This window comes from Camelus bactrianus, chromosome 15, assembly GCF_048773025.1.
Source record: "Camelus bactrianus isolate YW-2024 breed Bactrian camel chromosome 15, ASM4877302v1, whole genome shotgun sequence".
Taxonomy (NCBI): Eukaryota; Metazoa; Chordata; class Mammalia; order Artiodactyla; family Camelidae; genus Camelus; species Camelus bactrianus.
The window spans coordinates 38,231,291-38,374,046 of record NC_133553.1 but is presented as its reverse complement, the minus strand read 5'-3'; the positions used below and the strand labels follow the sequence as shown (position 1 = coordinate 38,374,046).

General features: G+C 37.3%; 1 long non-coding RNA gene and 1 other non-coding gene across 2 annotated transcripts; one reads left to right on the top strand and one right to left on the bottom strand.

Moving 5' to 3' along the window:
• Positions 1–21,798: 21,798 nt before the first annotated feature.
• On the bottom strand, positions 21,799–128,246 carry LOC123612051 (uncharacterized). Its single transcript, XR_006719213.2, has 4 exons — positions 128,115–128,246; positions 113,063–113,169; positions 67,781–67,844; positions 21,799–22,301 (listed from the first exon to the last, which is right to left on the bottom strand). It is a non-coding gene; the product is annotated as an uncharacterized LOC123612051 (long non-coding RNA).
• On the top strand, positions 117,182–117,287 carry LOC123612065 (U6 spliceosomal RNA). The gene has a single exon (XR_006719238.1). It is a non-coding gene; the product is annotated as a U6 spliceosomal RNA (small nuclear RNA).
• Positions 128,247–142,756: the final 14,510 nt, after the last annotated feature.

The following is a 142,756-nucleotide window of genomic DNA, read 5'->3' as shown; positions in this document are numbered from 1 at the left end:
GGGAGCTCGTTCTACCAGGAGGGAGGTGGTGCTGACATCACCAGGGTGTGGGATCCGCCCTCCAGCTTCTTAGCGCCCAGACCGCAGCCCGACAGCCTGTAGGTGCCAGTGCGAGCCCGCCTCAGGACAAACGACAGAGAAGGGACACGGCCCCGCCCATCAGCAGATAGGCTGCAGACAGGCTTCCTGAGCCCACAGTGCACCTAGACGTAGACATGCCCCTAGACAGGGCCCTGCCCACCAGAGGGCCGGGACCCAGCTCCGCCCACCAATGGGCGGGCCCCGGCTCTGCACACCTGGAAGCCTCCACAAGCCTCCAGACCAGCCTCACTCACCAGGGCACAGACACCAGACCCAAGAAAACCACAATCCCATAGCAGGCCAGACCCCACCCAGGGACCAGCTGGGCCCAGCCCTGCCCAGTAGCAGGTTAACACAAGCTTCTGGATCTGAAATGAGCTCTGGGATCCCTGGGCCCTATGGCCAGACTCCAGGACCAGGCTCTGCCTGCCAGTAGTCCGGCATTAAGCTCAGGACCTGGCTTTACCCACCAGTAAGGGGACAGCAGCCCCAGAGTCTTCTAGACCCTGGCTCCACCCACCAGTGAGCCAGCACGAGTGCCAGGGATCTCCCAGGGTTCTGCAGCCAGCCGCCTCATGACCAAGCCCTGCTAACCAGCAGCCAGCAGCACCCACACAAGGCAGTGCCTGGCAACCAAATGGGTAGGGGCCAGCCAGCCCTACCAGACCACCCACAGTCAGCCTGCTACAGCAGAAGGACCCACGCAGCCCACCTAGGGGGAGACCCCTAGAATATAGCATGAGTGACAAGAGGGGAGTGCAATGCCAGGATGCATAGGAGTTCTACAGAGGGCCACTTTCCAAGGCTGAGAAACATGGCCAACCTACCACATACTTATAAAATACAAATAGCAACTTAGACAAAATGAGGCAGCAGAGGAACATGCTCCAGATGAAGGAACAAGATAAAACCCCAGAAGAAGAACTAAGTATAGTGGAGATAGGAAATCGACCTGAGAAAGAGTTCCGGGTAATGATTGCAAAGATCATCAAAGAACTTGGGAGAAGAAAGCATGCACAGAGCGAGAAGTTAGATGTTTTTAATAAAGAGTTAGAAAAGAACAACCAGAGATGAAGAATACAATAACTGAAATAAGAAGTAAGCCACAAGGAATCAATAGTAGACTGAATGATACAGAGGAACAGATCAGTGAGCAGGAAGACAGAGGAGTGGAAATCATTGCCACTGAACACAATAAAGATAAAAGAAACGAGGACAGTGTAAGAGACCTCTGGGACAACAACAAGGGCACTGATGTTTGCATTACAGGGGTCCCAGAAGGAGAGGAGAGAGAGATAGGGGCTGAGAACATATTTGTAAACGTAATAGCTGAAAACTTCCCTAACCATATTAAAAGCAGCAAGGGAAAAGCAACAAATAACATACAAAGGAACTTCTGTAAGGCCATCAGCTGATTTTTCAGCAGAATCTCTGCAGGCCAGAGGGAGTGGCATGATATATTTTAAATGATGAAAGGGAAAAACCCACAACCAAGAAAACTCTATCCAGTAAGGCTCTTCTTCAGATTTGATGGAGAGATCAAAAGTTTTACAGACAGGCAGAAGCTAAGAGTTCAGCACCACAAAACCAACTTTACAACGAATGTTAAGGGAACTTCTCTAGAAGAGAAACAAAAAGCTACAACTAGAAACAAGAAAATTACAAAATGAAAAAAAAAAGTCACTGGTAAAGGTAAACATACAGGAAAGGTAGGAAACCATCCACACACGAAGCGAGTAGGGAGATTAAAAGACGAAAGTAGTAAAATCTGCGATAAGCAGTTAAGGGAGACACAAAACAATCAGATGTAAAATATATCAAAGACAGTAATCATGAGGGGAGGAGAGTATAAATGCAGGATTTTTAAAATGCATTTGAAATTAAGAGGTCAGCAACTTAAAACAATCACCTTATATACAGACTGCTATATAATAACCTCATGGTAACTGCAAACCAAAAATCTACAATAGACATACACACAAAAAAAGAAAAAGGAATCCAAACATAACACTAAAGGTAGTCATTAAATCCCTAAAGAAGAGAACAAAAGAAGGGAAAAAAGACCCACAAAAACAAACTCGAAACAATTAACAAAATGGCAGTAAGAACCTACATACCGATAATTACCTTAAATGAAAGTCAAATAAATGCTCCAAAAGACACAAAGTGGCTGAATGGATACAAAAACAAGATATATAGATATAGATATACATATATGTATATGTGTGTGTGTATATATAAATGTATATGTGTGTGTGTGTATATAAATGTATGTGTGTGTGTATGTGTATATATATATGTATATGTATATGCCACCTGCATGAGACCCACTTTAGATCTAGAGACACATCAAGCTGAAAGTAAGGGGATGGAAAAAGTTATTCTAGGCAAATCGAAATTAAAAAAAAAAAAGCCAGAGTAGCAATACTTATATCAGACAAAACAGACTTTAAAATAAAGACTGTTACAAGAGATAAAAATGGAATCAAAACAGGACTTGGGGCTCCCAACCAGCAGAATCAATTTGGACTCTGGATTTAGCAACCCTTAAAAGATCTGGGTGTTTCTCTTTGTCCAGTACATGGTTACCAGAGTTAATGACCATAAATCCCTTTGGGGAATGATTAAGGGGAATCACTAGACTATTCAACTTCTGTGTTTACACAGGGTTCTTCATCATAGGAAATTAGTCTCGATTTTTGTCGGTGAATTCTGGATCTGAGATTTGGTTTAGGTCTGGAAAGGGAACTAGGAATTGTGACTTCTTCATTGAGGTGGCTGACCCCAGTCTTCTGCTCATTCTTCCTTGATCTCTTCTGACTAAATACTAAGCAGCATTTTCTTTGCCTGACTGTGTACCTCGTTCTATAAATACCAAGTTCTATCAGCCATCTCAATAGACCTCTGTGATTCAGGACACCTGGCTGCCATTTCAACTTTTCTATTATGATAATTAAGCCCACCTTACTTCTTGCAGTTAAGTGCTGCCACCTGGCCACTGCCAGTCTGCAATTTTTGTCTTTCCCAGTGCTGTTCAACTGAGCAGGTTTCATGGGCATTCAACCAGTGCAACCATATAGGGCTTTGCGCTCAGGAGGGTCCTCACACTTCGGGTTTAATGCTCTGTTGTCACCATCTTGAATTTGTCTTTGATAAGTGAAGTTTGATAGGACAATGGAGCATACACTAGGGACCTGGAACCTTGGATCATATGTGGTTCCAGCTTGCATTGTCTCCCTCACCCTAGGACAGGTTCTCCACCAACCACTCCTCTCACTCCCTCCCCCTGCCATCTTCCCTGCCCAGCAGGGGCCTGAGTGCATGAGTGAGAGACTAGGGTGAGGCACATGCACCACACATATGTGAGGGTCTGCTGTCACCCTGCAGGTACATATCTTGCGCCCAAGGAATCATACTTTAAATAGCAAATAAAAACAAACAAAAAATGACAGATCAAGAAGGAGATCAAAGAGGAAAGGAAGAGCCTTTTTCCAGATTTTTTCCAGATTCAATGAGACATAATTGACAAATAACATTGCGTGACTTTTAAGGTGTACAATGTGATGATTTGATACACTTACTTTTTGAAAAATGATTATCACAATAAGTTTTGTTAATGCATTCACCACCTCATACAATTACAATTTTTTTCTGTGGTGGTGGTCATGAGAACATTTAAGATTTTCTCTCTTAGCAACTTTCAAGTATACACAATAGTATTAAGTATATCACCATACTGTACGTTAGATCTCCAAAACTTATTCTTAAAACTGATGTTTATATCCTTTGACCAACATCTCTTCACTTCCCCCACCCCTGCCCTAGCCCCCGGCAATCAGTTTACTCTCTGATTCTCTGAGTTCAGCTTTCTTAAGATGCCACATGTGTGATATTATATTTGTCTTTCTCTGTCTGACTTATTTCACTTAGCATAATGCCCTCAAGTTTCATCCATGCTGTTGCAAATGGCAAAGTTTCCTTTTATTTTTATAGCTGAATTATTTACAGATAACATCTTTATGCTTTCAACTGTTGATGGACACTTAAAGTGATTCCATGTCTTGGCTATCGTGAATAATGCTGCAATGAACATGGGGTGCAGGTATCTCTTCAAGATAGTGATTTCATTCCCTCTGAATATATACTCAAAAGTAGGGTTGCTGAATCATACAGTGGTTCTATTTTCCCTTCTTTCAGGAACCTCTATACTCTTTTTTCATTGTGCCTGCACAAATGTACATTCCCACCTACATTGCACAGGGTTCCCTTTTCTCCATGACCTCCCCCAACGCTAATCTTTTTGACAACAGGTATTCTAACAGGTGTGAGGTGATACCTCATTGTGGTTCTGACTTGCATTTCTCTGATGATTAGAGATGCTGAGCACCTTTTCTTGTACCCGGGGGAACTCTCAAGCATCTACATACATAACAAATATCAGGGTACATTCTTTCCTTGTCAGGCCCTGACTTTGGTTTGGGGTTAAAAAGTTAAGAATATCATTGACTGCAGTCAAATACCCACTTATTATCAAACTTCCTGGCACAGGATTATCCAACAGAAAATTCTATCTGCGTAGCTATGTATGCAAAGCTAATTTCATTTTCTACTCAAATTTCACAGCTTCTGTGTGGATAACATCCCTACCCTTGTCATAACCCAAACTCAAAACTTAAGCATCTCTTTTGACTGCTCAAGAAGTAAACTCTATCTCACAATTTTACACTTCCATGACTGCCATTCTTAATTCCTCACTTTTGATTTTGCAGTTCCTCATTGTCACTCTCACTTTAATCACCCCATCACTCTAAGCTATGTTCCCTGTTATGGATTTTAACCTCCTAACTCCTCTTCCTACCTCTAGACAACCTTTCTATCCATCTTGTATCTGGCTATCAGATTAACTTCCCTGCAGCCCACCGTGTCATATGATGAGGCTTCGCAAACACTGTCAATCATAAAAAGTAAAGTACAGCCCCTTTGGATAGCCCTCCATGGATTGACTTTGTTCTAACATTACATAAACTTCCCTTTTATTATTTAGAATTACCTCTCTTCAGGTGCCAGCATCCCCGTGCCCTCCCTGTCCCTTCCTGCTGCTGTCTCTCCACTTGTTCCTCCAGCTCTGTGTGGGAATCAGTTCCCATCCATCCTTCCTGGCACAGGCTGGTGAACGGAGCTGTGTGGTTAAATGACCTGCCTTTAAAGCCAAACTGCATGTCACTTGCCAGCAAGTTATTTAATCTCTATGCGTCAGTTTCTTTTCCTGGAAAATATGGGGAGGGGGGTGGATTGCATCTACCTCGTAGGGTATTTTGTGAGCATTAAATATGTTAATATATGCTTAAGGCCCAGTGCCTGGTTTGTAATTAAAAGAGGTTAGCTATAAGTAATTATTATCATATTATAGTAGACTCCTCTGATTCCTCCAGTGAAAATAACCTATTCCCCCTCTCAAATACTATGATGATTTATTTGTCCTGCTTTAGTGATTTTTATCACTTCTTACCATGGGATATTTATTTGTATAGACATCTTAGAATGTAAACTTCAGTTTATCATTGTATATGCCAACTCAATACATTTCACATATTTAACATTAAATTTAACTAATGAATTGTTGGTTGTCAGATGAATATAATTGTGGTGAATACAATGAGGTTTATTTTTTCACTCTTAAGAGGTTATCATCACTGTCAAAACCTGGAGAAAGTATCAATAAAATTACGGAGAATCTGCCTACTCCACCCCTGCCTACATCCTCATTTGCGTTGATTATTATTTGATCATTATTTCTCACCAAAAATGAGTTGTTTGTAAAAATGGCAGTGACAATGACCCATTGAAATGTGGCCGACAAACTGTCTCTCTAGTTCCCACTCCCTATAAACACCACAGCAAAAAAAAAGCCAAACCTTAACCAAGATCCAAAAAGGAAAGGCTTCTGTGGTTGCCTTCTCCTTCTTATAAATTCCTGTCATGGATTATAGCTCAATAATGGTACATCTATTCTGCCTCACATTATAGACATTTGCATGCCGGTCTTATCATGCTCACTCCTTTGCCATTAAGATGGAAGCTCCTAAGGTTAGAGGCCACGGCTCTATTTTTGTATCACCTACAGTGCTGCAAATAGTATGGCCAGTGTGGCTATATACTTGAAATACAGGAAAAGAAATCTTGATTTGTGCAGAGGTTGAACAGTGTTGAAATTGACTGAGAGTGTAGAAAGGATAGCACTGTCTGGCAAGAGAGCCAAATAATATAAGAACAATGTTGGGCTGTATATGAAATACTCCAGCACTCAATAGGCAGAGTTCTTATTCACCATAGCCTAGTGAAGGAGCTTTAGGGTTGAACCGAGTTAGTTTTGACTGTGTGCCTACCACTCACTAGATGTTTAATTTTGAGCACAGTATTTAAATTTTTCAAGTTTCAGAAAATCTGCATATGGGGTAACACATGCAAGGTTTACTGAACAGGACTCAATATATAGAGCATACACAGTAAGTGCTTGGTAATGGTAGTGCTGTTGAATATGACTTGATACCTGCTAGAATGTGAAAAAGGGAACAAGGCAAGGCTAGCTATCCTTTCAGGAATAACCAGAAAAGATGACATCAGCTATTAACTGAACAAAAGAAGACAAGATAAATCAGTACAAGACATAACAGTCATGTGCCTTTGTGAATACGGTGGGAAGTCCAGACTTGTGTGTTGGATGTGATCAGTGTTTTTCAGCCTCCTCTACTAGGTTGTACAAAACATTTAAGATATAAAATAGAAATCAATTTTATCAAATCAATTCACAGAATAGCGAGCCAGCAAATACCCACTTTACTCTTGCAGAGATGATATTTTAGAATGTTCATAGCTTATATAGAATCCCTGTGGAAGCAAGAGCCACCAAGGTAAGGTCTTCATCTATAACCACAGAGGGGGCATTGGAGGAAGAGTGAGTGCTCATTCCAATTAGTAATATCAAAGCAGTTATTTAAAAAAAAATTCCCAAGTTCCTCTAACACACTGGAAGAGCAAATAGGGCACAGGGAAGACTCACTGTTCTAAACATTCCCTTAGCCTGCCCCCTTTCTGCCCTGTGTCCCTATCTATTGATTCTTGGACCTCTCTGGTGCTGGAAACGCGGGACTACATAAAAAAAAAAAATATGGTAGCCAGGAAATCATCAACACTAAATTTTCACAGTTCGAGTGGTCTAACCACCCAGATTACCACTAACACACCTCTCTTACCTTGCCAACTTCCTTCCATGCCTACTCTCCCTCCCTACCATGCCATGACTGCCGCAGCAGAGAGAGCCAGACCACAGAAACCACATCCCTGAAGACAGCACTGTTTCCATTCACTGGTTTTTCAGTGGCTTCTTGGTACTACTGCTCAAGTCCAAAAATCAAAGACATGGAGACTTTTTTTAAAAAAATGAAAGCCTATTAATAAATGTAGAAAAGTAAGATTAGAAATACCACTTTAATGAGGCCAAATAAAACTGTATTTTGTACTGTTTTCTTTATTGCTTTAGTCAGTAAGCAAAGGTTTATTCTAGAATGATGGCTTAAAATAAAAGGAGGTCTTTGATCTTATTAAATATGTCATTAATACATTTAATTTTAATTTCTTCTTTGAATTCATGATTGATCCATTGGTTTTTCAGTCGCATGTTGTTTTGTCTCCATGCTGTCATTTTTTTCTCATTTGTTTTTCTGTGGTTGATTTCTAGTCTCATGCCATTGTGGTCAGAGGAGATGCCTGAAATAATTTCTATCTTCTTAAATTTGTTGAGGCTTCTTTTGTGCCCAAGTATGTGGTCTATCCTAGAGAATGTTCCATGAGCACTTGTAAAGAATGTATATTCTGCTTTGGGGGGATGTAATGTCCTAAAAATACCAACCAAGTCCAACTGTTCTATTGTGTCATTTAGTATCTGTTGCCTTATTGATTTTCTTCCTGGAAGACATGTTCAACGACGTCAGTGGGGTGTTAAAGTCTCCTACTATTATTGTATTCCCATCAATTTCTTCCTTTATGTCTGTTAATGGATTTACTTTAATATCCAATGAATCCCTAACCAGTGTATAAGATATGTTTGTTTCAAAATTCAAATATTCATTGGTTAAGTCTCATTAGGTAGGCAACATAGTCTCTGCTTCATGCAATAATTACAAAATATAAGAGACCTATCCAGGTATAGCTGAGAACAGAGGTTAAATTTTGTTTGATTTTATCCTATTTTTAGCTAATATTTATTGGGTGCTCACTCTTTGCAGGCACTTCACATGCCTTATCCCACTTAATGCTGGAAACCTCTCTCAGAGGTTGGTAATAAAATTGCCTCCATTTGACTAATGAGGAAACTGAGGCACAGAGAGCTTAGGTAGCTTGCCCAAGGTCATGCACTAGTCAGAGTCAGGACCTGAATAAAGACAGTCTGACTCAGAGGCCCCACCATCTACTCCCCTTAATGCTCTGCTCTATTGAGTCAGAAAGACAGGGCCATCCTCAAGTAACATGATCTCAGTTAAGTCAAAAATTTCTCCTAAATCAAACATTATTTCTGTATATTAAAATGTTAAATGAGTTGTATAATATTCAAAAATATTTATAAAATCCAAACTGTTTCATTTATTAATGACTGGCTAATGGCTTGTAATTAAAGCACAATCTGTTAAGCCAAACAAACAAAAAATTAGCTTACTGGTTTGGAATGTAAACAGAGAATTCATTAACTGACTGCTGGCTTTCCCTGCTGCTATATTTGATCTTTCATTAGCACATGGAGTGTACAGCAGGAATAGAGTAGACTGGCTTTCCTGGCAAGAAGATGTATAATACCTTTCAACTTTCAACTTTATTAAACCCTCCAAATCTCTGATATCTGTCAGTTTGAGAAAATGGGCTCACTCCTTCTTAGGAGCAGAAATCTGGCCCTTTTCCCTGACCACAAAAAAATACCAGAAGACCTTGGCTGTCTGTTTTGTAGATGCCTGCTACTGATTACTAGCGTGATGAGGCAAGAGCCCGTGAGTGACACTGCTCAAGTACACCAGAACCAATGGAGAAACACTGAGAATGCACGTCATGCCTAACTGTGGGTTAGCGATAACATTTGTGCACACACACAACAGACATTTATTATTTGACTTTTCGTTCACTGGTGACTTATGGGAAGCCACTAGATACACGTGAAAATAAATATTTGTTCTCAGCTACGGTCCTTTCTTCTTGCTTTTGACTGCGCTCTCGTCTCACATCTGTTCCTCAAACAAGGGTAGGTTTTAGAATTATAATACAAATACTTAACAGGAATCCATTCCTCAGAGAAAAACAAAAATAAAGCCCGAGGGTTCCGATTAGCATTATTAGAATATCTGGGAATAGGACTGCATTACTGGAAAAACACTTCGAGTTTCTGCTCTTTGAATTATTAATACTGGAAAGAAGAAAACTATGTTGTCCTTCTAAATATTCATTCCAGAAGTTTGCAGAAAATTGTAAGACTCAAACTCTGGAGTCTTCACAGTGATGTTGGGTTCAAATATAGTGCTCCTTTTAGGAATGACCAGTAGTGGTGGACAAACTCTTCGGCATTAAACTCCGAGTAAGGGTCATAAGATTGTACTTCATTCAGAAATAGTCTCCTGTTTCTTTTTTATACTTTGGACATTACTCTTATTTCTATAACCCTATTAAGCATAATTATTTTAGGCTACACATTTGATAATTCTAACATTTACAGTCTTCCTGGGTCTGTTTCTATTTTTTTTTAAATAATGAGTATATATTTTATGGTGTGTAATTTATGGGAATTTTTTTGGGGGGGGACCAATTTTAAGATACTTTAAAGAGAATTTTCATTTGCTTATGAGAAGTGAATACTCATTCTTAACTAATTTCTTTTTTTTTTATGGTAAAGTGAAAGCAAAGTTTATTTAGAGAGATACACACTCCATAGACAGAGTGGGGTCTGTCTCACACAGAAGGGAAAAGGGCTTAGGAGATATACACTCCACAGGCAGAATGTGGGTCATCTCAAAAGGCGAGAGGGAGAGAAGCCAAGAGGTGTTGGAAGGTGTTTAGTTTAAAGTAATTTCTAAGCTCCATATCCCTTCCTCCCATATGAGTCGTGTTAATTCTGGCTGTAACCAGGTGAGTTTAGGCTCATAAATATAAATTCCCAGGGAAACATTTCTACCTTTCCCTCCCCTCCATCCAGAGCCAAGATGAGATGCCAAGTGTCTTCACTGTCTCCTTCACCAGAGATTTCTTTCCTAGTTTATATCCTTCCGTGGAAGGTGTCGCATTCTGCAGGTCCTGGATTTCTGTGAGATTGTCCTCCAAAGGTATAGCTTCCCCCACCAAGTCTTTGCTGATTCTACTTATCATCATGCCTTAGCTCAGATGTAACCTCTGCAGAGAATCCTTTTCTGACTGTCGGAAGTAGACAGACTTCCTGGTCATGCCATCCTATTTTATTGTCTTCATGCCCTGATCAATACCTGAAACTGTCTAGTTTTCTATTTCATTATTATTTTTAAAATCATCTTTCCCAATAGACTATAAACAGCACAACTGTTAGAACTTCCCCTTTTATTCATTGCTGCATCCCTAGGGCTTGAAGTGGTGCTTAGCCCAAAGTAGGCCCTCAAAAATTTATATTGAATAAGAAATTGATGGAATGAGCTAATAGGATGGGTTAACATCATGGACCACCACACCCCTTGATACACAAAAGTTAACTTCCTTCTAGTCTTGAGACTCAGGTTGACGGGAAAAAAAAAAAAAAAAGGCGAGGGGACATACAGGCTAGATACAATCACAATAACTGTTGTGCTTTGTCATTGTTACCTTGGTTCAACTGCCCTTTCCTCTCCCTCCACTTTGACCTGGGCACCCTGACATGTGGGTGGGGCTGAGAGCAGTCAGGCTTCTGCTGTGTGATAAAGTAGGAGATGAGATTCAGGTGTGACTGACCCAGGACTTGTATCCCTTAGTATTGTAGCGAGGACTTGCTGCCAGATGTCCGTCCTCTAGGAGGTGATGGCAGGATATGGTGCTAACTCCCTCTTTGGCATATGTCTTGGCTGGTACTTAGTTCACTTGAAAGAGTCAGAGATGATGGGGACTCCAGCTACATGTGAGATGTCCCCTGATAGGTCAGAGTATTGCCGCTTTGCCTCTTCTCCTTTTTCTGGCCTTAGATCTGGGTTTCTGTTCATCTTTTGTTTTCTGATCTCAGTTTGTAACTTTGATCTATAACAATAAATCTGCAACTGTGCCTGGTTGATTTCTTATCTCTGTACAGAAGCTTCCATACCACATTCCAGGTCCCCAACTTAAATCTCTGCTTCCTGTTTTTTTTTAACCATTGCTATGCTTTGACTTTGTCCCCTCCCATTTAAAAAAAAAAGATGAATTTAGGAGGAAAAATATAACAAAGCATGTTTCCTCAGGTATTTATTTCTCATTCCTCAGGCATTCACCTCCTATGAACATTTGCATTGTTCACAAGTCATATGTTCAGATAAATGATTTTAGACCCATGACACAATCCATATCGTGTGTTATGTTGGATCCCACTCAGGGGAAATGAATTAACGCAGCAAAACGTGTTATTAGTTGAGGCGAGAGTTGGCTGTGAGATTCTCTAGGGACCTGTGCACATTTGGGGAGTCAGCTGAGGGCTCAGAGGGTCGCATACACTGGGCTGGGTATGTACGAACATAAACACATGCGCAGAGCCCGAAAGGCCTTCCTCTGTGGAAATCTATTTGGGGGATGTAATCGCTCCGAGTAGGGTGGGGTTCTGTTCTTTGGTGTAAGGAAAATACATATTGATACTTTTCTAAGTAAAATTTTGTGGTTCAAGAAAATTCCAAAATGCTAAACTTTTCCAGTTTTATTGAGAAATAATTGACACACGTTGCTGTATAAATTTAAGGCTAGAATATTGAAATGGAAATAAAAATAAAAAAGTAACTGGAAATTCCTTTTATATCTCTAATGAGATCCAAAAGTGTTAACCGTTCAGATTTGCAAATTTATGAAGGAAAGCAGTATTTTAAAGTGACATTGCTTCTATGTCAGGGATGTCATCGTTGCTTGGATGTTCATCAAAAAAGTAAAGATTTATGATTCTTGAAAGTGTGAGATCAGAAGTGGCACTGATTCTCCATTATATGGCATATATTTCAGAGGCTGAACTTACGTTTGGAAGTAAATTAGCTTCATGGGACACATCGTGAAAGTAAGATTGGATTAGTTTATTTTTATCCTAGGACTGTTCTTAAGGGTATTCTAAGTAAGCTATGATTCTTTTTAAATGGAATCATTTCGCATTTCTCTCTGAAACTCATGCTAAAAAGAAAAAAAGAAAAATTGAATCTGTAGGGGGCCATAATCTGGTCCTGATGGTCAAAAGGAATACAACTATGTTTTATGAAATATCCTTCCGCTACTGACATGGAAGTGACATTATGTTCCCTTTAAAATATCCTTCCGGAGTTGTATAAATGAAAACATATTTTCCTCTGACTTCCTTCCTTCTAACTGCTCTTCACCCTGTCTTTGGTCTTTCTGCTCTTATCTGCCATTTCTTTTGTCCCTTCTTTGCCCCTCAACCCTATCACTTTGATCTGTATTTCCTTATAATTTCCACTCCATTCTTCTTTAATTTGAAACTTCCTTCTTTATTTCTCTAGCATCTTTTCTCTACTGCAGTGGAATCCTTCTTTGGAATCAAATAGTCATGTTGATTATGGAAAAAGGAAAACAGTGTCAGATGTTGCCCTCTGTCCATAAATAACAGAAACCCCCACAGACATAAGTATTAAAATGTTTTTCCCATTTTAGGAGTTTTGCTGGATGTCTTTGATCCGTGTGGCTTTATCGTAGACTATCTGCCTTTGAAGAATACGCAAGATGATGATGTATAATGCTGATTGCACTTAACGATGGATATTTTTATTCAAATAACTTCTCATTGAGTGAGTAAACTTACAGAGCTGACTTCTCCTTCAAATTAAGGGAGCAGATTGGTTAGGTTTAATCAGTCAAGGCTTCATGGAGGAAGGTGATGACACCCAAGATGGTCTCTTGAAAGTTAAGTGATAAATAATACCTTATATCAGGGATGTCATTTATGTGTCACTCATACTTCCTCTGCTGTACTTGGCTTTCATGACAGACATCACTAATCAACCAGAGCACCCTTTCCTGTTTCAACCTGGATTTGGCCCCACACTCCTTCTAAGCATTACAGGTAGTCACTATAACTTTACTGGATGTGTTACCTAAGTTGAAACCGATTTGCCCCCTTTGTTTTAGACAAGGTCACTGTACCTTTTTGTTTGTTTTACTTTTTCTGGGGGAGGTAATTAGGTTTATTTATTTTTAATGGATGTACCGAGGATTGAACCCAGGACCTCATGCATACTAAGCAGCTCACTCTACCACTGAGCTATACCCTCCCCCTATAGACAAGGTCACTGTATACACCTGATAGCCTCCCATCTCACAGATGCTACAATACACATAACCTATGAGGTAGATACAATTTAAAGGACACACACACAGGAGGATATTTTGCAACTCAGGAGAATTTAAGTGACTCACCAAGGTCACACAGCTGGTAATAGAAATAATTCAGCTCTTCTTATGACAAGATTGGTACTTTGTTCTCTACAGCTGCTTAAACAGCTAACTGTGGATGTGTGTCTCAGATATCCTTAAGAAGTAGCTAGGAAGTGGTAAAAGAAAATTCCAGTTGTGTTGGGGGAATTCTTGTTCCAGGGTCACAGCAAGGTGGCATTGAGGGTTGGTGTTGAGATAGCCTGCCACCTACTTGGGGTAGATAGGAAGTACTAAAAATGGAACCTAATGTTTCCCTGAAATTCCATTCCCCATCAACACTTCTATGAAGATACATCTCACCTCAATAGTGCTTGGAATCTCAGTGATATTTCTTTGGATTTGGGGAGTCTTTTTTTTTTTAAGCTTGTCACTACTGGTAAACCAAGAAACCAATTCAACTTGTAGTTTTTAATGGAAAAAGATATATCACATCATTTATTGTTACATTGGAAATCCACAGCAGTGCTTAGAGATAGTAAGAATCAGGGAAAGGACATTATTTTAAAGCTTGGAAAGTCACCAAAGAGGGAAGGCTTAAATGTGGGTGATTATAAAAAAAAGGCCACTGCATGCATGCATTGAAGAGAAACACTAGCTTTTCAGTTTTATAGGAGACCGGTCCTGCAGTATCCCAGGGAAGACTCCCCTCTCTTGGTCCTTTCCCTTCCAGGTCCCAATCTCCCCCTGCCTTTTTCACATAGTGTGAGTGGCAGAAGGACATTACTTTTCCCAAACAATCCAGGCAAAAGTTTCCTCCCAACCAAACATTTAGAAGATTAGATGTACATTTAAAAAATATTATAAGAGATATTCCATAGTTTTGCATGTTTGCATAATGATAAAATCTACTCCTTAGTTATTTTCATTAATAAGCTGAAAAATGCCATACAAACATAGAGTGGAATCAGCAAGGGGCGAACCTATATTGTCACTCTGATCTTCCCTCTACTTCATCAAGTTACTTGCCTCAGTCCTCATCCAAAGCACTTTTCTTTTCCATTGTCACAAATCAAAAAAATGTCTCAGAATAATAGGATATTTCAAGAGGCATCCTATTATTCTTCATACTAGAACATATTTCCTTTCTCATGTTATTTTCTTACTATGAATTCTGGCTAGGAAGAAAGAACCATGATCAACAACCCAACCTCCTAAACACTGTGTAGAGTTCTGAGCATATGCTCATTGGATCAACTAATATTTGACTCCGCAATTATGTAGGGAACTTGTAGTTCTAAAAATTTTTATCTTGAGGGGAATAACACATAACAGTGCAAAATATAGTATACACCATATTTTTATGCTGATGAGTCAGTATTATTTCCATGTGATTTTAATGAATCTTTTCTCAGTTATTTGTAGAAATGAGTTGTTTAAAAATCAATTATGTGAAAATGAAGGCCCTCTCTGCATCTCATTCTGCTAGAAACCAACAAATTTGAAAACTAATATCTATATTATTCATAATGTTCTTCTCTTAAGGAGATGGAAACTGAAATTTAATTTTGGAAGATGGGATTTGCTAATTGATCTCGCTGAAGTAAACTACTGAGGAAATGAGAATATAAATGGGTTTAAGAAAAAGGACATGCTGTAATACAAATTTATGAAAATGCATATTATCCATGATTCTATTATATATTCCAAGAACTTACATTAATTCATTCCTATGGCTTTTAAGACCTCTTTCAAAGGAAAAAATCATATTTGCTTATGCTAATGCTATTATTTGTTATGTGAACATTGGAATAAAGTATTCTTTTGAAATAAATGTTAGTTTTTCCCAGATCCAGAAATCCTAATATAGGGAAATAAAATCCGGGACTTTGTATGTTCATGAGTGAATGTAAGTCTTTACTTTCTGGGAGATTGAACAGTAGTAGCAAGGGACATGCTGTCAATGAGCTAATGGTGAGGGTCCTTTCAGGGTCCCTAGCTTGGGAGTTGGCATAAATTCTTCAGAATCAGAAACATCTAGCTCCCTTAGAGGAGCTCTAGTTTTTAAAGAGCAGAGGGGAGAGAAATCAATATGCAATATTCACAAGTAACTAGAGAGCTAGTGTGAATAGCTAGTGTGGGGCAGCAGATACATCAGTAACCATCTCTTTTGTTGAAGAATAGATTAGTATTCATATTTACTCTCTGATCCATTGAGAAACACACACACAGACACACACACCCATACCCAAGCTACATCTGCTGGAGTCTCATCGTCATCTTGATCAAATTGAGAGTTTGTATGCTTACTTTCAAGACTCTAGCTTTCTATTCTTATGTATCACTTTGAGGATCTGTAAAGCAGATGTTCTTCTGGTATAAATCCATGTGCCTTAAATTATTTTAGATCCTTTCAGTAAATCACCCCTCTCTAGTCTCTTTCCAGGAAACACTGTTTCTGGGAAATGTGAACACAGGTGACTACTATACACAGGGGGAGTGTGACAGAGGGAACCAGCAGTAGGGCATTTGCCCCCAGTCTCCAGTGTCCCCACTAGCACCACACACATCTTTGATCTTTGAGACAAACTTAGGAAAAATATTCTTTCACAGTAAGAGAAAAGGAAAGGAAATAAAAGAAAGAAAAAAAAAAAAAAGGAAAGGAAAGGAAAAGAAAGAGAACTGTAGATGCTAAACAATTTATCCAAGGTCCCTTAGGAGAGTTCACAGCTGGTCTGTTTTGAGGTGGAGGCTGCTGTGACCATGTGCCCTCTGTACCTCTGAGGCACTTCCAGCAGAAGGGACATGTGCTAGCAGCTACCATCACTGCCCCTCACCCAGGAGAAACTGATGAAGAAGGAGTGTCTTGCCCATTCTGGTCTTGCACTACCAGTAGCCTCTCCATCCCTTTGCTCACACTACCACTCCAGTCCCATATAACAGTTTTTTTAAAGGGAATTTTCCTTTATGGTATAAAATAGATATTGCCTGCTGAAGATTTTAGAACTTGTGGGAACAAAATCACTCTCTAGGTTGGCCAGATACATTCCTCACTTGCTAGGAAACGATCTGACTCTTAATTCCACTTTCACAGCGTGACTATTGCCACTGTCTGCCGGGTGCCCTGGAAAACCTAATTAGACACAGGGGGTGAACATTTTACTTTCACTCAAGATAATATTCCTCCTGGATAAATCACTCTGGGACCCTGAAAAATAATAGTGTTTGACCGGCTTGATTTTAAAAGGACTAAATGAGCCTTCAGATTGTTTGGCTTTATTTGATACTTTAACACAAGGTACAATCTACATGATATATGGTTGGAAAATCTTTTCTTCTCTTGAGGGCAATTTTTACTTTAAACAAGTGCTCTAAACAACAAGGCTAGGCTTGACCCAAATTAGAGTGCAGCTATGTAACCTTTCCCAATTTTCTGTAGTTCCTTTGATATGATGAGAATCAATTTTCCCTCCTCCCTCCTTGTAAGATGAATGTTTTAAAGATGATACTGTCCTTTAGCAAGAACAGGACACGTGATCTGAAAAGCTAGCTTATGTCTCTATTTGCCCAAATCTTCCTGTGTATTCATTTCATGTGGGTCTCTTCTGTATGAGTGGTGCTTAGTGGTAGGTGGCCACACAGACACTCTAAATCAAGTCACTGTGTCTGATTTGGACCCATCCTTCCCTTGTGTGGTTACAGACCCTGGTTAGCAGATCCTGACCTCTCTGGCCCTGCCCAGCTGTGGACAGAGACAGCCCCTTTACTTAGGCGTGGCCCTCCCCAGCATCTGATCTGGTGCTGAACAGATCAAAGAACACATGGGAAGTCTCTTCTCCAACAATGAACAGGGTCCAAGTTAGATATGTTTATGCAGTCTGATGTTCTGTGTGATCTGTGTAAGTGCACTGCTACAGCTCCCTGAGGGTCTCAGGCTTTCCCTAAGCCCTGCCTTGCTGGTCTGGTTTCAGGTTTTGGTTTAGTATCTCAGTTCCCCTACAGGGACTGGAAGCCCAGTTCAACTCTAGCTTCTTAGTTGGGACTCTTACTTTCTCTAGTCTCTGCTGATTGTCTCCATGAGGAGCCTGGACTCTGTCCTCAGCGTCACCCAGCTCAGAGCTCAATGAATTGATGTCCACCTCCTGTGTGCCCTGCACTGAATGATGATGTTTTCATCCCAACTCTCTTCAAAAATTGCTTGGCACCCATGTTTGAGCCTTTAAACTGCATCAAAGTGAACTGACTTAGATCACGTCCAAGCTCACCCACACTCAGACAACTCTGTTGGGCTGGTGGATGGCCCTCATCTCTTCACCTCTTCAGGCTGACCACACATGGTCTGCCTTTCTTTCTCTTTTCAAACTCTGACAACCCAGTGTACCTGGAGGGCAACCCTTCCTAGAATTACTAATTCTTCAGTATTTTGTGTGTGTGTGCGTGTGTGTGTGTGTGCTTCTGAATGTGCCTCAGCATCTAGCATGAGATCAGCCATGGACTGGCTGGTGTTGATGATGGAGAAAGGGTAAGAAATGCAAGAAATGATTTTATCTAGAAAGCATCACAGAGCTAAGAAAAGTAGGTTCTTATCTCATGCCTTCTACTTAATAATTAGGACCCCTAGTGTCTGGTGACTCGGTCCCCCACTTGCAGAGCTGGCCTCATGAGCAGCAAATGTGATACTTATGTAATTGCCTCACCATGTCTGGAGAGAGTGACAGTCATGACGATTTTGTTCTGTAGTGCTGTTCAGGCAATACTATATCATGAGTATATTATGAGTTGAGAGGTCTTCACTGGAGACATAAGGAACACTGTGTCTCAAGTTCCACCAATTGACTTACCAAGCAAGTCACTTATGTGCAGGGACTCTGTGCTGGGCATTGCAGGTAGGCAGCTGACTGACCTAAATTACTCATCAGCTGAGTCATGCCCCAGCTGCTGAGCGGTTCCATAGGGATACTTGATACTGTTTTCCCACTTACGTGATCTGTGCAGATTTTGTTCTGGTTGATTATTCTATTTTTATTTCTTCTCTGCTTCCAGAGAAATTTCACTGCCTTGTAGGCATGAGTAAAACTCATGAGCCGTATATTGTGAAGCAGATGTAGCCTGCTTTCAACTCTTTCCTCTCCAATATTCTCCTGCAGCAGCCAGAGGAACTTCACATTCCTCTGAGTTACCACTGCACTCAGTCAGTAGTTTACATTGTGCAGGAATTTTCCTGTGCATTATTCATCTTTGGGTTCTTAGTGCCTGGCACGGTGGCTGGAACAATATGAATACTCAGTAGATGCCTGTTGAATGAATAAATGAATGAATGTCCTACTTTTAAAATAAGATTTTTATTTTTAGATCTGCTATAGATTTATAGAAAAACTGAGAAGATGGTTCAGAAAGACCATATACCAGCACTCAGTTTCTGCTATTATCTTACAATAATGTTATATTTGTTACACTTAATGAACCAATATCAATATATAATTATTAGTAAAAGTCCATACTTTATTCAGATGTCTTTAGCTTCTATCTAATGTCCTTTTTCTATTCTAGGATCCCACTCAGAACACCACCACATTACAGTCACTTGCCATGTCTCCTATTAGGCCCCTCTCGACTCTGACAGTTTCTCAGATCTTCCCTGTTTTTTTATGACCTGGAGGGTTTTGGGGAGTATCTGGTTTTGTGGTTCCTCTTCTGTTTCACTTGAGATTACTCTAGGGTCATGTGATTTTGAGTGGAAGACCACAGAACTAGGTACCATTTTTACCACCACATCACATTAACACATCATGACAACACACTGTCAACATGACTTATCACTTGATGCTCATCCTGATAATCTGTCTGAGACAGTGTTTGTCAGTTTCTTCCATGGTAAAGCTACTCTTTCAATCCTTATCTTTTCATACTGTGCTCTTTAAAAGGAAGTCACTATGTGTAGCTCACACTTAAGAGGTGAGGAGCTATGGTTTACCTTCTTGAGGGTAAGAGTACATCTGAAGGAATTTGGAATTTTCCTGCATGGGAGCATTATTTATTATCTCCATTTCTTTCTTTATTCAGTAATTTGCTTGAATCATGTGGTTTTACGGGCATTTTCCACCTTGAGTAATAATCCAATCTATTTTATTTTTCACAATCAGATTGGACATTCTTAGGAAAGTAGAACTGACTCTTGCTTCTGTCTCTCTAATTGCCTGACACACACAAGGTGACCCCAGAATAGACACTTGTTAGTTAATAGAACTAAAATAAGAATTGAGCTCCCAATGTCTGTAACAATATCCCAAAGCAGCCTAACTGGTCTTTTGATTTTATCTTACTGTATTTAACTGCCCTTTTGAAAAAAATATGTCAGAAATTGAAAGATCCTTAGAAATAATCTAATCCAATACTCTCATTTACAGATGGTGAAATGTAGGACTGGAGAGAAAATTTATGGACCCACATGTGGGATGAGAACCTGCTTTTCCTAACTTTCAGTGTGGTGCTCTTTAGACATACTGCGTACGGTAGCACCTACTAGAGTGTCTGATGTTCTAATGTATTCAACGCAGGTTGGTTGAATTCATATCTGTAGGCAAAAATGAGCGATCAAAGAGATTTTTCTCTGTTCTGTTTTTGTTTTGCAAAGTGAATTTTTACTTTTAACTGATCTGTGAGGCAGCAGTGCAAGAAAGTGTGGGAGTGGGGATAAGAATGATGATGAGGTGATAAGTTATTAAAGTAGACCAAGTGAGTGATGCTAAAGGCCTGTGCCAAACCATCGGCAGAGGAAAGAGGAGATATATTGAGAGGCATTTTAGAAGCAGGAATGGTGTAATCTGTTACCAGTTAATATGGAGGGTGAGAAAGAAAGAGATGTTGATAGTGACTCTAGGGTCCCTGGCTTGGGCAATCAGATGGAAAGTGCTGTCACTAATCAAGACACAGCAGGTTTGGAGGGGAAGATGAACTTGTTAGGTGTGAGATAGCTGTTTGACTTTTCGTACTTCTAGTGGGTAACAGGAAACACGTGTGGAGCTTAGAAGAGAAATTAAAGTCCAAGGTATTGATATAAGAGTTACTGTCGATGGACCGATGAAGCCATTTGAGGCAATGATGTCACCTAAGAAAAGCAGAGAAAAGATGGGACTGACACCTGAGTTCAGTAGGGACAGAAGATAGAAGAGGCAGTAGGGAGTAAGAAGAAACCATCAGAGAACCAAGTGTGGAGGTGTGTGGGTTAGCTAGGTAAAAAGGGACGGTGAGTTGGTTAAATTCTGGGGTGAGATCAAATCAGACGAGGGTTTAAAGGAAGCTGTTGTGAATGACAGTAATCAGGTCATGGATGACCTTAGCAAGAGTCGTTCCAGTGGAGAGGTGGAGGGCTTTATGTAAAAGGACAGACACTGCAGAAATAGGGGGCTAGATCAAACCCAGCATTTTCATTATGATTCTTCCTGGATTAAACTACCTTCATTTTCAAAGATTACAGAAAACTACATGAGAAAGGATTTAAGTTAAGTAAGAAGACTGTCTTGTTTTTGTTGTTGTTGTTTTGTTTTGTTTTGTAGGGGGCAGATAATTAGGTTTTATTTTTGGAAGAGGTACTGGGGATTGAACCCGACTCACGCAGGCTAAGCATATATTTTACCACTTGAGCTATACCTTCCCCCCTTAATTGTTTTTATCAGACATAGGAATAGGTTAATGGGGTTTTTGAACCTCTCATTTAGGAGAGTTTCAAGAGTAAAGATGTGGCTATTTTAAACTGGTATTAGTTAGTCTTGCACAAATGAAGAATGCCTCTAAATTCCCCTTTAGGCCTTTGGCTCTTATTCCATAAGTCTGAACATGTAAAACTTCAAGGAAAGAGTTTTTAGTTTTGCAGTGTACTTAGAGAATAAATTTGCCCTGTCTGAAAATATTGAATTTGCTAACTAGTTGATTTATTCAGAGGTCTCTGAATATTTTAGTATGCAATCAATTGTACTTTTAATAAACCATAAACCATGTTTACTGCCTTATTTATTGAATTTAATCAAAATGACTTGGTGGCTAACTCGTATAGTGCTCTTGACAGGCCTCAGACATGGGGTCTAATTACTGGAGACAATAACACAGCAAGATAATAAGATGATTTTATTCTTGAAAAGTGGAACAAAACAGGGCCAAGCAGACGATTTTTCATTTGTTCGGGGGCAGAGCTGGCCTGGAAGACGGGAGGCCAACATTGTGAGAGTTTCCCGTGGCTCTTCTGGTCTTTTAGCAGGTGCAAGTGACACAAGATCCCTATTAAAGAACAGCCTTCCCGGCTCCTCACAGCCTCACTGCTGTGTTTGCCCAGAGGTGTAAATAGATTCAAAGGTCATCTGCCTCTTAACATCCCACTTCTCTTCTTTTGGGGCCATTTCAGTTGAAGTTACAGGCATTAAGACGAGGCAGCTCCCCAGCCGATCTGAGAAAATCAAAAGAGCCCTTCTACTCCCCACAGAGCCTTTCACAGTCCTCTGGGTCTGAACACTCCAAATGATTTGATTACGTTTGGTTATAGTTGCAATATTGATGGGAGTCAGAGATGGCCTGGAAGGGTCGAACTGTGCTTTATGTCTCCTTGTAGTCACATAGATCAGAGTGTGTTATGTCCACATCACCTGCAGGGAAGAATCGCCGTCATCTTTCTAAAAACAAAATGTGCTGTGAAAACTTTTATAGACCTAAAGAGAGCTTTGAAAAAACGAGCTGGCACCGTAATAATTTGGTTTTCATGAAGCAGTTTCCTTTGGTGAATAAATAGCCCTGTGTTTACACACAGAATGGAGATCATTGAAAATCCCTCTTTGGCTTTGACAAGTTCACTGAAAAATTGACAAGAGAAGCATTTATTTTAGACAGTGCTGGCCAATCCAATAAAGATCCTGCTGAACTAAATTTTAAGGTTTTATTTCAAATACAATATGGACCTACAGACTGGGGCAGGGAAGTTGTTTTCAGTACTTTTTGATATTTACACATCAAACGCCCACAGATGAATTGCTTTCTGAAATATATGAGCTTTGGGTTAGAGAGGACGCTAGCATGAAGGATCAGGTTGGTATTGGGTGGAGATCCCATTTTGTACTCGTTGTGAGCCCATCAGTAGCAGGGGAAATACACACCCTAGTGAACACCTGGCTCTGTTCTACTCCCACACTGCAAACACGCAATTCCACGTTCTAGAAAGAAGTTCAGTGAAGAGAAGCCATGTACTCCAGAGTGCGATAATTAAGTGACTCACAGCTTCTCCTTTTCTAGGAACTTAACCATATGTCTCATACCCACATCACTCACTCTCTCTGGAGAAGGAGTAGAAGACATAACGCACCTCTGAACCTTGAGGTTTTCTGTGAAAGTGTGAAACCACCTCTCAGTCCAGACAGGCCTCTGTCTGCCTTTGGTGTGAATAGGAAAGGGAGACACAGGCAATATGACCCTGGGAAAAATTAAGGCTACCCCATCTCCAAAAAAATGTAGTGCTTTGCTAGGAGATCTATACTTTCTAAGGGAAAGTAGAAGGATAAAATGGAAATGAGTTTTATGTCATTTGATTCTGAAAACACATTTTATTTATGTTTACTAACTTCTGTAATAATACAATAACTTTGACATGACAGTTATATCGAATAGAAACAAATGTTATTTAACTGAAATGGCACTGTACTAGCTCTGAACAAAGCAAACATTTGACAAAAGATAGAGGAAAGAGAAAATCTGTTTTTGTTGTCCCACATAAATCATAGCACATGGGAAACAGAAAATGCCTTTAGCAAGAAGAGTAATGAACTAATAAATGAAAATCAAATCCTCATCGAATTGCAAGATCTTTTATGAATACAGGTATTCCAAAACAGGAATTATATCTAAACTCTTCTTACTTCCTACAGTGCCTAACCTTTGGTGTGTATTCAATAAATACTTATTCAATAAATAAAATGCATTCCAAAGTCTTAATGATGGTTTACTTGCTTAGGTGAACTTTTTCAGAACAAATTCCTTTCACTTGCCAGAAGGGCGATTGGGAATGAGATTACAGGGTGCAATGGAACCGAGGTCAAACAAGGAGAGAGGGTCAGGGCAGTGATTGTACAGGATGCAAGGTGTTCTAGGAGGTTTGTTTTCTTGGTGACGGGGCTCAGGTCCAAGAACCTCATGGTGTGAAACCAGAGAACCCTCAAAACCTGAGGCCCAGCAGCTCCAGCCCACAGATGGTCCTTTGCACCCATTTCATCCTGAAGAGCCCTCTTCAATCCCTGAGCTTTCTGATGGGAAAACCAGATTTGGCATCCTGCCCAATTACCAACCCTGAAAACAACTGAACTTCAGCACTGGCTTGGGAAAAATAAGATTTCAAGGTCAAGGGGGAGTTTTCCAGCATGGTCCCCAAAACCATTAGCAATTAAAAAAAAAAAACCTTTTCTCTGGCATTTAACTTTTATTGACTTTTATTCAACAGGACTTCATGAAAGTTAAAGATCTGGTAAAAACAAATTTGCCTGGGTGGAGTGAAAGCTGTGTTGTTCCGTTGCAGCCATGTGCATAAATGTTGCTTACGAGATGGTCTGCAGGTGTTATAAGGGAGGGTGTAAAAACACCTGAGGAGCTTTGAATTCAAGGAGTGGAGGAAGAACTCTGCGGGCTCTGAAAATCTGAAGCCTTCAAAGTTTTGCCCAAATCTCACTCAGAAGATAAGACAAATGAGGAGGAGGCATTTATGGATAGTAGAGGCAGCAAAACAGAGCTTGCATGCTACACTACACTCACGTGTCCGGATTTCTTAAAATCTCTGCTGCCTTCACCAAGAGACAAGAGTGTGCTTTATTCTCCAGGTAGGTGCTTGTAAAAGAGAGAAAAGGCTCTTCATGTCTGTCTTCTGGCTACAGCCTCCCATTCCACGTTCCTTCTTTCCCCCTTTCTCTCCCTGTATCCTTTCCTGACTTTCATACATTCCTAAACATTTTCCAAGAATCTACTGTGAAGATGTTAGATAGTCTGAGATATATAGGACACAATCCCTGCCTTCACGGAAATAATGATGCAAATGAACGTTCAAATGAGGCCTGAGTGTGTTATGCTCTTCATCTGCAGTGGGCTTGTAAAGGGAGCAGCTGAGGGAGTGGGAACACCTGCTGAAAGAGCTCTACCCTGAAGGATGGGCACAGGGACAGAGCGGGCAAGGGGACAGCTGGACACTGTGTGTGCACAGGGTAGGGTATTCTTAACAAAGAAATGAAAAGGACCACTAAGTTCGTGACTCTGGCATCCCATATGGACTAGGAAGGCTTACGCTGAATATATTTCAAAGGAAAGAAATTCAATGTACAAGAGGAGACGCTAACTTTGTGTTGGGGCTGTGCAAATTTCATCTTCATTTTTTCAGCTGGTCCTCACAGTAACCCTAAAAGGCACACATTTTCCATATTTCTTTTCAGTTGTAGAAACTGAGGCTTAGGGAGAGATTCACACATTGTCTAAATTAAACTGTGACTGTAAACATACAGATCTCTCCCTCACATTTCTTTGGGATTAGAGAGGTTACAAAAGATGACAGGGGAACTTCAAAAACAGAAACAACCCCAAACCCAAATGAGATTAGACAAGGATCCCTTTTGTGTATCATCTCACAATGCTAGGACTATGATAGAAGTTCCTTTCTTATTTCTAGTGCTCTCTTGCTCACAACAAATCCCATTATAATAAAAGTTAGGCACTTTAGCACTATATGTAAAAATGGATTTTAAAAAGTTTCTTTTGTATAGCACAGGGAACTACGTTCAATATCTTGTAATAACCTTTAATGAAAAAATATGAAAATGAATCTATGTATATATATGCATGACTGGGACATTGTGCTGTACACCAGAGTGTGACACATTGTAATTGACTATACTTCAATTAAAAAAAAATTTTTTTTAAAGTTAGATACTTTAGGCACTTTACTCTAGTATCTTTTAGAGTAGCCAAATAGTTAATTTTCCATGGCAAACTTCAAATTTATCTAAGTCCCAAGCATACCAGAGCAGATTCAGACGTAACTAGATATCCCCCAAATTAAAAATAGGTCATAATCAGTCTAAGAAACAGTTATGAACCCAATCTAAATCAAATTTCATACATGCATTTTACCAACAAATAAGTTGAATCATTTACTACTTTTCCAAATAGTTAATTGAATATTTTAGAAGAATTTCTAATTGCAGTGTCATTGTCTTCCATTTCTTAGTGCTTAGCCTTCTAATTTGAGGTCTACTGGAGGGCAACATTGGCAAATTAGAAACAAAATTGAAATCTACTGCTGAATAAATTGATATTTACCGCTACAAAAAATTAGTGGAATCGTTTTAAATGGTATGGAATCTATTAATTTTTTTCACTTCACTGGCTCCTTGTTTCTCTTTGATGGGATTGTAGTTGGAGATGATCCTCAGAAAAAGCAAGTCTTCTGCTTTAATGTACTCCCACATTGGCAGTAGGAGGAAAGTAATAGGGATGTTGCTGGGGAATCACAGGATACCGTAATCTTCCACAGTGGTGGGCCCTCCCCACGTCCCTGAATTTTGAACCAATGTGAGCTACAAACATTGTTGAGAGACTAACTCCATTTGAGCAGACTTTTAAAAATTGGATGATTGAAAGAAATGAACAAAGAGTGATTTTACACTTAGGCCAGTAAAAAAAAAAAATACAAGGATGAATTCATTGGTGTTGAATTATTACTTAAATTTAAAGTTTCGAAAAAAATGAAGTCTTCAAAACACACTGTTAAGAGAATGAAAAGACAAGCCACAGACTGGGAGGAAATATTTACAAATCACATATCTGATAAATACCCAGAAAGTCAAGAATATATATATTCAGAAGAAAAAAACTAAATAAAAAGAACAAAAAACAACCCAAGGCAAAGATCTGAATAGATACCTCTGCAAAGATGATATACAGATGGAAAATAAGTGCAAGAGAAGATGCCCTACATCATTTGTTGTTATGGAACTGCAAGTTAAAACAACCACTTTGCATACTAGTACTGAATAAATATGTAAATGAATGAATGGTGGGAGCTACCGATGGAGTAGGAGGTTACAGATATGCAAAGAAGGAAGGCTAGAATAAATCATTTAGTACTGGATTACAGGGAGATGCGTCCATATGCACTCATCTTTAGTTTCAGGTAGATACAGATGGCTAATTATAGAAACAATTACAGATGTGTGTATGTATGGGTTAGTATACATACATACATTTCTAAGCTCTGTTTGCTGAGAAGGTCTGGCATAAATCACAGCCTAGCAGCAATGAGTACACCCAGAGTCCATATATTGACTTCTAATAACATTCTCCAATAAAAGGAGCCAGGGTTTCTTGGGGAAATGGCTAAATCTAGAGCGTGTGCAGTGAATACACACAAGATGAGCTTGGACCAGACTGTCGTACCAAAAAGAAAAAAAAATTGCTCATTAAAAAAATATCTGATGGGAGTATTTCAAAGGGATGCAAGAACCAACTGAAACAGCTTCCAATGGCTAAAACTGGAACAATTCGAGCAACAAAATAGATAACATGGTATTGGGTTATCACCCAAAATATAAAATAAATATCCATGAATCTGTTGATATAAATATTTGATTGAATAAATAAATGATGAGGAATAGATACAAATCTCCTGTGCAGAGTTCCAAATACTTTGTGTAGCTACTTTACTCTCAAGAAGGTAAAGCATAACTCTGCTTCCTCTCCCAACCATCCCTTAAGGGTGGTCTAAACATAGTGAATTCCTTCCAAAGTGTACAGTATGAAAGGGGGAGAAGAGGAATAACTTGATGGCACAGAAACTTGAGAAACACTACCTCTGCCATGCCGTCAGGCTTGGTGTCAAGAGTGGATAGTACGTACTCTGAATATGATGTGATAAAAACGGCACTTTACTTCTGTGCCCTTTCTTTCCGAAACTCGTAACCCCAGTCTAACCATGACAAAAATAACAAACATAAATTGAGGGACATTCTACAAAATACCTGACTACTACCCCTCAAAGTCATCAAAAACAAGGAAAGTCTGAGAACTGCCACAGCATACAAAAGTCTAAGTAGACATGACAGCCAAATACACTGTGGTTATTCTGGATAAGATGCTAGAACAGAAAAACTGTAATAGGTAAAAACTATATAAATCTGAAAAAAGTATGGATTTTAGTTAGTAACAATGCATCTGTATAAGTTTTGACATTTATTGTGACAAGTATACCACACTAATATAAGATCTTGGCAACAGAGGAAACTCGGTGCTGTGTACACGGGAACTTTCTGTACTATCTTTGCAACTTCACTGTAAATCTAAAACTGGCCTTAAGAAAGGCTTATTTTTAAAAACAAACAAACAAAAAAGAAGTCTGCATGTAAGTATAACCTGAAACTAGGACATAAAATGTTTAGGAAGTAATTGTGATAGTACCAACTCAAAGGCAAAGGAAATATCAAGATGGAAAAGTATGGCAGGTCATAATTGTGGAATGACTATGGTCACTTTGGTTCTACATCTGCTTGGGAACATTCTATAAGTTTGAGGATTGTCTTTCATTTATGTGAAAACAGTTTTCTTTTGATTTTTACCACCATTTCTCTATTTCTAGTCTTTTTTTTACCTTACATATTCCAAAATTATCTTTTCATTCTCATTTCCCCTTCATTTAAACAAATCTGTCCTGCAGGAAAACTGGTTTACTCACCATCTGCTAAATATGCACCAAAAGGACCTTATGCTTATAGTTGTTCTCCTCACTTGAGCACACTTTCCTCTTGCCGCTCTAGCCATCCACTCTGAAGTTCTAACCATTCAGTAGGAATCCTTTGCTTTCCTCGATTTCCTCAGCTGAAAGAGATCCTATCTTCTTCTAATCCACAAAGTTGCTCTGTACGTCTCAAGCCAATCATACACTACTTTGTATCATGGTGTTTTATATGTAGCTCCCTACTGGCTATTAAATACTTTGAGAGTAGAGCCCTGAGGTGTGCATCATTGCATTTCCCATAGCTCCCTGCAGAGATGCATACAGAAGGCTGATCTAGTGAATTTTATCAATGTTGGACAGGCATTTTCAATTAAGGGAAAAACCTGAGACCAAAATCAATTGGACTGAATTAAAAATAAAATTTTAATTATTCATTGCAGAAGTCATTTGCTAGAAAGGGACTTCTACATTTTCCCAACATCTGCTATTACTGTGGTCTCTCCACTTGCAGCTGATGATGCACTGAGTCAATGCAAGTCAGGTAATGCCTCTTGTGTGTGAGCCATTATTACAATAATTAATAACAATGGCAGCTCAGTTGATAGGAACTTGGCAATGTGCGTACCCTTATCTTCAAAGCTCCAAATGGTTTGGAATTTGGCTTTTTGTGAAACCATTTAATAGGAAAGCGTGTGTTTAGAATTTGTTCCCAGCTCAAAGACTGACCCTTATCTCTAAAGTCCTTAATGAGAAAACACCTGACAAATTGACTGGCACACTCCACTCCTCCAAGTAATTTCCCTTCCTGCCAAATGAGTCTCTTGCAACCTCTACTTCTAACTCAGAAACTGCTGAATGATGAACAGTCTGAAGTCAATGTCTGAAGCTTCAGAAAGCTCTCTTCAAAAGATGATTTCACAAAGAAAAATTAACTTATTGAAAAGGTGGAAAATCAATCCATCTTTTTTTTTTTTATTATTGTGCAATTACTTGATGAGTTTGACCTGGCTAAATTGACTGATGAGTTTAGTACTTCATAGCTGCCCAAAAAAGAATCTTCATGAGGACTGTCATGGAATTCTTTTGTTTAGTGAAATACAGTCCCACAGAACAGTACTGAGCATAAAGAATAAGCAAATGTATTATCACTATTCACACATTTTATTTGAGTCTGTTCATAAAGCATCCTAGTTAGAATTTATTATTAATTTATGTATAAACTAAACAAATTAGTTTTGTTAAACTAAGCAAACATTCAATAAACACCTAAGGGAGTAGAATTAATACTGTGGCAAAAATGCAAAAGAAAATAGTTGGCCTTATTTCATTGAAAATAAACTAGAAAATAAAAGGAAGCATCTTCAAGTGAAAAGAATTCATCAAAATGGGGCTAGAAAAACTATAATCACTGACTCCGCTGTCCTTATCAAGAGAAATAATTAGTAGCTTGTTACACCACAAAAATATTTCTATTGTGTGAGACAGTAATTTCAAAACAATATGGAAATTTGGAACATTTTATGTAACCTTTGAATCATATGTTCAAGAATATTATTTATGGAAATTACTCAAAATATATGTTTAAAGGCTTGAGAATTTAGGGATATCAAGAATTGATTATGTGAGATGTTACTCTTTCAAGAAACATGGCTGAAAAGAATGAGATCATGAAGAGAGTATGTAAATGAGATCACAGAGTAAAGGGAACGTAAAAAGAAATAGCCCACAGGAAACCTTGATTACTTTAATAAGCTGAAGAACATGCCAGTAGTGAGGAAGAGACTGAGGATTAGGAGAGAAAAAGAGTAATTAATTGATCAGAGTGGGTCAAGAGCAAAGACACACAAGTTGCCCTGGAATAAAAGGATGATTCTTTAAAAAATTTTTTATTTATTTATTTTTTAACTAATAGACTTAATTTTTTTAGAGCAGTTTCAGGTTCACAGCAGAATTGAGCAGATAATACAGAGAATTCGCACATAGCCCTCTCCACCCACACATATATACTCCCCTACCCTCAACATCCCTCACCAGTGTGGCACATTTGGTACAATCATTGAGCCAATATGGACAAATTATTATCAACCAAAGTCCATAGTTTACATTAGGGTTCACTCTTGAAGTTGTACATTCTATGGGTTTTGACAAATGGATAATGACATGCAGCCACCACTATAGTATCGTACAGAATAATTTCATTGTCCTGAAAATCCCTTGTGCTCCATCTGTTCATTCCTCCCTCACTCCCTCTCCCCAACCCCCTGGAAACCACGATCTTTTTATTGTTTCTGTAGCTGTGCCTTTTCCAGAATGTCATTTGGTTGGAATAGTACAGTTTGTAGCCTTTTCAGACTGGCTTCTCTCATTTAGTTACATGTCTTTTAAGTTTCTTTCATGTCTTTCATGGCTTGATAGCTCATTTCTCTTTTTTTTTCGCTGTACATATATTTTAAAATTTACATATATGTACTGTTCATTGTTTCTAAGAACGTTTAGAGCTTTAGCTTTTTAAACTTACATAGTTATCAAAGGAATAAAGCCAACCACAAAATAAGAATCTGGGCTAGAGATATAAATGTGGGAATTAAATAGATAATACAAAAAATGAATGTGATCATTAAAAGAGAGAGGGTAGGTAAGGATATGAAATACTCAGAGGACTGTATGTACAGACACTACTAAAAGTACTAAAAGGTTGCGACATGAGAGAAACCCAGCAAAGAGACTGAGGAAAACGTTACCCGAGAAAAAGGAGGAAAACCAAAAGAGTGATGTCACGTGAAGAATGTGTTTCGGGATCGAGGAGTGGTCAACTGAATCAAATATTGCTGAGGGGTAAAAGAAAATGAAGATTGAGAACTGCCCACAGATTCCACAATGTGGAGGTGATTAGCGGCTGTGACAGAGCAGCGTGGCTGGCGATGGTTCAACAGAGAAGGGAGGAAATGAAATGGAGATGTTTCAACATATCTTCTTAGTTTTTCTATCAAACAGAGCAGACATATAAAGACAGCTGGGGAAAAATGTGGGATCAAATATATTTTTTAGTTTTTAATGTTTAAGGTGGAAACAGTTGCAGCCTCTTTGTAGGTTGGTGGAAAGTAACCAGCAGAGGAGACATTGATGGTGCAGGAAAGAGAGGGACAGTTGCTGGAGCACTGCTGAGACATAGGTGAGAGGAGATGAGATACAGGCACAGGTGGAGAAGTTGCTCCTGGGAGCACAGTCCATCCACTGTTGCAACTCTAAAGTTGTTCAGAGGCTAGCAAGATAGCTGACTGGTGGCAAAGACACTATTTATTCTGGATCTGCACATACCAAATACTGCTCAACACGGTGCAAATTCCAGTAAGTCATGGTTAATGACATTGAACGTGGAGACTATACAGTGGAAATTGCCCTTCTGCTGTCAAGGAGAACATGACTCAATAACTGAATGAGCAATGTTAATAAACTGTGACAATTAAAAATCTGTGTGGTAACCTACAAAATGGATATTTAGTGTGACTCACTTTCAGAAGTGAGATTCCTTTGTTGAAAACTGCAGTCTGTGTAATGGGGGTTATTACCTCCTCCCAATCCTCATCTCTTCTACTGAAGGAAAAAAACCTGCTTTTCATCCATATTGGTGTCCTCATTATATTTCATGGTTGTTTAAAATTTGTCCCTTATAGCTTACCTCTGTAAATAGGACCTGTTTTTGCAAACAGAAGGAAACTGTATGTTCTTTTACCTTTTTATCTTCAGAAAATAAGGTATGTTAGAGTGGAAAGAAATCTGAAATGGGAATCGGGACACTGTGTTTCTTGTTCCAGCTCTGCCACTAACTCACTGGGAATTGGTTTCCTCTCTGGAAAATGAAGTCCAGAGGATCCGTAAAGTCCTTTCTGAATCCAAGTAATGAAATCATAATAACAATCTAAATAATTCAGAAATTCACAGCTGATGCCCTTTATTTTTATATGCCCATAATATTCTATGTCAAGATAAGTCACATTTATATTGTTGAGAGGTTACCAATCACTCACGCATTAATATCTTACAGGGTTATTGTGAAGATTAAAAGAGAAAAATGTGAAAGAAATTCACAAACTGTAAAGTGAAATACTGTCAGTCATTAATAACACGTAGACACTGAAATATTACATCCATTACTATCATCCAGATTCCTCTTTTACTATATGGCTTTTGGGACCTCAAATAAAGTCAGTAACCAAGGAATGCAAATGGGGAAGGGGGAGATTTTACTTGAAGAAAGTGTACAAATTGCCTTTTTAACTTTTTTTGTTGTTGTTGAAAAATGGCCTTACGTTACTGCAGAAGGAAAAAAAACATTAAGACCTAGGGAAAGGCATTGAGATATGCATAAGGCTGGATGTACTGGTATTAATTTATCATTAACCATTATGTCTACATCAGAGAAGCATGGAAAGAAGTATTTATTGGGCTTCAGACAATGTTCAGCTTTATTTTAGAAACAAAACAAAAACTAAGTGAATTGAAAATTATAATTAATGTAATAGTTTTAAGGTTAAATCAACAATCTAACAATCCTAATCTATTATCATATTTTTACTTCCTTCCAAAGTTATTTCTTTTTTCATAATCTTCATTTTTTTTTCTGTTTGTATATATTCCTTTACTCATTCATAGGAAGAAATTTAATAATGGGCATCTACCTGGCAATCTGTACTTTTTCTTGTAACAAGAATTGTGCCTTCCTGCTGGATAAATTGATGGAATAGATATAACATCAATATTAACAATAATAACATATTTTAAATTTGCATAGCGTTTAGTTTTTTCAGAGCAGCTTCATAGATATCTCACTTTATTCCAACAATGCCACTTATTTGCCATATGACCAGGCAAGTCACTCAACCTCTCTGTGCCACAGTTTCCTTAACTGAAAAATAGGGAACATATTAATACTTTATTCAAACAGTTGTTGAAGATTGAATGAGTTCAGCTATGTAAAACATTTAGTAATCATATTGCCATAGTTGTTTGTTATGATTACCGTTATGATTCTTATTCCCTCTTAGTGGTTTGGAGATTACAACTGTATTATGTCCTAGTGCCATTTTACAGTAGTGCCAGTGATTGATCAGCCTTAAGGGGTATAAACTCAAATGTCTAAAGGTGTCCAGCAGTACTATAATGAATATGACATAACAGGGGCAATTGTGGCAAGCTGAATAGCTTTCACCTCTAAAGCCAGTGGCTCCTACTTAGCCCCAGGCAATGTTGCCACACAGGAATATAGTAATACAGTCCTAGTCTTGCCACACTATCTAATTTCTCAAGAAGGTAGGAATTTAGATTTTATTGCATCTCCTGACTTAAAAAGAAAAAAAAAGGTAGGTAAGTTATTTGATTTTTGGTAAAATATGACATAATAGGCCTGACACATACAAGTCTATATGCAGGTTTAGGACCATGGTCAGCAGCTTCCTATGTGCGCTCATCACTGCAGTGTGCATAGGAGGTCCTTGATGTAATCCTAATTGACTGTAAAAGTTGGGGAGTCACAGTTAATTGGAGGATTGAGGCACCATTAAAACAGGAATGTGAGCTTCTCAATGGGTGTTGATAATGGATGGACTGGAAAAATCTGAAATAACAGATGAAGATCAAAGAGGCACTGTTTGGATATTATGGACATGATCTCTACAGAGCTCCAGGATGAAGTAAACTATACCTTTTTAAATTTCTTGGTCTTTTGGGAGAAAAAGTAAAGGTTAGCAATGTAGGCAGGAAGATAGGAAGTGTATCCGTGGGGGACAAAACCCCCAAACCAACAAAAAAACAAGTCTTCCAGACACCAAAGTACAGGCGTCTTCATGTTATCAGGCTGCTTCTAAATTAAATGAAAAATTCTATAGCTCTTTCCAGTCTGCAGAACATTAGCTGAGCCTTGCTTGGGGATTCCAACATAGTATTTATCTGCATTTGAAATTCAGGTGGTGATTACTGATGCTCTGCCTGTGTTTAGGGAGACAGATGTTAAAGGTACCACTTTAGAATCAGGTAAATGTGATTTTCTGATTCCACTGACAGGAAAAAAAAAAAAAGCTTGTCATTGATGCAGACAAGTGACTCACCTTTGAGGAGATTCAACTCTATGGAAACTGTCATTCTTTATGACTTTTTAAAAAAACATTTAAAATCACTTAAGTCTAGTTCTTTGATGATCCTTTATCACAGAGGGAGACTCTTAGATAATTGAAAAGGGATGAGTCATAATGAGTTTTCACCGATGCATATTGCCTCTCATCACTAATTCCACTGATATCCTATAGGGAGCATAAAGAGCCTTGAAATTCACTGATTGGTGGCATGAAAAGGCTTACATCTGACACACAGTCCTTGACTCTGCCCTTTCTTAACTGGATGGGCTTGCCTAGGGACAGAGAGGAAAATGCCTTTGTTCTCTGACCCTCCTTCCTACAAAAGCTCTAATTCAGTCAATTTTATTCCTGATGGATTGAAGAATAACCAGATGCCATACCCCATCATTATCCTGCCAGACATTTGTTCCACATTTGCACCTGCTCTCAGTCGCTATCCCATTGGGACAGTTAGAAGACTTAGATAAACATAGTGTAATTCCACATTTACTGCAAAAGATCTCTTTGTTTCTGATATATTAGCTAGCCCATCATCAGTTCACCTCATATTTAATCTTAAGACAGTTTCATGTTTCAGTCCTACAGGCAACTGAGAAATGAGTGTTTAAAAATATTGCAAACAACATGGGGATCTTTTTTTCCCCTCAATTTTTGCATCCTCAAAGCCTGCAGCGCCTGATGACTATAAAGTGCTCAATAAATGTTTATTGAACCAAATCAAAATCTTAAGCAAATGTCGTTACAGAAATGTTTGTAAACATTTACAGATTTTAAAGATAAAGTTATATTTAGATAACTTCATGAATTTTGGGAGAGTCTGATTAGGACACTGCTGAATTAATACATTACTCCACTGAAATGGAATTGAGAATTCTGATGACCATAACCATCTGGAAGCAAAACCAGAATTCCTTGTGAACAAAGATTTCTAAATAACAGGAAGGAAAAAAAAGCTGCCCCCAGGCCTATGCACACTGCAGGAGAGGTACAAGGTGTTAAAATTACTGAATTAAAGAGCTTGATCTTTAGTTTGCTTCCTAATCTTCAATTCTTCTGGTTCAAGGTGAGACAGGATGGAAGGGGGCAGGGCACAGCCATTCAAGGAATGCTACAACAATTAACATCAAAATGGTGAAAGATTCAACCCCCAGTAGGCCTTGAGGCTCAGGATGATGGGAGATTTAACTTCTAGTAGCTTCATTATATGCTCATTGTAATATATAAGCATGGTGAATAACGCCCACAGGCACCATGGCAGTCCCAAGGCTAGCCACAAAAGGTCAGAATGGAAAACGGACAACTTCCTGGGAATTCCAGCCCCTTCCCCAGGCTACTTAGACTGGTCCTTCCACTTATTAGCATATGAAGCCACAAAGTCCATAAAAACTGACAACATGGCAGTTTGTCGCTGCGTCTCTCTCTCTCCTTTCGGAGACAGCTCACACTCTGTCTAAGGAGTGTGTACCGGCTTTTAACCTGAGCACCCAACCCCCCAAAGCTCATGGCCTTTCTCTTGCCTTTCAATGTATCTCTGAGTAAATCTACCTTTACTCAACTGTGGCTCACTCTTAAATTCTTTCCTGTGCAAAGCCAAGGACCCACACTTGGCGGGGCACATCCCAGGGGCTCAACCAAAGCCTGGGGCATGGCCTTCCTCACACCCTACAACCGTTTTTCCTGCATCAAAGAAAAGATAAGATATTTGTTCTATTACGAAGTCAATGGTAGAGGTGAGAAAACAGAGCTGTGTTGAGTCATGTTGGAGCCTGAGGCAAAAGGAAAAATTAGTAATATTGCCGCTGATTTTTTAAAATGATACTTTGTTCATCATGGATTTTATTTACTAATTTTGACTTTCAAAGCTATTTTATTAAAAGATTATTCATCTGGATTACTGAGTTTTTTATTTTCCCTTAGATTTTGCACCTAAGGTCATTACCTCACTTGCCTTAGCCTAGTCCCAGCCCAGAATGTGACAGTGGAGATGTTATTTTTCTGGCTGGTATAATTTAGAAAATACTTAACTTCACATCTTAATGTGATGCTGAGTCATTAAGGAACAAATGTAAAAATATTCAATGTATTATTTTTAATAAGGGAGGGAATATGTCCTGTTTTAGAAAGATACCTTTCAGGTGGAAATAAAATTATAAAAGCTTTTTAGTTAGAAATGCTCTCAGCTATAAGTGATGGCATATTCAACTTCTAGAGGCTTAAAATTATGAATCTGTTTTTCTCACATAGTAAGTGGTCTGGAAGTAGTCAGCTGCGGAATTCCTGCCCTTGGTTTCTTAATGCCTTGTGGTTGTAAAATAGCTACTTCTCTTCTGGCAATTTGTTTTTTGATGCAAAAAGAAGGGGAAAGAAACTTGCTAAGAGTACTTATATGCCCTTTATTGGGGTGACCATGCCCTCTCAGAGGGCACACCAACATACCTTTACTCACGTCCCCTTTCAGAATAACCGACCCTATCTCCTACGGAAGCTGGGAAAGCCAATTCTGACATGGACCCAGTCACATTCCTGCCCTGAACAAAAGGGTCTTAAGCAAGAAGAAGGAAATAGATACTGATTTATGAGCTAAGAGTGTCTTTGACAGAGTCCTAATGTGAGTTAGCTTCTAAAGAATTATTGTAAATGATGCTTTAACTACTTGATGTGAAACATGACCTGTTGTCTTTGTAAACTCATCTTCAAGAATGCCATTCATAAAATTGTTCTTTGTAGAGACTTTGTGGGTTTTATTATTTTTTATTTAGGAAGTCCCCAATGCCATTTCCCTAATATTCCCACTAATCAATCTTAAAATGTAAGTGACAAATATGTCTATGTACAGATCTGCCAGAAAGAATAAATGGATGGGATGTGTTAGCAACTGTGTTTGAATATTGATTTCTGTGAGTTTGATTTTGTTATCTTGCTGTGCTTTAGGCAACAAGCTCTCATCCAACAGCATTTGGGGTTCAAATATCAATCCACTGACCTTCCTTTTCAACTAAGCTGAAACATATATTCGGCTGGCCTCTTCAGACCATTTACATATGATAGTGTTTTCAAGCAAACGATTTCCTACCAGAAAACAATAGAGGTGCAATATATTTAGTTACTCTTTTACAAGGTACACTTTTACGAATTGTTATTTAGTTCATAGATTTTTTTACCTTTAAAATTGTAAATACCACCACATGCTTTTTTAACAATTCAAATACAAATGCTCCTCAACTTACAATGGGGTTGAGTTCAGCTAAACCCCTAGTAAGTGGAAAATATCATTAGTCAAAAATGCATTTAATACACTTAACCTACATCATCATAGCTTAGCCTCGTCTACCTTAAACGTGCCCTAACACAGTGCACCACAGAGAATGTTATTCACCTTCGTGAGCATGTGGCTGAATGGGAGCTGCAACTTTCTGCCACTGCCCAGCATCACCAAGATAGCATTTTGCTGCATATTGCTAGCCCAGTGAAAAGATCAAAATTCAAAATTCAGAAGTACAGTTTCTACCGAACACATACACTTTTCCACCATCAAAAAGTGGAAAAAACCACAAGTCAAACCATCAAAAGTCAGGGACCATCTGTATGTGATAATCAGCCATATACGTAATTATGTGGATGAATTTTCCATAGAATAAGATACTATTTCTTCTCTATTTTCTAGTTTCTGAATCATAGAGGTATGATCAGCAAAAGTTCAGCTGACCAGTTGGGCTCTCCAGAGGTCCGACAGGTTTAGAGAGTTCAGGGATCAAGTTCTGGGAACACAGGCAATCCCTATAGACTAGACGAGGTAAAAGTTCAGAGAGCTTCCTGAAAGAAAGTGTCACATACTAAAATAGCCACATATCATGGAAATTAACACAATGGATTTTTGTTTTGTTTGTTGGTTCGTTTCATGTTAGGATTACTTTTGTACCTTGAGAGAAGATTATGAGTTGAGTGACCTGTCCTGTAGTAGAACTAGCATGTGCTGAGGTGCAAAAGACCTGGTTTAGCTAAATGACTCTGCTAATATGTACAGTGACCTTGGGTTAGTTTCTCGATCCTTGGGGCTTGGTGTACTTATTCACAAAATGGGTGCTTTTTTTTTTTTTTTAATAATTTCTTTCTTGAATCTAATCTTATAGAGAAGCTTACAGAAAAATTTCTTATAGAGAAATATTTGGATGGATAAAAGCAGATCTACTCTGCTTAAAATTAGGCAGAGGGTTATCTCCAAACCCTGTCTACTGAGACTTTCTGGTAGATCCTGCCTTAGCATTTGAAATTCTGCTGCAAAATCTTAGGCTTCAGGGGTGTGACCGTAAACGCTCCCGAGGGAAACTGAATGAAAACTGTGAATAAGATCATAGGGATAAATCAAAATTCATTTTTGTTTTCATTTTCCTGACTTCTCTTATTTTCCTTTTTAATTTTGGGGGGGTTCCTTAGAAGCCCCAGGAAATTGCTTTCATGGTTCACCTTATTATTGCTTGAATTAACTTGTTTGTGAATATATAATTATCCTCATTCTAATTATTTTTTCTCTGCATGTCACATCCACTCACTTTCATGGACATGTAGACGCAACATCTGCATCAGCAATTTTGTTTTAATTATCTAACCTTCTTATTGTGCATAGAGCAAAAATGTATGTGTCAATGAGTCTGTCACAAAGCAGCCACCCATGGAATCACCACACAGTGAAAGAAGTTGAACACTGACAGATTTCTAGAAATGAAACTTCTGACTCCTTGCACCCGCCCCCCTACCATTCAACACCCCCATCATTGTTTGCTCCCTTTGTCATTCTGGCTCCGGATGGTAATGGGGCACCTCTGTTTCCAAATCTGAAGCTTCATCATTCCTCTTTGGTTCCCCTCTCCCTGCCTCCCTGCGCCTCTTTATTCACCTCTCTTCAATTAAACTGCTTGCATTTGCTCCTGTCAGGAATCTGAATGACACAAAACCCCTGCAGAATGTTTAACAGAAGTGGTATTAGCAGTTTCAGGAAAAAGCTTCTTAACATTTCATGATTAAATACGATGCTTGCTGAGGGTGTTTTCTAATAGATACGATTTATCAGATTAAGGATGCTCCCTTCTATTCCTGATTTGCTATATACATTTTTATCATGAATGGATACTGGATTTTATCAAGCCATTTTTCTGTAATGATTGAGACTATCATGTGATTTCTCTCCTTGGTTCTGTCGATGTTTGAATTGCATTAATAGCATTTTGAATGTTAAGTTCTGTTGAGTTCCTAAAATAAAGCAGTTTGGTCTGGTGTGTTATTTCCTTTCTAAAAAATTACTGAATTTAATTTGCATATATCTTGTTTAGGATTTTTCCATCTATATATTGAGTAAGATTTAGCCATATTTTCACTCCATTTAATATATACATTCTAAAGCTCTAAATTATTCTCCATGCTAACCATTAGTTGTATAGTGCAGGCTTTGATATATAGTGTATTTATCATTACCATTCAGTTCAAAATATTTTTCTAATTTAAATGTTGATAGTTTTATCACCATGGGTTATTTGGAACTGTATTTCTTAATTTCAAACTATGATGATTTTCTAGTTCCTTCGTGTTATTAATTTCTAACTAAATGGCATTTTTGTCAGAGACCATATACTACATGATTTTAATTTTTTGAAATTTGTTGTTGCTTCCTTATTATGCAGAATATGGTTAATTTTTATAAATGTCCTGTATATTTTTAAGAATGTTTACTCTGCAATTGTTGGGTAAATTGTTCTATATATACATAATAGGTAAAATTAATTGTGCTATTCCAATATTTATATTCTTATTGAATTTTTGTCTTCTATCAATTACTGAGAGAGATGTGTTAAAAAAATTTCCAATATGATTGTGGAATTGTTTATTTCTTCTTTGACTCCTGTGAAGATTTTGCTTCAAAGATTTGCAGCTGCTTTATTAGGGTCAAAAGTATAACATTTTTTATCATCCTGGTTAATCAAATATTTTACCTCTGAGATACGTACTTCCTTCTCTCCAGTAATCCTTTTTGTCCTTAACATTTGCTTTGATATTAATGTAGTGACCCCTGCTTTCTTTTGGTTAATGTTTTCAAGATCTTCTTCCATTCTTTTCTCTTCAAGTTGACTACATCCTTCTTGTTTAATGAACAACACATAAAGTTATTTGAAAATGCAGTCTGGCAATACATGTCTTTGAATTGGAACACCTAGTTCATTTAATGTAATCACTTATATATTTTGGTTTAAACTTGTAATCTTAAGTGTTCTATGTTATTTTCTCTTTTCTTTCTTGTCTATTTATACATTCTATTACTTTTCCTGTGTGCTCGTAAGATGTACTTTCTTTTACCATCCTCTCAGTGATTACCTAGAGAGTATAATACGTATCTAATTTATCAACGGCTAATGTTACTTGGCACTTTTACCCAAACAATGTACGGGAACAGTTCAATTCTCTCTATCCTCTTCCAATCTACATGCTATTGTTGTCTTGTATTTTATTTCATTTTGTATTTTAATCTCAAGGCATTATTAATATTGGTTTATTCAGTCAATATGAATTTACATTTTCCTGAAAACTTGTTATTTTAATACCTCTTTTTCCTTTTTCATTATTCTTCTGCCCATAAAATACCTTTAGTATTTATTATAGAGTGGGTTCAGTTATGATACATTCTCTCATAACACCTACTTATAGTTACCTTGCTATTTTCACTTGAAACAGGATTATACATTATCTGAGTTTCCCTCCCCAGCATGTTGAAGATGTTCTATGTCTTTTGAATTTTATAGTTTTTGTTGAGGAGTCAGTGGACACTCTAACTGTTGCTCCTTAAAAAACAAGTCTATCTGTCTTTCAGTCTCTCTCTCTCGCTTTCACCTCTTTTAAGCTGTTTTTAAGATTTTCTTTTTGGCATTCAGTAATTCTGATATGTTTGCCTATATTTAATTAAATTTTATTTTATTATTTTAATTTTTCATCTTACTTGATGTTCTCAGGGTTTCTGGATTCTGTGGCTTTATGCTTGATGTTTCTCATTATTTTTGGAAAAAATATCAGCTATTACCTCTTCACTGCTCCTTCTGTCTCATCCTCTCTTCTCTGCTACTCCAAATATATGCATTTTAGACCTATGATTATATGCTGTATGTCTATTTCTCTTATTTTTAATTACTCTTCTCTCTTTATATTTCCTGTGAAGCATTTTTTCCCCAATGTGTGGTCTAGGATATCGATGATCTATTCAGCTATGTTTAATCTGGCTATTAAACCTATCCACTGAGTTCTTTTCTTTTTTGGTTATTTTATTTTTCAGTTCTAGAATTTACATTTGGTGCTCTTTCAATAGTTTTACATTTAATGCTAAATTTTTAAATCTAGTCTTTTATTTCTTGAACACAGTAAGTGTAGATTTTTAAAAGTCTATGATGATTTGAGTACATTGAGCTCCTATGGGTTTTTTTCTGTTGTCTATTTTTTTCTGTTGTTTTTGTTCCTCATCCTCAAATGGCTTGTTGTTCATGATTACATGCCAGACATTATATTTGCAAAATTGCTTTTAGAAATAATGTGTGACCTAAGATAATGTTATCTCCTTCCAAAGAAGGATTTATAGTTCGCTTCTGCCAGATACCTGAGGGCACTGCTGATTTAGGAACACTTCAATCCAACTTTAAGAGATAAAAATGATTTGAAAATGAGCTGTAGTCCCTGTGAAGACCTGTCTACTTTCTCCTTCTAGCTCATTCTTACTCCTGGTTGTAACCCTTTTGTGGTTCCAATCCAAAGGAAGGGGGAGTGACCAGGGCCCCATTAGTAGATTATGGTTTTTGATCTCTATCCCTTTAGCCCCAGAAGATGACCTAAACACTTCTTATCTTCTCAGCCATCCTCTCTGAAATTGACAAGTGTTACCAAAGAAAAGGAGCTTGAAAAGCTGGACTCCCTTTCCTTGGTGTCTGTACTCTCTCATGTCGAGTCCTCTTGGTACACTATCTCATTGCCTCTCTTATGTCTATTTTTTTCAACTCTTCCAAGTGGCAAGACTAGTTTGAATTACCTAGTCTGCTGTTACCAGAGGTGGCTATCCCAATGATTGTGTGCATATTATTTTTTTGCCCTGATAATTAATTTTCCATGCAATTCTTGGAGTAGTCCCTTTATTAGTACACCTAGGAATATGTGAAATATTAGGCATACACCCTTACCAAGAGTTATTACATTAAAAAATTTCATTCCCATGGGAAAAAACTTGGCTATAGGGTATAAGCTCTATAAGCGACATCGATATTCTTGAGAATTCCTGGAGACTTTAAGCTCAGTTCAGCTCACCTCGAAATGATTATGTAAGCCCTCTTAAACTGATGTCAAGCTAGGAGGTGTGACTTGTTTATGTTTCCAGGCTGTCCATCTTCCCAAATTTCCAAAGAGCCCTTTATGTGCATTGACTTCTGTTCCCTTCAGAAATCCAACTGAATATATTCTCAAAGGAGCACATAGCACAACTATCTCAGGGCTAGCCTTTATCTATGTAATCCATCTTAGCATAGGAATATCCACTGAAACCTATCCCAGACAATCTTAGTTCCTTTTCTACTCTCACTGGCTCTAACTCCCCACTGGTCTATAGAATTCTCAGTTTACTTTTTTATTTTTCCATTCCAAGAATCCACAGGTAACACAGTAGTCACTGCTTGCCCACCCTGGTATTAAACAAATCACCAACATTCTATTTAGTTTTATCAGAAGAGAGGGCAGCCATTTCTTTTACTGGTCTTTACCACCCTGTTTCTCTCTCCCTTGTGACTTTTACTTAACCCAAGACAGACATTTCTTGTCCCCAGTATCATCTTCTCTTTATTTTTGGCCAGTTCTCCGAGATCCTTGCTTCCAAAATTTCTCCAAAATCCACTTCTTAAAAAATCAGATCAGTCACCTATACTTCAATTAAAAATAAAGAAACAAAGCAAGCAAACAAAAAAACCTAATACAAAACACAACCATTCTCACTTACTTCCTTTCTTGTCCTTATGTTTTTAGTAGCCAGTGCCAAAGCATGGCCTAGAAGCTGTGGCATCCAGTGCTTTGGTGTACTCTCACCTGGGAGAGACCACTGCTGCTTTTAACATAAGTTGCTGCCTATTACGTGCAAATGACTAACATTTGTAGCTCCAGCTTAGACCTCTCCTCTGAACTCAAGAGCTGTATACTCAACTATGCCTTGACACATCCTTTAAGTATTCCAAAGGTACTTTAAACTTCACATATCTAAAACCAAAATAATCTTTTCCCACACCTCACTCTTTTCCAGTCATTTGTATTTAAATAAATATCATTATTGTCAATTTCCCTTTTAAGAAATGTATTTGAAGTTTAAAAAGAAATTAGTAGACTTTATTTTTTAGAGCAGTTTTTGGTTTAGAGAAAAACTGAATAGAAATATACGGGGAGTTCCCTTATATTCCCTTTCCTCCTGCCCTCAGTTTACCGTGTTACCAATGCTTTGCTGTGATGCAGTACATTTGTTAAAACTGATGAGCCAATTATTATTAACTAAATTTCATAGTTTACATTAGGGTTCACTCTTTGTACTGTATTATTCCATGGGTTTTGCTAAATGTATAATATCACATATCCACCATTACAGTATCATACAGAATACTTTCACTGCCCTGGAAATACCTTGTACTCTGCCTATGGATCCCACCATCCCTCATCCTTCTTCCTACCTCCTGCAACCACTGATTTAATCTTTTTATTGTCTCCACAGTTTTACCTTTTCTAGAATGTCATATAATTGATTCCATAAAAGTATATTGCCCTTTCACATTGACTTCTTTCACTTAGCAATATGCATTTACGATTCCTCCATGTCTTTTTGTAGCTTGATAGACCATTTCTTTTTGTTGTTTTATTTTGTGCGGGGGGGAGTGGTTAGGTTGGTTGGTTTGTTTGTTTCATTTATTTTTTTAATGGAGGTACTGAAGATTGAACCTCAGACCTTGTGCTAAGTATGCACTCTACGACTGAGCTATACCCTCCTCCTCCTCATTTCTTTTTATTGTTAAATAATATTCCATTGTATGGAAGTACCACAGTTTCACCTATTGAAGGACATCTTGGTTGCTTCTAATTTTTGGCAGTTATGAATAAAGCTATTGTAAACATTAGTGCACAGGTTTTTATGTGAATATAATTCTTCAGTTCATTTGGATAAATGCCTAGGAACACAGTTGCTAGATCTTATGTTAAGACTATGCTTAGCTTTGTAAGAAACTGCCAAACTGTCTTCCAAAGTAGCTGTACCATTTAGCATTCCTACCAGCAATGAATGAGAGTTCCTGCTGCTCCACATTCTTACCAGCTTTTGGCATTGTTGTGTTTTGCATTTTAGTCATTCTAATAGGCATGCAGTGGTTACCTCATTGTTGGCATCCACTTACTTCTACAAAGCAGAATCTTTAGCCCTCTTTGACACCTTTCTCTCCCTTAGCTCTTATCACCAATCTCTTTTGTGGATTTTCCTTCTACATATCTTCCATTTTATCTACTCTCCATCTTCATAGCTGCTACCCTAGTCCAATCCATCAATTGTTACCTCTAGATTACCTCAAAGCTCTCTTGCTCCCTAAATAATGCAACCATAGCAATCTTTTCAAAAAGTAAATCTGATCACATTGCATCATCCCCCAAACTTGCTGGAAACTTCTCAATAGATTTGCATTGTGCTAAGATAAAACCAGATTTTTTTTTTGTCCTGACCTACAATGTTCTGTATGGCTGTCCCCTACTTCTTCAGTTTCATCTGGAATCATGCCTCTGCACTCCCCGCACTAATCCTGCTGGTCCTATTGAGAGTCTTGAAAACACTTCTTAAGACATTCTGTTTCTTCTGCTAATTCTGATCCTTATCACCACCAAGCCCCTCTTTACCCCATTCCCTTTGCCCAGTTTGTTCCTACTCACCCTTTCACTGTAAGTACAAGTGTTATACATTAGGGAAGGCTCCCCCAAGCTCACCAAAGAGGTGGGTTCTCCTGTCATTCTCGCATGATACCATATATTTTATGTGCAAATTGTAACCATACATTTGTCTTTATGATTATTTGATTGATGTCTGTCTTCCACAGTAGTGTTTGAGGAGGGGTTTGCATGTTTGTTTATTTATTCATTTCTTTAAAATCAGTACAACCTCAGCAACTAACACACTGCCTGTCACCAAGTAGATGCCTCATACAAATGTGCTGAACAGATACTTTGTCCTGGAGGATAGTGAGATTTATTAGTCAGAAATCAAAATTTAGGGACTTATGAGCTATACAGTCAAAGAAATCTAGCTGGCAAATGGATATAAGGCAAAAGAGAAAAAGAGGGAAGAAAAAGAAAACTATCATTTTAGATGCACAGTATTTTCTTTTTCTTCTCACACTTAAGGAACCTGTAACAGAGGTAATAACCACTTAGGCGAAGCTTCAGGGATCTTAAAAATGGTGGCAATTAAAAAAAAAAAGTCTTTGATTAAAAAAAACCCAAACTGCTGCTTTTGTTTCCCCTATCCTATAAATCCAAGAGGTTTTTCAGTTTTTCCTATTTGGATGAAATACAGAATCTGTGGTTTTTAATCAGCCCTGTCCATGTGCATTAATGCTTCCTTAATGGTGATGACTCTCTACTTGTATTATCCCCCAGTTAAAAGAACACAAGCGCATGTGTGTGTAAGCCCAACAGGTTACAAGAACGTAATAGAAAACAGCCCACTGTCATCCTTTCAAGCCCATTCCCAGATGTCTTTTCCCTGCACTGAGGTTATTTGCATGTGTTGAGATTTTGGCTAAACCTTGGACCACATTGTGCCTTTATAGTATTACTCACTCTAAATAAAGATCTGCATTTCCTCTGAGATCTGCAAAGTAGCCAGCACAAGCCACTATACCTTAAGCAAGCTTATGAATTACTAATTAAGGCAATGAGAAATAAGTGTGCTCTGAGATGTTTCTTTTCTCTCAAGAATCATCATGAAGCCTTTGGATGTGCATCCCTAAGCACTGATATAAGTGTAGTCACTGTGAAGTCTTCTGGTAAAGCTGGCTTAGCCTGAAGCTGTGTATTTATGCTCAAACCCTTGCTGGCCATGGCTGGGAATATACCGGTTTGCAGAGAAATATTAACAAAGTCTTTGGTGAGACACTGTTTATTTCTGTGGAGGCTGCCATTCATTTGTCAGTTCACATCAACATTTCTAAAATATTTTTGGACACCAGTTACATATGCCAAGCATAGAACTAGCATGTGGACATAAAAGTAATTTCCTTAGCTTACAAATTATAACGGACCTACATGTACAGTGGGCTATGTACTATGTGAGAAAGAAGCCTCAATTAATAAGTGTGTTCTGAGGTCAGACAGCATGGTGCTCCATAATTTGGCCCCCATTCCACTTATTTGACTTTATCTTATCTTTTCCACTTGGTTATTAATTTTCCAAATCTACTGAGAGGAACTCCAGGGAAGGAACTCTGGGACTGTGGGGAGGGTGTCGTCAAGAGGCAATTCAGCAGACAGGGCTCCAATCTTTCATCCTCCTCCCCTTTTTACTGCAGTCATTTTGCTGGTCTTACATATTGTGCCCCTTCATCTGATTTCATTGGGAGGACCCAGGACTAATACATTTTGAAAATGATGATTCTAGACAAACCATCTCTTCTAGTCAGACTGCTCACCTTTATTGCCTCCACTCCTCAATAACATGTTACAATTGTTTGTGTGCCTTTGCTCATTGTTTTCCTTTCCTTCTTCCAACTCAGAAAGCCCTCTACATTTTCTCTGCCATGTGTCTGCTCATAGAAGACCCCTCCTCCAAGGTTCAGTTCCATGGAAAGTTCCTTAATAACTTTCACCTGAGTCAGTAATTGCTTTATTTTAATCATCGAAATGTTAAGCATAACTCTAGTTTCATACAATATCCTCAGTAGATGTTTGTTGACTGAATGAGTCACGTCCACGTAAAAGGATGAAATATGAAAGAAACTGAGACATTATCTGAAGGGCGACCTCTGTGAGTACAACCATAGGAAGTACACAGATTTTCATTTTTTAATCTTAGTTTTGGAGATTTTATACAATTTCACTTTTTATGTAAATAATAAAAAAGAATTGGGGAGGGAAAAGCTGAATACATTTGCCCCTCGATATCCCTGGGAATTGGTTCCAGGACCCCCCATAGATGCTCAAGTCCCTTACATAAAATGGCACAGGGCTTGCATATAACCTATGCACAGCCTCTTCTATACTTTGAATCAGTTCTAGATTATTTACACTGTACCTCAAACAGTGTAAATGCTATGTAAATAGTTGTAAGTACAATCCAAATGCTGTGTAAGTAATTACCACTGCACAGCAAGTTCAAGTTTTGCTTTTTGGAACTTTCCGGAATTAAAAAAAATTATTTTAATCTGCAGATTGAATCCACAGTTGTAGAACCTGCAGATACAGAGGGACAACTGTAGGTTTCTTCAAGGAAAGCAACTTCAGTCTCCAAGAGCTATGCCATACCCAGGACTCAGGACTCCTGAATGTTTGTTTAGCCTTAAAGAAAGACATTAATTCATCACCCTGGCCTCTATGGCAAATATTGGAGCTCTTTTTAGAATTTTACAATTTCAAAGGGAAGGTTGCCTTTTATTATAATCCAGTTTCTTCTACTTCGACTTCAAAAAGTATAACTGAAATGAAGTTGAATGAGGCATGATTTCTGCTTCTAGTAACTCATGCTTTAGTGATGAGACCATCACAAAGAGAAGAATCACTGCAGCCTGTGGTAAGAATTGGAGTCGAAGTGTAACAGTAAATAGAGGAGGGAAAGACTGGTTTTGTCTGAAGGGGTCTCCAGCAGACCTGATGGAGGAAGCTCTGCCTAAAGACTGTGCAGAAATGCAATAGCAGGAAATGAGGTTGGAGTATCCAAGGCTCAGGGGACATCATGGGAAAGGCAAAGAGTCAGGGAATTGTTGGAAATGTTGGTGATGCCATGAATCGCACGTGTGACCACAGCACCAGTTACAGTGGGGATGGCACATGAGATGCAACATGGAAAATCTGCTGCAACCAGTTCATACAAGATACTTGATTTTGTTTTATGTGCAGTTTGGGGGTCACTGAATGTTCTGAAAAGGGGAATGATGTGATAGGATAGGGCTTGGGTCTGGTGACAAGAGAGAAGACTTAGGAAACTATTGGGATGCTCCTGACAAGCTTTAATGATGACTGGACCTAGACGATGCCAAGGAGACTAGAAAGACTGAGGGTGAGAGATACTTCAAGAACCAACTAACAGGATTTGATACCTCTTGGATGGGATAGAGAAATAAAACACTTTAATAGAGAGATAAAGTACTTGAAGAAGTCTCCAAAGTTTTGAGTTTGAAATACTGGGGGGATAATGATTCTATCTATTGAGATACAGAATGTATCAGATAGAGGAAACTTGTGAGTCGAGAGGAAGACCTAGTGGGGAAAGGTAGTGTAGAGATGCATATTAAACTTCAAATGCCTACAGCTTATCCATGAAATGGTGCCCCACAGGTGATTAAAGATGCACAAACTGAATCAGGAATGGAGAGCTTATTTGGGAATCATTACAACAGAGTCATAATGAAGTCACGGACAGTGAAGGCAAAGAGTGTAGATAACCATGGGAAAGTCTTGCTGATGTAAAGATGCTGACTGAGCCCAGACATGAAATCAGGAAAATACTCTATCAGGGACGTCAAGAGAGGGAGTTATGAAAAGCAGACAGAATGAGTAGATTGAGACTGTAAGGGCTTGAACTTGCTAATTAAGCAGATTTTAATGATCTAAAAAGGTGACTTCCCTAGAGGAAATAGAGGGTGGAACTCAGATTGCAAGAGGTTGAGGAGTTAATAAGAGGGGAGAGATGGGATAGGAGCTTGAGGAGGACGAGGAAGAGGGCTGACTCTTGGTATATGCTTTGAATGTGTTTGAAGGTGAGGGGGAAAGAATGAAAGAATCATCATAAAGAGTAAGCTGCATATAAAATTAATTCTAACCATGTTGTAGCAATAAGTAGATATAAGCAAGTGAGTGTAGACCTCTGCCAGAAATCAGACCAAAGGCTAAGAACAGTGGGAAATAGGTCAGTTTAATATCCCTGGGCATCAGAGAGCTCTGCCGGAAAAGGATATTTGGCTCTTAAGTAGTTTTGATCACAGTGATTTTTGGTCACATATGGTATGCATACACTTGGAGGGGAACCAACTAGCAATAGGGTTATCTCCAAGGAAGGACTGAGGAAGGGTGAAACAAAGGAGCTTGGGCACCAGCCACTCCCCATATTACGATGACATGATAATGACAGGAAGTGTGGCCTGATTTGGTTCCAGCGCAGGAACCTGGAGGAAGTCCTGGGTAGGAGCCTGGAGAGAGTCAAGAGGGAGAACAAAGGAGGGAGGGGCTTGGAGTTTTGCAAAAGCACATAAAACCAAGCTGGTATTCTGAGATTGTCTGATAGCGCAGGCTTGTCACCTCACTCTCTGATTTTGGCCCAAATTAGTATTAAATTAGACATGTAATTATGAACCAGGTCTCTCACTGTTTTACCAGTCAGCATTACTGAGTGGAGTAAACCCTGAACCAGAGAATGGGGTCATGGACAGGGGATCTGGCTCAGAGAAGCCACAAAAGTCTATTGCTTGGGTCACTCTTTCCCTGCTCTGACTCAGAGTCCAGAAGGATTGGGGCTTTTCCATCTGAAAGAGATGAAGGAGACATAATCAACAGATGGGCAGAAGTGGAAGTTATGAAAGGCTGAAAGGAGGTGGTTGCTTAGGAGGAGGAAGGAGATTCCGTCAAAAACATGGGTAAAGAGCAAGCTATTGGATTTGGAATGAAGCAGAACAATTGGAAAGAAGCTACAGTAAAGGGATGATTTAGAAAATCTCTGAGGTTAAAAGGAGGGAAATTTCCCTTGAATTTGCCTCAAACTGTTGATGTGGGTAAGGGTTTGAGAACTCGGGAGGAACTGAAAAAGGTTTTCAGTTTCTGTGGGGCACTCGATGGTGTGCCTAGGAGATGGTTACCAGGACTCATGAGCAAAGAGCTGGGGATGTGAAATGCTAGTGAGGGCAGCTGAGGAAGCTGATGGAGACCAGGAAAGGGCCAAAAGATGGAGAAGGTTAAGTCCAGAAGCTGACGGATGGACTCAGTTGTGCTCAAAGAGTAGGACAACGATGAAAGACTAGGACTGCATTTCACTCTTCAAGTCACCACTAGAAATATTACGTTGTGGTTTTCATCGGCCGGGTTAAGAGCTCCTTATATTATTTCAGTGACTCCCGCCATTATGAGGAAATACAGTGAGGTGGAAGTAGAAATTCAAACCCTCCAGAACACTTGTCCAATAGAAATACAATGTGGATTTCAAAGGTACTTTAAAATTTTCTAATAGTCACAATAAAAATAAATAAATTAAAAGAAACAGGTCTTAAGGACACATTATTTAACTCAATGTATCTAAAACGTTATCATTTCAATTCATTATCAATATACAAATTATCATTGAGATTATCTACATTCTCTTTTTTCTTTCTAAGTCTTTCAAACCTTGTGTGTATTGTTTGTTTTCAGCACACCTCAATCTGGAGGCTAAGTTTTTATCAAAAATAGTTGCCCTGCACTTAGATTTCATATAATTTACTGCTGAAAAAGGAGATTCACATACCCAGGTTGTTCCAAACAGAATTAAAATTTGAGAAGTTTTTATGTTTAAATTTATACTCACTACAGTGAAATAAAATTTTAAAAATTCAGTTTTTCAGTGTCATAGCTAAATCCACGTGTCCAGTAGCCCATGTGGTCAGTGGCTGCTACACTGAATAGCACAGAGCCAGCACACTGGGTAATTGCTAATAAAGTTATTAAGAAGTTATTGACCGTTATTGGGATTTATGTAGTATTTTATTGAAATTAAGAGGGGAGAATTGGATTCTGCCCTTTGGGAAATAAAACCACAAAGGCATGAGAGAATGAGCGTCTGATTCTCGTTGTCTGGGAAAGTGCCAGGAGACATATGTATACCAGCATAGCCACAACCTGCCACAAAGAAAGTTCCTGTGTTTTTCTCTCATATTCAGATGATTCTGAATGGTCTGAAGCTGACCTCTCTTCTAAAAGTATAGCCCTGCATTAAGCATTAAAATGCAAATGATGGTAACTATATTATCAAATTATTCACCCTATTTTCCAAGTCCTTTTGCTAGACTGTGGGCTATTGATAAGAGACTTCTTAGAATTATATTCCATTTTCATTATTTTTAGAAGCATTTGGCTCTTGTTTTTGCACCAATTAGGAGGCTTGGATAAAAGGAGCTGGTGAAAGAATAGAGATCTGCATTGTTGTTAGTGTGATTTATGCTGCCTGCTCTGTCCCACCTGTATATATAGCTCATAATCAATTTGCACATAAAGTTGATTGAGCTCTATGGGAATATTTAGATGAAAGAAACTCTGTAAATGCCAGGTATTTATTATATTCATTATGGCGATATAATGTGGTAATAACAGAAATGTTACAATTGATTTAATGGAGCTCTGTAATTTGAAGCAAGTTTTAGAGTTATTATGGTGAACTTATTTCTTGAATTTTTATATTGTTCATGTAAGTTGTTTCATCTATGAGCTTTCTCACATGGTGACAGGACGCTGAGTAGATTTGGTTTCTTTTACAGAAACATCACAGTTTACAAAGAACAACTGCACAGATTTGTCTGTTATTAGTTACTTATAAAGTAGGAAGGACGTTTAGAGATGAAACTAGTCCTAGTTTAGAGATGAAAAAAGTGAGGCTTAGAGATGTGTAGTTTGAGATGACACAACTAGCACATGGCTGTGTGAAGACGAATACTTATCCCTTTCTTATCATGAATTCAAATTTGTAAACTATGTGCTGATGAGTAATATTCCAGAAAAGCACTAGGAAAGAATGGCTAGGAGTGCAGGCTCTGAGTGCAGCAGCCCTGGTTCAAATCCTACTCTGCCTCTCACTACCCATGTGATCTTGCTCAAGGTACTCTCAAAGCCTCAGTTTCCTCACTTATAAAAAGGGAAATAATAATAATTACATAAGCTCTTTTTTTTTTTTACATTAGGCTGAAACATTACTCAATTTGTGATTGAAGAATACAGATATTTATAAGAACAGCATATTAAATAAATACCTGGAGACATTAACATTAGGTATAAGCATCACTGTGACCACCATCTGAGCACTTATTTTCTCTACCAACCACAGCCCAAGCCTCTCTGCCTTCTACCCACTACCTCCCAAACCTACTGGCCTCTTTATAGAGCTCTGAAACTGCTAAACTCTTTCTCTTCCATAGCGCCTTTGCAGAGGCTGGTCCCTCAGTCCAGAATGCTTTCTGATAACTTTTTGCGGGTCCTCTCTCCGTCCCTCCCTCCCTTCCTTCCTTCCGTCCATCTCTCTTTCCTTCCTTCTAGTCTGAGGTTAAATGCCACCATCTCACAGAGGCCTTTCGTAACTACCCCATCTAGGGAGATTCCCCTTATCCCCTAGTTACCTCTTATTACTAGTCTCTGTTTCTTCATAGCCAATATCACAGTTTATTTAAAATTTTATTACTCACTGAATTCAACTTATTTGTCCACATAAGATTTTCCCCGCAATATCCTGAGGATGGTATATAGTGTGTGTTTGTGTTTGAATATACGTATATCCAATTTTGCATTCTGCTTTAATAACCTAGCATTTTACTGAGGTCATTTTCTGGTGATTAATATATGTTTATAACATAACATTTTAATGTTTGTATATTATTTGTTCACATGGATCACACTGGCTTATTTGATCACTTCTGTTTTATTGTACTTTTTTTTCACTTTCTAAAAACTATTTTAAGAAATGTTCCTATGTTTGTACTTAAGTCTCTATTTATACCTTTGTGCTAAATTTCTTTCTGGAGAGATTATAACAATTTATATTCTGTGATGGTGTTTGCGAACACCTGTTTTACATACTGTGAGCAGCACTGAATGTTAATCTTCATAAATAATGCAATTTTATAGGTAAGAAATAGCACTTTCTTATTTTAACTTGCATTTTTTTGATTACTCAGGAGTAATTGGGTTTTCCTGTTTACTAGACACTTGTATTTTTTCTTCCAGAAGTGGGCTTTCTATTCATTCTTCCATTTTGGTTTTATGTTTTCTTATTAATAAGGCCAATTTTATATTAAGAATATTAGCCAATTGTCTATATTATTGAAAATACTTTTCCAATTTCTTGCTTGATTTATAATTTTGTTTATATTTTCGATGGATATGCTTTAAAATTTTTTATGCACTCAAGTTGACTGAACTTTAACTTTATGATCTTTTTCTACCCTCTTCATATTTAAAAGGTCCTTACATAAGACAAGATCAGTTAAATATCCATAAATTTTCTCAAATTATTTAATTTTTTTCATTTGATTTAACTCTTTAGGCCTTCTAAAATATATCCTCGAGTATGATGTCCTATAACATATTCTTTTTTTTAACATTTTTATTGATTTATAATCATTTTACAATGTTGTGTCAAATTCCAGTGTTCAGCACAATTTTTCAGTTATTCATGGACATATACACACTGTCACATTTTTTTCTCTGTGAGTTATCATAACATTTTGTGTATATTTCCCTGTGCTATACAGTGTAGTCTATTCTACAATTTTGAAATCCCAGTCTATCCCTTCCCACCCTCCACCCCCCTGGTAACCACAAGTCTGTATTCTCTGTCTGTGAGTCTCTTTCTGTCCTTTATTTATGCTTTGTTTTTGTTCGTTTGTTTGTTTTTGTTTTTGTTTTTTAGATTCCACATATGAGCGATCTCATATGGTATTTTTCTTTCTCTTTCTGGCTTACTTCACTTAGAATGACATTCTCCAGGAGCATCCACGTTACTGCAAATGGCATCATGTTGTCGGTTTTTATGGCTGAGTAGTATTCCATTGTATAAATATACCACTCTTCTTTATCCAGTCACCTGTTGATGGACATTTAGGCTGTCTCCATGTCTTGGCTATTCTAAATAGTGCTGCTATGAACATTGGGGTGCAGGTGTCATCCTGAAGTAGATTTCCTTCTGGATACAAGCCCAGGAGTGGGATTCCTGGGTCATATGGTAAGTCTATTCCTAGTCATTTGAGGAATCTCCACACTGTTTTCCATAGTGGCTGCACCAAACTGCATTCCCACCAGCAGTGTAGGAGGGTTCCCCTTTCTCCACAGCCTCTCCAGCATTTGTCATTTGTGGTTTTTTGAATGACGGCCATTCTGACTGGTGTGAGGTGATACCTCATTGTAGTTTTGATTTGCATTTCTCTGATAATTAGTGATATTAAGCATTTTTTCATGTGCTTTTTGATCATTTGTATGTCTTCCTTGGAGAATTGCTTGTTTAGGTCTTCTGCCCATTTTTGGATTGGGTTGTTTATTTTTTTCTTATTGAGTCGTATGAGCTGCTTATATATTCTGGAGATCAAGCCTTTGTCGGTTTCACTTGCAAAAATTTTCTCCCATTCCGTAGGTTTTCTTCTTGTTTTATTTCTGGTTTCCTTTGCTGTGCAGAAGCTTGTAAGTTTCATTAGGTCCCATTTGTTTATTCTTGCTTTTATTTCTTCTAGGAGAAAATTTTTGAAATGTATGTCAGATAATGTTTTGCCTATGTTTTCCTCTAGGAGGTTTATTGTATCTTCTCTTATGTTTAAGTCTTTAATCCATTTTGAGTTGATTTTTGTATATGGTGTAAGGGAGTGTTGTAGCTTCATTGTTTTACATGCTGCTGTCCAGTTTTCCCAACACCATTTGCTGAAGAGACTGTCTTTATTCCAATGTATATTCTTGCCTCCTATGTCAAAGATGAGTTGACCAAAAGTTTGTGGGTTCATTTCTGGGCTCTCTATTCTGTTCCATTTGTCTATATGTCTGTTTTGGTACCAATACCATGCTGTCTTGATGACTGTAGCTCTATAGTATTGTCTGAAGTCTGGGAGAGTTATTCCTCCAGCCTCTTTCTTTCTCTTCAGTAATGCTTTGGCAATTCTAGGTCTTTGATGGTTCCATATGAATTTTATTATGATTTTTTCTAGTTCTGTGAAATATGTCCTGGGTAATTGGATAGGGATTGCATTAAATCTGTAGATTGCCTTGGGCAGTGTGACCATTTTAACAATATTGATTCTTCCAATCCAAGAGCATGGAATATCTTTCCATTTTTTAAAGTCTTCTTTAATTTCCTTCATCAATGGTTTATAGTTTTCTGTGTATAATTCTTTCACCTCCTTGGTTAGATTTATTCCCAGATATTTTATTACTTTGGGTGCTATTTTAAAGGGGATTGTTTCTTTACTTTCTTCTTCTGTTGATTTATCGTTAGTGTAAAGAAATGCAACTGATTTTTGAACGTTAATTTTGTAACCTGCTACCTTGCTGAATTCTTCAATCAGCTCTAGTAGCTTTTGTGTGGACCTTTTAGGGTTTTCTATATATAGTAACATGTCATCAGCATATAATGACACTTTTATCTCTTCTTTTCCAATTTGGATCCCTTTTATTTCTTTCTCTTGCCTGACTGCTGTGGCTAGGTCTTCCAGGACTATGTTGAATAGGAGTGGTGATAGTGGGCATCCTTCTCTTGTCCCAGATTTTAATGGGAAGCTTTTGAGTTTTTCACCATTGAGTACTATGCTGGCTGTAGGTCTGTCATATATAGCTTTTATTATGTTGAGATATGTTCCCTCTATACCCACTTTGGCGAGAGTTTTTATCATAAATGGGTGTTGAATTTTATCAAATGCTTTTTCTGCATCGATTGAGATGATCATGTGGTTTTTGTCCTTTCTCTTGTTGATGTGATGTATTACACTGATTGATTTGCGTATGTTGAACCAGCCTTGTGTCCCTGGGATGAACCCCACTTGGTCATGATGTATGATCTTTTTTATGTGTTGTTGGATTCTATTTGCTAAAATTTTGGTGAGGATTTTGGCGTCTATGTTCATCAGTGATATTGGCCTATAATTCTCTTTTTTTGTAGTGTCTTTGCCTGGTTTTGGTATCAGGGTGATGGTGGCTTCATAGAATGAGTTTGGGAGTATTCCTCCTTTTCAATCATCTGGAAGAGTTTGAGAAGGACTGGTATGAGTTCTTCTTTGTATGTTTGGTAGAATTCCCCGGTGAAGCTGTCCGGTCCTGGACTTTTATTTGTAGGGAGGTTTTTAATTGCTATTTCTATTTCCTTTCTAGTGATCGGATTGGTCAAGTGTTCAGATTCTTCTTGATTCAGTTTTGGTGGACAGTATATTTCCAGAAACTTGTCCATCTCCTCTAGGTTATCCAGTTTGGTTCCATATAGTTTTTCATAATATTCTCGTATGATATTCTGTATTTCTATTTTGTTTGTTGTAATTTCTCCATTTTCCTTTCTTATTTTGCTAATTTGTGCTCTCTCTTTTTTCTTCTTTGTGACTTTGGCCAGAGGTTTGTCGATTTTATTTACTTTTTCAAAAAACCAGCTTTTGGTTTGGTTGATTTTTTCTATGGTCTTGTTAATCTCTATTGTATTTAATTCCTCTCTGATCTTTATTATTTCCTTCCTTCTGCTGCTTTTTGTTCTTCTTTTTCTAATTCATTCAGGTGGTGGGTTAAATTGTTTATTTGAGATTATTCTTCTTTTTTGAGGAAGGCCTGTATCGCTATAAACTCCCCTCTTAGCACTGCCTTTGCTGTGTCCCATAGGTTTTGAGTGGTTGTGCTTTCATTATCATTTGTCTCAAGGTATTTTTTAATTTCAGCTTTGATTTCCTCATTGATCCATTGCTTTTTCAATAACATATTGTTTAATCTCCATGCTTTCCTTTTTTTCTCCTTTGTTTCTCTGTTGTTGATTTCCAGTTTCATGGCATTGTGGTCAGTAAAGATGCTTGAGATAATTTCTATCTTCTTAAAATTGTTGAGGTTTCTTTTGTGCCCAAGTACATGATCGATCCTGGAAAATGTTCCATGTGCACTTGAAAAGAATGTATATCCTATTTTTTGGGGGTGTAATGCTCTGAAAATATCCACCAAATCTAGTTTTTCTATTGTAGTATTTAATTTCTCTGTTGCCTTGTTTATTTTCTGTCTGGAAGATCTGTCTAGTGATGTTAATGCAGTGTTAAAATCTCCAACTATGATTGTATTCCCATCAATATCCCCCTTTATCTCTGTTAGTAATTCTTGTATGTACTTAGGTGCTCCTATATTGGGTGCATATTATTAACGAGTGTAATATCCTCATCTTGTATCACTCCTTTAATCATTATAAAATGTCCTTCTTTATCTTTCTTTATGGCCTTTATTTTAAAGTCTATTTTGTCTGAAATCAGTACTGCAACACCTGCTTTTTTGGCTTTTCCATTTGCATGGAATATCCTTTTCCATCCTTTCACTCTCAATCTATATGTGTCCTTCTCCCTAAAGTGGGTCTCTTGTATGCAGCATATTGAAGGTTCTTGCTTTATTATCCAGTCTGCCACTCTGTGTCTTTTGACTGGAGCATTTAGTCCATTAACATTTACAGTAATTAATGATAGATGTGTGTTTATTGCCATTTTGAACTTATCTTTGCAGTTGAATTGGTATATCCTCTTTGTTCCTTTCTTCTTCCTTTTGTGGTTTGGTAATTTTCCTTTGTATTATCATGGATTTTATTTAATTTTTGTGACTCCTTTGTAAATTTTTGGCTTGTGGTTACCCTTTTTTGTAAATCTATCAACCCATTACTATAACTGTTTTTATTAAACTGATAGTAACATGATCTCAAACCCATCCTACTGTTAAAAAAATTTAAAAAAGAAAGAAAAAATATTCTATATTTCCCTGCCTCCCTCTCCCACTCTCAGTGATTTGTATGTCTTCTTTTATAATTTCATGTTTACTTTATTTGTAATTCATGAGTTATCACCTTTCCAGTTGTGTGTTTCTCATTTCTGTAGCATCCTGCTGCTTTTCTATTTAGAATAGCCCTTTCAATATTTCTTTTAGCATGGGTTTAGTGTTGCTAAACTCCTGCAGCTTTTTTTTTGTCTGTGAAACTCTTTATTTCTCCTTCTATCCTCAAGGATAGCCTTGCTGGATAAAGGATCCTAGGCTGCATCTTTTTTTCATTCAGGGCTTTGAATATATCTTGCCACTCGCTTCTGGCCTGTAGTGTCTGTGTAGAGAAATCAGCTGAGAGCCTTATGGGGGTTCCCTTGTAACTTACTCTTTGCTTTTCTCTTGCTGCCTTTAGAATCATTTCTTTATCCTTGACTCTGGCCATCTTGATTATGATATGTCTTGGTGTGGGTCTATTTGGGTTCTTCCTGTTTGGGACCCTCTGAGCTTCCTGTACTTGGATATCTGATTCCTTCTTTAAGTTTGGGAAGTTTTCAGTCATGATTTCTTCAAAAACCTTTTCAATCCCCATTGATCTTTCTTCTCCTTCTGGGACCCCTATTATGCGAAGATTGGGACGCTTTATATTATCCCATAGGTCCCTTATGCTATTTTCATCATTTTTTATTTGCTTCTCTTGTAGTTCTTCTGAATGGGTGCTTTCTATTGCCCTGTCTTCTAGATCACTAGTTCGTTCCTCTGCATTATCTAGTCGGCTTTGCACAGCTATTAGATCATTCCTCATCTCTGTCAATGAGTTTACCCATTCTACTTGGCTCTTCTTTATAGCTTCAATTTCATTTTTGACATATTTTATATCTCTAAACACTATCTCTTTTAATTCCTTCAGCAATTCGATCACTCCTTTTTTGAAATCTTGATCTAGTAGGCTATCGATGTCTATTTCGTTGATCTTTCTTTCAGGGGATTTCTCTTGTTCTTTTAATTGGGAAAGGTTTTTCTGCTTCTTCATCTTGCTCATACCTCTTTGGCACTGTGGTTTATGGAGTATCAGTTGTTTATTTTGGTCCTTAAGGATTTTATCTATCTGATGCCTATTTAGGAATAGAACTTAGGAAAAAAAGAAAAAAAAAATAAGACAGAGAGAGAAAGAATTTTAAAAGAAGGGAGAAAGAGGGTTTGAAAACAGTGTATAATGAATAATAGAAGAGTGAGTCGAAGCAGAGTATTAATCAGGTTGAGACGTCCTTTTGAATCCTTTACAAAAAAAGGGGGGGGGAGATGAATAGATGTATTTGAAACCTGTGTCTAATCAATAGCAGGACATCAAAACCCAAGAGAAATAGAAATGAATTAAGAAGTAAAGATTAAGAGAGTAATAGAAAATAGAACAGGTAAAAACAGATTTAAAAAAAAAGGGGGGGGGTTTGTCGGTGTTCTCCTGGAGTCTGTGTGCTTTTAATGTGAAGTCTTTCTGTCTTCATCCTGTTTTGGAAGCTCAGCTTGCTGTTTTCAGAGGCCCTCCGTTGGCGCCCTCTTCTGTGCTGCTCCCAGCACCTGTCGGCAAGCAGATCGCGCCTCCTCCTAACACTGGGTCAGGTGCAGCTCTCTGCTGTGGGCGGGCGGGTCACTGCCCCTCCGGATGCCGCAGTCAGATGTTGCAGAGTGGCCGGGTAGGAGGGCGGGTCGTGCCCCCTCCCAGCACCTCGGTCAGGGGCTGTGTTCCTGCCCGAAAGGCGGGGGGCCGCTCTCGCTCTACCTGCGCCGCCGCTGGTAGCTCCGCTGCTCTGTGCAGCTGCGCGCTCCGCCCTGGTCGGCGCTCCGCGGGTGGGCTCGGGGAAGACTGAGGGACAGCCCTGTCCCTGCTCCGAGCCAAAACTCAGCTCCTTGTTTGTCTTTGTGGAGCAAGTTCTCTGAGGGACCAGGATGGAAGGATCCTATCTGCCCCAGGCTGCAGGCCAGTCTCAGTCTGGCCTTTGAGGCTGCTAAGCCCTTCGGTGCGGATGCAGGTTTCGCCCCCGCCCCCGCCTGAGTGCTCAGCGCGGAGGATATGGCGGCTGTGCCTGAGCCCCGCCTCTCTTCCCCCGAAAACTTTCCGCGGGTTTTCAGAGATGGGGGTGTGCACCCTTCCCCCGAGAGCACATCAACCTTGCTGTTTTATGGAGGGCCCAGGTTGTTCTGCCCTGTGCACCCACAGCCGCGGTGCGCAGCCCCTTGCGTTCCTCCGGGGCTGCCTCCGTGCAGCCACTTCCGTCCTCCGCCCGGCTTGTGCAGCCTGGCTCTGCCCGCGGCTGCCGGCCCACATCTCAGGCTGGGTGTCGGGGGGACGCTCTGTGCCCGTTTAACTTAGTTCTGTTAGTCAAGGGCTGCTCTGTACAGATCCGAGCCTCGGAGGCTCCCCCTCCGTCCCGCTGGCCTCTCAGTTGGAGAGGGGAGACCCAGCGAGCGAGCGCCAGTCCTCCTTTGCCGCTCCCTCCCCGCGGGACCTGTCCCACGCTGCTTTGCCTTTTGTTCTTTCTTTTTTCCTTTTCTCCTACCAGATTTTTGGCATCTTTATCTTTTGAAGAGGGCGATGTTCTGTCGGAGTTCCACAGGTGCTCTGGTTGGCTGAGTGGGTCTGTAGATGTGGGTCTTGGTGTATTTGTGGGAGAGGGTGACCTGCGAGCGTCCTTCTACTCCGCCATCTTCTCCGTCTTCTCCTATGACATATTCTAATTTGTCTTTTTTTTTTTTTTTTAAAGAAAATACCTATATCTTCTGAATAATTCTTTTCTTCCTTATTGGCTTATGGTATTTTATCACATATTCCATTCTCATGCATACCGGACGGTTAGCTGGAAACCTACACTGGTGTCTTTTTTCTGTAATTACTGTAGGTTTAAATGATAATTTAATATCTAGTAATACAATTTCCCCCTCCCTATTCTCCTTTTCCAAAGTTTTTTCAGCTACTATTGCTTGTTTATATTTCCAATAAATAAAGAACTATAGTGTCAGTTCTGGTAGGCTGAATAATGACCCTCAAAGATATCCAGGTCCCATTTTCTGTAACTAGTGAACGTTATCTTATATGGAAAATGGGTCCTTGAAGGTATAACTAAATGAAGGCACTTTAGATGGGAAAATTTTCCTGGATAGATAGGCCTTAGATGTAATCAGTAGTCTGTTTAAGTAGAAGACAGAGGGAGATTTGACTACAGAGAAGAACACTGTGTGAAGATGGAACGAAGAGAGAGTTGAAGATTCTACCTGCCTTGAAGATGGAACGAAGGGCGCTGAGCCAAGGAAGGCAAGGAATGCAGGTCTAGACACTGGAAGCAAGGAAAAGGAATCTTCCCTAGAGCCTCCCAAGGGAGCATGGCCGGGCCTACACCTTGAGTTCAGTGCAGTGAATCTGATTTTGGACTTCTATGTCCAGAACTGTGTGAGGATAAATGTATGTTCTTTTAAACCATCAAGTTTGTGGTAATTTATTACAGCAGTGATAGGAAACTAATACATCAATTTAATAAAAAATGCTCATGGGATGTTTGTGAATTTTCATTAATGTCATCCATTAATATTTGAAGAATTGACATATTTAAGTTATCAATATTCCTTTCCAAGCAAATATATCTCTTATTTCTGAGTAAAATGTTATGGCTTTTGGGGAAATTTCTTGTACTAATATTTCCAATGAAAGAGATTTTTGTTTTTCAGAGAATCAGCAGCATATTTTTTCTGGAGGGTAAGTATAGAGGGAAAATGGGTGTCATTACAATTGGCAGGAGCTGGGCATTTAACAGGTCAACTTCTATACTATTATATAAGGAACAACAATTTGGTTCTTCAAAAGAGGTTAGCGTAAAGAAACAAACTCACTATTTCTCTAAATTATCTTATTCTTTTGGAAGGCTTTTCTGTAAGCAGGTTTTGTTTACTCTATGAGGATAGATGATGAATAAATGGAAATATAAAGCTGTGTTATCTCTTTAAAATACAACCTTTTTCTATAACACGGCATCAGAGTATCCCCAAAATAATTCTTAAAGACTGAAGTCATGTTTTTCACCAAGACATCAAAACTCTGAGGTTTCTGGCATTTTATATATACCCATCTTCTCTGGTTTGCATTTCATTTTTTATTGTCCTTATTTTGATAATCAAGTTACTTACTTTTTCATTGTGGACACTGAGATTTATTTTGTTGTGTTTCAGACATAGTTATGGGAAGAAATTCTGATGTGTTGGGAGTGGAGTTAATTATTCACAGATTTTTAATACGATTCATGGGACATTTGGGGCTGGTAATTTTTCTAGTAGGTGGTTTGAGTAGGTGAACATAAGAATCCTATAAGAATCTGAAAACATGCAGATGTCTTGATCTTCCTCAAAATATACAGAGGGAGTCAAAGCATTTGTATTTTTAAAAAGCACAAAAGTTCCCTCACCTTGGGTTATGTAGTAAACCCTCCAGAATTAGAGATCTTCTTGAACTGTCAGTCAATCATCCCCAAAGATCTGCTGCTTGTCATCTCCCTGACATAGCTATGTCAATGTGTCCCATTCTCTTTGCGCTAAGAAGAGAATCTAGTTAGTCTTCTTGCCCCTAGCCAGTATCTCCCAGAATTTTCTCTTATATAGTAAATCTTACTAAGAGTCAGAAAGGGCAACTTCAAATATTTAATCAATGTTACTTTATTTCACAGGGAAATTTTTATGCTAGTGCAGCATTTGTGAACTGAAAATTAGAAAGTTCTTTAGTGTATCTCTTTCCAATGTCAAGGGTATACCATTTCTAGTTTATACTGATATTGTGACTATAACTTTGATGGAAAATATCCTACAAACACAGTAATTTTAAGGAAAGGAAATATGTCATCTTTTTGTTCTGACTTTTAATCCTAAATCTTCTTCAAGGAAATGCCTTCTTCTTAAAGACTACTAACATACTCAACTTTCATGGTAACCTTTCTTGTTTCTAATTGTGAGGCATTTGCAATTATTTTGGTGCCTAAATACTATGGTTTTTATTGTGCTTCAATATTTACATTAGAATTTTTTTCTCTACAAGTACAAGGCTCTTAAAGGCTAAGATTTGTAGTACCCCATGCACTGCTGAGAAAACAGTGGTCCCTTCTTATCTGTGGTTTTGATTCTGTGGTTTCTGTTACCCGTGGTCAACTATGGTCCAAAAAATATGAAATGGAAAATCCCTGAAATAACCAATTCATAAGTTTTAAATTTCAGCCATTCTGAGTAGCATGACGAAATCTTGCACTGTGCTGCTCAGCATTGCCTAGGACGTACATAAATCATCCCTTTGCCTGGAATATCCTGTGTTAGTCACTCAATGGCCATCTGGGTTATCAGATGACTACTGCTGTGTTACCACAGTGCTTGTGTTCATCACCCTTATTTTACGTAATAATGACCCCAGAACACAGAGTAGTGATGCTGGCAACTTGGATATGCCCAAGAGAAGCTGAAAAGTGCTTCCTTTATGTGAAAAGGTTCAAGTTCCAGACTTAAAAAGGAAAGAAAAAAAAGTGCTGAGGTTGCTAAGATCTACACTATGAACTAATCTTCTATTTGTGAAATTGTGAAGAAGGAAAAAGAAATCCGTGCTAGTTTTTGTTGTTGTACTTCAAGCTGCAAAAGTTATTGCCACAGCGTGTGATAAGTGCTTAGTTAAGATGGAAAATGCATTACATTTGTACAATGAAAGGGAGAGAAACTACACTCACATAACTTTTATTACAGTGTATTATTATAATTATTTTTACTGTATTATTGGTTATTGTTATTAATCTCTTACTGTGCATAATTTATAAATTAAAGTTTATCATAGGTATGTATGTATAGGAAAAAACATAGTATCTACAGGGTTCAGTACTATTTGTGGTTTCAGGCATCCACTGGGGGTCTTGGAACATAATTCCTACAGGTTAAGGGAGATTATTGTCTTCTCAAGTACATTTTAAGTGCATGAAACTCATATATTGAATTGAATGAAATAAAAACATCTTTCTTAAGAGAGAAACTGATTTTATCAGTTTCAGCTAAGCAAAGTTATTACCTATTTATTTAATTTTTTGTACAGTTAGAAAATCTAATGAGATTAAAGAAAGTGACCATTTTCTTTTTGCAGCTGGTCTTAAAAATATGACTGCCATCTTGGTATCATGCATTGTTGTTTTTAGAAGAATGCATTTCAAAAACTATTGTATTCATATGTAAACAGCAAAACCAACCTTTAGTAGCTATGTTTAGTGTGAGTCTGGTGTGTACATACACATTCTGATGTCTGTGTTTGGTTTAAACGTGTGTGGTGAGGTGAGAGGAGAAACTTTCCTTACGGTAATTATCAAAGCAATACTTAGATAAGAAACATACAACAGTTATGTGATTCAAGATAAGTTACATCCGTTATTATCCAAGAAATTTAAATCTCTTCTTCACTTTGCTTACTACAATAGTAATGCATCACCTGTGTGGAGGATTTCTTGGCATTATTGGCTGATCTTAATATTTATCATAAAAACACTGTTAAAGGAATGACATTGTAAATGCTCTCTTCCACTTTTATGAAAGTGTTATTAAAATGTCTTTACAGAATACAACCATCTTCTCATTAGACGTCACAGAAGGGTTCGGTGAAAAATAGGCTTTTCCCACAAGTTCCAATCCCCTTATCTTTTTTCCCAGCTGTTCTGATTCTTCTAAAAATCAACTTCTCTTGATAGTTTCTGTTAATAGGTAATAAGACCAGTGATTCAAATCACTGATTACCCTCTTTGGGCTTTCAGACCATTCTAGCATGCTTCTAGTTAGAATAATGATTGCAGTGATAAGTCGGCGTGAGAGGATAGTAATTTTATACATTAATGCTCATCGACCTCCTTAGATTTACATTAGCTCTTGCAATAATAAAAAACGTTCTAATGGTAGAAGAAATATTTATGAATATTTTAAATATATTTGTGCCCTCTAGCAAAATTAGAGGTCTACCTGAGCTTTACTGGGATACATTTTGCTGCAGCAAAGCATGTACTTCCACTACTGATAACAGATAAATTTAGATTACTCTGTGTTCTTGTATTCCTTCTCAAAATGTTGTATTTTGATTGGATCTACTAGCTGTGTCTTTAGAGCTCTTTAAGGGAAATTCACTTAAATTTAGAGGACAAATTTAAAATAATTGCTAGCCCTGAATCCATCTTTCCTCCCGCAGGTGCACAGGCACAGGTAGACATGGTTATATTTACTATTTCCACAGAGTCTCCGTGACCTAGTGACTATCTCTGACATGTCTGGTAACAACTCTGACATAGAAGAAGATGTATACTTTTTAACTGGAAGTAGCTACCTTTTCAAATTCTTTAGCAAACCATTACTTAGCATAAAGTCACTTTGCAATCAATTAAATATGAACCTCTGTCACATCAGTATTCATTGAAAAGCACTTAGGTGACTAAAGACCCTTGGCTCCTAAATATTTGACTACTCACCAGCACCAGCCATTTAGAAAGCCTTATTAGCTCTTTATACTTGCAGGGATGGCAGCATGGAAAAGTGAACAAAATGAGGGGAAACATAATTGCCTCCAAATGAATGTTCCTTCAGCTTCGGCATGGCTTGTGCTATTCTGGGGTGTGCCTGTTCTTCCTCTAACTCCCCATACCTTCTGCTGCTACCTTCTGGGGCTTCCAGAACTCTCTGCTTCTACAGCACAGTCTTTTTAAATGAAAATTCAAGATAAAAATAAAGGAATAAATTTATAAATTTTCATCATCCAAGTGGGATGATGAAACTACAGGCTAAACTACACATCTTCCATTTAGCAAATGAAGCAAGTACGAGCGTGTTTAATATTTCAAAAACTGCCTTTAAACAAATTTTTAAACATGTAAGAGCACATGTAAACACAGTAAACAGGAATAACATTAGTTTTAAATGCTAATTTATGATACTAATCACAATAATGACTACTCTATTGATGGAATTATACATGAAGCTACGTGGTGTATGTGTGTTTCTTTCATCTTCTCAGCACCAATGCTGTGAGGTCGGTATTTTCATCCTTGTTTATGTATTAGAAAACTGAGGCTTGGAGAAGTAATTTAAGTAATTCAGGTGATCCTCAGAAGATTACACAGTGCTCTAATTGGAATTAGAATCCAGGCTGGCCTAAATTCAAAGTTCTGTTTCTTGACCATTAAGCCCAATGATGCCTTACAAAGGTTCTCTAAGAGTCTATAAAGAGATTTCTTCAGAACTGTTTAAGTTCTTAAGTGCACAACAAATTTTTGCTTGGACAGTTACTGAATAAAGTAAAAACTTTTATAAAGCTTACCCTTTGCTCAATTTGTTTCTAATTCATAATTTTACCTGTTCAGATGGAAACTTCTACTCGTTATATACCTGATGCTTTCATGAAGTTAAGCCCTTTCATATATAAAGAGTCTAATATACAGTCTGTATATTCAAAAATATACATGATCTTGTAATGCTTGGCTAAAATTTGCAAAATATTTACCTGTGCTTTATTTGGATAATCAATGTCATTAAAAAATATTCCACATCATAAATGTCCTAATTTAAAATAATACTCTTTAATAAATTGAAACAAATAATTATAAAAAGGAGATAATTTTTTCTCCAACAGCATAATAATGACCATTGACAGAATTAGTGAGTGACTAATTGCCAAAAGGGAACGTGAAACAATTATTATGAGACCAGATAATTAATTTATAATGAAAAGGAGTGATACATTTGGCAAAAACTTTTTTAATGCTTTTTGATTTATTTGAAAATAATGATTTTTTCCCAAGTTTATGACTCTATATTTTCCCTTCTCTGTAATGCCCATTTCTTTCAATTCTACAGAAATTATTTTAATCTCAAATAATAAAAAACCTGTATGCTTATTAGTCTGACTCAGGCTTAATGAGAGTTAAAGTTTGGGGTTTTCCTGCTGTCAGCAAAGTCCTCCAATTGTCTCAGTTTTGTAAGATTACTGCCAATATATACAAATTTTCCAGGAATGTTACACTAAATATTAATGGGCATCGAGATTGCTATGCTTGAATTTTTATTCAATGTATTGTTCAGTAACTTTATTTTAACCTGCAGTATTATGAAGCTTGGTATTCTAGGTGTAGTGTTGTTAATATATTGCATATTTTCTCTCCTTTCTCCTTTCAATGTACAGATTTTTTTCTATTTCATACCTTTTAGGTCAGGCATACATGTTAACTTTCATGTGGTTTAATCCCCTGGGTACTGAATGCATTGCTATTTGGGTACTTACATGCATCCGACCATCTCGTGGAGTCCAGGTGGAGAAGAGAAATATCTTCATCTGAGGCAAGATGCTAGAAGACAGGAGAATGTTTTAGGTTAGTCAGAGGTTGCAGTAAAGTTAGGTGAGGAGAATTCTGCTCAAATATTTCTACGTTCTCTGGAACACAAGGCAATATTATGACTTACGGTGAAGAGCTGGGAAAGCAAGCTTAAAAGGGATCATAACACAGATGCCATGGGGAAGGTGAAGGGGGCTGACTAGGGACAAGATAAGTGATCATGAGCAATCCTCAAGCCCCTTGACCATGTAGCCTGCGCAGGTCTGCAATATGGGCAGGATATCCTTTCGGGATGAATGCTGATAAAGCGGCCTCTGGGCTGCCACAGATTCAATATGCCCAGATATGAGTTTTAGGGGCTAAAAAGGTGCCATTTTCTCATTTACACTACTCTATGAAATATATATAGTAAGACTCTTTTTCTACAAGACTGTAACATCTTTGTTAGTTTTGAATTTTAAAATAATGACAAATAAACCATGACATACCAGTGCAATTGAACACTACACATATTAAAGGGAGTAAGATGAGAAGGACCATACATGCTTACATAGGAGGATTTCATAGAGATATTAAATAAATAAAATTGCAACATGATATGTGTAGTAAGTTTTTTTTGTGTGTGAATAAGTTGTGGTTAAAACATACCCATGGACTGTTACTAGTTTGTAGACATTAGATAGTAGTCTACAGGCTGCAATTGTGGAATTTAGACATGACTTTATACAGCATATTCCTTTGTTTCTGAGGCTGAATGGCTAACTTTTCTTGAAGTATATATGATAAAGTGGGACACTGCCCACCTTAATGTTATCATCTATCAGCAGGACTCTAGATGGTGTCATCTGATGAAGTATAAGGGTGTGGCTTGGAGATTTAAGTCTGGTTAGAGCAGGTCAGAGCTTTACTGGAAAAATCTTTACTATCCCAGAAAATGGAGGAGCTCTCAAATTCTCACTAGTAGTGAAACATTGTGAGAGAAGGAGAGAGAGAGAGAGAGAGATTATTGAGTATTCTGGGCATAAAAGCTGTGTAGTGGGTTTGGTCTTTGAAGCTTTTATTTCCAGATATGATGGGCAACTCATGTCAACACTCTCACTGAACTCAACTCAATAACAGATTTACAAAATCTGCTTAAAGGTACTGAAAAACAAACAAACAAGCAAAAAATCTAATGATGAATGATCAAACCAGAATCCTGAGGGGGACAGAAGCACAGGGAAGAAAACCTGGCATTGCGGATGCTTTATCCTGTGGGGTAATGCACTGATTATTGAGAAGGCAGACAGGTCAAGAGGCTTACTAGCCCTCTTGAAAATACCCATATAAATACAGGATGCCCAGGGAAATTTGAATTTCAGATAAATGATGAGCAATTTTTCAGTATAAGCATGTCCTGTGCAATATTTGGTTTAAGGTGAATGAAGGGGAAAAGCTAATATCCACAGGAGGCCAGCCCATCTGGGTGTTCAACAATGAACTACTGATAGGCTTTATTGCCATGTGAGGTTTTAATTTGTGGTGGACTAACACTTCCATACCAATAATTTTTTATGACCACTGCTGCTTTTGTCCTTCTTTCCTAGTATGAAAGGAAAGATGCAGTTGAAAAATTTGAAAAAAAGGATGGCTGAATTTGGCAGAAAAGAGAGGAGGAACTGAGATAAAATGGAATGTTTAGTGAGTTGCTTTTTTCCTGCGTTACATTCCCCCAAACACACACGCGCGCACGCACACACACACACACACTGGGAGAAGAAAAAGAAGAAAATCAGATTTTCCTTTGAGAAGATTTAAAGATCTAAGCATAGGGGAATCCGTATAGTTCTTCAAGTGGGAAGCTAGTGGAAGTACTCACAGACCAACCACAAGGTAGAATGAACAGAAGAAATGGCTGTATGGCATGTGGAGATGGGAGGAGGAGATAGCAGAGCACTTCCTCTGGGTTCTGAAAGGAGTAGAGAGAGCCAAACTGCCGGAGCCGGCTGTAAAAGAAGTGGAGAGGCAGGTCCAGGACATCTGCCAAGTATTTGAAGAAGTGCAAATTGAGGAGAAATCCCAACCTACAGCAGTGGTAAGAAGTAGACAGCCCATGTACAGTCAGCATACGTGGTGGAAATCTCTAGGAAGCGCTCCTCCAGACAACACCAGCTGGGCTAAAAGCTGAGGAAGTTTTAGGATGTGGGAACAGATGGGAAGGGTGTATCTGTAGAGTTGTAACAATGACCTAACAATGGCCCAAGTTGCTTAACAATGATTCCAAGTCAAACAATGATCTCTCTTTTCCTGCTGGGATGGTTAACTTTGTGTGTGAATTTGACTTTGCTAAAGATTGCCCAGACAGCTGGTAAAACATTATTTCTGAGTGAGTCTGTGAAGGCATTTCTGGAGGAGATTAATATTTGAATTGGTAAAACAGATAGTCCTTCCCCATATGGATAGGCATCATCCAATCTGCTGAGGCCCTGAATAGAACAAAAAGATGGAGGAAAGGTGACTTTAGTTTCTCTGCTTGAGCTGAAACATCTATTTTCTCCTTCCTGGTTTTTGGACTTCTGGATTCAGATCAAGAGCAACATCAGTATACCCCTACCCACCACCCCTTGCCCAGTTCTTAGGCTTTTAGACTTCGACTGAATCATACCACTAGTTTTCCTAATTCTCCAGCTTGCAGACAGCAGATCTATGACTCTTTGGCCTCATAACTGCTTGAGCCAATTCCTATAATAAATATTCTCTTATCTCTTTTTGTAGATTATTGGTTCTATTTCTCTGGAGAGGTCTGACTAATCCACTTACTAACCCTACTGGGAAGTAGGCTAGCAAACCCATAAGAATACAGACAAGTCAGACAGAAAGTAGATACAGAGAAAAACCTAGGAATTTATGGTAAGCTAAGATATGATTGTATCATAAACCTAAATCTGTCAAGAAATCATTGTGTTGGGTTGAGAGACACTGAAATTGATTGGAGTAAAATGTTCACATTATATAGCTGGGATTTCAGAGACAGGTATAAATTGATTATAGAAATGAAGAAAATTTGCTTAGAATCTTGACTATAAATCTTATACTTGTGATATCAGGCTATACACAGAAAGAACCTGAAGAAAGATCCAATCAAATTACTCATGGTGATTTGGGACTGGAGTGGTGTGGAGTGGAATGGAGATATGGGATTATAGCAATACTCCCTTAGTACATTGTATATTTCTCAAATGTTTCAATTTTGAACCAAACGAATAGTTTCATTGGAGCAAGAAATAGATCCTTCCAAACACAAGAAAGATTAACATTAACATGGGGAAATGGACTGAGCATATATAATCATGACCTTCCTCTTACTGGCGCACTGAACTACTAGGCAAAGCATAGCATAGAACTGGGAAACCTGGGGGAGATCCCAGTTGCTACATATAAGACCTCAGATTCATTGATGAGAAGATGTACCTTCAGGGCACCACTGTTGTAAATGCTGAGCAAAGACCCAATCATTACAATGTGGCTCTGCCTCTTTGGAAAAGCCCATGATGAGGCTCTGATTCGTGTCTAGGGTGGAACATCTGAGTTAACACAGGTAAAAGAATGACCTGTCATCTTGCTTCATGAATCCCTGGAAGAAATAATTTTCCTGCTCACTTTAGCTGTCTGACAGAAATATCCAGGTAGAGTAGAACAACCACTTCCTCATTTAGCTGGGAGAGGATGGTTCTCTACACTGGTGAAGCCTCCTGGCTAAGCCTCAGTGAAGAGGACTTAATTTAGTCCTGTCACTTCCCATCTGCTGGTGGAGAAAATCTTATCATATTTTTCACTACTGGATCGTCCATTACTGCTGAAGAGCTGAGGTGACAACTCACACTGAGGAGGCTCTCTCTTTCTGACAGGAACAGGCAAAGAAAGCTCAAGAAGGAGGCAAAGCTGAAAAAAGGAAACAGGTGGCTCTGTTGGAGAGGTTGCACCATTAAAGGTGAAAAACAGAACCCATGCTGCTGAAAACAGAGTTTGTGACCAGAAGGTTAAATGGAGGAACAAGATTTCAACACAAAGGAGAAACACTAAAAAATGTAATTCATGACTGAAAATATGAGAGATGCAGGAGAGTCCCAGGGGAAGTAATATGCAAATAATCAGCACTCCAGGAGCAAAAGGAGCAGATGGAGGTGGAATCAATAATCAAAGCAATGATCTTCAGCTCCCTGATCTGAAGAAAGATCAAAAGGGCTTATCACATGTCAGGTAGAAGTGATGGAAAAGGCATACTTCTGGATATATCTTTGTAAAATTTCTGGCCTCTGTGGAAAGAGAAAAAATATATACATTTTTCAGACAAATAAAAAAGTTCAAATTAATGAAAAAGGAATGGTTGACTTTGACTTCTTATGTATGACAGTAGAAGCTAGTGGAACAATGGTTATAAGCTTTTGAGAGAGAAAGCACTGTTGTATAAAAATCCATGTATGACTGAAGAATTGTGCTGTATACCAGAGATTGACACAACATTGTAAACTGACTATACCTCAATTAAAAAAAATCCTACTCTTGGAAATGTTATTCGTACGATGAAAGAAGAGGACATTTTGGGATATGTAGGAACTCAAAGTATTCTACTCATATTCTCATTCAAAATTACTCAAGGATGTACTCCAGCATAAATGACAGTAAATTTGAATACAAATCTAAAGCAAATGGAAAATAAAAAAATACAATAAATAGTAGTGAGCAATGAATCTAGCAAAATATGTAGGTGTTGTCAAGTGGATGAGGATAAAGTGATTGCAAAACGTAATCACTGTTGAATAAGTATACTAAGAAGAGAAGAGGCATGCTCTAAGGAAAAAGTGAAAAATAACATGGAATTGCATTTCTAAAGTACATACTCAGAAAAATCTAGGATTTGGAAATGTATGAATGAGTGAGAGAGTAAAATATTTTTATGGTCCTGCCACTGTGGGAATGGTAAAAGTACTATTACTTTTAATAAAAGAGCAGAGAAATATGGGTTTTAATATGACTGCTTAAAATACAGGCTGATAAACTATTCAAGCAATAGAGAAACATATTATTATTACCAAGTTATTGGTAGGGGGCAATTGAAATGCAAAACAAAATAAAATGAGCACAAAAACAACTTGTTCAAGCCAGTGGAAGTAGAAAAACATAAGTAAAGAGTATAATGAAGAAATTAACATAAAATTAGATGGGAATGAGAACAAACACATGACTTTTCACAATAAATGCAAATAGACTGAGTTCTCCAATTAAAAGACAAAGTCCAGCTATATACTTTTTATAAGAAATGTAACTGAATTAAAAAAAAAGTGTTTCATAAATACAAAGAAGAGCAAAGATAAAGTAAGTGCAAAGAAAAAGGGGTGGTTATAATATCAGAAAGTGGGGAATTTCAGGCAAAAATAAATCAGTAAATGTATCAGAAAATATTATGTAATAATATATATTTTTTAAAGCAGCAAAACTACCTGGTAAATGTATCAGAAAGGGTCCAGTCAGGAGATAATAATCACACTATAATTTAAATGGGGAAGTTAAATGTAAGAAAATTTTAACTAATAACAAGGGATTAGCTACTAAGAAATAAAGTGAGCACTAAAGAATGCAAGAAGGGCAGATAGAGGGAACCCCCTAGGGCTGAGACTGGTTACCTAAAAAATGAACACATTTGGGAGCACTCCCTTCCCTCTCTGCATCCCTCACCTCAGGCTGAGATTTAGATGTCATTGGAGAAGGTATGACTCCAGCCCTTAGATGGTGAAGTTCACCAAGGTACTGCAGATTGCAGCTGGCAAGCAGGAACTGCCAGCTAGAATAGTAACGAAAGTTTCCAGGAGGCTGCCCAGGTGGTGCTGTTGAAATTCACTTGAAAGCTATTTAGGGTGCCGGTAAAATTGACATGGAAGCTAGCTGGGGTGCCTGGGGAACTCTCCAGAAAGCTACCCATAAGAGAACTGCTAAAATTTGCTGAGGAACAGTTCCACTGGGAGTCCTGCATGCCAGCCAACTGCCAGAGGAGAAAGAAGAAAAGGGCAGCTCACTGGAACCAGAAACAGAAGTCCCTTTCTCCCACAATGTCCCTCCACCGCCCCCTACTGACAAAGGCTAATATTGGCCAAGTGCCAAAGAAGAAACGTTTATAGGACCCAGCTCCAGTATCACAAGTAGGGCAGTGAAAGGCAGATTTACAACTGACAATAATTTGATAACTGGCAGAGTATTTAAGGAGAACTCGATTAAAAAGAATTGAAACAGTCGTATTTTAATATCCCTCTTTCAGAGTGATAGATTACATTAAAACATGATGCAATTAAAAAGATTTCATACAGAAAATGTGAATATTACAACATAATTATTATGTACTTGACGACAAAAATAAACCTTAAATTCCAAAATGTGGCCATTTAGAGGTCCTATTATTTGGGTACAAAACAAAACAAAACAAAAAAACAAAAACAATACTTCAAAAATGAGGTAACTGAAATTAAGTCTTAAAACAATTTCAATTGAAATCAAGAAAGCTTTTAAGTTTTCGGATCAATTTGAAAAACAAAAGTTAAATTATATCTAGAAGTTGATAGTAATAAGAACACTAATTATCAAAATCTATGAGATATAGCATAAATTAAAAAATGTATAATCTAGAAGCTTTAATTTTAGCAAAAGAGAACATACATGTTTAAGTGTTCAACTTAAGAAAAAAACCAATAAAATAATAAAATATAATAAATAAAATATATAATGTTAAATCTAAAATAAAGGATTAAAAACAAAATAATAAAAACTAGAGTGAAACACTAAATAAAAGCAAATGCAAATAGAGAAATAAGTGATTTTTAGCAATCTATAAAATAAAAAATTTATACAGGAAGGGATTAAGTATTTGAGCAGACCAATTTTTGCATTGTATGTATGTAAAAGATTATTAACAATCTAACACTAAAATATATAAGGTTTGGCTGGTTTTACAGTTAAGTTCTAATTAACCTTCAAGAAACTGGGATTTTCTATATAACCAGATTTTTTCAGAGAATGGAATAAAAACAGCTTTAAAAACTCATTTTATAGAGTGAACACAATACCTCATACAAAAACTTGAAAGGATGGTACAATATTTTGTCTAGGTCACCTATGAATACAGACATAAACATCCCAACTATAAATAGAATTGCAGCAGTGTTTTAAAATAATAATAATATTTTGTGGCCAAATGATTTATTCCAGAGATGCAAGATTGTTTCAAAATTAAGATCTAGCTATGATTTGTAATATTAAATTATAGGGAAAAACCTCTCAGTGTCAATAGATTCTGTGAAATACTTTGATTAAAATAATTCACTTAAAGTAAAAAGAGGGGAATAAAAATGGTAAAAATTTATTTTCTAAAAAAATCATAATGAATGATAAAATAGTACAGTCATTGATCTTAAAATCAAATATAAGGGAGGGATGCTTCCTACAGATCACTATTTAAAATTTTATTTTGTACTTTTAGTTCATATAACATAACAAGAGAGTGAGTAAGTGGTATCAACATTTGAAAACAAGAAATAAAATTACCATGTTTTTCATATGATTTGTTTGTATACTTAGAAAATTCCATGAGCCAGAAAACAAGACTCAAAAATAATTAGTTGTATATAGTAAGTTACCTGGATATATGATAAAGATACAATTTAATGACTTTTTTTCATAGTAACAAAAACCTGTTAGAATGGAAATTTTAAAGATATGCTAATCTCAATAGCAGCATTAATCATAAACTCCCTAGGAATAAATTAACAAACAAGAATGTTGGAAAAAAACTATTTAAAGGAAAACATTCATTGAAGGACAAATAAAGAGTGATGGTGTTCCTGAGGGGAAGATTTACTAACAAGCATATAAATCCTTCCCTAATTAGTATATACAATTAACATGTTTCCAATAATAGTCCCAATGGTATTTTCTATGCTCAATTCTACAGTTCCTTTGTATATCATTAGCTTCCTGGCAGAAAGCAGATGGCACATTTAAATGGAGAAATTGAGGAAAACTTAATGAAGAGACGATTTACAAAGGTTTTGGTAGGGTGAATTGGAAACCACAGGAGACGACGAAGTCCCCTGGACTCATTTTACCCTCCTCAGTTCTAAACAAATGGGAAAAGGGAGGGAGTAAAGAACAGAGAGTACCAACTCTAGCCATAGGAGAGACCACCCAATGAGAACTATGGCCCACTGGATGGAAGCTACTGAGGACTGGTAGTCCTGTTGTGAAGGAGCGGAGTGAACAAATGCTGTATCTGTCCTTCAGTCTCTTGTTGGTGCTTCTCATTGGCCAAGCTCAAATGGAAACAAGAGACAAGAGATTCAGAGTAAAGCAGTCCACTTATGCCAGCCTCCCAAAATACAGAAGAAAGTTAAACAGGAGATACAAATACAGACATCCCACACTATATAAAAAGAATCATGTATAATGCCGCTAAGAAAATGTTGAAAACTACATGTAATAGAAGAGGACTTATCCTATACTAGGTCTTAAAATTTTCAATAAATGTACTGATTGAGGAAAGGAATAAGTAAGCAAAGCAACAGACTGGAACAGAGAGCCCAAGATAAGCTTGAGCATACATGGAAATTAAGCATATATTAGAGATTCTATTCCATTATGTAGAGGAAAGAATGGCTTATTTGGTAAAAGTTTTTAACAATTTAACCATTGATTTGGAAGAAAATAAAGCCTATATTCAACTCATACAATGCAAAAATAAATTACAGATGACTAAAAAAGCTAACTAGGAAAATAAAATATAATGTATCTGAAGAAACTATAGTAGACTATTTTTTATAACTTTTGTTTTGATTGCATTTCCTAAATAAGACAGGATGCATCAAAAGAAAAGTGTAATGGATTTGTTCAGATAAAAATAAAGTTTGGATCACAAGAAATAAACACTACAAAGACATATGACAGCAAGAACATATCTGCAACAAAATAAATACATAGCGGATCAATTCCTATAAAATAAATAAAGCTATTCACTAAAAATAAAAAAAACACATACCATCAAACAGAGATATGGGCAAATTATAGGTACAGGCAATTTGAGAAGGGGAAATATAAATAATAAGCATAAGAAGACATGTTAAACCCAACTAATAGAAAAATTAAACACTTGAAAGTATCATCATCAGAATGGAAAACTTTGAAAATATTAATAACATCTAGTGATGATGAAGATGTGCAAAAAAACAAGTACTTTTCCTACTGTTGGTAGGAGTGAAACTACTACACTTTTTCAGAAATTACTTCTCAAGTATCTATTAATTTTAAAATGTGAATATAGTTTGTCCCATAATTCCACTTAGAAGCATATCCTATAGGAATAAAATCATTAAGCTATGAAGAGTATCTCTTCTTTCCTTCCTTCCTCCTTTCCTCCCTTCCTTCCTCCTTTCCTCCCTTCCTTCCTTCCTTCCCATTAACAATTTTTAAAAAAGAAATATGCATTTAACATGGTTAGTTAAATGTCCTTCAGCAATGGAAGGGTGTATGACAGAAACTTAGTGCTCTCAAAGATCCATATTCTCTTCTACATTTCCCAAACTCCCTCTCCTTAGCTTGGGAACATCTGATTACCTCTGGCCAATGACTGTGAGCAAACGGCAGGACTGTGGAGGCAGTCGGGAGGGGTGTGATTCCTGCCGCCCTTCTCTTCCTCTGCCACGTGACCCTTGGAGACCAGTGTCCCAGATGGCATAGTCACAATACGGAAAAGGGCTGCCTGACGGAGCCACGTTGGATTTACACCATCAAGAAATAAGCATTATTGTGTTGTGCACCTGAAATTTTGAAGTTTATTTGCTATAATAAATATTTGTAGTTTTTTCTCTGCAATCTTCAACTGATTGAATGAGTCCCACCCACAATATCAAGAATAATTGCCTTTACGTAAACTCAACTGATTACACATGTTAACATATCTATAAAATACTTTCACAGTGACATCTTGATTAGCACTTGATTAAACAACTGTGAACTATAGCCTAGCTAAGCTGACATAGAAAATGAACCATCACAGAGATCTATGTGTACTGACTTAGAAAAACATGTTAAGTGGAAAGAGAAAACTGCCAACAAATTGTACAAAATATGGGGCAGGTACTTTGGGTTTGCTTGTTTAAGTTCTATTCTAACTTTCTCCTAGCATGCCTCTGTGCACTCTGAGACTGGAAAGGTGGAAACTGTACTTCCCAAGCTCACGAGAAGCTTGGGTTCCAGACGAGGCAAGGTTCTCCTGGGCTGACATAATGAGATAAGGAAGAGCAAGGTGAGACATGGGTGCAGGTATGTGAGAATGTTAACTCCTCTCTAATGTATGATGTTGGGGACATCTGACTCTTCTGGGGTGGCTCTGGCATAGGTTCAACTATCAGATCCCAGTGTTCTGGTTACCCAGTTGTGTAGTCTCAGCGCCAGATTTTTGGCTAGAATAGTCTGTGGTGCAGATGAACCTTTCTCCTGGCTCCTTTTATTTTGAGCTGCATATAATACAAATCTGTCTCTGTGGCTTTCCCAAGAATTCTGTACAGTACTTAATGCTCTCTAATAAATCTCTTTCTGCTTAAACAAGCTATATTTGATACTGTTTTCAGTTACTAAGAATCTTAGCCAATAATGTATGATCTATTACTGTAAAAAGAAATAGCCCTTTCTGTTTTATTTTCAGTATGAAGATATGTAAAATTTCAGATATGCCCAAGTAAACATTAAACAAATGGGAAACATAGAGGTTAAACTATTATACACATAGCATGAAGTAGAAGAGGGAGGGAAAATAATTTTTATATCGATCAGAGTCCAAATCAGTCTGGAAAAATTCAAACCACTCAAGACTAGAAATGCCACTACCTTCAGGATTCATTGCTATTTACAATAAACATTTCCTTTTGGTTTGTTACATTGAGTTGGGATTTCTAATAATTGTAAAAGTAAATTTTATAAATTTATACTGATAAATTGTTGAGTGAACAAAATTCTGGAACAAAATTTCATTCAAAATTCTGGAAGGTTATGTCAAATGCAACTCATCTAAATCCAGCTTATATGAATACAATTACTTACATTTATTTAAGTTACTATTAACATCCTATAGGAATTCAAAGTTCATCTTTCATTAAATGTCACAACTTTAATTAAAACAACTTATCTATGCTAAAATAAAAAATTCTTATCAGATTTCATTGCTCTAGTTTTAATTTGTTATATTTGGTTCTCTATATCAGATTTGTTATCAGTTATTTGGTTAATGCGATCTGACATCTACTTATATATGCTAATAAATTTTTAAAGCCCTGAAAAACTATCATAGTCCCATGAAGTTAAAGAAATGGTTACTGAATGGGGCCCTCTCCTCATTGTTTCCCAAAGGCAAGCCTGTAGTGGGCAGTTAATACTTTATTTGCTCAGCACCCTACCTGCTATCTTACTGAGAAGGTCCCCAGGAGTGGAACTGGCAGCTGCTGAGGTCTTGCACAATCTAGGTCCTCCCCACCTCTTGGATTTTTTTTCCTGGTAAATGAGTATGCTTATGACTTCCGCTGAGCCTGGGGATTTTTGAAGTTGGAACTAGAGAAAGTAGGGGTCAATTCTCCCTCTGCTGATGAAGCTGTAAGGGTCTTACCAAGTTCATCATCAGTATGGATAATGGGGCTGATGTGCAGAGAAGATAACAAGGGGTGATGAGTGAGAATCCTGGAGACATCTTTGGTTACTCGAGCCTGATTGCTTAACATGCAATTGAAATATGAGTTTCAGTCACTTACGAGGGAAGATACAGGTAATGGAATCTCCTATAAAAACTTTATTTTTCTTGAGATGAGTTTGGTAGAAAACAGAATGGTTTACCTTGCAGGGTTTAGTAATAGTTGCCTAGTAGCACTAAATTATGAGTGCTGCTGGTTTAAACTGTTGAGTGCTTTTGGAGACATGTTATCCACAGGTTCGTGAAAGAAGGGTCTGCACTCGACGGCCCAGTTTCAATGGCCCCTAGATGGAAGTTCTCCTCCCACTGCCCTTCGGGACTTTCAGACATTCTAGATTGCTACTCTCCTCCTTCACTGCTGCCCTACCAATTCTCCCACACCCTCCTCCTAACCCCTATCCTGTTGGTTTGGGGAAGCAGAAGCCCTCCTGAAGCATTAAGGAGCTGCATGACCATGAACTAGCAGCCTCATTCCATTCAGGACCAAGTTTCCTAATGGACAAAATGGAAGCGGTTGAAAAGGTCACTTCTAATATTCCCTTTTATCCCCTTCAGTGTCAAGTCTTTCAGTGTGAGTAGAACAGCTGGAAATAAAGCTTCAAAAATAGACTGGGATTCTGTTTAAATACTTTGCCAGATATGATGAACACTATTCTATGGGAACAACAACAACAACAAAACTATTAAAGGGTTTTTGTTGTAGAATAATAAAATTAAGGTAGAGGTAAACTGAAAGAGTGAGAAATTAGGAGTGGCAGGAAAAGGTAGGAGGCTATTACAAGAAATCAGTAAAGAACTGATGAAAATCTTAACCAAGGAACTATCTGAGAAGATGAGGAACAAATAATATACTTTGGAAATATTTAGCATGTTTTGACTGGAGGGTAAGAATTATAACTTTTGGGATTCTGCATTGTAAACCATTAATTGAAAGGGATTACAAGAGGAGAAGAATGGAGACAATATTTCCATTCTTGGAAATGTTGCTTAAGGTACCTACAGAGCACTCAGGCAGATAACGGCAATAGGGAATCAATTTGGAATTTCTGAGAGACAGTTGAGGATTCTAGATAGAAACTTTTAAATTTTGCTTTCTATGACAACTTCTGGTCTTCACTTCTTTCCTTCCTTGATAGATTCCATTGTTCATACTTATCATAACTTGTAAATGACCCCAAATTTCAACTCTTCTCACTCCTCTCTCTCACTTAGTTGCCTTGCAAAACAAAACCCCTACCTTAATAAAACCTAAACTCTTTTCATTTCTCACATCTTTACCTGAGACCTCGCTCTCCCATAACCTTTCTTTGCCGCTCCAGTTGGAACTGATTTGCTTTCCAGGACATCTGATGTCTTGGAATCCTGTTGGATCTCCTGTTTGTTGGATTATATTTACTCTTCTTTCTTGATTTAAAGTAGCATGGAAAGTAAATTTCTAAATCTTTGCTTGTGTGAAAATGACTATCTCACCACCATGATATTTTGACTTGGTTTAGAATTATAGGCTGAAAATCAGTTTTACTCAGACTTCTGAAGGCATTGAAGGCGTTTTAGGATCTAGGATTACAGCTGAAAACTCTGACATCACTCTGATACCTGTTTCACTGTTTATGACATGGAAGTTCTGTGAAGGGCTACTGAAGTTCACCTGAAGATCTTAGGACCTTCTCTTTACTCCTTGTCTTCTGAAATTTTACATTGATATGTGGATCTTTTAAAATTTATTCTGTTGGGCATTCTGTGGTCCTTTCAAACTGAAGAGCCATTTCCAACAGTTTTGGGAAATTATCCTGTATTATTTTTTTGACAGTATCTTTTTGTTCCATTTTCACATCTATCTTTTCCTGAAACTCCTGTAATATGGAAGAAAAACTTCTTAAAATAATTTTCTAATTATTTTATTTTTCTATTTCCTTTTTAATATGTCTGAAAGATTATTTCGACTTTATCCTCAATTCATTTAATTAATTTTTCCATATGATTAATTTTATACTTTTGGACTATTTTTCATTTCAAAACTCATGTTTAAAAAATTTAAATAGCACCTTGTTCTTTTTTATGGATGTAATAATTTTCTTACCTTTCCACTTACGTTAATTAGATTTTAAAAAGTGATTATTTTCTCTTTATATTTTCTGTGATTTCCAACTTCTTATTCCTGTTTGTTTATTTTATCTCTGATGTTCATACTGAGTCTGATTTTCAATTTTGTTTGGCTTATGTGATATTTATAAAACCACAGATTTCACATTTTTTAAAAAATCAGTGATTTTTGGCTTCTTTAGAAAAATTGCAAGATTTGATCATACTGGGGCCATATTTTTTTCCCCTGGTCAGTAGAGATTATACATTTTAGATGGGACATGTATTCTAATGGTGTCCTGCTGATTCATTTATCTTTCAGGCCCTATAGGCATTTAGGTAGACCACATTCTCCATGGTCCTCTGTCACTCATATGTCTCTAGTCCACTCAGAAATCCTCTGACTTATACTTCTAGACACAGGGCTTATCTCTGAAGATAATAATATTTGCTCTGTTTTTCTTTCATTAAATCCTCTCCTGTCACCAAATCCTTTTGGAATGTAGTTGTTCTTTTAACAAGACAATGAGCAAAAGTTTTATGACCACTGAAATCCACCAAAGACAGGTTATTATTTGATGTGTTCCAAAGACACTCATTAGCAGGGATAATTTAGAATGTTCTATCTTGTAAATCTACTCTTGTACAAAATAAAGAAAATTTAAAGCTTCAAGTTTCTCATGTATCATTTTGTGAAGTTTGAGTCAATTAACACTTTCTAAAGATAGAGCTCTCTTTTTATACGTGGATATTGTGACTTAATTAAATGTTGACAACTTGGTGTTTATTTATAAAATGGTAAATAAATTTTTTCTTTGTTTTTTAAATAAAAGAATTGATTAATTCAGTAAATGTCCATCATAGTTAAATAAAACAGTATGCCATATCTTATGGGAAGACCACTGGACTGATCAAGTCTGAGGAGCTAGATTTCAGTTCATTGACTCATCCTTCAACTATAGACATTGACTGAGCACCTACTGTGCACCAAGCACTCTTCAAGGTGCTGTAAGCACTCAGTCAACCAAACAGTTAAAGTTTCTGTTTTCAGGGAGCTTATAAAACAGTGTGGAGGAAATAGATGGTAAGCTATACAAACAAATTTGTTAACTTATAAATTAACCTCATGGTTTTGGGAAAACCATTTTATATTTCTGAGACTGTTTCCCCATGTATAAAAGTTAAATGCCAAGCTCTAATTTTCTCTTACATTTACAAGTTAATGTTCTGCTTTAGATTTTAATTTTTTTCAATCATCTAAGAGTCCTGACTGAGTCTGGATGTTGCATAAGGATAACATATAGTGGAAAAATAACCTCTTGGTGTGGTTTTTCTGAGAAGGCATCTTGAGGAAGAGAAGAGTTTCGTGTCGATTTTCAAATTGTCTGACTGTATGATGGAAATTGCTTTGTATTTTTCTCTAGGAATACTTTATGTTTTAAAAAATATAATAAAGAAACATTCCATGTTCATTTTAACTTAACTGTGTATCTTTCATTCAACCATTCAATACATATATTTTACCATCAATTATATGTTGGGCATTAGGATTAGGGCTTAAGAAGAGAGAAATATTTTGTCCTCATGAAATCTATATTTTTAGATAGAAAGATTTTTTTCATAAACACAGACAATTAAAAAATATTTCAGGGAGTGATAAATGCTATGAAGAAAAGCAAAGTAGGGTAGGAAGAAAGCAAGCAACGGAGGAGGAAAGGGTTCTATTTGACATGAGTAACAGGAAGACCTCTCTGGGGAGGTAACAGTAAGGTTGGCAGATCAAATACAGGATGATCAGTTACATTTGGATTTCAGATAAGTGACAAAATGTTTTTTAGTATAAATATGTCCAATACAATATTTGGGATGTAATTAAAGTATAAAATTCATTGTTTATCTGAAACACAAATTTAACGGGAAATCTTGCATTTTTATTTTCTAATCTGGCAACCTTACATTTAAGCCAAGGCCTGAAAATAGTGAGGAAACTGTCTGCACATTAGATTCAGAGGGATGGCTTTCAAGATAAAAGAAACAGCAAAGTGCCAAGTCTTGTGGTAGGAATTAGCAAGGCTGTACAAGAAACAGCAGGAAAACCAACGTGGTTGGGTTGGATTGAGGGAGGAAGTGAACAGCTGTCTGTGTTGGAGACAGAGGCAGAAGTCATATCATAGAGGTCCTTTAGGCCATTGTAAATAATTTGGATTTCACTTGATAGAAAGCCATCAAAAAGTTCTGGGTGAGGAATGATGAGGCCTAATTTAAGTTTAAAGAGACCACTTGGCTGCTATATGAACAAATTATGCAAAGGCAAGAGATGAAGCAGGAACACTTGTTGGGAAGCTAATGAAACAGACGATGGCCGAGATGGTGTTTTGGAATTGGGCATTAGCAGTGGGGATGGTGCACCAAGGTCTGAGTTGGGTTATGTTTCAAAAGAAGAGCCACAGGCCTTGCTGGTAAATTGTGGGGTATGTGAAAAAGATGAACCAGGGATGCTTTGTCTTTGGCCTGAGCAACAGGATAACTGATCATAAGCAAGTTTTATGACAAGTAAAAGGAAGTAAATTAAATTTGCTTAAGCAGTTGTTTATTGAAACAAACACAAACACACACTCACCCCGCCTTGCACATTCCTTGCCATGGTTATCAAACCACCTCACTGTTCTAATACATGATTTATCATCATCATTATCCACATTGTATACTGAGTAATATTACTCGCCTATTAAATCTATTACTCAGTTAAGTGTGATATAGTTACTATTATTATAATGGTTCTCATATTACAGACAAGGAAAATGGAGCTCAAAGAGATTAAATAACTGTCCCCAAGAGATACAGCTAGCAAATGGTGAAGCATAGCTCTAAAGACAACCTGCCAGACTTCAAAACTTTCCCTCAACAGCTGAGTTTTGCAAAAACAAAGAAGGAAAAAGACAAATATGTTTTCAATCATTCTGAATATAAAAAATATTCATCCAACTTTTATACTTTATTCAACTATTTCAAAAGAACTTGAAATTTTTATTATGAAAAGCGAGGAACAAATATGAAAAAAACTTTACTAAGTGACAAAACAGAAGACTTGGCAAATTAAGGATCAGATGTTTGTTCTTAGATGGGAAGACTAAAATTATAAAGAAGTCAGTGTTTTAAATTAATTTATAGTTCAGTTCCCATCAAAATCGTATATAATAATACACACAACACTCACACTTATGTGTATATACATATATATTTATGTACAACCTATGTGCTTATTGGTGTTATTTCAATAAATCATCAAATCTAACTTTATCAAGAATAAGGAGAGAAAGCAGAAATATAGAACACAGGAAATAAAGTTAAAGTATGATGAGAAACAGTAGAAATTAGAAGACTCCTAAGAGATTAACTTTTTCCCCCCAGATCTATTCATACATATATGAAAATGCTGTTGACATAAAAAGATTACCAAGCTATGTGTTTATTGATGAGAGCAAAGGAGGGAACAGGAAAAATTATAATTTTTGGTTTGTAAAAAGGCAGAAAACAAGAGAGTAAATTCATATTCACTATTATTTGAATACTCTGAAAGGATACTTTCATTTGAAACTCTCAGAAGATACACAGGACACTCTGAATCACTGTACCTGGGTGAGAGGCAGGGGTGATGGGAAGACTTTCCACTACATAACTTTCACTTTGAACAATGTGAATGTATCACCAAGTCAAAATTTCAAGAAATAATATTAACATGCTATATTTTGGAAACTGAAGGGCAATTACTTCTGTTTGTGGTGAAAAAGGCACGCTTTGAGCACTGACCATACAAAATTTGACTAGTTTTACTCTAAAGCTGCCTTGGTTAGGAAGCATATGGTTTTGATCAAATAAATCTCTGGATGATTTTTATAAGTCTTTCATCACCTATTGATTCTGAAGAAAAAGTCCTTTTGACATCATAGCCTGTGTTTGGTCCAATTCCGTATTACTAGCTTGATTTCCTTTCTCATCGTCTCTGAAGCAATTTGCCTCCACGTCTGAGCAGGGTTTCAGTTCAGAGATAAAATAGAACAATTATTAACTAAATCTGATGTATTATTTACTCTGTTATGCTTCTTAGTCTCTGAATCTAAGGTTCTGTGTTCAATTTATTTATAAAAAGGAATATAAATCTCTCTAGACTTAATGCTTTGAACATTGCATTTAAGACGTTTCTACATGTTTAATCATTTTTTTCTATTCCATAACGAGCTGCAAAATAGGTCTGAATAAGTTTTAACAAACTTGATCACATTGTTCTCTAGAGCTATTATATTTTGCATAATTCAATCTGTAATTCTGATAACTGACTAGTATTTGTAATTTATTCAGGACAATTTCCCTTTCATACATTTTTATTGACAATATATTTTTTATCCACATACCCTCTCATTTTACTTTGTCAATATTATGCTTGGCTGAATTTGGGGATTATACAGTTTATCTTATTTATTTTTACTTTTATCTTCCATCCAACGAAAGTTGGTAGTTGGAAAGATGATTATTATTTTTAATGTTTCTTTCTTTGAATAACAGAGAAATCATTCTCACTATGTTCCAAACCCTTCTTTTCTATAGGGATTCTTTATTTCTCAGCTCCATTTCCAACATGCTAGATCCTAATGCTTCTAAATTTCATCTGGGGGTAACACAATCACTAGTTCTTGAAAGCTGATAGCATTTGTAAGACATGAGAAAAACTCTTAAGCAGCTGATTACATTGACAGAACAATTTCTATTAAAGAAGTGAGTTCTACAGTTCATTTCAAATACTGATGGCACTGTAAGTCTTCTCTGCTCAATATTAGAAATAATCTAAAAATTGTTTTTAGATGTTGTAACGTAAAATGTCTTTTGGAGACCTCTCTTTGCTATGGAAGATATAGGATCCCAGTGGTTTTTATCTCGCATAGATACCATGATGATTATGATGATATAAGGATTTGATAAGTATGATTTTCAGAGAAATTTGTCTCTTTTGAAAGAAAACATAGTGAGGTCACTTAATGAAATCCTCAGGGTGTTTGGATTTGGATTATATGGTTGCCATAATAGAGACAGACATAAAGCATGGTGTCAGTAGCAGAGGCATCTCCCCTACACTGGAAGGGAATGATGTCAGAGGAGGCTTTGCAGAGAAGGTGACTTGAATGGATCATAAAAGGATGTGGAGGAGTTTGCCTAGTGGAGAAGGTATGAAGGGCGATGAAGTACATACAGAGGTAAGTGCTGTGTATAAAAACAGGGAGGCATGAAACACTCTGGTACTTTTGGGCAAACAGATGAAATATTATGAGATATTGGGGAGAACAATTGAAGATGGAGGAATTCAGCCACATCAGGGGCAAATCAAAGAGGTCCTAGTCACCCATTCTAAAGATTCTGAAAATTATTTTTGTAGCCATTTTTGATAATTAAAAATAATAGTAAATCTGCATTAATTTTAACCTTAGATTGGGACTTACACTGTCTTAGAGAAACAACTAACTCTGTATTAGAGTTCACAAGCCAGGCGCTAGAAAAAGTATAGACACATCAATTGAAAGTAATCTCCATTTGAGTGTCCACTTTTTCACCTTCCATTCACTCCTCCAAGTGTGACTTAGCTGTTTCCACCACAGCATCACAGTCATTTAGGTCACTGTTACAGACTGAATGCCTGTGTCCCCCCAGATTTATACACTCAAATCCTAACCCTCAACGTCGTGGTGTTAGGAGATAGGAACTCTGGGAGGTAATTAGGTCACAAGGTGGCAACCCTCATGAATGGGGTTAGTGCCTTTACAAGAAGAGACACGAGAGAGTTTTTCTCTCTCTCATCTTCTCCATATGAAGAAGCATGAAGATGGTCATCTGCAAACCAGGAAGAGGGCCAGCACCAGACTCCAACCATGCTGGCACCCTGATCTTAGACTTCCCAGCCTCCAGAACTGTTGGAAGTAAATGTTTGTTGTGTCAGTCTTTGCTAATTTGTTATAACCACCTAAACTGACTAACAGAGTCACTAATGAACTATATTTCTAAATTCAACACATATATTTCAGCTTTGTTCTTGTTTGATCATTTGGGAACATTTAGCATTGTATGCCACTATCTGCTTCTTTAAATTCTCTCTTCTTACGTCTTCCCAAATGCCCTACACCTCTGATTTTCCTTGTGTCTATGGTCCCTCATTTCAGTCTACTTTAGAAGCTCTACTCTTTTCAAACTTTTAATTTTGACCTTCTTGGGGTCCTTTTCTCTTTTCACCATGCCCTCTCAATAGGGGCAAGTCTATTTACTTCCATGATTTTAATTACAGTTAATATTTGTATGCAAGTGATCTCTAAATCTTTATCTCCATCTAAATTTCCCTCTTGAGATTCAGATTATATTTTTTCTCAGTGTTTCTACTAGGACATTCAGTAATTCAGGCTCAACGTGATCAAACGTGAAATCATTATCTTCCTCCCCATAACTCTTCCTGATTTTGGAAATGTTATGTTCCTCCACTCAGCTGTTCAAGCCTAAAAATTACATGCCGTCCAAGATTCCTTTTCTTATGTTCCACAGCTGGGCCTATTGATTGTACCTCTTTAATGTCTATTTAATCTCTTTGCCTCTTTCCTTTCTCACTGCCATTAGCCAAGTCCAGGCCACCAAAAAGTCTAGCCTGGCTATTGCTGTAGCTTCTCTACTTCCACCACAGTGCCCACAGCGATTTTTTAAAATGTTACCTAATCACATCTCTCTCATGGATAAAACCCTTCAGTGGTTCCATATTTTCTCTGCGATTATGCCCATGCTTCACCCTAAAAGTACTTATCAAACACATTGTAATTGCTCATTTCACTGGGTATTTATTCTACTGGACCATAAATTATTGTTTATATAATAGAAACAAAATAAGATGGTATCCTGTATACACAGGTAATGAGGGATATATTCCAGTCTACTAGTCAATGTGTGCTATAGTCTCTCAACTGTAATGGTTTCTGTAGAAAGAGGACTAGAAACTAGTTTTTACCCTCTCTAATTTTATTGTCTGGCTGGGAGCAAGACAACTTGTAAGGTATGAATTAAACAAAAGCCATTCAGCAATAAATTATGTAGCACTGCCTGTAAGTGAAGAGATGAGGAGAGAGAAATCCAAGCTAAAATATTTGAAGAAATTTCACCAGAGATGAGGTTGGAGGAAGGGCTTAGAAAATAAGCAGAATTTGATAACATGAAAGAAGAATAGAGTTTATTTCACAGAAGGAGAATATTGCATAAAAATTTAAAAACCAGAAATAAAACAAGTTTTTCTTTTTTAAGGATAAATAAGCCTATCAGTAAACTTGCATAAACTTTAAACTTGACTGGAATTTCAACTGCCTTAGAGAAACAAGGTAACATTTATCAGTAAATTTTTCCCCCTGGTAACAATTATTTATCTTGGTTCCTAGTGATGGTTAGGGGTGGCTGAAGAAGCCAATGTCTTGGTTTTTATCTCTGTGTAGGCTGCCTTAGTTCCAATGGCCAAAACCATGCCTTCCTCATACTTGGCCAGCTCTACTGCAAAGGCATATCCTCAGAGGTGGGGTGCTGGTTGCTGTTTAAAAGGCATAGGCAAATAGATGGGTTGAGTGTTTGTCTTTCTTATGAGTCTTTAGAGGGACCACTCTGGTTCTGACCCGCTAATCAATTAAGGTCCTATGATTTAACTCTTTCATTGTCAACAACTGCAAGTCAAGAACAGATCTACTTACTTTTCCTTGAGAAAATGTCATGTGCTAGTCTGATTGTACAGACTGAACTGTGTCTTTTCCCACCTCAAATCATGTGTTGAGGTCCTAACCCCAGTACACCACAAAGTTGACTGTATTTGGATACAGGGTCTTTAAATAGGTAATTAAATTAAAATGATGCTGTTAGAAGAAACCCTAATCTAATATGACTGGTATCTTTATTGGAAGAGGAAATTTGGATACAGACGGTATAAAGGGAAGACCACATGAAGACACAGGGGGAAGACAGCCATCCTCAAGCCAGGGAGAGAGGCCTTAGGAAAAATCAACCCTGTTGACACCTTGATCTCAGGCTTCTAGCCTCCAGCATTGTAAGAAATACATTTCTGTTGTTTAAGGCTCCACGTCTATGGTATTTTGTTATGGCAGTCCTAGAAAACTGACAACAGTGATGAACAGTAGATGTTTGGCTTTCTAAGCAAATTTCCAACCAATAGCTAGGATAGTGCTCTTGCTACACATCTTTAGGATAATAATCTTTAAGTAACTTTAAAGTGAATAATATTATTTTTTGTTAGGGTCAATAAAATAAAAATGTGATATTCAATACTAATTTACAGTTGCACATGAACTTTCAGATGCTGCTTTACTGAAGGACTATTAATATAGTAAAATGCACCCTATTGTAAGTAATGTGATGTGGTCTTGTGTGCATGTTATGTTATTGCATATTCTGGTACAATCTAGAACTCATTTTTAAGAAAGAGATCAGAAAAATGCTGCTTCAAATAGATATAAGCCACAGATGATAAACTTCTTTTATGTTACCCACGGATGTTAAATGGATCATACAGTAATGTGAAAGTGCCAATCCTATTTTTAAGGTTGAAAAAGTCATTTCCATTTAAAACTCCTATTTTCTCTTCCTCATATATATTTTTTAAACTCCCATTTGCTGAATCCTCATGCTTCATCTCCATTTCAGCCACATATAGTGAAGTTACACAAAAATTCTTTGGGCCGATTCTGAGACATCCAAATGTGAAAGGGCATTTGTCAATTCGAGGAAGTTTTTGAAACCAATTAATTTGAAGATTTTGATCATTCAGAATGGGTTTGGCCTTTATGTAATGCTTTTATTTGAAATGATTTGGATTATCAGGAGCAAATGTGTAGCCTGTTGAAAGAGTTGCCCTGACCGCGGGGATGGGCACTGGCTCGTGCACGGTGCTGTCCCAGTGGCGTCCCCAGTATTTCTCCTGATGTGCACCAGCAGCTGTGAAACACCATCCACGGCGGGGCTGGCAGCTCAGGTGCCCTTCCTGGGCTGGCTGTTACTCCAGGCAGCTCAGTTCTTCCCCCTGAGGCTCACTCAGAGCTTCTAAACTTTCATCTAATTTTCTCACTCACAGTTTCCATTGTACCACACAAGACAGTTTGGTTGAGTTATTTTGTGGAAATGAGGGCATGCAGACTCAAACACACACACACACACACACACACACACACACACATACACACACACACACACAGCCACAGCATTTAGAATCATTAGGATGCGACAGGCTTACGGTATAAGCATTGTCTTGTGAAACAGGGAACAAGTATCTAGAGGCTGATTAGACAAAAAGGGGGTGAGATGGGAGAAGCACTTCCCAAATAGGTCCTAACTGACAGTCGCCCAAGAGGGACTTGGCACTGAGCTTGATGCAATTTGCATATTTACACTCATACTTCTTAATGCAGGATCTTTCTTCGCTTGCTTTCTCACTTACTTTCACTCTTTCTGTCTCCAAAAATGTAGCATGCACTTATAATAGTAAATATTGTGAAAATACAGAGTATAAGGTAGAAAATATACTCATTTCTACAAATCTATTTTGATCTATCTCTCTGAATCCACCTATTTATAACATAATTTGTCTCAAACTAAATATATCTAGTTTTACATTATCATGTTTGAAGTGTATTATGAGCATTTAACGTTTTATTAAATAATTTTTTAAGAATTAGCTATGTAATGATCATTTTATTTTTTGTTATTTTTTATCACTTTTTACATTGAAATAAATAAGTTGTTTCAGTTTAATTTTGTTTTGCTTTGCTATATAATTAACTCTGAATAATACACCTATTGAAACAAGTGCCTGAAAAATTCAGAGCTGAGCAATGACTGGCAGGTGTCTGGATGTGACTGCACAGGAACTTTGGTGGAACAACTCTGAGACGTGACGTCCCCTCCAGAGTTTCCCTGAGGGATTAGCTGAAGCTTTACCTGCAATTGCTCCCTTGCTTTGCTTCCTCTCTTTTCCTGCTCCTGCTTCTTCTACTTACTGATCACTTTCCCTTAAGAGCATTTCCTTAATAATTCACTTGCAATAAATCCTTGTCCTGTGGTCTACTGATGAAGAACTTGACCTAAGACATCTTTTCATAAATCTGATTATTCTCATAAGATAATATCTTAGACATTTTCAATTATAGAGTATATGTCTTTTTAAAGTGTTTGACAGATACTGCTAAATTTCCATCTAGAAAAGTATAGAATTAAGTTTCAGCCATCAATTCATGCATGCTCCTTCCAGTGCATCCTCTGATCATTTGAATAAATCTTTGTCTTTTTGGAAGCAAAGGATATTTCATTGACATAATTATTTGGGGGCTCTTTGATGAGCAGTTTCTGAAAAGAATTTTGTCATACTCTTTTATACTTTCATATGGTTACACTATCAAACTTCTGACAGTTGCTCAGATAAGTAGTCACTGAGCCAGCTCCCTTTCTCTCAATAGTTTTACCTTCTCTGGAGATGGAGGTGGACCCCTAGTGGCCGTATTTGCTCTGTGTGAAGACCCTGATCCCTACAACAGATGATGAAGCTTGGAGCTGGTATTCAATTGAGCTGGGCCCATCAAATTCTCTTTTCTGTGAATACAAAATGGGGGTTTAAAGCCAGAAATTCTAAACAGTCAAAGGGACTTAAAAAATCTTTTTAGGAGTGTAACTATATTTATAGCAGAGCCCAAAAAAGGTGATCCAGTTGCTTAAATAGAAGAAACTGAATATTGGGCTTAAAAATTGGCTCATGCTCATGTATGGAAATACGATAATTAAAGAAGTTGGTGTTGCAGAACAGAGAAGTAAAGGAAGGACCACTCGGTAAATGATGCTGGGAAAATGTCCATAAGGAAAAATGAAAATGGATCTCTACTTCATATCATATACAAAACTCAAATCCAGTTGGAAGAAGGACTTAAATATGAAAGGTAAAATTATAAAAAATTTTGGAAAAGAATAGGAAAGAAAGAACTTACACTCTTGGGGGTATAGAAGGATTTTAAAGGAAGAAATCAATAGCTCTTACTACAAAAGAGCTGAGTGAAAACAGAAATTTTATTGCATTCAAATTAATAACTTCTGTTCTTTAAAAGCAACCATTAAGAAAGGAATAAGAAAAGCCACAAAGTGGGAGAAGCTATTTGATAAACATCATAATAAAGAGATGATTAGTATTCATACTATATAAAAATGCCTATAAATCAACAAGAGGAAGGCAACATAATGGAAAAAAAAATGAGCAATAGGTATGTGGACACATTTTGCAGTAGCAGAAAAATGCATGGCTCACAAACATGAAAATATGCTCAACCTCATTTGTAATCAGGAAAAGGCAAATTAAGCATAATGAAACAACATTTCACCCACCAGAATGGCTATAATTTATAAGCCTGTTAGTACTAAATATTGATAAGCATACTGAGCAATGATAACTCAAATGAGCTGCATTTTGGAGTGTAGATTGGAACAGGCTCTTTGGAAAACAATTTGAAATTATCTTTTACATTTTAATATTTCCATCCAGAAACCTCAAAAGTTCTACGTTCAGGTATACATACCCTACAGAAACTTGCACACGTGTGTGCTTGAAGACATGAATAAGATCATCTTGAGCAGTTTTGTAACAGTAAAAACATGTGAGCAGCCCAAGTGTTCCTCAGCAGTAAGACGGGTAATTATATTCTAGTGTATTCACATGTTGGGGTATTAAAGCAAATGAAATCATAGATATATGCATCGGCACGTGTGAATCTCAAAATTAGTTCTTAGTCGAAAAAGAAAATCACAGACCACGTAAATATGTCACTCGGAAATCAGAAAAAATTACTTATGTGGGTTCATGTATAACACAAAAAACTAGAAAGAAAAGCTAAAGAATAACTAAATATAACACAAAAAATTAGAGTTGTAGTTAAACCCACCTAAGGGAAGGGGAGGATGATAAAATCAGGAAAGGCACACAGGGGTCCTCAAAGCTAATGGTAATGGGATAGTTTCAGAATTTGAGTGGTAGGTTCATAGGTTTGGTTTTGTTATTACTTTTGTAACTCTTCAAAATACTATATACACTAGTATACCTACATCCATATTGATAAATATATTTTATAATAAGCAGACCAATTTTGGATGTGGCAAACAAGGGATAACATAAATAGACCACAATGACACTGTCACTACTCAGGGCACTAAATATTGGTAACAGTTGTCAGCTGCGGTGTACCAGCTTAAGATATTTGTTTTAAAATTACAGACAATTTTAAAACTTGAAATATTGTTTTTAAAAGCCATTACACTGTGTTAAGTGAGATTATGGAATTTGTTTACTTACTCTTTGAACAATGAATGATTTTTTTTTGAGATGCTTGTATGTGTTAAGTTACTATTCGAGATGCAGTGTTTAGAGTATCAAACAATACACAAAATCTTGGCTTCCTGGGAGCTTTCAATCAAGATGGGATAGGGAAATACTTATAATAAGCAAATAAACTAACGGACATATGATATGTCAAGGGCTGACAGCTCTTATGAGAAAAAAATAACAAACTTGCCTTCTCAGTTAATAACTATAAAATTGAACAAAGCATATGAAGTAACTGTTTTCAATGACTGAGCAAAAGACAATGTAGGCAAGTATAGGTGAGTCCAATGACTGACAAAGATTTCCCTGGGTTTTCACCTAGGACAGACACTTTGCTAGTAGAGTAGGGAGATGGAGCCCATGCAGAGTGGGCTGAATTTCTGAGCTAAGGAAATAGAGGATCAAAGTTCCAAGCTGTTGAAACAGTTGAAATTGTGGGGCAGCATATCTAACAAGAGGCAACCGAACATAGAACCCAGAAGTCTGTGTGGAAGTTTCTCACATATACTTGGCCAAGCACTGAGCTGCATATATGCCCACTGAAAAGTCGAGAGCTGAAAGAGGTCAGCTGGTATTAGAGGTCCTGCAGTTCTGGAAGACATTGGAGTTCCAGCCCAGTCGTGGTTGGAGGGACCATGCTGAGCATTTGTAATTTTCAATGATACAGAATGAAATGCTCATACTTTATGGAAATTGTCACAACTTATAGTAAAGGGCATACCACAATTCAAAAAAATAAAATAAAATAAATTCAAAACCAAAGGAAATCTGCCACAACAAATAATAGAATCAAGTCTGATAGAACCCAAATAATCCTTCAGCAATTTGACTGCTTGCCAAAACAAATGTCAACACTTTTTAAAAGATGAAGGCATAATTTAGACACCCTATAATCCATTATCCACAATCTAATGCATATAATAAAAATGACTAGACTTGAGAAAAAATAGGACTACATCAGCCATAGTCAAGAAAAATAGTTAATCAAAACTAAATCCAAGAATTTGTAAGCAAAGATTTTAAGGTAATATTATACATATATTCAAACTCTAAAAAAATGAGAAATTTAGAACTAAAAGTACAATATCTGAAAAGAAACATTTGTATTGTGCAGGAAAGCATCAGTGAACTTCAGGATCGATCACTAGAATTTATCCAATATGAAGGAGAGAGAGAAAGATGATTAAAATAATGAACAGATCTTCAGTGACATATAGGAAATATTGATTAGTCAAATACGTGCATAATTTGACAAGAAGGAGAGGAAACAGAATGAAGCAGAAAAAGCTTAAAGAAACAATGGCCCAAAATTTCCACAATAGGGTGAAAGACAAGGTTATGAATTCAAGAAGCTCAGCAAACCCTAAACAGGGTAAGACAAAGAAAACCACATCTAGAAATATAATATTTAAACCACTAGAAACCAAGTATAAACAGGAAATCTTGAAAGGAGTCAGAAAAAAAATTACTTGTTATTTACAAAATGATGGCAAACTTCTTATCAGAAACAGTAAAGGTCAGAATCAGTGGGATGGTACCATTAAAGTGCTGAAAGGAAAAAAAAAAACAAAAACCCTGTCAACCGAAATACTATATCCATCAAAAATATTCTTCAAGAATAAAGTCAACCAAAGATATCTTCAGATAAGTAAAACATAAAGAATTCATTTCCAGCTGACCCGCACTACAAATAATGCTAAGGCAAGTTCTTTACTCTTATGATAAATGACATCAAATGGAAACTTCAATATACAACAAATAATGAAGAGTATTATACATAGTAAACATGTGAATACATACCTATAGATATAATATGTATGTAATATGTATGACAAAAGCATAAAAGTAGGGAGTAAATGGAACCACATTGCTGGAAATATATCATGTTTTATATGAAGTCAAACAATATTAACTCAAAGTAATATGTTAAATAAATGATACATCTTGTAAATTCTAGAACAATCACAAGGAAAGAAAGAAAGAAAAAGGCAAGGAAAGGAAAAAAAAGAAAAGGAAAGACAAAGAAAATACAAAGAAGTAGAGCTAAAAAGCCAATAAAGGAATCAAAACTAAATACTAATAATATTTGGTTAACCACAAAGGAGGCAGGAAAAGAGAAATAGAGGAACAAGAAACAAACTGGATGGAAAAAAAATAATGGATCAAAATCCAACCCTATTACTAATAACATTAAACAAAAATGGACTAAACCTCCAATTTAAAAACACATTGTCAGACTGGGTAAAATCCAAGAACTATCTCTATGCTGTCTACAAAATAGATACTTGTTTAAACTAAGAACTCAACCAGCTTTATTTATTCTATTGCTCAGCCTCTGCTTTCAAGATGCTGCTTTAAAGTGTAAATCATCTCTATCTACCCTTATAACAATGATGACTTCAAAAGTTATGTCTCTAACTCCATCTCCTTTTTGTGCTATGATACTCCCAAATGCACACGTCTATTTAAGTCTCTTGGTACCTCAGAAGAAACACTGCTAAGATTGGCTTAATCATTCTACCCCAAAGCAAATTTCCCTCTCCATTTTGCCTTCTCTGTTAATGAAATTACCATTTTTGCTAATTGCGTATGCCCAAAACTTTGAAATCAACTTAAATTCTATCATCTTTTAATAACTAAATCACATTACATGTTTTGCAAAATGTCTATGTGCACTGACGTATGATTTAGGTTATCGTCATTTGACATATTTTGTAGAGTGGCCACAAAGTGTTTAAGCGGAGAAAGTAGATGTCATTTGTATGTGCTTCTCCAATTTCTGCACACAATTTAATTTTTACAGTTTTACTCATCTTCTTTTTGACTTCTTCTTCTGTATTAATGGATGGAAGTCATTAAAACAGACCCTGATAGCTGTTCTTAGGTATTTAATTGATTTTTGTTGAATTTCAAACTTAGGGACTTTGTAGTTACTTGGTACTAGAACTTCCTTAAAAGTGTTATTTATGGCGGAAAAGCATTGTAATAGCATTAAAAGAGACACAAATGTATCTACCCACTGTACCTAAAAATTACATTGTTTTAATTAAAACTTTTAGAGATACTTTTTTTGTACTCTGCTTTTAAACTTCACACTTCTCATTTCTGTTGAAAAGTCTTGAAATTGGGAGGAGTGATGTTAGCAAAATGGTGGCACGGGAATTTCTAATGCTCGTCCTCCATCAGAAACATCCATTTGAACAAATATCCATGCACAAAAATACCTTTATAAGAGCCAAGGATTCCAGATGAGGTATTACAGCATGTGGGTGAAGCACAGAAATAAGAAAAGATGCATTGAGGAAGGTAAGAATAATAGATTCAAATACTCCCATCATCTATTCTTTGACCTTGAGCAGCCCAGCAAAGAGACATACCCTTCTGGTGAAGAAATGAGCCCCAACTTCATCGCAGACCTTACAGCTAGCCTGTCCCAGCACCATGGAGATTCCAATGGCCTCAGGTGGCTCCCTGGGGACTCCTACCAACCCAGACCCTTAGCTCACCAGGTAACTCTCAGCTCCAGTGGCCTCAGGCAACTCTTACAGTGTAGGTGGCTTCTGTGTTACCAGGCTGCCAGCAGGCTCCTGCTAACCCAGGCCCCTGTCTCACCCCAGCTGCCTGCTGGCTTTAGGCCTTCAGTGGATCCCATGCCCCTAGACTCCCAGTTAAGCCCCAGGAATTCAAGTTCCTTGGTGGGATCAGTAAAGGAAAGTGAGATGGAACAGAATGAAAACTATATACAGTCAAATTAGACATTATTATTTAAAATTAATTTTAATAATACATACTGTATTTTCAAATCTTTTGTTTCTGGAACTCAAATTTTTTTTTTTTGCAGGAGTATCTTCCTGTGGCTTTTATTTTTTATTTATTTATTTTTGGGAGAAATTTTATTTTATTTTTTTCCCCTTTTTCAGTTTTATTAGGTAGAATTATTACAGTTTGCACATACACATTATATTGCATGTAAATACATATATACAGTATACTGTACTTATTTTAGTTTTCATTTATGTACTAATTATAGTTTCTAAGAACAGATTAGATCTCTAGCTTTTTGAACTTACATAGTTATCAAAGGAATAAAGCCAATGACAACAAGACTCAACAGAATGTGGTAATCCAATCATAAAGGACAGTCAAATGTGCTTACACATATTCAAGAAATCAAAATAATAATTCTTTCATTTGTGTCCTTATTATTATTGTTATTATTTTTTAGGTTCCTCATATAAATGATGCCATATGGCAGTTTTATTTCTCAGCAATATGGATGGACCTGAAGACTGTCATTCTAAGTGAAGTGGGCCAGAAAGAGAATGAAATTCTTTATCAAAGGTGAGTGAAAGCAGTATCTTGGTCCCGATTTGTTCCCGTTTTTCCTCTTCTTTCTGAGATCAGCGTGTGCTTGATCTGCTGGCTTATTTGAACACATCCACAGTGGTAGGTTGAGGGAATTCTCAGCCACATGGTCTGTAATTGCAGAGCTTCCAGACTTTGAAAGAGAATCCTCATCCACTATATATCCTGGAGTGTAATGTGGAGAATTTAAGGAAGTTCTGTCTTTCTACAAAACACTTTGCAAAAAGTTTGCCACTTTCTTTTTCTCCTGCCCCTCCTCCGTTTCCTCCTCCTTTTTCCTTCTTTCTCTCTGTAATTAAAGCAATGCAACTTTTTTTTTTTTTTCCAAAAGACTATTCTTGCCTGCTCTTTCTCCGGCTAGAAAATATAAAAAGTTGCCCTTTGCTGCCAAAATCTTTGGGCTTATTGATCCTTTCCATGTAGTATAGTGAGCATAGCCCTTGGGTTAAGACTCAGAGTTTTATTTTACATCTTGGGTCTGGTGTTAGCCACATGAAGTGAAGATAAGTACCTTCTGACACCTTTGGGATTCCAGGGTGTTCTTACAATCAGGGACTTTGGAACTTGTCTATTAAGGTATGGTCTGCATTTTCCTGAATAATTTTCTTGTTGAAGCCCCCTAACATGTGGTAGAGTTATGTTGACAAAAAGTCAGCCTGTCTCAGTTACGGTAAGAGGAACCGAGGAACGGAACTTTGTGAGAGTCAGCTTCAGTGTTTCATCCAGTGAGCAGTCCATCCCTGGAGAGACTTGTGGAACCAATGAGAGCATGAATGAGAAGGAAGATTTCTGGATGCAGAGTCAGGGTCTGGTTTGCTTCTCAGTTTTCAGCTAAAGATAGGTCATGGTCCATGCGAAGAGAGTCCTTATAGGGCCATATCTTAAATAAATGTGTCTGAGAATTGCTTTCCCTTTTCCATCAGAGATCCAGGTCTCCAAAACATATTTTTGATTTTAAGGGATTCCCATAGACAAGCCTTAGTTCTTTCTTTCTGTTTCCCTCCAACTAGATTTAAATCCCAAGAGACAACTTACCCTATGCAAAATAGCAGGGATCTAACTAGAGCTGGAGCTAGAGATTAAAGTGGGAGGAGAGGGCTTGGAATGAAAATAAGGGGAAGAGATAAGATTAAAAATCAACATCCTATGCAAGAAAAGAATGAGCTCAGAGCAAAGGGCCTAAATTGCAGCTCCCTCCACTTCTCTGTCACATCACCAGGCTGATACCTGCATTCCAGCTGCCAAGTTCCTTACGGCTGGAGTTGCTCTTCCTAAAGAGGAATCTTTGCATTTAAGAATGAGTCTTTGAACAATAATATATGCTTTTTTTGAGTTATGTTACTACTTTTATGTAATGGGGAACTGAGTGCCATTAATTCACTCCCGGATAGGAGACTTAACTAATACCGAATGTGATTCTGGTCTTTTATTTACGACCACTTTTCTTTTAACTCTGCACTGGAATGAACTCAGCACTGCATTTCACGTATTGATTTGGAATCTGAAAGTTTTATTTATTACCTTAATCAGAATCCTGGGTATTTAGACAGCATTTGCCTTTCCCCTGTGGAATGTCACTGTGTGGCTGTCTCTGGCATCTCTTTCTTTTCTTGCTTTTCTTTGGGTGTTTAACAGCTCCCTCAGGGCATTGCCAATTATTTATGACATACTTCTCCTTGTTAAGATCTAGTTGGAAAACCTGTTCCTATGGAAACTGCTGTTTTCAAACAGGAGGGTTCCAACTTCAAAACAATATCATCAAATATGCAACAGCATATATATCTTTTAATGGCAAGCATATTCTAATGATTTGTATAACCAAATCTGAACATTAAAAAAAAAAAGGACAAAATGTACAGAAAGCCCATCTGATTGAGTGGGAGATGAGGATTATCTCAAGAAAACTGGGAATTAAACAAACAAACAAAAAACAAAGCATAAATACAAAACAGAAATAGACTCATAGACATAGAATACAAACTTATGGTTGCCAAGGGGGCGGAGGGTGGGAAGGGATATACGGGATTTCAAAATTGTAGAATAGATAAACAAGATTATACTGTATAGCACAGGGAAATATACACAAGATCTTATGGTAGCTCACAGAGAAAAAAATGTGACAATGAATATATGTATGCTCGTGTATAACTGAAAAATTGTGCTCTACACTGGAATTTGACACAACATTGTAAAATGATTATAAATCAATAAAAAATGTTAAAAAAAAAAAAAAGAAAGAAAACTGGGCATTAGTTTGACTTGACATATTTAGGGAAGCCTAGTGAGAAGAGCTAGGCCTGTGACCTTTGTGAACAGATGTAACAGAGATGGACTAAACCTGGGTTTTGACATTTCTGTTTTTAATGTACTCTTTAACATTAAACCCCGACTGAAATCTATTCATTCAAAGCATGTTTCACTGGCAACGGCACCAAACACTACATTTTCCACCCAGAGTATTTATTAGCTTATTACCCAGCCATAGTTTGTTTTCTTTGTCCCACTATTCATTCATTTCAGTGCCAAGGAAAGGAAGGACAATGTTACCACTGAGTGATACTTTGAGAGCTTTGTTATTCAGGTTACTAAGGCAAAATCACTCTACCTATATCCTTGACTGGTATTTTTTCTTTTGTTTGTTGAGAGACAGCCATTTTCTCTCACTGCAGTCAAAGCCAAATTTTGCTAGTTACCATGGCAATATTTTTGAAGTCAGTATCACTCTAATGTTCCATTATGACTTATTATGATATAGTTTGGGTTTGTTGTAGGATTCATTTGCCTATCAATCACACTGGAGAATTCTAAGGTGGGAGGAGAGAGAGGGGGAGAAGGTGAAAGAGAGAGAGAGAGAGATTGATTCACAGAGAATTATAATATTGCATCAGAATGTAAAAATGAGTCTACATAACTTCAGAGTAGCATGTTGTATTGAGGGGGACAAATTATTCTTTTAATCCTTACTCAACTGTAATGCAATGTAAATGCAGGCTCAAATTATCAAGTCCATTGTCAGGGATATGCTTGTTTCTTGATTTTGAGCCAACATACTACACAAGATATGTATAAATACTTAGGAAAAAAAATCAGCAGTTTAAAGATGCAATGTTAGAGTCCCTGTTGAGAAGTTCACGTTTATAAAGACTTCAGCTTGTTCTCTCCGGGACCTGATTCATTATTGGAAGTTTCTCCTGGAATGTGCATCATTTCTGAGGGAAGGCTTGAAGCATATGAACCTCTGGGAGACAGATGGCACAAAATGGAAAGCAGCACTGTGTACACTGGTCCCTGGTCAAAAGGCAATGTTCAGCTTTAGAATAGAAGGAGTCTGATTCTATATGGTCAAAATAAGTTTCGTCTTTGCACTGATACTATCACTTTCACTATCAATCACCTCTTATGGAACATCACACAGCTCCCCACCTCCCTGAAGATTAAAGCATCATTTGTAATAATTTGTAAAAATTAGGAAATTATGTAATTAACAATGTTCAGTAGCTGGGATAAACATCAACCATATAGTGTATGTACGTTAAATGAGGGTGGTATTGAGTCTTGGAGGGTAAAAAATACAGATCATAAATAATAGATTAACAAATGCACAGTATATGTGTGATAAAATTTCATGGGAGAGGGACTATTTTAAAAATGTCAAAAAATAACTCCTTAGGGAAATAATAATGAAAAAGGGCTGAGAAACACGAATCCAATGCAAGTCCCAGGTAGGTTGACTGACCTGACCAGTTTCCACAGCTAGTTAGCACAGATACAGCTCTTGGTATCAGATCTCTTGACTTCCTCCTGAGATTTCTAAATTTATTCAGCAAATATTTATCACATGTCTGTGATGGATTACAAACTGTGTTAAAATCTGAGACACAGAAACAAAAATGTCATAGTCCCTAATGTCAAGGAAAACACTGAGGAGCGCCTGGTGATTACAGAACAATGTAGTAAGGACTGTGACAGCAGTAAAATATTGTAGAGATCCCTTGTTCTCAGTACTATGGAAGAATCAATTAAATTCATAAGTTGATTTACCTTACTATGTCTACATTTTCATGAACTTGACATTGGTTTCTCATGTGAAATTGTTCTTTGGGAAACACACACTATGTACTTAGTTAGGGTGTAACAGAAAGAGCATTAGACTTAAACAATTTGGACTCGAATCCCTGGTTTTTGTCTTTAGTAATCATCCAGGTAATTTTTAGTTGGCTGTGGATATGCTCAAAAAAACTTAATTTTTTTTCATCTATTGATGTCACAAAATTTCTTTGAGAATTAAATCTTATAGAAAAAATATCCGTTCAAACCTAAGAAGGCACTTGGGTGTTCCTCTGGCCAACTAAAATGAGGACATAAAGCAGGTGTGTTGTCATAAACCTTAGGGCCTGACTTTCAGTAAGCAGGGGATGGACTGCTCTGTTTCATCAGCTAAATTTCTTTGCCATCTACTTGTGCTCTCATGCCCAAGGCTTACTCTTGGAGATATGTTTTTGATCTCAAGGGAGTCCATCAGTGGGACTTCAGCATGAACTTTGCTGACTGGGGTGAGGAAGAAAGCCCTGCATATTAATCACTGACTTCCGGTGAGATCCAGTGGGGAGGAACGTGCCTTGTCCCTGCCAAGTGCAGTCAGGCCAGTGAAAGCTGGAAGAACAAGAGGGAACCAGGGGCTCACACTTGAGTGACCTGTATAGTCAGTGGCTCTCTGGAAGTGACTGGGGACTTTAGATTTTTGCAAAAGGCTTATTATACAAATGAAGACTCCCTAAATGAGAACAAGCAGAGGCTATTTATTTAGAGCTTACTGTAGCAAGGGAGTCACTTGGCTTAGCAAATAAATCAAAGATAGGTTGGGGCATGTGAAAGCATTCTAGTATAAAAAAAGGGAATGGGGAAGTTCTAGATATGCTCGGATAGGAGATCCTTGGCATAGGAGGTGGGCAAATTAGAAGCACAGCATTGCCATCTATATGATTGATTTAGGAATATATTTGACTTTCTTTGATTCGTTCTGACTTGAGGTCGAGGGAGGCAAAAATTAGGTAAACTGGCAGTCATTGACTAAGTCCTGACCTTTCTGGGCCAAGGGTTATTACAGAAGTTGTGGTTTGGTTTCCTGAACTGATTGTTGTAGAGGCTGTGGGTCAGATTTCTATTGTCACGCATGGTCTGGTCACTGTTCATTTGTGTATTCAATCTCTCAGCTGGTATGCACAGTCCCCTGCTACAGGTAACATATTAAGCTGTTATCAGTCACTTTAAAAAAATATGTGACTAAAACCTCCTTGGAACACTTTTGAGAAATGAGTTGGCCAGGAAAAATAAAAGAAAGACCTAGACTGAGTGTTTCAATAAATCTGGGAATAACTATGACGCAAATTTCCTGAGCTATCTGGAATTTGTACAACTTCCTCACGTCTATTTCCCCCAAGGTGATTAGAACTAAAAGTTTAAAATGAAAAGAACTCATGTACTTATTTCCCCCAACATCCAGTAAAAGAGCAGTTGGAAGGTTTGTGTCATTATTTACAGCAGTCCTGGGAAGCAGGGAAGTGGACAGAGGAACCCTTAGGTTAGATTTAAAAGCTGGTTGAACCAAAAGGGTAGAAAGGGGACCCCTTGTACATTGTTGGTGGGAACGTAAATTGGTGCAGCTACTATGAAAAACAGAGTGGAGTTTCCTTAAAAAATTAAAAATTGAACTACCTCATGACTCAGCAAATCCATTTCTGGGTATGAATTTGAAGGAAATGAAATCACTATCTTGAAGAGGTATCTGCACCCCCATGTTCAATGCAGCATTATTTACAACAGCCAAGATGTGGAAACAACCTGAGTGTCTATCAACAGATGAATGGATAAAGAAAATGTGGTATATACACACAATGGAATATTATACAGCCTTAAAAAGAAGGAAATCTTGCTATTTATGAAAACATGGATGAAACTTAAGGGAATTATGCTAAATAAAACAAGTCAGACAGAGAAAGACAAATACTGTATAATCTCGTTTACGTGCAGAATCTAAAACCTGAACTCACAGAAACAGTAGAAAGATGGTTGCCCCCAGGTGATTATGGCGAAGGAGGAAATAGGTGAAAGTGGTCAAAGGGTACAAACTTACAGTATATAAAAAACAAAATACAAAAAATGAATACAATTAAATCTTGGAGCCAGAGTAAAGAAACTAGGGAAGGGGGAAGGAAAATTAGTGTTTGTTGAAGACTTGTTTTATGTCAGCTACTATGCTGAAACTTAACAAATATCTCACGTAGTCTTAACAAGCAAACTGAAAGGTAAATAGTATTTTCATTTGACTGATGGGGAATATGAGACATACAGAGTAAATGAGACACAGAGGGTAAATGAGTCACCAGGTTACAGAAATTGTAAATGTAGGATCTAGTATTACTACTGTCTATGCCAATATGATTTTACTATTCCAGGAGATTCTTTCCCAGGGGTATAAAAGGTGAAAATAACTTTATTATTCAGGGGAATTTCCTGAAACATTCATTAACTCTTTAATAGAAAACATCAGTGGACTATTAAGTCCCTAACGTTCTTTGAACCCTCATCTCCAAATCCTCACCTTGCTCTTTCTACCACTCCTAAACCATTACACCAAGATCTTTACTCAGTGCTAATGAAATCCCCTCCACCCTGCCTCCACTCACCCATTGAAAGATCTGCCTTAAACCAGACTTCAAAGTCTCAATAAATCAAATCTTGCTCCTTTCTTTTCAAGACTACTGGTAGAATTAGCAGGCTCTTACTGCAATAGGCTATAAATTCTACTTTATCTTATCTGGTTGATTCTTTCATTCAATACTCATTCAACGTTATCTGTGAGGCTAAATTGTGTAAGTCCTCTCCTTCCCATGCTTAACTGATACATCCTTTATTGACACATTTTCATTGTTCCACCTCTACCTTATTTGCCACTTGAATCCACTTAGATGTGCCCACACGGACACGCAGACCCAGACAGGCATACACACAAAGAGTCAAAACCCTCATCTGCATCTCGGTGTAACTTCAATTACGGAAGTCCCATACCATTGCTCTCTCTTTTTCCTGGTTTATGTAGATGAAGTTTTGAACAACAATGGACCACCAGCTTTGTCTTACAATAGTGCACCTGAGAGGGGAATTATTTAAAAATATGTATAATCTGTTATTTTATCTGTGATAATACAGAATATTATGAGATAGTGACATCCGACTTGCAAAGTGGTATTAACATACATCTATTCTGATTATTCATTCTGAGGACAGAATAAATGTGCATACTGAGGCAAACAGTGGAAGGAAGTGGAGAAAGTAGCAAATCTTGATGAGCAAATACCAGTCGAACTTAAAGGGACCTTTTGATTTCATCCATGAATGGCTACTTAAAGCCCAGATCAGATGAGGTAGAATGGGAACAGAAAGTAGCAGAGTGGAAGATGTGTGGGAAATCAGAAACTATGGACAAATGTGGATTTGAACCATGCATATTACTGGGTGGTGATAAGTTTCAGAAGGCTAAAGGTGGTTTTTGAGGAAATGGAAAGTGTAAATCAAAGTAAAAACTTCTATACTTTAATAAAATCTGTAGAGCTACAGGCTGTGTTATCTTCATAAAGTCACAAATTAGTCATAGCCTTCAGGCAACAGAGGGTTACTATTTACAAGGAAGACATGGGATATCTGCCTCGCTGGGAGCAGCCTCAAAGAGCCAAGGTGAACTGGAACAGCTGAATCTGACTTATAACCAGTTCCACCATGTACAAGTAGATGTGCATATTGGAAGTGGTTTGTTTATGCTAAGAAATTAAGGACATAAAATTATATTTTGGGGATGAAGGAAATCAGTGGTAAATATCAGGTAATGAGATTCTGATATCACAACATTTCAAGGTTGTTTTGAAATCCATTATGGGCAATGCATAAGCCAAACAGGAAGACAAGAAATTAGGTGTCTAAGGCAAGACAAGTCCCTTTGCAGCTTGTCATTAAGATGGGTGAGTAGTCTTCTCCAATTTGCAGCTGGGGAGTACTGTTTCTTTCCTTAGAGTGATGAAAAAGAGAACTGAATGGTAAATGACAACCCAAATGTCAAACGGAATTGCACAGCTTTGAATCCCTTGTATTTTAATCCTTAAAAATTGCAGGATTCTGAACTCAAAGTAAGTCATGGCATTAAATTATCACCTATTCAATTTCCGCTCTCAGTATGAAATTATGCAGTTTGTTTTGAAAATTAGACTACTTTTCGTTTGCATTTTTCAACTTCATATTCACAAACAATATTGAATTTTTGGGCTCCAGGATAACATAAGTATTTTTAATACTACTGAATACTGTTTATATGTTTTTTAATTGCAATTAGTAGCCAATTTTTGCAGCTTTACATCTTTTGTCCTTACACCATCTTCCCTTTCAAAATCAGTATTTTATGAGAAAGATAGATCAGTAGGCTAAAATATACCTGCTAATAACCAAACAGGAATGATATCTGACAAACTGATTTCCTGATACAACTGGCATTTTAATAAGTAAAATAACTTAGGAATGTGTGCCTAATTTATATTCAAAATACTCCAGTCAGTGGGAAAGGTATAGTTCAATGGTAGAGCTTCATGCTAGGATGCATGACGTCCTGGGTTCAATTCCCAGTACCTCTGTCAAAATAAACAAACAAACCTAATTACCACCTCCCCCGAAAAAACAGACAAAGCAAAAAGACAACAACAAAATATTCCAGTCAGATGTATGATTTCTTCATGGTAGAACTATGAATATTAAACTATTACAAGTACTTTTTGCTTTATTCTCATTTAAAATAATGAAATTGTATCATTAGCAACACAAGAAATTTTCCAAACTAAAAATTTCAAGACACAATTTGGTTATGCCATGAAAATATGGATTCACCATAGTCCTACAAAGAAGGAAGAATATACTTTTAAACCTTGACCCATATTTGCAAAGTTTCTATGAAAAAAAATGAGAAAATCTTACCAAATGAAATTACAGAATTTTCAGTCTTATTTTTCTCAAAAAATTTTTAACACGATGTCCTTCTCCCTTACTGGAATTTCTGCAGTATTTTTAGGGTTTATGGTTGACTTGGGCACACAAACAGAGGTGGTGATTATAAATTTAATGTCATATCCCATAATTTCCTTCAGCAAAGTAATGGAAGAAAAAAGCTGGAGAAACTTTGCTTTACACCCAAGAGACTTTCTGGTGTATTCAATATCTACGTTCCCAGATGAAAGGGAAGAGGAAGTTAAAAGGAGAGAATGCAACAATTCAATTCAACTCATTAGATCTACATATAATTATTGAGGTAAGTTCAACTCAAAGCATAGTGCAAAGAATGAAAACGAGCAGGTGTGGTTAATGGCCTCAAGGAATCTCTCCCTTTTCTTTCCTAATGAGACAGATTTTCATTTTGGGACCCTCCTCTCTGTCATAATGTAGCAGCCATATGCTTTGGGACTGACCCTAAGGCCAATTTCAAGGATCCATCTAAAACAGTCTACATCAAGGATTAGCAAATTGTTTCTGTAAAGGGCCAGATTGTAAAGATTTTAGGCTTTGGGGAACCACATGGTCTTTGTCACAGCTGCTCGCCTCTGTCCTTGCAGCACCCACAGTGAAGGAGTATACAGATGGGAGTGTCTGTGTTCCTATAAAGCTTTATTTACTAAACAGGCTGCGAGTCCAGTCTGGGTCTTACACTACAGTTTGTGGCAGTGCCGAGCCCTGGCCTAAACGAAACTCCAGGGCTCCTCCTATGGATTCAGACATCAACCAATCAATGCATGACATTTCCTTAGTTACATGGATTCTTGGGAAATGGGGGTCAATCAGCAGGAAACTCAAGATTTCTTTTTTCAGTTATTATGGGATGTCATATCTCGTGTCTACCACGTGTGAAGGAGAAAATTATGGTTGCTGCCAGCAGCCAATTTACTGCTATGAATGAAGTCAGCTCTGAGGATGGAACCAACAAACGGAGGAGAGCAGAGTGAAAAAGATCAAAGAGCCACAGATATTTGGAATTCAAGTTCTTCTTGAGTTTTTTTTTTAAACATTTTTTATTGGAGTTTTTTTTAATTTTATTTTTTATTGAAGTGTAGTTGATTTACAATGTTTCACGTGCACAGCAAAGCAATTCAGTTATACATATACATACATATATATGTATTTTCAGATTCTTTTCCATTATAGTTTATTACAAGAAATTGAATATAGTTTCCTGTGCTACACAGTAGGTCCTTGTTTTGTATTTCTTTTATATATAGTAGTGTATATCTGTTAACCGTAAAATTTATCCTTCTCCACCTTTCCCCTTTGGTAACCACAGTCTGTTTTCTATGACCTAGTTCTTCTTTAACCATGCCGGAAGTCTGCCCTGCTTCAAGACTTCTCAGTTAAATGTTCTGTTGCCTTAGCCAGTTTGAGTTCTATGTTACTTGTAACTGAAAGATCCAAACCAGTACAGACCCACATGTACATGGAGTAAAATAGTATGAGTGCTACAAAAGAACTGCCAGGTACCATAGAGGCTCAGAGTAGAGTCATAACTGGTTCTGAAAAACCTTAAGTGATGGCATTTGAGGCAAACTTCTTAGATTATAATTTTGTAGCAGAGGTGGAAGATAAGAACAAGCATGTAAAGTGTTCATGGGTGGTAAAGAGTGGGCCAAATTTCTGGACAGTCAAATGCTATGGTTTGAGAGAGGCATACGGCTTTCAAGGGAGGAGAATGGTGGACTGGTCTGGAGTCAGTGTGAGGACTCTGAATAAACTCTCAGGCTGGAAAACTTGAAGGTGAATAGATGGCTTGGTGATAAAACTGGGATTTCCAACAGAAACCAGGTAATGTCTGAGATACTGCCATACACGCGATGATACAGACAGTTAGTTAGGAAAATAAGGTGGATTTAGAGATGTGCCAGCCACAGGGTATCAACCTATGCAGGGCACATGTACATCCCTGGAAAGGTAAAAGGCATCCAATTTTATCTCCTGTAGTCCCTTTGAGGGAAAAATACAAATGCAATTAGTAGGAATATTAATAAAGTTCTTAGAAATGGTGCAGGTGACACTGCCAGCAACAACCTTAAAGACTGACAGATTACCACTAAAATTACTTTGAATAGCTAACTGAAGGGCTTTTTATATTGCAAAATGCAGTATGCAAATTTGAGTCCAGAGCTGATTTGTTCATATATTGAAAGAAAGCCAGACTACTACCACCAGCTCTTCTCTGTCCTGTCCTTCCCCAATAGATCCTTTGGCTTCTCCACCAAAGGCCAGCTCACATTTAAAGTGAATATCCATTTTAAGGGGCACCAAATTATTACCCAGTCCCATGTGACCACAACTATCCAGCCATGTCTGGTGGTGCTTACTTAAGAATGCTGATTTTCAGGAGGAAAACCCTCTAGAATCTAGATCCATCAGACAAATCCAGACAAAAAGAAGTCTATCTTTATAATTCAGTCCCATGTGGTAGGTATTGTGTGCACACTCTGCAGATTCTCGCTATGTCAGGTGATGGGAATTCGAAGATGAACAAGAAGCAGTCCCTGCTCTCAGGAGTTGGGGTACTTCCCTCTTGCCGACTCCTCACTCCTTACACCCCTCAGTCTGTTCATTCTCCTCAGCCTCTGCAATCTGTCATTTTATAAATTAGCACCCAGCTGTGATCTCAAAAAATACAGTAAGACAAAGCCTGGGGTTAATTCTCCATTTCAGCTGCCTTGATTAGCCACTAATTAAATGTTTTGTTAGAAATTCACCCTCTAATAAGCAGCTAGATTACATTAATTATCTGTTTCTTGAATCTTCTAGAACACTCATTCTCATCCTTGGCTGTGAATTACAATTACCTGAGGGGATTTAATAATACCCAGGCCAACCCCCAACCCCAGAGATTCTGATTTAATTCGTTTGGGGTGAAAATGAGCATGGGTATTGTTTTCAAGCTCCCCCAGGTGAGTCTAATGTGCAGCCATGGTGCAGGGGGACTTTTCTGGACTTTTTTACTGTCAAGAAGTCTCTTGGAGCTGGCTTGGTTCTCTAGTGCCTTCTAAGAAGGTGATTATCATTACATGCCAGGAGTGGTTTAGAATTTAGCCAGTCCTCGTGGCTCACAACTCTGCTCAAGATCCTTTGGTTTCTGCACCAGGTTTCTTGAATAAAGAGTTGCTGGGTGAGCTGGTGTGACCCCTAAGGGGGAAATGGAAAGACTGAAGGGTTTCCCTGTATTGCTTTCCTCCTGCGTTATTACTTAGAATCCCTCTCAAGGCCAGAGGCCAAGGAAGAAGGTGAGTGAATCATACCATCAGAAATGAAAATTGCTGAAAACAGGTAATTCATGGAGTGTAGGGGAATGTGGAGGGATTAAAAAATAAGAACTTTTGTTGACAGTTGCATTAAGTTTTAAATTTTATGACAACCTCCTTTGGATTCCAAGGGCCATATATTTTGAGGGGTATGACTCTTCCCCATGTTTTATTTTATTTTTTTAAATAATCACTTAAAAATTAAACCTGCTGCTTAATTTCCTGAAGGTATAAATTCATCCTGCAAAGAAAAGACTCCCTGCTGGCAGAAAGTCTCTGTTGTTTGGCTTCCTGGTTCCTCTTGCCTCAGAACTGCTTTTTCTGTACACTTTCCAGGGTAAACCCTAGGCTTAATTTGAGGGCCTCCTCATTTCCCCAAGGTCTCTTCCTTCCTTCTCTTCTCTGCCTTATTCTTCACTCACACCATACATGCAAATGGTCATTATGCTAATATTCTCAGTATCTGATTATAAAAAGAAGATCAAAGTAGTCATTTTATAACCACCTGCGATACCTTGTGAATTAAACTAAACACAATTGGCCCATCATTTTGTTTCAGTTGGCATTTTTTTTTGTCACTCCTAGCACTCCCCTGGTTGAAAGCAGTCATTTATTGTGCACTGCACTTTAACAGAGCCCTCACAGAATACTCATAAAAATCACAGAATGTGACATTTTGGCACAAATTTGTAAGAAAGACTAACAACTTTGACATCTGAGTTCTTTACATAGTCCGGTCAAGTGATGTGGTGTATAATAAATTGATATTCCTTGTAGTTAAATACTCCTCTGTCATTAGTACTCCCCCAAACACTTTTCAAACATTTGTTTATTTTTTCTATCTATTGCCCTTTATATTCACCTAACACAAGAAGATTTTGAATGCTTTTAATATACATATTTGTTTGTTATGTATCTTTGCAAAATCTTTGACAAATGTACTTTTAATATATTTCTAACATGGAAGGAACCTAAATGTGCATTGACAGATGGACAGATGAATGTATAAAGATGTGGTATATATATACTGGAATATTACTCAGCCATAAGTAAGAATGAAATAATGCCATTTACAGCAACATGGATGGACCTAAAGATTATTATATTAAGCGAAGTAATTCAGAGAGAGAAAGACAAATATATCACTTATACATGGAATCTAAAAATGACACAAATGAAGTTATTTACAAAACATAATGAAATTCACAGACACAGAAAACAAACTTATGGTTACCATAGGGGAAAGGGCAGGGAGAGAGATGAATTAGGACTTTGGGATTAGCAGATACTAACCACTACATATAAAATGAATAAACAATAAGTTCCTACTGTATAGTACAGAGAACTATATTCAATATCTTATAATAAACTATAATGGAAAATAATCTGAAAAATTATATATATATCTGCATCACTTTGCCGTACACAGAAACTAACGCAACACTGTAAACCGACTATACTTCAGTAAAAGATATTCTAAAAATTTTAATAGATTGTTTTCTTACTATACAAAAGTACTCTCTCTCTTTTTTTCCCCTGCACTGAGGCTCTTAAAAAGGAGGGGAGACTAAGTTCTTAACTTACCTGTGCTAGTTCAACATGTCCACGTTTTCTCAAGAACAAAAAGTGTTTACTGAAAAAGCCATCCTCAGGGGACCACATCACCCTTATGCTTATGTTTCTAGGATCTGGGAATGGCATCATCCTTGTCAAAGCACCCAAGCACAATAGGATGAGGACAATTTTGCAGGCAGCAGAGTGCCCAGACACTGGTAGTCTTGGTGGCAGCAGTCAACCTCTGTATTAGATTATTTATGTTAAGTATCTAGAGAAAATTCCTTTCCATGTCTGAAAAAAGAGCCAGGATTGCAGAGTTGTGCTGTTCCCAGAGAACAGCCAAATTTTAAGGGCATGATTTCTGATGAATGAGATAATCATCTTGAAGACATCCATGTTCTCTCATTTTTATGTTCTTCTCATTTGTCTTGTGCTTTTCCCCACACCCAACCAGGTCACATTCTGCTCAGTACTTGCATTGTTTAATTTAATCCTTGAACAGGTAACCAAAGCACACCCCTGGATCTACAGACATACAGGTTCACATAGTAGAACAGCACTGACCTGGGGTCTGGAAATCTGGACTTGATCTTTGTTCTCCCACTGACTTCCAGTACGACCTTGGCCCCAACAGTTTCCTGCTAAGTTTCAATTTCATCTTTTACAGACATAAATTACTTACATGTCTCTATGGTCTCTTCCACTTTCGTGATTCTAGTATTTTTGTTTCAGGTCTCTATGAGTGTGATCTTTCACAGTGGGTGTGTGTGTCAACAGCAGTATCTGAAACTGAGAAAGTTAAAAATGTTGTGGGTTGATATTTGAACTCTGCCAGGTGCTCTGTTTTTGTCACTTCTGTTTTACATTCTGATTACCCACACTTTCTCAAATTCTGTTAAAAATGGGAACTTCATTGTAAGCAGAAGAATATTTCTTGTAAGAAGTAATCACTTATTAATAACTTGTCTTATGAGTGGTACTATGATTAAATGTTTTTTGAGAGCTCCTTGCCACATTGGAATTCACTGGGAGTAAGAAATGTGATAAAGAATTTAGTTTGCTGATTGGAGCGAAGGCCAGCATTAAAGGGAAAACCTAGGGGAGGGTATAACTCAAGTGGTAGGGTGCTGCTTAGCATACACAGGGTCCTGGGTTCAATCCCCAGTACCTCCTCCAAAATGAAATAAACCTAATTACCTCCCCCACCAAAAAAAAAAAAAAAAAGAGAGAAAACCTTTATATTTCCAAGTCTGCCAATGCTAGGCTATTCCTTAGGTTACTAGAGGCTTCCAAAACTTTGAATTTCTAATTTTATAGGAAGCATGAAAGATTGAATGTACTGCACTATTAAATTCTCAAATATTTTGAGCTGAGAGCAAAAGAGCACAAACATCTAACAATAGAGACAAACTAAGAAAATTTCTGGGACGTGTTTCTACAACCAAAATGTCTGATGAATTACTAAAATATATGAGTAATGACATTTGCAATGGCCTAAGTTTTTATAACAATTTCAAAGAGTATGGAATAAATTATTTTGCGCTTTTCATTTACCCCAGAAAATGGGTAAAGAAAGCATTAGTATTGTAAACCTAAAACTGCTCTAAAAAGAGTCTTTAAAAAATAATAGCAAAAAATTTACTACCCCAGCAGAGGTTTATCAATATATAAACAGTTAAAGAACACAAAGAGAGACAGAGACAAAGAGAGACAGAATCTGCCTACTGAAAGGATCTCAAAACAATGACACCCAATTACTGAGGAGGACATCTAGTTCCCAAAGTTGGTTTCAAAATTCCATTCCCAATGAAAAAACTGCAATTCATTTGAGAAATGTTTGATGCAGCTGACTTCTGATCTAAGCCTGAAAAAAATGCAAGGTGAGCCTGGAACATCTTGCGGCAGGAAGCAAAGAGATGCTCAGACACAATAGGGTCATTTCAAAACAATATGGAAAACAGCTTGGAGGGGCTCCCAATGGCCACAAGTTGAACAACTGAAGCATCAAAGATTTATGATAACCACATTGATATAAATATCTGTGAGTTGGTAGTGGTACCTGTGAGATTGTATATGTGTGTGGTGGGGTAGGAGGCGTACAACTTCAGGCACTTCTTTTAAAAAATTATCTATTAGTGCATGTAGAAGGAACAGTAGAATTAGAAAATCACTAGTGGCAACCCTCAATGTAGTAACTGGATTAGGCAACTGTCCTCCATGGATACTAAAACTTTTAGGTAAAATATGATTAGAGAATAGGATATTCATTCAAACTCAATGATTTGCACCCACAAATTATTTACTGATTGAATTTTATAGGGTAAATGTACTTTTACAGAGAGATCTGGCTGTAAACTTCTTAACCAAGCAATGAGACAGCATTACTACTAGTGTGACAATCTGATATATTGTGCTTCTAATGTGATGTAGTAAGAAGTACCAATAACACTTATGTTATTGTTTCCAGGTGTGTTTGATCTGAATCTGTTCATGAGAAAGGTATCAGAAAATTCAAAATTCTTCAAAGTAACTTGTACTCATAAAAAAAAGATCAACATCTTGAAAAACAAGCAGGTATAAAGTGATGTGACTTCTAAAAAAGACATAACAATTAAATGTAATGGTTCAACATTCATTGAATCTTGTATTTAAAAAATTTAAAAATACATTTTTGGAATAATTTGGGACATTTTAATTGGGATGGTAGATGGTACTGTCAACTTACATATGTAGGGTGATGTTTTTATCCTTAGGAGACACATGATGAAAAAGTTGGGGGTGAAGTGTCATGATTTCTGTAACTAAGTTTCAAATTATTCAGGAAAGAAGTCAGAGAGAAAGAAAGGGACAGAGAGAGAGGTACGGTAAATACAGGTGAAGGGTATTTAGGTGTTCATTGTATTAGTCTTTCAACTTTTCTGTCAGTTTGAAAAACTTCAAGAAATAAATCTGGAAATTAAAACATACACACAAACACACACAAATATAGCCAGAGACAGATGTAAAGAAGAAGATATTTGATGAGATGTATTGGCCCAGACTGTTGACTGACACACCTGCTAAACTTATCCAGTTTAGCAGTAGATGGGTGATTAGAAGCTTTCAATACATTCCTACTTGTACGGTGGTGGTGACTGGAAGAGGGCTCCCAGGATGTCCAAGAAATGACTGTAGTCCAGCCTGGAATTAATACCTTTCTACCCCTTCTTGCTTAACTTCAGTTGGAGTTTAGAAAGCTAAAGAAACTTACGCTCTCATTCATTCTAATACTAGAACCTGAGTAAGGACTAACACTCCATTTTGAAGAGGGGGGCTTTCTACCGGCGTCTCTTGGGCAAATAGCACAGTTTACTTTCCCCATCCTACTTCACTGTTCTTTTTAAATTTGGCTCCATAACCCCCATTTCCATTTCCTTCTTTTTCACTTCTTGCTCTAAATCTGCTTCAAGGATTGCAGGAATTTCCTTTAAAAAAGTCTTTTAAGTTTATTACACAATAGAATTCTTAAATTATTTTTTTTAGATTTTTACCATTTAGTATTTATATTGGACTCTATCACACCAGCACCATTTGGCTGATTTTTTCTCAAATTCTAGTGGGAGACTGACCAGGCTTAAATTAATCATTTGTTTTTACTCTATTAGAGACATATCAGGAGTAAGTAGAATACAAAAGGTGAAATTTGTGTATTCTATGAAGTACTGACATAGCAAACTCCTACTCCACTTGAATTGTGGAAGATAGCTACCCTTCACTAGAAAAGGCTTTAAAAAAAATAAAACATAGATTTATTCTTCTAGACTTTACATTGCCCTAAGTTACGTTGATGGAACAAAACTCTTTCAAGGAGTAATAGACACATACTATCTTGTTTCAAGCGACTAGTGGAAGAAAAGGCTAAATATACAAGTCACTGGGATCTAGAAATCGGCTATAAGAATTAAGGACTTAAAAGGATAGGAAAAGAATTGAAAAAATGGAATCCTCCACTTTGGGACTTGAACACATTGTGACTTAGGCTGGAGAAAATATGGAAGCAACTTATCTACCCACACAAAATTTAAATCGACTTGGAATAAGCTTCTATCTCATCATTTTTATTTGTAGGAAAACAAGGAGAACACATTTATAACAGTAAGAGAAAGAAATGGACAGCAATATCCCATGCTTTCTGTTGACTGTACTCCCCTTGTGAGCATGCTGCCTAAGGCATTTTCATTATGCAATTTATTTAATGTTTTTTGGGATTTAATTTGACCAGTAATACATTCAAAATCCATTTAATGTCAGATTATGTTCATCTAAGAGTCTAGTGAGTCCTGGCATATGCTTATAAATACAGAACTCCATCTACTTAGTCAGTTAGTTCCTAGTTTGATTCTCCGGAAAAGAGAAAAATCTTACTTTCCTACACCCTGAAACAACAAGATAGTGATACAAATGCTTTATTCTCCTTATGTGTAACTATACATTGATTATTTTTTGCTGAAAGTTTTGCATGTTATTCTAATCTAATTAAATTAAACAACCACGTTTGAAAGCAGCTACAGGAAAGACTATGTGTTGGTTTACGCAATACATAGTTTGTGTGTTATGTTGGTTTATATTTTCAGAAACAAACAAGACCTAAGGTGAAACATCAAAGAACTTTCAGTCTTATACAAGACATGAAGTGAGCAACTTTTACCAGGTTGTGAACCCAAGCTAGGCTGTTTTTACATAATTCTAATTTCTGTAGACTCAGCATTTAGAAGTGACTCAAATAGAATAACACTTAGAAGGCATTAAATAAATGTTTGTTGTGCTCGCTTCAGCAGCACATATACTAAAACTGGAACGATACAGAGAAGATTAGCCTGTCCCTGCGCAAGGATGACACGCAAATTCGTGAAGTGTTTCATATTAGAAAAAAAAAAGCTTGTTAAATCAGTAAATATATTTATTATAAATAAATATAATGTATTACTATATAGAACTATTAACAAAGTGCTACTGAAAATAACAGAGGAAGAAAGATTATACCTGATTGAGGATGAAAGGAAAGGCTTCAATGGCAGAGGTACCATTTGAATTGAATCTTGAAAGATGAGTAGGTCTTAAATAGGTAGGGATGCTAAAGTGATGTGGGGACAATAGCCCATGGAGATGCAAGTATGCACAATGGCTGGTTGCAAGTGGAATGACCCAGAAATGCATCTGGCTGTGTAAGGAATGAGTGGATGAGTCCTCACACAATATGAGTATGCAATGAGTGTTTGTTGAATAATTACACACATGTACAGAATGATCATGCCATCATGCCAAAATTTAGCTTGTATTTAGATATAAATAATGATCTTCCAAAAGAGTTTTTCTCTATACTGTGTGGTATCATGAAATAAGTTTACTAAGATATTTGAGATCAAGCTGGTTTTATGTATCTCTCCAGTGTTATTTCATGTCTTTGCTTTAGTTTTTAGGGAATGTGTGAGTAGGTTTTAATTTCCAATTGATGGTTTCCTGAGGGTGCCCAAGTGCCTGTAAGACGCACCTCTCTTGATCTGAAAGCTGCCTAGTACATTTAATGTTTCAGGGAAATATGATTTGCGGTGTTTCCTAAGAACAGAGTGATCTTTGACTTAGAAATGACAACTTGCTGGGGAACAAGAAGAAGGCATCCCCAGAACATGGAGTGGACCGCTGTATGGTAGCCTGGTGTGTTGTAGGAAACAGAGGTTTTTAAAAAGTCAGGCAGTCTTGGCTTCAAGCCTTGATTCTGATTCCCATAAACAATGCTATTTTGAGACAGTTGCTTAAACACTTGAGCTTCGTTTTCCCCTCCTTTGTAAAATAGAGCAACTGTTCCTGCCTCTCTGGACTGCAGTGAGGATTAAATGAGGTAATGTTTACATGAAGCATCTGACCCCTGGTGAGTGCTCAGTACTCCCTAGTGGGCACACTCTGAACCAATTATGTCATAACGTTTCCCTTAAAAAAAAAAGGAATACAAACACACTGAATTCTTTCCATGTTGCAGTTCTGTCAGTTTATCCTTGTGTACAATATTTATCAGAGATGTTTATAATTTATCTGTCTCTCTGGGTCTTATTCAAGACTCTGTACGCAGGAGGAACCTAATAAGTACTTCTTAAAAATAATTTCCATCAACACTTCATTCTGAGGTTACATTGATTCCAAACAACTCGGAACCATATCAATATCACTGACAAGTTTTCATCTGAATTTTGAATTACTGATTTGAATTGATCATGTGTCAACCGTGAAAACTTTATCCCTAACAGCCTTATTAAGTAAGCAAATGCCAATTATATAGTTTGCTGTTTAAAAAACAAAGTATAAAAACTTCTCCCTTAAATAGGCTTCTATTGTTTCACTGATTTTTGCCAATTCCTATTTTAGTGTGTTATTTGAGTTGTAAGCATATGTTCCCCAAATCAGCAAGAAGCAGGTATCTGCAGTACCCCGAGTCTCACTTGAACTTGGGGCTGACCTACCTATTCTTGGATCAGTGTTTTCCTTTACTAATGTGTTTAATTACTTCAATCACTTATTTTAAAGTTGTTTCTCCTCCTCCTCCTCCTCCTCCTCCTTTTTTTTTTTTTTTTGTGCTCCTAGGGTATCTTTATGGAGCAGGAAACCACTATTGCCAGAGTTTAGCTAAGCAGAAGCCAGTATATTGGAAATAGCAACAACATTATTCTTTATGCAGAACAAAAGGAACTCTCTAGACTTTTAAGCCCTAAAGTGAAATGACTAGATATATATGCTAAGTAGCTGGTACCAAAAGGCAGTGTTCTCCCGAAGGATAAGTGAGTCAAGGACATTTTGTTCCATCTATGGGACAATATGCTGCCTTTCCATTGTAAGATAGGATCCTCATTTCTTAAAGTTGAATGCCACTTACAAAGGAAAAACAAACATTTTCAGCTGGTTAAATTTGAGATGTTGAGTGAAGTTCATTACAATGCCTGTAGCACTTTTATTTGATCTCGAATTCGAGAGGTTTTCATATTCTTGAAGCTTTTGTTTCTCACGGCTTTGTTGAGATATTCAAACAAATGTTTAAAACTATATTTGAGACAGTAGACTTAAATATACTTGTCCTTAAATATTAACTTCAGCTGTGTTTCTAGTTGAACATACCCTTGTGTTTGTTGATACGTAGTCAAAGATTAATTATGTAATGAATAGGAATGTAAGTATCGTCCTATAATTTGCTGTAGCTATTTGGGGATTTAGGGTAGAAAGGAAGATACAGCTGCAAGAAAGTTCTCAAAGCTGCTATCCCAGCATAAGAGGAAATTAATACAGAAAAAAAATACAGAAAACCAAGCCTGGGGGAAACTCGTGCAAGGGTAAACGCATACCTTCCCAAGGTAAGGGGTTAGGGTTATGTTGTCTGAGTTATGTGCTAATTTCCTCACCTACTTATTTGCAACTATTTTTCTGTCACATGTCTTATATTTTTGGAAACCATCTTAAATCCAAAATAAGGCACAGATATAAATTCATAGTTAAAAATCTATTCCTATTGTCTATTAAAAGAAAAATAATGAAAAAAGTAGATTAAATTCGATCCTATTTGTTCTGTGACAGCTTTTTCAACACGAGCATTTTAAAAGCAACTTGGAACCCACAAATAATATCCTTCATTGCCTTTTCCAAGAAAAAGTGTCATATTTACTTTGACCTTGAATAAAAACCAAGGGCAAAATATTGTCGTATTATTGCCATCAATTTCACTACCCTGTACCCCACAAACAGAGCCTTCTGGTGAAATGACTGGATAGATGGGTAAAATCGTGAGAATCATGAGGAAAGAAAGTTAGCATTTCTATTAGAACAGTGGTTCTCAAAGTGAGGTCCCTATGTTAGCAGCATCGGTATCACCTGGAAACACGTGAAAAATGCAAAAATTTCAGTCCTCCCCAGAACTCAGAATCACGGACACTAGATAATTCTGATGCATGTTCTAGTTGAGAACCATCTTAGACTATCTATTTCCTGTAGGAATAAGTTCAGGTGGGATTTTACCTCCACCTGACTGTTTTTAATCCTTTAAAAAAATGATACAAGCTTACTAAATAAAACTTAGAAATTATAAAATAGAAGATGAGAAATCAGAGGAGGAAGGGGAAGAGAATGATGTCAGCATCATGCTACCCACACAAATGCAAGAATTTGGGACTTTTTTGTGACTTTCCATTAAAATGGTTTGTTCTTTTAGGCTTAGGATTTTTTCACAATACTGATTAAAATATATCTACATATTTGAACCCACATTTTAAATGTAATAATTTTTTTAAATGTTATTGCCTTGGATGTGTAAATTTTATTTTCAGGTCTTCAAAAAAATCTCATTCATTTAACTGTCTGCCTATAGTTGGATATTTGGATTTCACAATTACAGATAATCCTCTGGTAAATATGTATGTGTATCAAATATTTTCTACATTTTAAAATGTGTCCTTAGTAGCTAATCCTGTAAGGAGACTTTCTGAGTCGAAGTAGATAGTTATATTGTAAGGTGCTTTTATTGGTTAGATTTTGAACATTGTCTTGATTTTCTAAGACCCACTTATTTCTGAGGCATAGAGCTTTAACTCAGGAGGCAATCCTACGTCAACTTGCAATGTCCTCTTTCTTTTTTCTTTTTTGGCCTATTTATATTTCTACTAAAGTTTGCAGCAAATCTTCCTAAATTTTGTCTCAAGTCCAATCTTACTCTAAGTTTCTAGTACTGCCTGCACACCTAGGTCTGCAAAGTTTACTTTGAAAGAAAGTTGGATGCAAGGCCAGGACTTTGGCAGCTTTTATGTGCAATTACTATTGGACCTGAAAGTCCTCATATTTCTTTCCAAGCCTCCCTTTAACAATGTTCACATTTCCCTTTTTTATCCCATCCATTTACTTCCATGTTCATGTTGAAAGGTCTGTAGCCCTATTTCAACAGCCAGTGGCCTCCAAGTGCTTTTCTTCACGTACAGTGAAGCTCTGCTTACCATCTTCTTTATTACTGTCTTTGCTTTCTTTTCAAGATCTTGTATGACCTGTTCTTTTCTCTTTATAAAATTTGTTTGCAGAGGAGATATATTTAGAATTAGAGGAAGACAGTGTATTCACTCCCCTAAACTGGGTTTAATATTTTGCTAGATCGACCTATCCATTGGTGGGTTCGCAGCTAATCTGGAAGCCCACAATAGCCTTGTTTCCAAGTATTTTACTAACTTCCTCATAAATGCTCTGTGTCCCTATTTTTCAGCTTCTTTTTGCCCTGTCCAGGCATCACTCCATTGTTACTATGTTACATAAGAAAAGAGATAGAGATAGGTAAGCATCATCATGCTCCATGCCATCAAATTCTTCTTAAAATTCCTTACCCACGATTGCCTTCTCTAGACATATGACTATTGCTCAGAAATCTGGAGCCAGAATAAGATATTCAGCAGATAAGTAGCCCTCTGGTTATTCTTTCCATAAATGGATCCAGAGTGGTTGCCAAATCAACACACTTTTAAAAAGTCATCTTTCCCTTATTTTAAGAGCACTTAAAGAAAGTACATTCAGTCTAGTGGAGAAGTCCACTTTAATGAATTTATTTCCACAGAAGCCTAAGAAAGCGAATGTAGCCTTGAAAGTGTTTAATTTGCACCTGGGGAATAGTTTACATGCCTGTAGAAAATTTATGAAGATCCAACAGGAATTTAGGAAATTGACTCAAAGTTAGGATAATATGGTAATAATCCACTCAGTGATTTTGTACTCTACTTCCATGTGCTTACAATGTCCTCAGTACATCACTTGCTTTGTGCCACATGCCTTCAGATCATACCCCTAGAAAGAACAGAGTTTCAAGTATAACTACACAGGTCATTTCATTTTTTCCTCTTTAAATATGGGGTGAGAGAGCCAATGGGTAAACAATGAGAGATGGATTCCTTAATAAAATAAGAGATTGATAGGTTAATTAACTCCTTGTCCAACACCTATAAAAAGTAGATATCAATTAATTAATTAATCAATAAAAGCCCCTGTGTTATTACTTAAGTTAAGGGAAAAACATCCATGAGTTCCAAAGTCCAGAAGAGGCCTGGAAGGGTTTTCAAAGCGAAAGCACATCAAGGTAACTGAAACTGCATTCAAACATCAGTGAATTCATTGTTTCAAACATCAGCTTTATATAAATCTATTTTAGAAAGAGTTCCATGTGAACACCTAACTAGTTCTTTCCAATGTCCAAGCACTCTTGTGAAGTCCTGTCTTTCTCACTCATTCACAGCTTGTGATGACTTTATCTGGGGGCCTTCTGTTCTTTTCTGCCATGACCTTGTATGCTTATCCTGTTCCATCAGCCGTGTCTGTATAAGGCTTCAGCTTAACAGAAGGATATAGGATTTGAGTTTTTCTCACTGAACTTCTAGGTCTCAGGAAAATCAAAGATTGTAGCTAATTACCAGTTTCTGTGTCTTTGAACATTTCAAATGTAATTATGTGGGGTTTGTCTATCCAGAGTACATGGAAGCCACTGACTGTGGGAAGGATGTGGAAGGTGAAGAATGACAATCACACAAATTTTGTATGAGAGTTTCACGTTAACCCAAGTAATATGTTGTGGCACTTTAAAGTGACACTGTGTGTATCATAGTATAAGCATCATTTTACTTAATGTTTGCCTTTTTTTTTTTTTCTCCTTTCCTTATGTGAGTAAAAGCTGGGAGAAATGATAGGATTCCCACATTGTCATGCTATGACTGTTCAAATGCTACTAATTTTTATGGGACTGTAAGATGAGTGAAGAATGACATTGTTGCTACCATAAATGCAAGTCACTCTTGTTGTTGGTTGGGTGGACCTGGGGGTGAACAAAAGAGACAAAGAGGGAGAGAGGCAGATTTTTGTCTTTGGATTTATAAGGCTCCTTAGTATTCCACTCTAAGAAAAAAGAAGGTGTATATGCCCTGGTGGTAGTGGTGGGGGTTATTACACTTTGGTAGTCATGAGATATCCTTCATCAGAAGTGAAGAGAAGGAAAAAGAAGGGTGGGGAAAAGAAGCAGAGAGATTAAGAATGAATAGCTGGGTTGATATATTGACAGCCTTTATATCATTAAACTACTGATTTATTAATTCAATCATGTATTCATATTCAAAGTCGCTAGGGAAGACTGGAGGGTTCCCTTATGAGCCTCTGTAGCATATACCACTAGAAAATTTATCAATCGCACTCACTTCTTTACATGCTTCTTCTGGAAGACTTTCAGGAATAGACCTCCGCTCTTTTCTCAGGTAGGCTATCACTGTGCCATTGCTTTTATTGCTTGGCTGCTCCTCACAGCAGTAAATTAAAACACCTAAATCCAAAAGTAGACAATTTGTTCTCTCACTTTTCTTCCAGTGGGTTCGGATAGATAGTTTTTCTAAAGGAATACGTATTTAACAAATCTTGACATTTGGGTTTAGCGCATGAATTAGCCATTCTGGCCACAGCTTTGATCTACATAGATGCTAGCTCAGCATGAGAGGCCGTGTGGAACGTGATTCACCACGGCAGTTCTGGGCAGAGCCAGTGACCTGCAAAACTCATTCTTGACCTGTCTGGCTGTGGGTATCCTCTTGTCTCCTAGTGGTTACAATCACAGTGATAAGTATTAATCATTTTTCAAATATATATTAAAATACCCAAATCCTCATTGTCTTAAGATTGGCTCTAAATATTAGATTTCCAAAAGGTAAAAAATGATTTTGCAATTTAACAAATAATTCAAGCCTTTTAAGCACCAAAAATGATACTTTTTTTTTTTTTTTTTTGCAAAAAGGTTGAAAGAATGTAAACAGCTGTCATAGAGTGGAAAAACTTTTCTAGATCTGACGTGTAAAATGTAGGGACTTCAATGCATGTTTGTTAATAGGCAGTGAGCCAAGGGGTTAGAGCATGGCATTTTGAGTCAGACACACGTGGTTCAGATGCTGGGTCAGCTGCTAAGCCTTATTTTCCTCATCAGTAAGATGGGGTTCCAGTAGTAAAAGCATTCTGAGGATTAAATGAGAATGTGTGTGAGACATTTAACAGAGTGCCTTCCCCTACCCAGACACAACAGCTAGCATCAGCATCATTATAAGTATACTATATACAATCTAAGGTCTTCTGCCTTCCAGATTGAAGCACTCAACAGTCTCTCTAAAAACCCAACTTCTCAATGAATTCTGCAGCAGGAAAGAATTTTTAAAAATAAAACCACAGTATTTGATTTGCATGGAAACCATGCATCTGCGAGAACAGCCTTTTAGCTAAGGCTCTGTTAGATCATAGAGTTACAGCCTATCTACTGTTCACACCTGTTCCTCATGTCTGACCAAAGATTCAACATCAATAAAACCTTGTGCTCTTCTTAAGGTACCACTGATGAGTGCTGTAAATAGTAGACATTTTAATATCTTTTATTTTATTCATACAGATCAATAAACAGTTATTAGATTTTTTTCCTTAGAGATAAAGCCTTACTTTATTTTGGCGGGGGGAGGCTACAAGACAATGGGAACAGAGCCCTGGTCATTTTATGCCACGCACAGATCCCTTATTTGATTAAGCCAAAGTGACGATAGATATGCAAAAGATAAAGCCTTACTTATGGTTACACTAGGTCCTTCCATTGCTGAATAAAAAAGAAATACACACAAATGGGAAAACAACTGTCATCTTGTAGGCAGTAAATTGCTCAGCTCTCTCATCATGCTGAGGCAACTTAGCTTTATTATATACTGATATTCAGTCAAACCCATTATTAATAAGGGTAACCCTTAGGTGCTAAATTTCTAAGTTCTTTAGAAAAATAGGTAAATGAGGCTAAAAGATACTCAAAATATAAAATATGGCCATGGCAATTTTAACCATAACTCTCTTCCTATGGCCTAAGCTTACATACTGTAATAAATGTGGCACATGTCATTCTGGTATTGATTGGAATAATTTTGGCTCACTTTATAGACCCTAAAGCAGTTATTCTAACTTGGACTCGAAATCTGCACCATCGACACATCCTCTTATTGAACTCACATACTGTCTTTAGTGACATTCCAAGACAATGGTATAATTTTTCCTTCAAGAGAATAAAGCTTTATTGATCTTATTCCAAGGGACTAAAGAAATTGAGTGATAGCACAGGGAGGCTATTCCTGTCACCAGTGCTTGTCTCTGTCTGCACAGGAATCAAACCATGAGAGAATGAGGTTTGAAACGCCATTGGGAAATCTTGGCTGTCTGAAAACGTCTGCATACAAGGGGTCAATGGATTCACCCATGGCATACAAGTTTCCTAAGTGAAGTACTTATCAACCTCTTTTTTATGTCAAAGCACATGATAATATCTCCTGGGGTAAATCAGAAATTCTGGGAGTAACTATATAAGGCATGGTGATGAAAATAATTACATTTCTTTATAAAGCAAAATGTTAGAAAAAAATATTAGATCTTTAATTGGAAGAATACATCCATGTAAAACCTTGAAATTTCAAATGAGAATATTGAGCTTGCTTCAGGGAACATAACTATCATTTTCATTAGGCTTTTATACTTAAAATGACCACAAACAATTTCTGATTAAGACTTTAAATGATGATATCTTCAAGTTTTTATAGTCATCATCAACAAGAAACTTTATTCCCTCAAACAGCTAATAAAAAATATAAAACCATTGTTACAGCAATTCAAAAATTTATAAAAGTTGAAATTAGATTTAAAGAATACAACCAGTATTTCTTTTCTTTTGTTAACAAATGCACTGTTAAAGTTTCTGTGTTAATGAACAATGATCTCAAGTCTAAGTATGTTAAAAATCATGATGGAGCTCTGATTTGCAGAATGTGCATACATTGTTAAAGTAGCCACCCTATGTTAGTCTGGACATCTCTAGAATGTCACAAACAGCCAGAGGTATCTGGATTGTATGAAGGCTTCAGCTATCAGCCACTGCACAGAAATGTACTTATGAGGAGTTCCCCCAGTTAGCTGTAGGTTGGGTTGTTATTCTGTGTGGTTTTTGTCTCTTTTGTCCAGTATTCTTTGGCTCCACACAAGAGCATCAGGGCATAACAGTCTGTGCTGGTTGCAGACAGCTACTTGAGGAGACCATGGGGAATACTGTCATACCCTCCCGTCCTCTTGGGCTGCTCTTGGAGGAGCCCCAGAAGAGCAATCTAATGACCAGAGACAATTGGCTTTGGGACCTCAACCAGCCCCACACTGACGCCAAAGGTTGCCCAAGTCCAGAGGGGATCCATGTCTCACGGTACTCCTATAACTCTGTTCTATGAAGGTTTGCCCTAGGGTCTGGAATAACTGGATATCTATATAGAGTAAACATAGGATGACAATGAAGTGTCCCTCCTTCCCTAAGAACTGGGGGGATGACTGTAGGAGAGTGCATAACATATTTATCTTTTTAATTATTGTATTTTCAGTTCCTAATTCATAGAAAGAATTCAATAAATATGTTTTTGAAAAAATGAGTTAACAAAAAAGTGAGTTTTCCCCCCTGACAGTTAGAACTAGTCAAGGTGATGCACTTAGGAGGATAACGAACCTCTAGGGCCATGAAAAATGCTACTGGAATAGTAGCTTAATTTATTTATTAAATAAATAATTATTGAATTCTTACTATGTGCTCTTCTGAGCACTAAGGTTCTAGTAGTAAACATAAGTCATAAATCCCTCCTGAGAAATAGAGGACACAGAAATATATAATATAGATAAATTCAACATATATGTGTTGGATGATTGTGAGAGAAATGAAAAAGGCATTGAAGAAGAATAGGGAAAGCTAATTTAATTTTGAGAAAGGAATTATGGGAAAATGACATTTGAACAAAGACCTAGAAGAAGTGAGAGAACAAGCTATAGATAGTGTGAGGGAAGTGTATGCCTGGAAGAGGGAACACCAAGTGCAAAGGCCCTGAGGCTGGAGCATGCTGTTATGTTCAAGAGATAATAAGGGGGCCAGTCTGAATGGAATGGAGTGAGTGAAGAGGAGGGTAACAGGAGATAATCGTGGCCCAGAGCATAGAGAACCCCGTAGACTTAAAGGACTTTCTTTTTAATCTGAGTGAGGAGATGCCATGGCAGAGGCAGAGGTGACGAGAGCAAAGGAAGGATCTGACCAGGGCTTTAAGAGGCCCCCTCCGGCTGCGCTGCTGAGAATAAACCAAAAGAGCAAAAACACAGAAGCAGGCATACCAGTTAGAACTCTTCTGCGCTAATTCAGAGGACAGTATAACTCGGAAAAATTTGGGCCTCAACAAGGGTCCCTCTGCTCTGTGCTGTTCGAGCCAACAGAATGAATTTTTTTCAAATACTTTGTGATTGTTAATTCTGAATGAAAGGAATGTATAGAAAATGTATGGGGAAATATCCGACTCCTATCAAAATGTTGCAAATAATGCAACTCCTAAAGAAGGTAAAATCGAAGGACAAAAGCTCTTTAAATACGTGATTTCTTATTTGGCTTTTAAAATAATTTTTTAAAGCTGAAGGATACATTATCTGCAAGATGGCGTTTAAAAAAATCACACTTTCTGAAGGTGTCAAGTTAACTTTCTCCTCAGGTTCCAGATATGTAGCTTTAGGAGCCTCACAGCAATCCAACTTTATGCACCGTCTTGACCGGGAATGGATGTCAGAGAATTGGTTTTAAAGCGATTTTCAAAATGAAAGTAAACCATTTCATTCCCTGATTTACTTACCCACTCTTTCTGACAGCTTCTGTACTGCACTAGTCCAGAAGCGCTGAGTTCCGAGCAGAGGAAAGTTCCAGTCTGTGACCGGAAAATGGACAGCTGCGAGTTTCCACACCTGAGGGCAATCTCTCCTGGAAGCGCCAGGGGCGGGGCTGCTCTATGTGGCTCTCGGGAGGAGGCGGAGTTCTCGCTGGTCCCGGGGCAGCGCTCTCTCGAGAACTCTGCCTCTTATCACAGTGCCCCGGGGCTCGCGAGAACTCCGCCTCTTCTTGTAGCTTCAGGTGGGCGCTGAGTCTCCGCGCACGAGCGGCTGCCACCATCTTGTGCTGAGGTTTAATGGGTAGCGTTTGTGCGCCCAGCCTGCTGAGCTAAAGAGCCCCGGGAAGCCTGAAGCCATTTCTCACTAGGAACTCCGGTCTGAGGTGCTTGTGCCAGGCTTCTGCATGCGGCACCCTGTGAGCAAGTGAAACTAGACTGGGCACAAAGGAAAAGAAGGTTAGACTTTATTTATTACCTAGGTTAAATTTTCATTCCCCAGGAATTGTTAGTAGAGTTTGCTGGTGACAAACAAACATGCAGTGCATGCAGAGAGAAGTCAGATTCAGGATTTATGTCAAAGGCAGAGCCAGGAAGGTATGTCGGAGGAGACACCGTGTGGTATGAAAAAAGGAGAGGAGTTAAGGACCGCATCTAGGTTCCTGTCCTGAGCGGCTGAAGAATTATGCTGCCTTGAAGACCACCTTGGATTTCATCAGTGTAAACCTGCCTAGTGTAATATCAAAGTGGAACTCAGAGCAACAACTTCGGCTATGTGCCTCCCGTAAGGTCTTCTTTTAAAAAAGTATCTTATAAAGAATGACATACACAAAAGCATAGAAAGTAATGTAATGAACCAACATCCATAGTAACCAACATTTTGCCGGTTTTGAATCTTTTTTCCCCCATCTACTCATTTTTAATTTTTCAGGAGTATTTTAAAGTATGCTAGCCATTGTGTTATTGTTGAGAGAGGGCATTGAAAAGACGCGACCACTGGTTGCTGGCGAGCTGGAGGCTCAATTGGAGGCTCCTGTGCCTGCCCTTCACTTGGAATGTACGCGCTGCCCACCGTGCTTACACCGGGCGGACCAAATACCTGACTAAACCCAGTTAAGGCCTCTATCTAAACTGTTAAGATTCTGCTGGTGGGTATGGAGACCTGCTCATCTTGAGGTAGCCCAAGACAAGCCTCGTATGTAAGTTCCCTTGCTTGTTAAAACCGCCACCTTCCAATCTGGATCCGCGTGCCTCTTTTTTTTTTTTTTTTTTTTGGTCTCTTCTTGCCCTTGGTGTCCAAGGCTTCACCTGGGAAACTCCCCGAGTTGTGACCCAACTGTTATTTCCCCTCCCCGAATCATTCAGTATGCTTCACTGCCAATGAATTTGGGGGGGGGGGAGGTAATTAGGTTTACTTATTTTTAATGGAGGTGCTGGGGGTTGAACCCAGGACCTCGTGCATGCTAGGCATGCACTCTACAACTGAGCTATACCCTACCCTCCATGGACAATGAATTTTTAATATACCCATCATGATATTATTCCTGAAAAAGTCAGCAACCGTTTCTTAATACTAACACACAGGCCATTTTCAGGTTTCCCTAATTGTCTCAAAATTATCTAACAGTTGGTTCAACTCAGGATACAAACAGGAGCCTCACTTCACATTTGATAGTTAAGCCTTTTAATTCTCTTTTATTCACTAATATTCCTTTTCCTTCTTTTTTCTGTTTCTGATTTTTTATTTGTTTTTTTTTGTTTTTTTTTTTTTTTTGCAGAAACTGGGTCATTTATCCTGTAGAATGCCCCACATTATGAATCTGGCTGATGATCTTTAACTAAGAGGGCTTTTTAAAAATCACTCTCTACCTTCGTATTTTTTATAAATGATTTTTTTTTCTTAAGACTTGATTTAACTTCAGTATTTTTGTTCAAAATATACCTAGGTGGTGCTGATTATTTCCTAATTCACCAGGTGGTGCTGATTATTTCCTGTCACATCATTAGGTTTTTTAATCCTCTGATGAATATTGCTTAGATCCATTATTAATAAAATTGAAATTCAAAAATGGTGATTTTCTAATTTTATCACTTCTCCTGTACTTTTATCAGGCATTCTGTGGAAAAGAACTTCCCCTTATCAAATATTTGGTAACCCTGAAATAAAATTTTAGAGGAAAAGCAGGATAAATATTTGATATTTTTCCTTTATTTGTTAATTTGCAGAATATTGATTTGGTCCATTGCTGCAAACAATGACTTTCATTTTTTAAAAATCATCATGAATCCATAGGTTTTTATATATTTGATGTGTTACAATCCATTGTAGTTAATTTTTACTTTTTTTTTTTTTTTTTTTTGGTCATTTATTTACTCTATCCTAGGCCAGTGAAAGCTCTGTTAGTTTGGCTCTTCTGAGTCTTTGGCATGAGTTATTTAGTCTTTGATAGCTTTCTTGCTTTCTGGGCACAAGACAGTCAAGGTTGATCTTATTCATTTCCTGCGCCAGACATGAAATCAGCCAGTTCTCTTAGGACCTCTAGTCTCTGTTAATATAAAGTGATATTTAGAGACCACAAGCTGTATGTTAAGGGTTCTCATTCTGTGGATAGTCATTGTCTCTTGGGCAAGCATTATAAGGAAAAAAGGACACTGATCTTGGAATTTATGCAATCCGACAGGCCTTATTACAGGCTTGGTATTTGTTGATATTTCATTCAGGACAGACCTAAGTGTTTCTCAGTGAGCAGCATCCTAAACCCTGGTCACTAAGCGCCAGTCATACCCCATAAACACTACCAGTCACAGTTAAGTTTAAATAATTTCAGGAGGAAATACTGCCTTTGGTTGAGAACCATTGAAGATTATGCCATCTCTTGGCTTCATTTCCATGCTCTCCAAAAAAAAAAAAAAAAAAAAAAAAAAAACCAACCCCTCCCCCCCAAAAAAACAAAAACCTCCTGCAAAAACAAGAATGAGTACTCTTTTGGCATTATAGTTGTGTTAATATTGGGGAAGAGATGTCCTGAGCAGAGAACTTAGCCATCTGGCAGTTAGATGAATGGAGTTATTCATTACAAAATTGGTATTAGATTTCGTATACTAGACTTGTGTGAATTTGTTTGATGTTGAAGCTCATTGAAAGACTCATTATTTTGGGATATGCTGATAGGTTTTATTTTATTTTCTAGATATTCAAGACTGAGAACTAGAACCTGGATTTGGGTGAATTTGACAAGGTAATTTCACTTTTGAAGATTATATTTTCCCTAATGACTCCACATTTAACTTGCTTTGTACATATTTTTATTCACATCATACCTAATGAAGAGGTACCAGTGATATATAAACATTCCAGAAAAGATAAAAAGAGTATCGTGTTTGGAATTTCCCATTTGTCTATTTGTAATGAAGATCTAATTCTACAGTAGTTGTGCATTGGATCAATGACAGATTTCTTTCAGGTTTCCATTAGTATTCACGTGGCTTCTGGCCAAAAATTTAACTGAGCCTAGCTAAATAGAAAGGGGAATTTATTGGGTCACATAACTGACTGTCTAGGATTAAGTGAGCTCCCAAAATGGTTTAATTCAGATGGTTAAATATAGTCATTAGGATCAGAATCTCTGAGTCTGTTGTCTCTGCTTTCCTCAGTGAGTTGCTGGCATTTTTAGGTCAATTCCATTTGATATTGCAAGAAGGATGCAGTTGGGTGGAGTCTTACTTCTTACAAATACCAGCTGCAGATGAGGAAAAAAAATTTATTTTCTGGAAGCCTGAGCAAACAATGCCTGTGTATCTCATTGGCCCTGATTGAGTTGCCTACCCATTCTTGAACTAAATACTTTGGCTAAGGGGACTGGTTTCTGTGATTTATTTAAATCTATCAGAGCCTATTCATGAAGAAAATCACTAATGGGCTGAGGGAAAAGGAACCGGTAAGGGATGGTTTTGGTGGATGGTTACCCTTTCTAGGGGAGGATGGATGCTGGAAGCAAACAGTAGTTAATCACTTAACTTCTCGAATTTGATTTTTAAAAGCCTTCAGAGTAAAAACTAAAAAAAAACAAAACCAAAGCAAAAACAGTGGAGCCTTGTGTTTGAAAAAGTCAATTTACTTCAGTTACAAAATTAAGAATATCTATTGTTCATAGGGTTAAAGATTTTAATAAGATATCATTGATATCGTTATTTAAAATGGAAAAACAATTACCTTTTAACATTACAAACAGTGGATATTAGAAATCTGTAAATCCGCAGTGTGTTTATATTAATGTTCACCCTTAACAATGCCATAAACTAGGTTGTAGTCATGTGTTAACCCATGGAAGGTTATATGTCATTTTAAAGCAAACCTTTAAAGAGTTTTCATTAAAACCTCTGAGTATTTTTCTTCTTTGTTTTGCTTATTTACCACACGAGAATAATTGCAAAATAAATGAGCTAATCTGATGATGATAAGTAAGCAAATACGAAAAGAAACAATGGCCTTTTATTCTTAGAGTAAATCAGAATTAGTGAGAATGAGAAAATAATGCCATATAAGACATTTGCTTACAGAGGAGATGGGACATAACACTTTGATCTTTAACAGGTAAACTAGAATTATTCTTTCTTGATGAGCTTAAAACATAAAAGAAAAAAAGTAAAGTAGAATTTAACCTGAGTGAATTTAACCTGAGTAGAGCAGAATTTAGCTAGAGTGATAGATTATTCCTGAGACATATTCTCACAACCATAAGGACCATTTTATTTTTTGAAAAGGAAAGTGACACTGAAAATTTATCTATGTTGGCAATAAAATAAGTCAGGGTCTCAGTGGGCATTAACTATGCTATCGACACCTTACAAGTAATTTCCAAGAGTAAGTTAAAATTGTTAAACGTATTGTCTTCAATGAGGGAAAAACCAGATGGAAATGTTGTAATAGAAATTTGTCAAACCAATTATTCGAATTAATGAAATAGTCCCCATGATAATGTTGTATCTTTTGCAATAATTGTCACATAATAATCTCAGTATTCTATATCTCCACATACTCCTTTCATCCTGGATTGTATATAAAATTTCTGATCATGATGACTTGTTGTCAATCTCACATTTTGGGGGCTTTCACAAAAGGATACAGAGAGATAAGAAAACTGAGGGAACAAGCTTCTAGCATGGCTCCAAAATACATGGGAAAAGAATTGACTTAAGTAAGGCAGAAGTGCCATATATTCCATAGAGGATGATATAAGGAAGAAATAAAAGGCTCAGATAAATGGATATTACAGAACACATATAATAATTATGCCAAGAAAATCCACTAAATGTTCCATATAAGGTACCTGAGACTGTGCCATTTACGAGAGCAATAGGAATGTGTTGGTGAGAGGGGCAGCATCATCACTGAGATGTTCAGTGGTGACTCTGTTCTGTAAGTCAGGAAACAAAAGTAGGAGAGGCTATTATAGAACTGCAATAACCAATAGCAGTGGAGGTGATTGGACACCTGAACAAACAGAAGCAATTTGTTGGATCATTATGGGGAAAAGATGCCATGTGGGGTTTATGGCTTGCCTTAGTGGGAGGACCACTACACAGACCCCTAAGGTTTTGGAGCAAAACCATGTCATATACTGTGTAATATTATATGCCTTTTGATAAACGGCTTCTGTTTAAGTTCCTGTGTCCCAATAGAGAGAGAGCAATTGGTCGTGGGGTACCAAATAACCATGCAGGCATAACTGAGATAAACTTGGTTCTCTCAGACTCACCAAGTAATAATGTTGAGTGGGTCAACAGCAACCCATTTTGTAATGGAAGTGATAATTCTGGGGTCAAGTAGGAGTACAAAGAAGCAAGCCGCACAAGCAGATACCCAGAGTTCCACCAGTGTCTCTTCCACAGCTCGTATTGTCATATGAGTGATCCTTGACTGCAGTCTCATAGAGGCAGTGAAAAGTCTGAGCATGGTTCACAAATGGACCAGTTCTGGAGTACAAACCAAAAATGGATGGAGGCCTCATTAAAGCCTCTCTCAGGTGTAGCCTGGAAAGAGAGTGGTGAGGAGAAATCCTCAAATGAGCAGAGTTTTTGTTGGTACATTTGGTCATTAGTTTTATGTGGAAAGAAAATGTTCCAAGGTTAGAATATAATGGAATGATTACCATGATCAAGATTGTGTAAGAAGAAATGTTACAAGATTGAGGACAAGAGGGTCTGCATTAGAGACATGTGAATGGACACCTAAGAGTGGACATAGAGCTTGAAGATCATCATATCACATGTTAATACATAGTAGAGAGTACCTTTTGACCAGCATCTCCCCATTTCCCCAACTCTGGCCCCTAGCCACCACCATTCTATTATCTGCTTCTATGAGTTTGGCTTTTTTGTAGATCTATTTCCACATATAAGTAAGATCATACAGTATTTGTCTTTCTCTGGTTTACTTATTTCACTTAGCATTATGCCCTCAAGGTCCATCCATGTCGCAAATGGCAGATTTCCTTCCTTTTTGCAGCTGAGTAATATTCCAATACATAAATATTCCACATTTTCTTTATCTATCTGTTGATGAACACTTCGGTTATTTTCATGTCTTGGGTATTGTGAATAATGCTGCAGTGAACATGAGGGTGAAAATATCTTTTTGAGACAGTGATTTCATTTCCTTCACGTATATAACCAGAAGTGGGATCTCTAGATTATACAGTAGTTCTGGTTTTTTTTTTTGTTTTTTTTTTTTTTGAGGAATTTTCAGGCTGTTTTACATGGTAGCCGCACCATTTAACATTCACAAAAGTTTTTTTCTCCACATCCTTGTGAACACTTGCCATGGCTTGTCTTTTTGATAATAGTCATTCTAGCAGGTGTGAAATGATATCTCATTGTGTTTTTGATATGCATTTCTCTAATGATTAGTGGTGATAGGCATGTTCTCATGTACCTGTTGGCCATTTGTATGTCTTTTTTTTGAAAAATGTCTGTTCAGGTTCTCTGCCCATTTTTAAATAATACTTTTTTTTCCACTGAGTTGTATCAGTTCCTTGTATATTTTGGATATTAACCCCTTATCAGGTATATAATTTACAAATATTTTCTCACATTAAGTAGGTTGCTTTTTCATTTTGTTCCTTTTTTAAATTTACTGTGAGGAAATTTTTAGTTTGATGTAGTTCCACTTGTTTAAACATTTTTGGTTTTGTTGTTTTTGCTTTTGGCTTATATCCAACAAAATCTTTGCCAAGACCAATGTCAAATAACTTTTCCCCTATGTTTTCTTCAAGGGGTTTTCTAGTTTTCTATCTTATACTTAAGTATTTAATCCATTTCAAGTTAATTTTTGTGAGTGGTGTAAAATAGGGTTCCAATATTCTTTCGCATGTGAATTTCCAGTTTTCTTAACAGCATTTATTGAAGAGACTTTTCTTTCTCCATTGTGTAATTATCAGCACCCTTGTCAAATATTGACTGTTTATGTATGAGTTTACTTCTGGGCTCTGCATTCTTTCTTGTTTGTCTATGTGTCTCTTTCTATACCAGTACTATACTGTACTATTTACTATAGCTTTGTAATATAGTTTGAAATCAGGAAATGTGATGACTTAAGCTTTTTTCCCCCTTTCTTTCTCAAGATTGCATTAGCTATTGAGTTCTTTTGAGGTTCTATCCAAATTTTGGGTTGGTTTTATCTATGTCTGTGAAAAATGCCATTGGAATTTTGATAGGGATTGCATTGAATCTATAGGTGGCTTTGGGTAGTATGGGCATTTAAACAATATTAATTCTTCTGACCCATGAATACTAAATATGTTTTCATTTATTTGTATTTTCCCCCATTTCTTTTGCCAATGTCTTACAATTTTCAGTGAATAGATCTTTTTTTCTCCTTGGTTAAATTTATTCCTAAGTGTTTATTGGTCTACCTAAAAATCTTTTTAAACGGAATACATAGATCCACAGGAACCAGCTACCATCACTCCCAGTGACCCAGTTAAGGAATATGTACTTCCTGTCCTGAAATTCTAGGCTATGAGCCTATATATTATATGGAAGTGCAGGTTCTCAGAAAGAGTTTTGCCAGGGAACACAGCTAGAGTTCCATTCAACCATAAGCTACAGTTGCTGCCTTGGCGTGTTGAATTTTTACTGCTTAAGGGAGCAGCGGACAAGGCTAGAGCCACCATTGCTGGTAGCAGTAATTGACCCTCATCACTGTGGGGAGATAAGGCACTGTTACTGAATGGCTGCAGGGAAGATTACTTTTGGCATCCACTTGGGCATCTCTGGGTACTAATTCTGACAGTGAAAGAAATACAACAAACCTGCCCTGAGGAAAGGATGGTGAACTGGGACTTGAACTGATAGGGATGTGGGTCCAGATCACACCACCAGACAACTCAGTGAGATCAGCCTTCATGTGAGATGAAGGTGAGGGGAATATAAATGGAAAAGAGAAACAATGATATTAGCTGTAGCCCCAAGACCAACAGTGACAGAGGCTGCAGTTCCTCCCACTAATTTCCCCTTCTATATTTCCCCCAAGAAGAGTAGCCCACTGAAATCCTAAAGGATCTGTTCCCAGAACATATACAAAGAAATGTATCCAAGGGGCACAAGGTGTGAACGGTTGTGGTGGTTATGGTACACTGCCTTGATCTCCTTTTGTAATTTAAGAATTTATTGTACCAGTTCCTGAGAGCTACTGAAAAAGATGGCTGTTAGTTGTCATCCCTCCTTGAGAGTTTCCTTGGAAGACTGGGTGAGAAAGAAAATTGTTTCACCCAAGGTCCTTCCAAGAGCAACTGGCATCCATGGGGATTCCCTTGCCCCAACTGAAGATAACTGAAGGACCATCTCAGTACTGGAGCTTACCGTAGGGTTGGCTGAAATTTTGTTGGAATGGGATTTCAGCTCCACTGTCCCCCTGCCCAATGTTAATTCAGTTTTCTTTTCTTCCCTTGGTCTCTGTATCTTGCAAAATCACCCTGTAGTTAGTAGGTAACAACATTTTCTTAAACTTTTCAGCATTTTCTCAAACATCATGGCATGGAATCAGAAAACTGATAATCTTAGTATAACTCATTAACATCAGAGAGAGAGCATAAGGCTGTTTTATCCTGTGAGAGGTGGGCCGAGGCAGGTTAAGCTGTGCAGTAAGGTAGGATCAGAATGTGTGAATCTAGCTCCACATGATACCAAGTGCTTGTAGACGCTGTTGTGATGGTCAAGGCTCACTCCTGGTGTAGACAATGCAGGTTGTGGGATTGTTAGGAGCATCTTCTATTGTAAACTTATACTTTTGGGTGTTATAAAACCCAACCTCCTACAATACCAAGCAAAGTGCTTTGTACTTAATAGGCTGCTTGAAAACATTGGCTAAATGCATCCATGCATAATTATAAGTGAATAATTAAATTGATAAATGATCTGTGTTAAAATCTGTGGCAGAATATACTTTCTTCCTTGAAGAGTGATCATGTTAATTGAAAAAGAAAATGATTCATTTTGTTTAATTCTATTTAGTACCTTGTTTTTCAAGAACTTATTACCTAGTTTTTTTGGCTGTTCTACTTACTAATTTCATTATCTTGGTCACATTTCCTAAACTCCCTGAGTTTCACTATCCTTTTGAGAATCAGAATAACAATAGAACCTGTTATTAGTGTGAGAACTGAATGTGACAGAATGTAAAGCATTCTGCACACCGAGCCTCATAGAGTGAGCATGTTATATGTGCGTACTATTGCTATAATTAGTGTTCACATGGCAGAGGGTGTTTTCAGCCAGCTACCCTTCTGACAGCATCTCTCATCTGCATGACCCCATTCATAAATTTTTGCTCTCTCTCAGTCCTTGAGCTGGTGGCTCAACATCATATCAAGTGTGAGGTTTCTCTTAGGTGATCGGTCTTGCCCTTTCCATAAGGATTATTTTTCTGTGAGAGCAACATATTAAACTCTTCTTTGAGGGCAGAGGGTTCTCCTCAAAGGGCTCAAGTCTGCTTTATTTTTATGTCCCGTAATGTCATAATGCCATTTTCTAAACTGCACTTTTGTTTTTATAAAAGCCTTTTGTCATAAGAGTGCTAGGGTAATGACACTTAGTTCAAAGTTCTCAAAGCCTTTGCATTTTCCCAAGAGGATTAGGTTGGATTCAGTTATTTGGATGAATAGAGATTCAAATGCTTTTTCAAAGGAGGTAGCACAAGAAGAAAAGTGTTGAAGTCAGAATTACCTGAGTTCAAATTATGGATTGACTTGTAATACCTCATGTGATTTTTCCTTTCATGTTTATGTCTTCACAACTTTGTGAGTGTGGGTTACTTTTACAATGTCCATTAAAAAATCAAAGAAAGTTTCAGCAAATAGTCCTTATTATTATTACCAGTATTATTACAGCTATACCTTAAAGGGCACATCATTTATTTAGGATTGGCTGTAAGGATTAAATGTGAGTATAGGGATTGTTGGGCATATTTTACATTTTAAGGCTGATACTTATCAACCTTTTTATCACTTATTTAATCCTTACTGCAACCTTCCAAAGTAAATCTTACTGTTGGCTTTATTACATAGACAAGAAAACTGAAGCATCAAGAAGTTAAGGAATTTGTCTGAAGTCCCACAACTAGTAGCTCTAAGTGATAAAGCTAGAGTTCAAAGCCAGGTGCCCTGACTCCACACTTATCATCATTAGTTGTTGGACTGCTGCTTTCCACCATCACTTCTGATCCTCAGCAACAAAGTAGGGTTGCATACAGACCTCAGACCACATTTTAAGAAGCAAAATTAGGAATAGAAAAGAGTATAAGAAAGATAAGTAAAGAAAGGAAAAGAAAGTAGTAGAAAAGAAAAAAGATAAAAAATATTGAAGCTGATTGGTGCAGTAACTTTTCACGCAGCCTTTCTTTACTTGGCAATATAAGATGGGGAAGAGGTATCGCATAAAAGAGAAGATAAGCTTATTTTAGAATATAGGCACCAACAGAGCAAGAATTTATGTCTATTTTGTTCCCTGTTTGTCCCCAGCACACAAAGTGCCGGGCACACTATATCTCTTATGTGAATAAGTGAATGAAGTCAAGCAGTGTGTGTGTCCCTGCTAAGGCAGGTCCCTACGAGCTAGGTAAAATTTCTGGAATATTTGCCACAGAAATATTGCAACTAAGGGTGCATTAAAATGTAGCTACAGAAGTCCCAGACTAATGTGAATGGTGTGCAGAAAAAGTGGCTTGAGCCAATCCTCTGCTCTGTTTAGAAGCTGGAGATCCAGTATTGTCTTTAAATTTGACAAAAATTGTTTTGTATTTGAGCTAGGATAAGGGCTATGAATCTGAAGTCTTTTCTAATTTTTTTCTTTGTAACTCTAGTCTTTTAACTTTTTTTCTTATTTATTTCTACTTTCTATTTTATTTTCTTTTTATTTCTAATGGTTTTTCTATTTCAAAGAATATAATTTTTTTCCCCTAAACTTAAACTTCTGTGTCTTTTCAGAAGTTTTGTCACCAGATTCTATATCTTACTTTTCCTCTTGAACTACTTTTTTAAAAAACATAATTCTCTATCGTCTTGAGTACATTTTCAGATATTTTTACCCAAGAGGGCTAAGTAATGAGTGTACTATTGGGTCACTGGACATTGGAAACTCTTTCTGTAGTTTTGGCACTTGAATGATATAACTTGGCAACTGTAGACGTATCTCCTTCGCCCTCTGGTGATTAATAAAACAGAAAAGAAATCTGATGTGAACATAACTTTATTTTTATTTTGTAAGTAAACTTTTTCCCCTGTGCTTGAATTAAAAAACAACACTTTTTTCTTGGAATTCAAAAACTTCACTAAAAAAAAGCAATTAATATTTTTCTTTACATCCATTTTTCATCCATAATTCTGAGCTCCTTTAATCTAAAGATTTAAGTCTTCATCTCAGAAAAATACTCCTTGTTGCTTACCCAGTTATAGTTTTGTCTTTCTTCTATTTGCTCTCTCACTTTTGGGGAATTTCCTGGATCTGTTCTCCACCAAAGTTGTCTTAGTCTATTTTCTGACATGTTATTAAAGAAATAAGCTGATCTTCTAAATCAGGGATTGGCAGATTTATGGCCCATGACCTGTTTTCATATGACCCATGAACTAAAAATGGTTTTTACATTTTTAAAGGGTTGCTAAGAAATAATAATAATAATCATTAGAGACTATATATAGAATACACCATCTAGAATATTTACCATCCTGGTCTTATAGACAAAGTTGAATAAATCCTGTTTTTAAATACTTGTTTTGCTGCAGTATCTAATTTTTTCTTTACTGCCACCACTCAATTTTTAAATTAAATTGTCCTTTGAGAAAAATTTTTTCCTAGTCTTTGGTTTATCTTCTTGATGGATTCAATAACTTTATTTTTCTAGATGGAACGCTGCTTTTCCTGGTAATAAAAAAAATGGGGGAAGCAGGTGTCAAGTAGAAAAGAAAATATCTGATTTTGGAATATGGGCATATGAAGGTGAGGATTTTTTGTCTTTTTTTCCTATATACTCTCTAATGCTAGAATGTGTTCCTAGACAAGGCTTTTTTTTTTTTTTTTGCAGAAAAATTTACTTGTTGTTATATTTATTTATTTATTTATGCTTGCAGTTCCTAAAGTTGTTCAAGTAATTTTCTTTCTGCCAGCTGGCCTATACTCTATCCTCACTCACTACCCCCAGATGGAAAGTTGAGATGCCTAAGATTCATCAAAAATTCTTTAGTTCAAGAAAAGAATGGAAAGTGCTATCAGAGAGGCTGTTATTTTGCCTCTCTCCCCCTCCATTTAAGGAGGTGTCATTTCACCATTCTGTAACTGATGTGGTTGTGTTTTTAGGAACTTGCAGTAGCAAATCTCATGACTTACCTTGTGGGCTGGCCTCTAGTTGGAGGAGTGGCAGTGAGTGCCACTGCCCATTGTATATCTCTGAGTACTGAGATAGTTTCTGAAATGCTTCCATTGGTTCAGTGTGCTAGTATTCCAAGTGTCCCAGGGGCATTCCTTCTCTCTGAGTTCATGCTGGTTTCAGAGTAGTACTTTCCAGGGCTCTGTTGGAAAGTCTTGTTCTCTTACTATCCAAGTGAGTCCCTTCTTCACATTTTTCACTTCTGTTGATTTGCCAGCTAGTAATTGCTTTTCCTAACATGATCTTACCTTTATTGTATCTTAAAGAAATCCTTTACAATTTTTGTCTTGTTTTCTAGCCCCAATAAAGTTTTTAAATAAAATTTTCTTTTTCATTTTGGACATTCCAAAGAAATTTGGGGATAGAAAAGAATTAGTTGATTGTCCTTTAGCAGCTATTCTTAAACATGTGTACGTCAGTGCATTTTCACAGAATTGATTTGTTTAACCCTCAGACAATCTTGTGAAATAGAAAATTGTTTTTATTAATTGCCACGTTTCTTTTAAAGGGAAAAAAGCTTCAGAGAGATGGAGTAGCTGTCTCAGGGTCACATAATGTGTAAATGGGCCCAGCTTCCGTGTCTCACACTCTGTCCTCACTCAGAGATTTATGCACGGTTGAAGTAGGTCCACCCACCTGCTATGATTGGAAGTGATGCTAGGAATGTCCCTTATCTGAAACATCACCAACATTATCTTCCCTTCCACCATTATTATACTACTGCTGGATAAGAGAATCCAGTCCTTAGAATTCAGTGAGAACATTAGATTTCTTTACTGTAACCAGTTTAAGAAAATTGATCCAGACCACTTAGGGGTGTGTACCTTCTGATCTGTTGGTATCTGACTTTCATCCGTTTGATCCCCTTACAGCTCAATCCATTCTATTTTCACAACTTGGAGTTTAAAAGGCAAGTGATTTGTATCCTTCAGCTCAGCAGTTGACAATAGGGCTAAATCCATCATTTGGTATTACTTGGTCTTCCCGCACAGGCTGCCAAAATCCTTCCAAAGCCACTGAAATTGATGGTGACAATTTTCCACATTCTTCATCTGTGGTTTACACTGTGACTGTCTTCAACTTCAGTCTCTAGGGACTAAATCCAGTTTGTTTTGTGTTAGATTTTGCAGTTACAACCTTTCATCTTTTGAAGTTGCACCTTGAAAGCACCTTTTCTCACATCTGTGAATTGGCCAAACCACTTAGTAGTAAGGCTTCCCCTTTAGGTTCTTTTGCCTCTTATTGTTTGCTTTAAACTGATTGGAGAAGTATATTATAATTTGTTGGTGTCAAATGCTTCTAGTATTTCTCTTTTGATTTGTTCATTTTCCTGTTTTGTTGGATTTTATTTTGCAATGTCTTGTACTTTCAATATGTTGCTACATGTAAACTCAATTCTTGGACAGCTGCACTCTGTTGGACTGGTTGTATTGAAAGCCTGTCTGACCACAGGACATCAAGTAGCACCTTCAAGATTAACAGAAGTTGGTTGGGCACAAAATGAAGAAACAGAAATGGTTGAGTAACAGGCACTAAGGATAATTTTAGCCATGCAATATTGATGCAGACAGCTATTTTCCATGGCACTGAAGAGAGACAGAATTGTTTCTTTTCAGCAAAAACCTCACACAATTCATGAAGCAATGACAGAGAATTTCAAAAAGGCAGAAGCAACTTAGATTAGACTATCAAC